Source organism: Carica papaya, chromosome 1 (genome assembly GCF_054855325.1).
Source record: "Carica papaya isolate Zhongbai chromosome 1, ASM5485532v1, whole genome shotgun sequence".
In the NCBI taxonomy this organism is placed as follows: Eukaryota; Viridiplantae; Streptophyta; class Magnoliopsida; order Brassicales; family Caricaceae; genus Carica; species Carica papaya.
Genome location: NC_142309.1, coordinates 9,489,571 through 9,602,842, shown reverse-complemented (window position 1 = coordinate 9,602,842; position 113,272 = coordinate 9,489,571). Strand labels below are relative to the sequence as shown.

Genomic DNA, 113,272 nt, shown 5'->3' with positions numbered 1-113,272 from the left:
TTATTTCGCTTCTGTATTCAATTTATAATTTATTTCTTTTTAAGTTCAGGCCCATTACAGTTGGTATCAGAGCTGCGTTTCTCGGAACCATTCCTTACACAAAGACTTAAAAACACCCAATACGAACCATCGCCAACCAATTTTTATGAAAAAAAATAGGTATAAGGACATGAGGAGAGGAGGGCCCGTACTAAATAGAGTAGCCCAAGATAGGTCACTACGAGAGGATATCGATCGGCTCTTCGAGATGTTAAAGAAACTCATCTCTGCCCAGCAAGCTAAGGAAGGGAGGAAGGAGTTGTCTTACTCTCCACCACTGCCACAATACGAGCCACCCTTACGACAGGAGGATTTAGTGTCATCTCGATACAATCTTGTCCCTCCACCCTATCATCTAGCACCGCCATAGTACAATATGGTGCCCTACCATACAACCAGATGCCACTACAAGGTCACCCGGTCCTTTCCCCATTAACATCCGGCTCTTTTTCCACGGGAATCAGTTCCACCCATGATGGACCTAATGGAGGCTGACATAGGGGACTTTGATGTAACCCTATGAATGAACTAGTTAGCAGCATATCACGCCACCGTAGATTATTCCATAAAAAACTTGTAATGAAGTCTCCTAACGATAAGTCATTTATAAGTAAATAAAAAGCTTTGAATATTATTCTCTCCTAGCAAATTCCTTATTACTTAGTGCTTTAACTCGGTTGTTTTCTCTACACTATATAAACTTAAGAAATAAATTTGTATTCGAGAGATCCCGGCAGTTCGAGACTCTCTGGATGTGTTTTCTAACGAACTTCTCGGACCACCAGTGGATAGGGAAGTTGAGTTCACCATAAATCTTCAGCCTGGCACGCAGCCTATCTCAGTTTTTCCTTACCGTAAAAGTCATGTAGAAATGGAAAAGTTGAGCAAATAGACCAAAAAATTATAGGACAGTGGGTTCATCCGACACAGTGTTTCTCTTTGGAGTGCTGGAGTCCCATTTGCAAGGAAGGGAGATGGGACGTTAAGATTATGTATTGACTGCAGAGGACATAACAGAGTCACGATCAAGAACAAATACCCCCTCTCTAGGATCGATGACCTTTTTGATCAGTTGCAAGGTGCTCAGGTTTTCTCCAAAATAGACTTGCGTTCAGGTTACCATCAGGTAAAAATTAAGGTAGAAAACATTCCTAAAATAAATTTTCAAACCAGGTACGGACACTATGAGTTCCTGGTCATGCCATTTACATTAATCAACACACCAGCCATCTTCATGGATTTGATGAACAAGGTTTTTAGATAATTTCTAGATCAGTTCATCATTGTATTTATCGATGATATCTTGGTCTATTCAAAAAATAAAAAGGAACACGTTCACCATCTAACTCATGTTTATAGGTTCTTAGAGAAAAGAAGTTGTATGCAAAGCTGAGTAAGTGTGAATTTTGGCTCGAGTAGACTACCTTCTTAGGGTACATCATATCAAGGGATGGAGTGTTAATGAACTCTGTAAAAGTTGAGGCAATGCTCGACTGGAAAAAATTAACCTTGATTAAGGAGATTCGTAACTTTCTGGGGATGACAGGTTATTACCGTAGGTTTATGGAAGAATTTTCTAGTCTAGCTTCTCATTTGACTCAGTTCATAAAGAAGAATGTCAAGTTCGAGTGGAACGATAACTGTGAAAGGAGTTATACAGAAGTAAAGAAGTGGTTGACTACTGCACCTGTGTTGGCTTTGCCGAACGGAACAGATAGATATACAGTTTATAGTGATACCTCCTACCTAGGATTGGGTTGTGTTTTGGTGCAGCATGGGAAAGTCATATCCTATAGGTCCAGATAGTTGAAGAGTCATGAGAAAAACTACCCCACCCATGACTTAGAACTTGTCACAATTATCCACATCTTGAAGACTTAACACTATTATTTTTATAGAGAGACTTTTCAGATCTATACTAACTATAAGAACTTGAAATACATGTTCACTCAAAATGATCTCGACATGCGTCACATAAGATGGATAAAACTCTTCAAGAACTACTATTGCAATATCTTGTATCACCCAAACAAGGGCAATGTGGTAGCCGACGCACTCAGCAGAAAAAATACAAGTATATTAGCTCACTTAATAGTTTCAAAATACAGGGTAATAGGGGCCACACAACAAGTACAACTCCAAGACTTGAAGAGAGTTACATGATTGGCCCACCTGATTATTCAACCTGAGTTGACCCAGAGAATAAAAGAAGCCCAATCCGCCGATTCCACCCTAACAGCCCTTAAGAAAGATGCAGAACAGGGAGTAAATTTAGAATTTTGAATCTCTACCGATGGGTTGCTTAGATTTTAGGACAGGGTGTGTGTTCCACGTGATAGTGAGCTGAAAATGGACATCATGACCGATGCCCATAACTCAGAGTTTGTCATGCATCCTAGAAGCACTAAGATGCATCAAAGTATGCGACCCCGATTTTGGTAGAATGGGATGAAAGTCAAGACAGAGCATCAACGCTCAGGCAGACTACTTCAGCCATTACTACTTTCGGAGTGGAAATGGGAACATATCACAATGGATTTCATGAAAGGATTGACCAGGGCATGCTCGGGATATGATGTCATTTGGGTAATTATTGACTGGCTCACCAAGTCTTCCCACTTCTTAACCATCAGGATGATCGACCCATTGGACAAGGTAACAAGAATGTATATCCAGGAGATAGTCAGGTTACATGGAGTGCCAGTGACAATAGTATCCGACAGGGACCCCAGGTTCACTTCTCGGTTCTGGTATAATTTTCAGCAAGCCATGAGAACGAAACTATCCCTTAGTATCGCATTCCACTCTCAAACCAATGGATAATTAGAAAGGACAATCTGTACACTAAAGGATGTAATACCCAACTATTTTTATTTTTTTATTTCATTTTTATTAATTTTATATAAATATAAAATATGTATTAATTGAATTTAATTTAATTTAATTTATTTTAATAATAATAATAATAATAATGAGTAAAAAATTGTTTAGGAATTTAATTGAAAACAATTTTGGGGAAAAAGGGTGAAAATTTAGGTTATAGGGGTATTTTTGAAAGAAAAATCGGAAACTAGAGGTCAAAACGTAATTTAAAAAAGTTGTGCCACGTCAGCTACCCGGTCAGTAGCCCCGACCAACCAGGACGCGCCAGGTGGCAAGGACGCTGACGCTGGACGCCACGCGTGAGGGAGCCACGTGGGCGATCCGCGTGCGCGTGATCGAACGGCTGAGATCTGTTCCCGTGCGCACAGACAACCCAGATAAAAAACGCGCACTGACAGCTCAGATTGCATCGCGCACGGATGATTCAGATTGAATTGCGCACGGACGGTCCAGATTGAATCGCGATGAACGGTCCAGATTAAAAGCGATGGACGACTCAGATCAAAAGCGGATGGGTATAAATAACCCCATCCGCATCCAAACCCTAACCCTAGCCGCTAGAGCCCCTCGCCAGAGATGACAGCCCAGCCGCTGGGGAGCCGACCGCCGCCACCCGCCACCGTACCAGAGTAATTTCTGGCCACCAAACGAGGTAAAACTTCTACCCTTTGCTCAGAATTTGATTCTAAACCCACCTATGGCTAAATCATAGCGAAAGCACCGGCCAATTGGCCGAAAAATGCTGTCGAAGCTCAGCGGTGCCACCGCGTGGTGTTTTAATTTTTGCCTCCGATGAGGCCCTTCCCGATTCTCGTTCGATGTGATTTTTTTACCGTTTTGATCATCGTTTCCTCCTCTACATGTTGACCAGAGCAAAACACCCAACCGCAACGTGAGCCAGAGGAGCTGCCGCACCAGAGAGCCCCACCACCGCCGGTGAGTTTCGGTTTTCTACGTTTTTTCAGTTCAGCGAGGGCCCTAAGTGTGTTTTCTCACAGGAACCGATGCAAGTTTGGTTGAATTCAGCTAAAAACGGCCAAAAACAGCCAACTCGAGGGGGATCGCCGCCGCTCGCGGTGGTGCCGTCATCGGAGCACGGCGGAGCCGCCGTGCCAAAATTCTAAAATTGGTCGAGTAGGCCATGGGTCTGATTTTTGGGTTATTTGGGACATGTGTAGGTACTGTAAGCGCGTTTCAGTTCCCGAGAAAAAAATTTAGGGAACCCAGGGGCCGCCCATAGGCACAATGACAATCTAGTTTTCGGCGTCGAGTCAAGTAAGGACCCCTCACCCTATTTTCTATCATAGATGTGAAGTTTGAATAAATAATAATACTGTATTTTGTATAAATTAAATAGATATGCATAATTAATTATGATTGCTAATGGAGCCCAAACCGGATATTATTCTCTGTCGATTCCTATTTGATTTATTTTACAGTTTAAATGCATTATGGTATCTGGCTTTTCTATTCTATGATTTTAAATGCATGTATCACTTACTTCACTACTGTTGATTTGGTGACGGAGATTAAGGGAAAACAGAAAAGGAGTGTGATCGAATAAATAGATAAGATGACAGTCTCACTATATATCTTGGGAGATGGTGGACGGACCGAGTTCATAGGGAACCCTACCGTGAACATTGTCTCATATTGGACGGGATATGAATACTTAGTAATTTGGCGCTCATACCAGACGGGGTATGAGGACGGCACGCTTTACCATCATACCGGATGGAGTATTGAGGTTTAATGTCTTGGCACTCATACCGGACGGGGTATGGGGACAGCCCTGGAATTAAGACTATTAAGAAGAAGGGTTCACGTGTAGTGGGGACACCCCTATGGATCCCCATGGATATTAGTGGCTGGTGAAAACGAGAAACAGTGATAATCAGTTATTGTTAATGAATATAGATTTATGATGTGTTTTATGTTACTTATTATGCATGAAATTGTGATCTGTATGATGTTATTGTCTTTATATTTTTTTTTCACATGTTCTCAAAGGGTAAGAAAAAGGGTAAGTGATTTTATTTTAAATAATTGTATTGGTTTAAAATTTGTGCTCCATTGGTTATTTTTGGTTTTCTACCAACCTTTACTTCTGTGATGGTGATATAGTGTGATGTCCTTACTGGACTAGTGAAACTTATTCCTTATTTAATTATTTCAGATCAGGAGGACCTGATTCCCGAGCCTGATCCACAAGAAGACGGCAAGTAGATGCTAGATGCTTTATAGTTTCCTTTATTTTTCTCATTTCTCGTATTTTTTTTGGAGAATTTATTCCGTGATATTGTTTAGTACTTTTAAGTTATTGTGTAAGGGATGTTAACCTTAATCTTTTATTTCGCTTCCGCACTCAGATTATTATATGTATTTTCTTTTGAATTTCTGGGGCCGTTATAGAGGATATGCTTCAAGCTTGTGTCCTTGACTTCAGAGGCCATTGGGATGATCATTTACCCCTAATAGATTTCGTCTACAATAATAGTTACCAAGCAAGTATCGGCATGACTCCGTACGAGGCGTTATATGGTTTCCCATGCAGATCGCCGATCTGTTGGGAAGAAGTAGGTGATAAAAAATTATTCGGTTCAGATCTTGTGGAGGAGACTATAACCAAAATAATTAAGATTAGGAAGAACATCCAGACAGCTCAGAGCAGGCAGAAAAGTTATGTCGATATCCGGATGAGAGATTTAGAATTTGAGAAAGATGATCGGGTGTTCTTTAAGGTCACTCCTTTCAAGAAAATCAGTAGGTTTGACAAGAGAAAAAAACTAAATCCTTGGTTTATTGGGCTATTTGAATTCTTAGACAGAATTAGCACCGCCACCTACAGACTAACACTAACTCCAGAACTATCCAGGGTCCATAACATGTTTCATATGTCCATGCTACGTAAGTACAACCCGGACTCCTCTCACGTCTTGGCCCACGAGCCCCTTTCATTTCAGGAGGATCTGTCCTATGAGGAGGTACCGGTGGGTATTGTGGATCGAAAGAGTAGAGTACAACTGAAAAATTTCTTTTGTTAAGGTCCTATAGTAGAATCACACACAAAGAGAAGCCACATGAGAGCTAGAATCAGATTTCAGAGCTCAGTATCCCCAACTGTTTGATTGAGTGAGAGAGAGGTAAATTTAAGGGACAAAATTTCTTTTAAGGGGGGGAGAGTTATAATACCCGAATCAGAAATTTGGCTTGAGATTAATTTTAAAAATTAAAATTAATATATAAAAATATTTTTTTTAAAAATTAAAATTTATATTTAATGTAAAAATTAAGAAAAAATAGGTGGAGGATAACATTGAAAATAATTTTGGGAAAAATGGTGAAAATTTGGGTTTGGGGGGTATTTTTGAAAGAAAAGTCAGAAACTGAAAGTCAAAACTCAATTTAAAAAAATTATGCCACGTAGGACCGCCCAGTCAGTAGTCTTGACGAACCAGAGTGCGCCGCGTGGCAAGGCACGCTGACTCGGTGCCACGCGAGAGGCCACGCTGACAATCCGCGTGCCTGTGATCTGATGGTCCTGATTTGTTCTGTACGCGTAGACGATTCGGATCTGTTCCCTCCTCAGGTGCGATTGGACGGTCGTGATCAAACACAATGAATGGTTTAGATTAGTTTTCTCTTTAAACGTGATTGTACAGTCCAAATCAAATTGCGATGAACGGTCTAAATTTATTTTCTCTTTAAACGCGATTGCATGGTCGAGATCAAATGTGATGAATTATCCAAATTAAAGGAAGACAGGTATAAATATCTCACTTCACACTGAACTCTAACCCTAGCTGCTAGCCCCCCGCTGGAGAAGAAGAATCAGTCACCGGAGAAAAGAGTCGACCGCCGCTCGCCGCTGTACTAGAGACACTTATGACCGCCAAAAAAGGTAAAAAAAAAATTCATTCATTCCAAATTTGATTTTGAACATCCCCATGGCCAAATTGGAGCAAAAGGACTGGTGGATTAGTTGAAAACTGCGGGTAAAGCCCGGCGTTGCCGCCGCAGAAAAAACCAAAAACTGCCTTCGATGAGGCCCTTCTCGATTCCCATTTCATGCAATTTTTCCACCATTGTATTCACCATTCTGTTTTCCACAGGTTAACCAAAGAGAAATGCCCAACTGCGAAGGTGATCCGAGGAGCCACCGCACCGGAAAACTCCACTGCCGGTAAGTTTTTATTTTTGACTTTTTTCAGCCAATTGAGTTCCATCAACGTGTTTTCTTGTAGGAATGAGTATAAAATGAGTTGAAATCAACCAAAATTACCCAAAAATGGCCAATCCGAGGTAAACCACCACCGCGGGCGGTAGTGCTGTCGCCGAGGCAGGGCAGTTCTGCTGTGCCGGAATTCTAAAATTGGTCGAAAAAGGTTTTTAATACTGATTTTTACTTTTTTAGGGTATTTCTAGGTACTTGAAGCGTGTTTTAATCTCCGAATGAAAATTTAGGGAACCTGAGGACCGTCAGTAGGCGCAGTTGAGAATTTAGTATTTTAGATACCGATTCAGGTAAGAATCTCTCACCTTATTCTCTGTTATGAAATTGAAGTTTAATTATAAATAATACGACATATTGCATAATTTAAAAAATCTCAATAATTAATTACATGTTACTAATGGAGTCGGAACCGGTTATTTATCATTGTTTGTCATGTTTTAACTAATTGATTGATTTTACAGTTTTAAATGCATGATAATACGCTGGAGTTCGTAAGATGATCAGTTGTGTTTCTTTAACGCATGTATTGCTTGTTTTGCATGAGTTACAGTTAAATTGTGAAAAATGAAAATTAAATGTAAACGGAGAATTACTTGATTAAGTGAATGAATGAATGAATGGTAGCCTTACTGGATATCTTGGGAGATGGTGGACGGACCGAGTACATAGAGAACCCTACCATGAACGTTGCCTCATACCGAACGGGGTATCGAGGATTGATATTTAGCACTCATAACGGACGAAGTATGGGGACAGCCCGTTTCACCCTCATACCGGACAGGATGTTGAGGGATGGTATTTTTGGCGCTCATACTGGACGGGATATGGAACGACCGGTTAGTTGACAATGTTGAATAAAGATTCACGCGTAGTGGGGACATCTCTATAGACCTCCATGGATACCAGTAGGCAGATAAAAATAGAAAGTTGTTGTTCTGATTAATTGAATATAAGATTATGATGTTGTTTGTGTTATTGTCTCTATAGGTCAGTTTTAGAAATCTCGCTACAGTAAGTATGTAATAAATAGTTTTATTTATGATAAATGAATTTACTTAAATTAAGAGTTCTATTAGTTATTTTTATGATTTTTACCAAACTTCATTTCTATATCGATGAGTAGTGTGATATTCTTAGTAGAATAGTGTAACTCATACTTTCATTAATAATTTCATATCAAGAGGACAAAGATCCAAATCCTGATCGATAAGAGGGTTGCGAATAAAATGTTTAGTTGTTTATTTTCAATTTAGTTCTTTGATTTTTTGTTTGTTCTTTTAGAATGGTCATTTCTGTACCCTATTGAGTATTTTAAATTATTGTGTAAGGAATGTAAACTCTAATGTTATTATTTCGCCTCTGCATTCAATTTATAATTTATTTCTTTTTAAATTCTGGGCCGTTACAAAATTTCATTTAACACATCTCGAAATTAAACATCCAACGATCTCCTTTGAGCAGGGTATTAAATGAAAAATTTAGACATAACCGATTACACTTTGATATATGTGATTGTTAATTGAGGTACTAACCTGATTACACTTTCAAAACACAATTAATTGCTAATTATTTTTAATTTTAATTTCAGTTCCTTATGAATAACAAATAAACTAACAATTTATTGTCCAAGAAAATTGAAAGGAGAATGAAACTAAAAATGTATTCAATAATAATGGAATAAACATTTGGTAATTCTGACATGAAAAGTAGCAAATAAATTTTTTAGTAATTAGAAATTAGATAAAATTACCAAAATTTTTTATGTAATTAAAATATTAGTTATATGCTCCACTTGCCGAAAAGGAATAGGCATAACATAAAATAGTGACAAAATATCTGGGTTACTTTATAATTTTACAAAATTACGGGGTCATTTTGTAATTATAGAAAAACTTTACGATTAAATCTTTATAATTATACACATATGTGGCTTATGAAGTAATTGATGAAATTTCTTTAGCCATGACTTATAAAAACTTCAAGTTATAGAGAGACGAGCATTGGATTCCATTCAAGAAAAGCATGGGAAGACATCTTTGACCCACATTTAGATCGTAAAAGATCTTGAAATGAGAAACAATAATAATATTTAATTGATATTGTAGATAAATAAAATATAATTACTCAAAATTCGTCTACAATTTAAGAAAAAAATATTATAATTCATAAAGTTATTTCACACAGCCTCGTATTAATAGTCTTTATTATATACCACACATTTATCTTTTATAATCATCGTTGATACTTAAATTATTCGTCTTTTAAAAGAATGTAAACGCATGAACATATAAGATAATATGGATAAAAAATTATTTGTATATTTAATTGAATGTTAAACATTAATTATAAACTTTAATTTGGATAAAAAATTAAATTATAAAATCTCAAAAGGGTAAATTCAAGGAGCTTCCACAAGAAATGGTCATTGGACTATTTTGGAGTGGCTGAATGAGTTAATTAAGGTGGTGATTGATACAATTTTTTAAAACAGAAATATTTCCATTAATTTATCATATTAAGAATTAGTTAGATAATTATTAAATTATATTTATTCAAAATTATGGTTATTTTTTGTTAATTAACTACAATAATTTTTTCACTAGTCTATTACATTTTTAAATTTATGTTGAAATTTAATTGTTCTCATAAATATTAACTAAATTTTATGCTAAGTAAAAATTAAATACTGTAGAATTGAGAATACGAAAAGAAATGCATCATATTTGCAAGTTATAACTAAATTTTGCATTTAAAATAATTAAAATCTCATAAAATAAAATTAAAATTAAAATTAAATAAAACCAAATGCAACTAAAATAACATTGTGCGAATAACTTCGTTTTATTTATAGAAGAGTGAATAACTATCGATTTTGATGATAAAAGATGTGTATGCACACTCCCACACGCATAGGAAAAGAAACTCCAAATGTAACATTTGTAGATTATTTTTAGAATCACATATTATAATATTGTAGAGCCTTATAATGAGCACAAAACGAATTTTTTTTTTTTTTTTTTTACTAAAAAATACATTTGTTGCTATTTTTAGAAGAATTTCTCTTTTAAATAATAAATTTTCTTGTCAAATCTATTCTAATTTTTTTTAGGCAAATTGTAAAATAAAAAATTAAATCTATTACAAGCAAATTATTAGTTTGTTATTAAGTTTCGTATTGAAAACTTTTTGAGAATATCAAAGTATTTAATTAACATAAAAAAAAAACTTTATTACGTTTCTTATTAGAAGAAAACCTCTTAGAAACAAAATCGATTAAAAAAAAAAAAAACTTCACATAGTGCTTTTTATGAAAGGAAAAACTAAAATAGTTTGGGTTGTTGTTGTTATAGGAATACATATTTAGCAAAGCTTAAATAAATCCCAAAAAAAAAAGGTAAATATTGTACTAGAATACATCTTTTAACACATTCAGATTGTAAAAATCTTGAAATAAGAAGCTACAATAATATTTTATTGATATATAGAAAGGGAAAATGCAACTACTTGAAATTGTGTTAAATAGAAAAATGCAACAATAATAATATTTCATTGGTATGTGGAGCAGCAAAATGCATGTATTTAACAAATTTTTTAATGTATAAATAGTCATAAGGTTGTTCCACATGACCTCATTAATCTACGATACTGACAAATTTTCTATTCAATTATTTCGGAGCGAACAAATTTACATTTAATGCTCTTTATGTATAATATTTAATTGATTATATTTTATTTAAAATTTAATTCAGTTTTATTAATCAACTAGCATATACACATATATTCTACGAACCATCTTTAATTGTTTTTCACAGGCATTAAAACACATTGGAAGCGGGGCATGGGAGCAATGGGTTACCCTATCATGAGGTATGCTATGAGATGTGAGGGAGACGAAAAGAGGGTTATAAAGAAAAAAAAATTCAGATATTCAAACGTTTGTAAAGAAATATATTCTATATTTTAAAATCTAAAAATATTTTTAATTAGTCTGTTAGATAATTAGTGATCACCCAAGTCAAATTTAAATCCAACTGTGAGCGATCCTCTATAACATCAACGGTTCAGAAATTATCTCCGTTTTAATCATGCTCTGATCACAAGATCATGATTCATCCATCAAAAGCGAGAATGGGGTTATGAAGAAAATCTAAATTTATGTTCAATTATTTCGAATCAGACAAATTAATATTTAATGCTCTTTACGTACAATATTTAATGTAAATGCCCCGAAAATTTAAAATGAAATATGTGTATTAAAAATGTCAAATGCGAAAGCAAAGTCAAAATTTCGATTAACATCTCTTACACTAAAACTAAAAACGTGCTCAAAATATAAAAGATCAAACTAACTAAAAGAGAGACTCGAAAGTAAAAGCTTCGAATATGACTATGGAGTCTTTAGGCGTCCCCTTCGTCGTCTTCCTGCGAGACGGGCTCGGGAACAATGTCTTCCTGATCTGAAATGATTAAATAAGGGATGAGCTACACTAGCCCAGTAAAGACATCACGATATCTCACCGTCACGGAGGTAAAGGTGGGTAGAAAATACAAAAAGAGCAATGGAGCATGATTTACAACAAATCCTTTTATTAATAATAAAACCTTTACCATCCACTTACCTCGGTGAAATTCATAAAACAATATACGAAAGCAATAACATTATCATCATCATGAAATCATATAAACTGTATAACATAATACTTATCACGCCTTTTGTAAATCAATCATTACACAACATATTTTCCTCATTTACCAGCCTACTAGTATCCATGGGGATCCATAGGGGTCTCGCTACTCGTTAACCCTTAACACTTGTAATCAGATTCCAGGGCCGTTCCCATACCCCGTCCGGTATGGGCGCCAAAACTATAAACCTCAATACCCCGTCCAGTATGATGGTGAAACAGGTCGTCTCCATACCCCGTCCAGTATGGGCACCAAAACACATAAGGTCTCCATACCCTGTCCGGTATGAGAGACCACAATCCCGGTAGGGTTCCCTACGGACCCGGTCCGTCCACCATCTCCCAGGATATCTAGTCAGGTTGACCACATTATACAATTATCAACCTACATAATCTTTCATTCTCCTTTTCCTCAGTCAGCATCATCAATTCACGTACAAACAAGCAAAACAGTAATTTATGCCAAACAAGACAGCATACAGCATCGGTTTCTCAGTCATTCAACCCATAATCAATAAAACAGTAAAATATGCACACGAAACTATGAAATGAAAACATCAAACCTCATACTGCATTTAAAACTGTAAAATAGGCCAAATAACAGTTAACCGACAAACACAGTAGGTTCGGGATCCATTAGCAACCTTAAGCAATTTCATACATTCGTTGATTCAAGAAATACCGTTTTATCATTATTGAACTTTAATACCGTGATAGGAAATAGGGTGAGGGGTCCTTACTCGTTTCGGGGTCCAAACACGGCTTCACAGTGCGCCTACAGGCTGTCCCTAATTTTTCCTGAATTTTTCCCGATGAACTGAAACGCACTACTGGTACCTGCATGTGTTCCAAAAAATCCTAAATTAGGCCCAGGGCCCCTTTTTGGCCAATATCGCAATTCCGGCACGGCGGCTCCGCCGTGCTCCGGCGACGGCGCTGCCGCTTGCGGCGGCGATTCGCCTCGGGTTGGTCGTTTTCTGCCGTTTCTGGCCGAATTCGGCCACACTTTCATCGGTCCCTGCGATAAAACAACCCTAGGGCCCTCGGGGGGCCAAAAAATTACAGAAAACCGAAGTTTACTGGCGGCGGTGCTCTCGGGTGCGGCGGCTCTCCGGTGAGGTTCGTGTTTTGGTGATTTGGCTCTGATCAACCTGTAGAGAAAAGAATAGTGATCACGGTGATATAAAAATTGCATCAAACGGAGGTCGGGAAGGGCCTCATCGGAGGCAAAAACCGAGGAGGGGCACGGCGGCGCTGCTGGGTTTCGACCGTGTTTTTCGGCCGTTTGGCCGGGATTTTGGCTCCGATTTGGCCACAGGGAAAATCAGCGTGGAAAAACGAGTCGGGGGTATGAAATTTACCTCGATCGGCGGTCGAAAATCTCCCCGGTGCGGCGGCGGGTGGCGGCGGCCGGCTTCTCCGGCGTCTGGTTCGTCTTCTCCGACGAGGGAAGGCGACTAGGGTTTTTGTGGTCAGGTGTGGGGGTTCTATTTATACCCTTTTGCCTTTTGATCTCAGCCGTCCATTTTTTATTGAATCTGGGCCGTCTGTGCGATTGCATCTGAGCCGTCTGTGTGCACGCTTGATCTGGGCCGTCCGATCGCGCGTACGCGGATCGCCAATGTGGCCCGTCCCCGATCGACGTGGTCTTGCCACGTGGCAGGTCCTGGTTGGCCAGGACTGCTTACTGGGTCTGCTGACGTGGCTGCTGACGTGGCGCTTTTTTTTTAACTTAATAAAAATAATTAATAATAAAATAACAAAATTTCTCAATTTTCCGGGCGTTACATTTAATTTATTACATTTTATTCAAAATCCAATTCAATTTTGTTAATTAACTAACATAAACACATATATTCCCCGAACCCTCTTTAATTGTTTTTCACAGGCATTAAAACACATTGGAAGGAGGGTGTGGTAGCAATGGGTGTAAGACTTTTACCCTACCCTAAGGTATGCTCTGAGATGTGAGGGAGACAAAAAGAGGGTTACGAAGAAAAAAAAACTTCAAAAATTTAAACGTTTGTAAGGAAACATATTCAATATTTTAAAATTCAAAAATATTTTAATTAGTCTATTAGATAACCGGATGATCACCTCAGCTAAATTCAAATCCAACTATGAACGATCCTCTATAACACCAATGGTTCAGAAATTATCTACATCATTAATCACGCTCTTATCACAATGTCATGATTCATCCATTAAAAACGAGAATAGAGTTAGGAAAAAAACAAAATTCAAAAATTCAAAAGCATATTTAACATTTTAAAACCCAAAAATATTTTTAGGTAGTCTGTCAGATTACCGAATGACCACCTCAGCCAAATTCAAACTAAACTGAGAATAGAGTTAGGAAAAAAAATAAAATTCATTAATCACGCTCTTATCACAATGTCATGATTCATCCATTAAAAACGAGAATAGAGTTAGGAAAAAAACAAAATTCAAAAATTCAAAAGCATATTTAACATTTTAAAACCCAAAAATATTTTTAGTTAGTCTGTCAAATTACCGAATGACCACCCCAGTCAAATTCTGTAACAGCCCCGGAAAATATTAAAATGAAATGAGTATTTAAATATATCAAATGCGGAAGCGAGATCAAAATTTCAGTTAACATCCCTTACACGAAAAACCAAACAAACGTACTTAAAATATAAAAGGTTAAACTAACTAAGAAAGAAAACTCGAAAATAAACTATGCGTATGACTACAGAGTCTCTAGGCATCCCCTTCGTCGTCCTCCTGCGGAACGGGCTCGGGAACCATGTCTTCCTGATCTGAAATGGTTAATTAAGGAGTGAGCTACACTAGCCCAGTAAGAACATCACGATATCTCACCGTCACGGAGATAAAGGTGGGTAGAAAACCACAAAAAGACCAATGGAGCATAATTTACAATAAACTCGTTTATTAACAACAAAACCTTTTATCAATAATAAAACTTTTACCATCCACTTACCTTGGTGGAATTTATGAAAACAATATGAGAAAAACAATAACATTATCATAATCATTGAATAATCTAAGCTGTAAAACATAACACTTATCACGCCTCTTGTAATTCAATCATTGTACAACATATCTTTTTTTCTCATTTACCAGCCTACTAGTATCCGTGGGGGTCCATAGGGGTTCCGCTACCCGTTAACCTTTAACATTCATAATCAGTTTCCAGGGCCGTCCCCATACCCCGTCCGGTATGGGCGCCAAAACCATGAACCTCAATACCCCGTCCGGTATGAGGGTGAAACGGGCCGTCCCCATACCCCGTCCGGTATGGGCGCCAAAACCATAAACCTCAATACCCCGTCCGGTATGAGGGTGAAACGGGCCGTCCCCATACCCCGTCCGGTATGGGCGCCAAAACCATAAGATCTCCATGCCCCGTCCGGCATGTGAGACCACAATCCCGGTAGGGTTCCCTACGGACCCGGTCCGTCCACCATCTCCCAGGATATCTAGTCAGGCTGACCCCATCATACAATTATCAGACTACACAATCTTTCATTTTTCCTTTTCCTCAATCAGCATCATCAATTCACATTTAAACAAGCAAATCGTAATTCATACCAAACAGACAACATACAGTATCAGTTTTTCAGTCATTCAACCCATAATTAATAAAAACGTAGTACATGCACACAAATCTGTAAAATGAACACATCAAACCTCATTTTGCATTTAAAGCTGTAAACAGGCCAAATAACAGTAAATCATCAATCACACTAGACTCGGGCTCCATTAGCAACCTTAAGCAATTTCACACATGCGTTAATTCAAGAAATACTGTTTTATCATTTTGAACTTTAATACCGTGATAGGAAATAGGGTGAGGGGTCCTTACTTGTTTTCGGGATCCGAATACGATTCACAGTGCGCCTGCAGGCTGTCCCTAATTTTCCCCTGAATTTTTCCCGGGGAACTGAAACACGCTAACAGTACCTGCACGGGTTCCAAAAAAAAATCCAAATTAGGCCCAGGGCCTCTTTCGGCCCAAATCGCAACTCCGGCACGGCGGCTCCGCCGTGCTCCGGCGACGGCGCCCCCGCTGGCGGCGGCGAGTCGCCTCGGGTTGACTGTTTTCGGCCGTTTTTGGCCGAATTCGGCCACACTCGCATTGGTCCTTGTCAAAAAACAACCCTAGGGCCCTCGGGGGGCCAAAAAATCACGGAAAAACGGAGCTTACCGGCGGCGGCGCTCTCGGGTACGGCGACTCTCCGGCGAAGTTCGTGTTTTGGTGATTTGGCTTCGGTCAACCTGTAGAGAAAAGAATGGTGATCACGGTGATATAAAAATTGCATCGAACGGAGGCCGGGAAGGGCCTCGTCGGAGGCAAAAACCGAGAGGGGGCGCGGCGGCGCCGCTGGGCTTCGGCCGCGTATTCCGGCCGTTTGGCCGGGATTTCGGCTTCGATTTGGCCATAGGAGGAATCAGTGGGGAAAAACGAGTCGGGGGTATGAAATTTACCTCGATCGGCGGTCGGAAATTTCCCCGGTGCGGCGGCGAGTGGCGGCGGGTGGCGGCGGTCGGCCTCTGGTTCGTCTTCTCCGGCGAGCGGCTGGCGGCTAGGGTTTTTGGTCTGGTGTGGGGGTTCTATTTATAACCCCTTGCCTTTTGATCACAGCCGTTCGTTTCGTTTTAATCTGGGCCGTTCGTTTTTGATTGAATCTGGGCCGTCCGTGCGTTTGAATCTGGGCCGTCCGATCGCGTGATTGATCTGGGCCGTCGGATCGCACCCACGCGGATCGCCAACGTGGCTCCTTTCGGAGTGACGCGATCTTGCCACGTGGCAGGCCCCGGTTGGCCGGGACTGCTGACCGGGCCTGCTGACGTGGCTGCTGACGTGGCCCCCCCTTTTTTTTTTTTTTTTTTTTTTTTTTTTTTTTTTTTTCCTCCTCCTTTCCGGGTGCTACAAATTCAAATTAAACTGAGAACGATCCTCTAAACATCAACCATTTAAGAAATGTCTCTGTTATTAATGACGCTCTGGTCACAGAGCTATGATTCATCCACCAGACTTAAAATCTGGTCTCCTTAAAATTCAAAGACACAGAAGTACAAACCTATAGAACAGATCCTGTTCAAGTAAGATTGTGAAGTTTGTTTTTATTTTTGGAATATATAAACCGCTATTATAGCATTTAATTTCTTGGTGTAGGACACATATTGCAATTATAGGGCCTCATGTTAATCTATGTCAACTGTTTCCTTTTCTGTCTTCTCTACTCTCCTAATCCTTTGACTCCAGTACATGCTTCTTATCGTCCTCGTAATTTGATTGAATTGTTCAAGAATAATTTCTTTAAACATGCATATGATATGATATGTATAGCTCACATGTTTGTTCTATTTCCTTCCCATGGTACTGCTCAATTTGCCATCACATGTAAAAATTAGGTAGCCATAGGAGATCCATATATAATTACAAAATGTTGGCTGGAACCATCACATGTCCAATTTGACAAAGTGCATTACAATAATGAATTACCATCAATTACTCTCAGAAGTTATCAAAATGGATATCTCCATGAAAAATAATCAAATTCAAAAAATTTTGAGTTGACAAAATAATTGACCATCAAATATCCTAAAATTTTGAATTTGTAAGAAAAAGTATGATGGAGCTTAGATTTCAGTCTGTCAGTTGCAAAATATGCTTACCAAGAGTTGTTGGATCTAGAGCAAGAATTCAGCTTTGATTTAGCATGGCTTCATTTTTTCCGTCTTGATTTCTCAGCAGTTTTGATTAATACACCTTATCTTGCTGTCTAATAACTTCTCTGTCTCCGGCATGCCAAACAATCGAGAACTTGACAGCAAACTTCCATCATTCACCAATCACCCAATACCCCAAAGTTCTTCATAGAAACAAGGAGCCTGCTCTGTTTTCCAACAGCTAAAATTTGCTACTCGAAGAAAAACACAGCAGTGCAATGTGTGAAAACAGGAGCTAATTTTATTTAATTCCAGGGTATTGTGGAATTCATAGAGAAGAATGTTCTGTTTACCCATTCGGCACAACAGCTTTTTTCATGTCTAAATTTCTAGGATGTCTCTATAACAGTTGCAAAATTCAAACATCTAAGGGCATAAATTCAATCAGGTCCCGAATTCGAGAGATCAGAATGATACCATGAGTTGGATCCACTCCTACTCGGGCTCTTCTCCCTCTTCCTCGTGGACTTTACTACATAGTAAGTCATGGTTCCTAGAACCCCACCCACTATCACAGCCCACTCGTATTGGTGGCCAACAACAATGTATGCAGAGGCGATGAATGCCACTGAAGTGCAGACGGATGCCAACCACATCAACTTGTTAATAACTTCCACCACCCTTTTCTCTGCTTTTGTCTCGTCCCTAACCAATGTAAATTGAACGACGACAGCAGCCAAGGAGGTAAAGAGTGCAATAGCATTAAAGATGAAGATCTTGAAAGAGGCAGTACCTACTACCACACCCATCCCATGATTATCATCCTCACCAGGCACAGTAAATATGGCTGCAAACGCCACTTTTGCAAATAGCACAGCAATCAGTCTCACAGAAAAGCTAAATTAATACAGAAGAATATTAAAACAGAATATTACGGGATACATCTTTAACAAAGCTTAAATCAATCCCAGATAAATAAAAACCAAATATTTAAAACTCATGATGCAACTGATTTAAGTATAAAAAATCCAGCAACAATAACATATCTTCGGTACGTGAAAGAGCAAAAATGAAATTTGTCCAAAATTCGGAGGAATGTATGTTCTGGGTACAGCAACGGTGGTAAACTCGCCCCAAGTCAAGTCAGCCGTAGTAGCTTACAAACTAGAAAATGAAGGCTAAGATGTATAGAAACAAGTGATCTCAGAACTTCAAACACTTCCAAAGAGTTAGCAGGGAAACAAGTCGAACATTTCAAACTAAAACTGAGTAGGGGCTGCGCGAACGCAAGCCCCCGCTAGCACAAATTATGACGTAGGCTCTCCCACTTGGGGAGACCTTAAGCTAAGCACCCCCTTCCAAGTGCAATGAAGAACACTTGCTTAGGCCATAAGCCTTCCTGATCACTCACTGACCCCGTCCAGGTAAGTATGTTCTCCCGTTGCTTCCTTCTCTTTCTTTATTCATAAACTCCTTTCTAATCGCCTTCGCTTTTCTTCAATGTGGGATCGTGTTTCTCTTTCTTATGCCATTCTTCTCACGCATTCATTTTTTCCAATGTTCTTTATTCAAATCATCCTCATTTCTTTATTCAATTATTTCTCTTAAGAGTAGTATTTTGATTTTTTTTATTTATGTAAAAACTAATGATTTCAGTTTTATAAAATAAAATTTCTCTTAAATAATATATATGTATATATCTCCATATATAAATATTAGATATTTTAACACTTTCACATACAAAATTAATTTTTAATACTTTTACAAGTATAAATTCTTAAATGAGTTTCACAGTCGTAATAAATTATTATGTTAAAATTTTCTCTACTAAGCAAACAATCTGAATACAACAATTTCGATTTGCTCTACGAAGTATTCATTTTATGAGTAAGTAACTAGTTTGCTCGATTAAAATTTTCAATATAAATAAATCTTTTTTTTTGCTTAAAAATAAAGTTCACAAATTAAAATTTTTATTCTGCATCTAAAAAGAGGGAGGTTGTTGGAACCAAAAGATAGTATAAAAGAATTTTTGGAACTAGAAAAACATGATAACTTTCTCTGTTTTTTTAAATTATGATCAACTATAATATATATTCTTATCAGTTTAATATTTAATACGTAAATTATTGACTAATATAATATTAAATTAAATTTTTTTTTTTTAAAAAAAAGAGAATCTACAGCGATAGCTTGGTGTTGGGGGCTCCAAAGCGTTGTGTTGCATTAGTATAAAGGGTAGGCCCATCTCAGTAATTTGCAGTTTAAATTACTCACTCTAATTTCAGTTTAACAATTTATATATTAAGTTTATGTATGTAAAAAAAAAATATTCCGAATATTCAAAATTAATTTGACCAAATTTAAATCTTTTTGTCGTTGCTCGTATCAAATAAAAATTCATCATCATAAAATCGAAATCATGTAGAAATAGGTTATTGTAGAATTAAAAGCAACGTGTACGTGTAGCATAAGACATATAAATTGAAATGGACATAAAATATGTAAATTATAATTAAATTATGCAACTTAAATTTTATAAATTTTATTCTCTGTCTCATAAAATTTTCAAAATTTGATAAGATTAGTTTTTGGTTTAATGAATTAAATGGAAGAAGATTTTAAATATTAACCATTAATTGAATGTCCAATTAAAGTTTAAATTTTTTGTGATTGTTCTAATCAAGTAAAAACTCATCACTATAGAATTGAAATACAGAGAAGAACGCACATCAACTATGCAAACCATAACTAGATTCTACATTTAATGCAATTAAGATCTCTTTGAGTAGGATTAAATTTGAACTAAATAACGTACCCAAGTAAAACAATGTTGTGCGTCTTTAAGTAATATATATTTTGTTTTATTTATAGAAGAGTGGATATGCATACATGACTCTCACTTCACAGGACAAAAATGTGATGCATCCACAATCCCACATCGCCCCTTATTAAATTTATCTTAACTTTTGGTGTTAAGTATCAAAATAAAAGATTATGTCTACTATACATAAATTACAAAGGGAGGTTGTTGATTAACTTCTTAAGTTTCTTATTAGAAACTGTCAAAATACTTGATTAAAAATAAAAAAATAAAAACTTTATTAGAAATAAATTATTATAAATATTCCTAAGTTTCTTATAAAATTGAAAATATAAAAAGAAAATTTTTATTAAAAACAAATTACTAGAGCTACTCATTAGTTCTTTATTAGAAAATATTTTGGAAATATCGATAAAAATATGAACTTTCATGGTAATACCTTTATACAAAGAAAAATTAAAATAGTTTAAGATTGTATTGTATGAGATATCATATTGTTCGAGAAATCCTAGATGCTACTGGAGTAATTAATCGTCAATAAGAGCATTTCATCTCTACCATCCAACTTAGCCTACTATTTTTTTAATTTTTTTATACTTGAAATTACTTAATTTAAATCGAATTAGACAAAAAAATTTCTCATTGAAAATTATATTAGAGGATATGACCAGTTTGATTCGGTATTTTAACATAAACTAAATAATGCTCTCCTTTAATTGTTCTAAATTGCTCCAAACTTCAATCACCAATACCAACTTTTGGAAAAGAAAAAAAAACATTGTAATAGAGTTCAGCCAACGATAATGAGTAATGAAATTATGATAATATGTAACTTATAATTATAATTACGTCCAAATATCATATACCTTCAAAATAAAAGTAACAATAAAATTACAATACATTTATCATAACAAAGAACTAAATATCATAATATTTCCACTAGAGATATTCTATTTTGAAGCAAAAAAATTCCTTACAATATCAATCATTTTAAATACAAAGAGTTTTGAAAACAAGGTTCTAGTTTTTAGAATGAGTAATTCTCACACTTGTTATCAATATTTCACTAGTAAAAAATATTTTTGTTGCTATTTTACAAATTACCAAGTTTTGTGTAATGACATAGAAAATAAAGTTTTTGGTCATGAAATTTTTTTTTTTCGTTAGTGTTTAGACTCAGAAAAATGTATTAGTGCTTATAGAAGTTTAGGTGCACCGGGTTGAAAGTGTCCCACATTGAAAAGGAGAAATGTATTATTTTCCAACTGACATGTACTAGAATGAAACACAGGCATTGAGCCCTCTATCTTTGCGCTTGGGGCAATGACGCAGCTAGTGAGGTTCTAACCGAGGCGCGTCTATTGCTAGTTGAAAACTATTTCCAAACCCCCTCATAGGCCTGGGTTTGTCCTTGGCTTTTGAGAATTTCTGGAAGGGCTCCGTTTGGGATAATGCCCTATAGTTATTAGTTAAAGGATTAAAATTGGAATAAAACCCTAGAACTGTTAATCTCTATTTGTACTCGGTCAAAATTAGGATTACAATTTAATGATTTTTTATAACTTTAAGTTGTAAATTAGATTTTTTAATGTGTAAGAAATAATTACTTCAGTTGTATAAAATAAAGTTACTAAACTTATTATATATATATATATATGTTTGATATCTACAAAAAGTTAAGATTAACAGTGTAACATTAGCATTTTTCAATCATTTGCAATTATTCCCTTGTAATGGCTAATTCTGCATGGTATCCACATTGCCTTAAAAAAACTATCATTAGATCCTCCAAAGACTTTACTTGAGTTACATCTAAGGTGGAGAACCATCTTTCATCTTTCTGCAATGCTAGTCAAGCTCACTTAGAAAAAGTGAATCATTAACTTTGGATTAAAAACATACATGATCATTTTAATGACATAGCTCTTGAGATGAGCCATTAGATAACCTATTATATCGTACTTAGAGAATTTAGGCATTTTGAACTTGTGTATATTCTCGTTACGAATGATAATGATAAAAAATCTACAAATCCTCCCACATTTTCACCTTTAAGATTTTTTTGTCTTTTCTTTTAAATACTGAATTTGTTTCATTACATTTATTTTTTCTACTCTAATAATTTTGTACCTTTTGATAAGCTTTGCAATTCTTTTCTCTAGTTCTTCTTTTTTTTTTCCCTTTTGTTAGTCGATTGTACTCCTGTCCTGAATTGCAACATCAACTAGTTTGAGCTGGATATGTTGCATTTTCTTTAATGATGAGAAGGTGTCTATGTAACGATCCCAGAAATTTAAAAGAAAAATGTATATAAAGAATATAAGTGCGGAAGCGAAATAAAAGGTTCTGGTTCATATCCCTTACACAATAACTTAAACGTACTAATAATATCGAAAATAAGTCATCTAAAGGACAATACTAAAAATGAAAGACTATAAACGAAATTAATAAACATCTAGGTAACTACTCGTCGTCTTCTTGTAGATCGGGCTCGGGAATCAAGTCCTCCTGATCTGAAATGGTTAAGTAAGGAGTGAGCTACACTAGCCCAGTAAAGACATCACATTATATCACTGTCACAGAAATAAAGATTGGTAGAAAATAAAAAACAACCAATCGAGCACAAATTTCAAGTAAATTTATTTATCAATAATCAAACTATTTACCGTCCACTTACTTCAGTGGGATTTATAAAAACGACATATGGAAACAATAACATCATAGATATCATAAGTTCATAAACAATCTGTAACATAGTACATGTCATACTTTTATATTTCAATCATCAAACAACAGTTATCTTTTTTTATCAGCCTACTAGTATCCGTGGGGATCCATATGGGTCCCCGCTACCCGTGAACTATTCCCTTAACAAACTTAATTTTCAGGGCTGTCCCCATACCCCGTCCGGTATGGACGCCAAATAATAAACCTTAATATCTCGTTCGGTATAAGGGTGAAGCGGATCGTCCCCATACCTCATCCAGTATGAGCACCAAAATATTTAAAGCCTCCATACCCCGTCCAATATGAGACAACATTCCCGGTAGGGTTCCCTATGGACCCGGTTCGTCCACCATCTCTCAGAATATTTAGTGAGGCTATCAACTTATCTATTTATCAATCCACATACCTTTTCTATTTTTTTTACTTAGTTTTCCATTTTCCACATAAACATGAATACTTAAACAATTAACGAACACCCAACAGGGCAAGCATTTATTTAGATCCACAAAATCAGGTTGAAATAAAGTAAGCAGTGATTCATGCATTCAAAACCATAGAATGAATAAACCAGATACCATACTGCATTTAAAACTGTAAAATAAACCAAACAGGAACTGACAGGGAAATACGTCTGATTCGGGCTCCATTAGCAACCATAATAAATTACATGCATCTATATAATTCATAAAATACAGTTTTATCACTTATTAGACTTTAATCCCGTGATAGGAAATAGGGTGAGGAATCCTTACTTGATTCGAAGTCTAAAACTAGTTTTTCATTGTGCCTACGGACAGTTCCTAGATTCCTTAAATTTTTTTTATGAGAATTAAAACGCACTTACGGTACCTACACATGTCCCCAAATAACTCAAAATCAGACTCTAGGGCCTACTCAGCCAATTTCAGAATTCTGGCATGGTGGCTCTGCCATGTTCCGACGACGGTGTCGCCGCTTGCGACAGCGATCCGCCTCGGTTTGGTCGTTTTCGGCCATTTTCGGCCGAATTCGGCCAAACTTGCATTGGTTCCTGTGATAAAACACCCCTAGGGCCCTCGGTGGGCCGAAAAAATACTCGAAAACTGAAACTTACCGATGGCAGGGCTCTCCGGTGCGGTGGCTCCTCCGGGTCGAGTCGTGATTTGGTGTTTTGCTCCGGTCAACCTGTAGAGGAAGGAACGGTGGTCACAATGGTGTAAAAATTACATCAAACGGGAATCAGAAAGGGCTTCATCGGAGGCAAAAATTGAGAAAACCCGTGGCAGTGCTGCTGGGCTTCGGCGGTGTTTTTCGGTCAATTGGCCGGTGTTTTGGCTCTAATTTGGTCACAGGTGGGTTTAGAATCAAAATCTAAGCCAATTGGAGAATTTTTACCTAGTTTGGTGGCCGGAAGGTGCTCCGGTGCAACAGCGGGTGGCGGCGGTCAGTCCTCTGGTGGCTGGGCTGTCTTCTCCGGCAAGGGCTCTGGCGGCTAGGGTTAGGGTTTGGGTGTGGATGAGATTATTTATAACCTTCCACTTTTAATTTGAGCCGTCCATCGCGATTTAATATGGGCTCTCCGATCGCGATTAAATAGAAAATGAATCTGGACCGTTCATCGCGATGCAATCTGAGCCATCCGTGTGCGATTCAATCTGGGCCGTCCGTACGCGTGCAATCTGGGCCGTCTATACACACTTTTGATCTAGGTTGTCCGTGTGCGCGGGAACGAATCTCAGTCGTTCGATTGCGCGCATGCGGATCGCCCACGTGGCTCCCTTTCGCGTGGCCTCTCGCGTCAGCGTCTCTGCCACGTGGCGTGTCCTGGTTGGCCGGAGCTGCTGACCGAGCTACTGACGTGATGCAAGTTTTCCAAATTGCATTTTGACTCCCGATTTTTAAATTTTCTTTCAAAAACACCCCCAGAACCCAAATTTTCACCATTTTTTTCCAAAATTGCTTTCAATTAAATCCCTAAAATAATTTTACCCCATTTTATTATATTTATTATTATTATTTCTATTTAATATAAATTAAAGTAATTTAAAATAAATTAAATTCGATTAACACTTAATTATATTTATTTAGAATTAATTAAAAATAATACAATAAAATAATAAAAATAATAAATAAATTTTTTTTGGGTGTTACAACTCTCCCCCCTTAAAGAAATTTGGTCCCTCAAATTTGCCTCTTATTCTTGATCGAACAACTGGGGATATTGGGTTCTAAAGTCTGATTCTATCTCCCATGTAGCCTCCCTTGACGTGTGATTCTGCCACACGACCTTTACAAAGGATATTTTTCGGTTGCGGAGTAATCTGCTCTTTCGGTCCGTAATACTAACTGGTACTTCCTCATAAGATAAGTCCTCCTGGAGTGGAAGCGATAGTCTGTAGGTGGCAGTACCAATCTTGTCTAAGATTTCGAATGGTCCAATGAATCAGGAGTTCAGTTTTCCCCTCCTGCCAAACCTACTAATTTCTTTGAAAAGAGTGACCTTGAGGAACACCCGGTCATCTTTCTCAAACGCTAAATCTCTCCTTCGGGTGTCCGCGTAATTCTTCTGCCTGCTCTGAGCTGTCTGAATGTTCCTTATGATCTTAACTATCTTGGATGTGGTCTCCTTCACCAGCTCCGGGCCGAACAGTTTTCTATCGCCCACTTCTTCCCAATAAATCGGCGATCTGCATGGACGCCCATATAACGCCTCATATGGGGCCATGTCAATGCTCGTTTGGTAACTGTTGTTGTAGGCAAATTCTATCAAGGGCAGATGGTCGTCCTAATGGCCCCCAAAGTCAAGGACACAAGCTCGAAGCATATCTTCAAGTGTACGGATTGTCATTTCTGATTGTCCATCAGTCTGCGGGTGGAAGGCAGTACTGAGGGATAGCTTCGTTCCCATGGCTTGCTGAAAGCTACTCCAAAATCGAAAAGTGAACCTAAGGTCCCTGTCGGACACCATTGTCACTGGAACTCCATATAATCTGACTATTTCCTGGATATACATTCTTACAAACTTATCCAAGGGATCGATCATTCTGATGGCTAAGAAGTGGGAAGACTTAGTGAGCCGGTCAACAATTACCCAGATGGCGTCATGTCCTGCGCGTGCCTTAGGTAATCCTGTCACAAAGTCCATGGCGATATGTTCCCATTTCCATTCCGGGATTGGTAAAGGCTGAAGTAGGCTGCCTGGGCGCTGATGCTCTGCTTTGACCTACTGACATATCAAGCACTTAGACACAAAGTCAGCTATGTCTCTTTTCATCCCATTCCACTAAAATCGGAGTCGCATGCTTTGGTACATTTTGGTGCTTCTGAGATGCATGGCAAACTTTGAGCTATGGGCCTCAGTCATAATGTCTCTTTTCAATTCACTGTCATTCGGAACACACACCTTGTCCTGAAATTGGAGTAACCCATCGGTAGAGACTCGGAATTCTGAACTAACTCCCTGTCCTGCATTGTTTTTTAGGGCCACTAAGGCGGAATTAGCTGACTGAGTTTCCTTTATTCTCTGGATTAACTCAGGCTGGATGGTCAAATGGCTCAAATATGTGGCTCTCCTCAAGTTCTGAAGTCGAACCTGTTGTGTAGCCCCAATTTGCCTGCATTCTGATACCATCAAATGGGCTAAGATACCTGCACTTTTCCTGCTGAGTGCATCGGCTACCACGTTGCCTTTACCCGGGTAGTACAAGATATCACAATCATAGTCTTGAAGAAGTTCTATCCACCTTCTCTAACACATGTTGAGATCCTTCTGAGTGAATATGTGTTTCAAACTCTTGTGATCGGTATAGATCTGAAAGGTCTCTCCATATAAATAATGGCACCAAGTCTTCAAGGCGTGTATGATTGCGGCAAGCTCTAAGTCATGGGTGGGATAATTTTTCTCATGGCTCTTTAACTGTTTGGACCCATAAGTTATGACATTCCCATGCTGCATTAGTACACAACCTAGGCCTAGATAGGAGGTATCACTGTAAACCGTATATCCTCCCGATCCACTTAGTAAGGCCAGCACGGGTGCAGTAGTCAGCAACTTCTTCAGTTCTGAAAAACTTCTTTCACAGTTTTCATTCCACTCAAACTTGACATTCTTCTTTATAAGTCGGGTTAGGGGAGCCGCTAGGCTAGAAAATCCTTCAACGAACCTGCGGTAATAGCCCGCCATTTTCAGAAAGCTACGGATTTCTTTGACCGATGTTAATTTCTCCTAGCTGAGCACCGCTTCAACCTTTTCAAGATTCACTGATACTCTATCCTTTGATATGATGTGTCCTAGGAAGACAGTCTGCTCAAGCCAGAATTTACACTTACTCAACTTTGCATACAGCTTCTTTCTTCTGAGAACCTGCAAAACCTGGGGTAACTGGTGAGCATGTTCTTCTCTGCTTTTTGAGTAGACCAGGATGTCATCGATGAACACGATAACAAATTGATCTATGAATTCTCTGAAGACCCTGTTCATCATATCTATGAAGATGTCTGGGGCGTTGGTTAGCCCAAATGGCATGACCAGGAACTCATAGTGTCCATACCTGGTTCGAAAGGCCGTGTTGGGGATGTCTTATGTTCTTATTTTTACCTGATGGTAACCTGATCGCAGGTCTATTTTGGAGAAGACCTGCGCACCCTGCAACTGATCCATCAATTCTGGGAAAGGGATACTTGTTATTGATTGTGACCTTGTTCAATCCTCTGTAATCAATACATAGCCTCAACATTCCATCTCCCTTCTTGGCAAAAGTGACTCCGGTACCCCAAAGGGACACACTGTGTCTGATAAAGTCACTGTCTTGCAATTCAGTGATCTGCTTCCTCAACTCATCCATCTCAACGCGACTCATGCGGTAAGGAACAACCGAAATATGTTGGGTGTCAGGCTGTAGGTCTATGGTGAACTCGACTTCCCTGTCTACTGGTAGTTCGAGCAGCTCATCCATAAATACATCTGGAAAATCTCGGACTACCGAGATCTCTTGAATACAATTCTCTTTCTTGGGTTTGCCTAGTTAGAGAAAATAGCAAGGTTAAAGAACTCGACAAGTAAGAAAATTGTCATCAAGTAATAAGTACTAAATGATTTTATTCATTTGTAAATGGCTTCCCATTTGGAGGATTGAATACAATCTTTTTACTAGAACAATCTATGGTGGCGTGATACATCGCTAACCAATTCATCCCTAAAATTACATCAAAATCTCATGTGTCTAATTCTATCAAGTCTACACTCAGTTTTCTATTTGCTATCTCCATGGCACAAGCCTTGTAGACAACTTCTCCTAGTAATGTTGCACTCCCAACAGTAGATACGATTAACATCGAATCAAGTTTATCAGGCAATATATTAAATTTGGATACAAAAACAAGTGAAACAAATGAATGCGATGCACCAGTGTCAAATAAAACATGAGAAAAATGGTTACAAATAGTGTACATACTCTGTACTACGTCCGGGTCGGCATCGACATCCTGCTGCGTAAGGTTGTAAACCCTACCTTGAATAGGAGGTCTTCCTTGATTCTGTTTCCTTGGGTACTCTCTCGTATAATGTTGAGCACTACCACATATGCGATAAGTGTTGTTGATGCGGTAACATGGTCGGTCCCCGTGATCCCTACCGCAATGCTGACAGATCTTACCACGTCCTGCCATTAGAGCATGAGGGAGAGCCTGGATCACCGATCTGGGCCTCTTATTTTGTTGGACGGGCGCAGTAGGTGCTGGTCTACGAGATGGAGCTGAGGGTCTGTGACTCTCTGTTGACTGGGGAAGGGTGTGGAGGCTCCTCTCCACTAACTGTGCCTTTGCCAGAATGGCTTAGTATGTCTTGAGCTCCAGTACAAATAAGTGTTGCTTGATCTCTGGGCGGAGGCCCCACTGGAACCTCCGAGCCTTCCTGCCCTCATCCATTAATGTCTCGAGAGAGTATCGGCCCAACTCTATGAACTTACGAGCATATTTTGACACCGTCATGTTTCCTTGGACTAACTGGACAAACTTCATCTCCTTTAGATGTCGGATGTACTCTGGGAGGTACTCCGCATGGAAGGCTGCTAAGAACTGTTCCCAAGTGACTGGAACAGACAAGGTGGTATGCTTGAGATCCCACCAACGATCTGCTTCTCCAACCAGCATGTAGGTAGTAAGGGTGACCTTCTGCTCGGGAACCACTCCCAAGATCTTGAAAGCCTTCTCCGTCTCCACTAACCAGTACTGGGCATCTTCAAAAGAGGATTCTCCTACAAAAATAGAAGGGTTCAGTCTCCTGTACCTCTCTACGTAGCCCGGGTCAATCAAGGAAAGAGTTGGGTCCCGCGGAAGGGGGACTGGGCCGGGCTGAGGATAGACTGGAGGGCCCTGTGGTGGCACTTGCTGGTATGGTGGGGGCACGGATTGTATTGTGGCGGTGCTGGGCAGTACTGCGGCTGGGGCACCAGATTATACTGCGGTAGTGGCACCGGGTGGTACTGTGGAGAAGCAAGCTCGTATCGGGGTGGCTCAGGATTCTCTTGCTGCAGTGGTGGCTCAACTTGTGGCAGCAGGGGAGGGTCGGGTAGTTCCCTTCTCTCCACTCGACCCAGCTAGGCAACAATGAGCCTTTCCAGCATCTCAGATATTCTATCAACGTCCTCCCGAAGCGAACCATCCCGAGCTGCTCGGTTTAATAGGAGTCTTCCTCTCCTCATCTTTTTGCACCTGCATTTCACAAGAAATGGTTGAGTAATGATTCATTGGTTTGGTATTTCTCTATGTATTATTGTGTAAGGGACGAGTCTGAGGAACGCGGCTCTGATACCAACTGTAACGACCCCGAAAATTTAAAAGGAAAATGTATATAAAGAATATGAGTGCGGAAGCGAAATAAAATGTTCTGGTTCATATCCCTTACACAATAACTTAAACGTACTAACAATATCGAAAATAAGTCCTCTAAAGAAAAATACTGGAAATGAAATACTATAAGAAAAATTAATAAACATCTAGGTAACTACTCGCCGTCTTCTTGTAGATCGAGCTCGGAAACCAATATCCATAAAGCCACATGCATAACATAGGAATACAATATCCAAAATCTCCTTTTCCTTTGGTCTTCGTGAAATTCAAACTGTGAATTGTTTTTATGAAGATCATTAGTACCAAGTCTATCATTAGTGCCAAGTCTGTCCTTTTTTTAGTGCAGGTTGTCAATGCTCGTACAACCCCATTGATCTATCATTCCTTTTCCTCTAGTAAATGGCCATGCCACATTTTTTTAAAATCTGAAGATTTTTTTTTTGTTTAATGAATTAAATGCAACAATATTCTAAACATTAGAAGTTAACTGAATGTCCAATTAAAGTGTAAATCTTCTTGTGGTTATTCAAATCATGTGGAAATTCATCATTATGTAATTGAAAATACAAGAACACACATCAAATATGAGAACTATAAATAAATTTTGTATTTAAGACAGTTAAAATTTAGAGTAAGATTAAAATTGAATGAAGTCAAGTACACATAAAATAATATTGTGCATCCTTTTAGTAATATGTATTTAGTTTTATTTATAGAAGATTGGATATGCATGCATGACTCTCAATTTAGATGATAAAAATGCAACATACACACTTTGATATTGCATAGAGAAAGAAATACTAGATGGAGCATTTGTTGATTATTCAGATAATCACGTATTTTAAAATTGTACAGTCTTGCAATGAGTACAAAACCAACTATTCTTTCGCCTTTTCCTAAAGAATATCGTGTGTTTGTTGCTTTAAACGACAGAAAATTTATTTTTGGAAAAGTTTCTCTTTTAGAGAGTTTAACCTCTTTAACAAAATCTATTCTAAAATTTATGGAGTCAAATTATAAAATAAAATACCAAGTAAAAGATTTGAGAAGAAGTTTCTCTTTTAAAGAGTATGGTCAATTAGAGAAGCAAATTACTAGAATTGTTTATTAAGTTTCTTATAGAAAACATTTCAAAAAAAAAAAGAAGAGAATTTTGCTATAAAAATTACTGAAAGTTTCTTATTAAAAAACTTTTTATGAAAAAGCAAAATGGATTTGGATGGTAAGATGAACTGCATGGTATGCCTTCTATAAAAAGAAAATTTAAAATAGTTTGGATTGATTGTTTAACGAGATTGCATTAGGCAAAAGCTTAATTCAAAGGAAAGTCAGATATTGCATTGCAATAGAAAATATTACGGGAATACATTATTAACCAGCAAAAAAATTAAATATTTGAAATTTGAAAAAATCTGTCTCAGAAACATTTACCATTTATTTAATGCACCCTAAAAAAATGATGTAAGGGAGGGGAGAAGAGGACAAGAAGGTGAATTTCTTTGAACATATCATTTGAAAACAAAGAGTAGCAAAAACATTAATAAATTTTAGAAGTGCAAACAACTTAAACATTGAAAACTAAAAGTTTTAGTAGGGGCTCCTATTTGTGGGGATACCAAGTGCAATGAAGGTTACTAACTTAGGCCATGAGTCTTCATGATTACTCATTGACCTGCCTAGGTAAGTATTACTTTTAGTATTATCTTTGAACATATCATTTGAAAACAAAGAGTAGCAAAAACATTAACAAATTTTAGAAGTGCAAACAACTTAAACATTGAAAACTAAAAGTTTTAGTAGGGGAGCCTCCTATTTGTGGGGAGACCAAGTGCAATGAAGGTTACTAACTTAGGCCATGAGTCTTCATGATTACTCATTGACCTGCCTAGGTAAGTATTATTTTTAGTTGTCTTCTTTTTTTTTTTTTTAATTCATTCATAAACTCCTTTCTAATCACCCTCTCTTTTTCTTCCTCCATGTTGGATCATATTTTTTTTCATTACTCTATTCAACATTTTCTTATGTCGAATAAAAATTCAACATGTAAATTTTGTATTTAGAGTGATAAAGCAAACACGAAGTAAGTTTTGATTCATATTGAATTTTTTTGGGAATAAACTAGAGCTAACCTATTAAAGAAAAGAACTTTACTTTAGCAAGCAAAATTGAAATAATGACTTTCACATTGCTTATTAAAGTCTAAATTTGTTATAAATTTTAATCCAATAATTTATTAGAATAGTTGACGTATATTTAAAACCCTATGCCTCCGAGAGGTAGGGGAGAACGAAATTAAACAAAAACTAATTAAATTATTCGAATCGAAGCAAAAATAATTAAAAAAAATAGATTATCAGTTAAAGTGGTTAAAAATAGAATAATCGATTTCGATTTCCCATTTTACAACATCAAAACCAATTGAAAAACTATTTATTTTTTTAATTAATAAATTACATATTTTTTGAGGTAATTATAAAATATTGTGCATAAAAATAAATGCATTTTTATTATTTTATGTTCATTATATATATACATGTAATATATATATATAAGGGCGAGGCAGTGGGCTACAGAGTCCGCGAATATGTTATTACTGTTATACATAAGATAACTATATATATTTGCATATATACGCTAATAAATTAAACTAATACCCAGTACACTTTATGTATATATATTTAATTTACTAATTTTTATACTTATGATATATACATAATTATATATAATAATAATTGAGTTAGCTGTACACTTTGCACTTTTCTAACAATTCACATGACATCGTCAAATAATACAAATCTTTGATAAGAATCCATAATGCATTATAGCATGCTTGTTGATGATCCTTTACAACAATAGAATCTAGAGTTTCTCGCACAATGTGATATTTCATATCGGATAAATACTTAATCTTTTTTTTTCCCTCATCTAATTAAGATTACAAAATATTTTTGTGAATTATGATCAATACCAGATATATAAGCAATGAACCTATGGTGATTGACATACGCTCTCTCCTACCGAGAACAATAAAAATTTATTTTATTTATCAAATTATGGAATATACAGTTCTAAGATATCAAATATATATACTTGATTGTATGAAAATTATATACTATTTATGGAAATATCAAAGTAAATTCAATTAAGAAAATAAATTAAATTAAATTTAAGAAAAAAATTATTTCTTTTAATTATGATTTTTCTTGATAACTTTGTTTATTCATAAATAAAGATGTTAAAAGATGTGAAATGTAATTTTTTGTTAATTAACTGGCAGAGAAAAATGGTGATTAGAATTTAGAGTTTAAAATTTTCTAATCATGAGATTTTTTAAATCTGAATAAAAATAAAAAAATAAAAAACGTATATTTGGATTTTATTTAAAGATAATATATATGAAATATATGTGCAGATATATAAATTTAGGTACATGTGTAGTTGTTTTTTCTTATATACATATTCAAATATGTCATATAATTTATTTCTGTTTTAATTTTTTAAAACAATCACAAGATGAAAAATGAGTGTTTCGCTTGCTGTGCGATCACTTTTTATACCAAAAAATTATTGGTTTAGATAAAAATAAACTTCAAGAGAGTAATTCATTTTCACTATTATAATTATTTTATTTTTGATAATGAAACAATCATATTAGGATAATTTATGAAATGATGAAGAATATGTAGGCAAAAGAGAGGAATAAAAAGAAATTCTAATAATTTTTAAAGAACTAATAAACTTTAAATGCAAACAATGAATGCCTGGATGGCATGGATTAGAAATGAGGAAGAGAGATATGATCCCACATGGAAGAAAAGAGAGGATGATTTGAAAGAACTTTAAAAATAAATAAAGAGAAGGAAGCAACTCAAAAACATACTTACCTGGACGGGGTCAATGGGTGATCATGAAGACTCATGGCCTAAGCTAGTGACTTTCATTGCACTTGGAAGGGGTGCTTAGCTTAAGGTCTCCCCAAGTGGGAGAGCCTACGTCATAATTTGTGCTAGCGGGGGCTTGCGTTCGCGCAGCCCCTACTTAAAGACTTCTAATTTTCAAATGTTTAAATGTTTTTATGGGAGCTCTTGAAAAGTATTTTTAAATAAGATGTTTTGAAATTTTACTCTTTGTTTTTGCATAATAATGTTCGAGATAACAAGTCCCAACTCCCCCATTTCATTCAAGTGTCCAACTGTGCTTGTGGTGATATTCAAATGAATGTATTTTGCATTTTGTACTTTATTTCAAAGAGTTGCATCTTCTGAATTGAACAACCACTCCAAACTATTTTTTCTGTTCTTTTTATGGAAGGCATGTCACCAAGTTCATCTTACCAATCCAAATCCCTTTTCTACCTCTTCATAAAAGGTTTTCTAATAAGAAATTTTTAATAATTTTTTTAATAAAATTTGTTTAAAATGTTTTAAATAAAAAATTTAATGAACTAATTTCAGTAATTGACTTATATTTATTTAGCAATTGGTTTGAGTCTTATTTTGCAATTTGACTCCATAAATTTTATAATATATATGATACGAAGTTGTACTTTTTAAAATCTTTTACTTAGTCTTTTGCTTTGCAATTTGTCTCAATAAATCTTGAAATTAGTTTTAATGAGGGGCTTTCCTCTTTAAAAGAGAAACTTCTTTAATAAATATTTTTATTTAGTAATTGGCTTAACTCTTTTATTTTGTAATTTGTCTCAATAAATATTAAAATTAGATTTGATAAGGGATTATACTCTTTAAAAGAGAAATCCCTCCAAAAATTAGTATATGTCGTTTAAAGCAACGAGCACACGGTATTCTTTAGTAAAAGGCGAAAGAATAGTTCGCTCTGTGTTCGTTGCACGACTGTACAAGTTTATAAAACAACATTCTAAGAATAAATCTATAAATGCTATATCTGGAGTTTTTATCTCCAGGTTGTGTGGGACTGTGTATGTCGCATTCTTCAACTCCCATTTGAAGTTACGCATGCATATCCACTCTTCATTAATAAATAAAACGAAATATACATTACTAAAAGGATCCAGAATATTGTTTTCTTTGTATTTGGTTATCTTAAACTACTTTAATCTTGCTCTAAACAATTGTAATCGTCTCAAATGCATAATTTAGTTATATTTTTATCGTATTTTCGGTTTTACAGTGATAAATTTCTATTTAATTGAAACAATCACAAAAAAGATTTAAACTTTAATTAAACAGTTAATTAACTTTTAATATTTAGAATCTTGTTTCATTTGATTCATTGAACTAAATACAAATCTCATCAAATTTTAAAAAGCTTTTAAGATAAGGATAGTATCTATGAAACTAAATCGCTAATTTTCACATCCATGAATTTTATAATTTATCTGTAATTTGTATATTCTCTGTTCATCCCAAATTACATGTGTCTAATGTCAAATATGTGAGTTGCTTTCAATTATATTATGATCAATTTCTACTTGATACGATCAATTGTAAAAAAAATTTAACATGTTCAAAGTAATTTGTTAAATTGAAATTGGAGTTAGTAATTTAAACTGCAAATCGATTGTGCACGTGCAACACATGAGCATCCCAATAGTAAGCTATCATTATAGACTCTCTTTCATACTATTATGTCAGTAAATAACTCACGAATCAAATATTGAATTGTGAACTTCATACATTTAAAAGAGATCGAGAAAGCTATGATTTTTTTCTAGTTCAAAAAATTCTTTTCATACTAGCGAAGTTCATTTTTAAATCAATAAAACATGGTAAAAATAGAAATTTCTCCATATTAAAATTTTTAGTTGAGGGAACTAAGAGTTATTTGTGTAGCGCCCGGAGAAAAGGAGCCGAAAGAAAAAAAAAAAAAAAAGGCACGTCGGCAGCCACGTCAGCAGGCCCGGTCAGCAATCCCGGCCAACCGGGGCCTGCCACGTGGCAAGACCACATCACTCCGGAACGGGCCACGTTGGCGATCCGCGTGAACGCGATCGGACGGTCCAGATCAATCGCGCGATCGGACGGCCCAGATGCAATCGCACGGACTGCCCAGATTCAATCAAAAACGAACGGCCCAGATTAAAACAAAATGGACAGCATAAGGCAAGGGGTTATAAATAGAACCCCCACACCAGACCACAAACCCTAGCCGTCTGCCGCTCGCCGGAGAAGACAAACCAGAAGCCGGCTGCTGCCACCCGCCGCCGCGCCGGGGAAATTTCTGACCGCCGATCGAGGTAAATTTCATACCCCCGACTCGTTTTTCCACGCTGATTCCTCCTGTGGCCAAATCAGAGCCAAAATCCCGGCCAAACGGCCGGAATACGCGGCTGAAGACCAGCGGCGCCGCCGCGCCCCTTCTCGGTTTTTGCCTCCGACGAGGCCCTTCCCGGCCTCCGTTTGATGCAATTTTTATATCACTGTGATCACCATTCTTTTCTCTACAGGTTGACCGGAGCCGAATCACCAAAACACAAACCTCGCCGGAGAGCCGCCGCACCCGAGAGCTCCGCCGCCGGTAAGCTCTGTTTTTCCGTATTTTTTGGCCCCCCGAGGGCCCTAGGGTTGTTTTCTCGCAGGGACCGATGCGAGTGTGGCCGAAAACAGCCAACCCGAGGCGAATCGCCGCCGCTTGCGGAGCGCTGTCGTCGGAGCACGGCGGAGCCGCCGTGCCGGAGTTGCGATATTGGCCAAAAAGGAGCCCTGAACCTAATTTGAGATTTTTTGGAACACGTGCAGGTACTGTTAGTGCGTTTCAGTTCTCCAGGAAAAATTCAGGAAAAATTAGGAACAGCCTGTAGGCGCACTGTGAATCGTATTCGAATCCCGAAAACAAGTAAGGACCCCTCACCCTTTTTCCTATCACGGTATTAAAGTTCAAAATGATAAAACGGTATTTCTTGAATTAACGAATGTGTGAAATTGCTTAAGGTGGTTAATGGAGCCCGAGTCTAGTGTGATTGGTGATTTACTGTTATTTGGCCTGTTTACAGCTTTAAATGCAAAATAAGGTTTGATGTGTTCATTTTACAGATTTGTGTGCATATACTACGTTTTTATTAATTATGGGTTGAATGACTGAAAAACTGATACTGTATGTTGTCTGTTTGGCATGAATTACGATTTGCTTGTTTAAATGTGAATTGATGATGCTGACTGAGGAAAAGGAAAATAAAAGATTGTGTAGACTGATAATTGTATTATGGGGTCGGCCTGACTAGATATCCTGGGAGATGGTGGACGGACCGGGTCCGTAGGGAACCCTACCGGGATTGTGGTCTCACATGCCGGACGGGGTATGGAGATCTTATGGTTTTGGCGCCCATACCGGACGGGGTATGGGGACGGCCCTGGAAACTGATTATGAATGTTAAAGGTTAACGGGTAGCGGGACCCCTATGGACCCCCACGGATACTAGTAGGCTGGTAAATGAGGAAAAGATATGTTGTATAATGATTGAATTACAAAAGGCGTGATAAGTGTTATGTTTTACAGTTTATATGATTCCATGATTATGATAATGTTATTGCTTTCGTATATTGTTTTATAAATTCCACCGAGGTAAGTGGATGGTAAAGGTTTTATTATTAATAAAAGGATTTGTCGTAAATCATGCTCCATTGGTCTTTTGTGTTTTCTACCCACCTTTACCTCCGTGACGGTGAGATATCATGATGTCCTTACTGGGCTAGTGTAGCTCATTCCTTATTTAATCATTTCAGATCAAGAGGACATCGTTCCCAAGCCGATTCCGCAGGAGGACGACAAAGGGGACGCCTAAAGACTCCATAGTCACATTTGTAGTTTTTACTTTCAAGTTTCTCCTTTAGGTAGTTTAATCTTTTATATTTTGTGAGCACGTTTCGGTTTCAGTGTAAGGGATGTTATTCAAATTTTGACCTCGCTTCCGCATTTGATATTTTTGAATTTAAAATTTCATTTTAAATTTCCGGGGCTGTTACAATTTGCTCAAAAAATGAATATTTTATTAAATAAATTAAAATTATCTGCTAAACAAACTAAATTTAATTTCGAGAATATTTGAGAATATATACTTACAAGAACATTAAGAATTAATTTTTTTTGTGAAATTTTGAAATCTATTTTTTTACAATATCTAATATGGATATATATACATATATATCATTTCAGAGAATTTATTTTATAAAATAAATTATTATCTCAAATTGCGATTTACTCTTTGAGCATGTTTTTATATACGTAAAAAGCTTTGTCTGTGTGGATTTTATATAAATAATTATTTACTTAATCTCATTGTCTATGTTTTGTTCTTGGTTAAATGCGAATTGTGTGTTAATCTATTATCCATAGAAGTACATAAATTATTGAACGATACAAGTGGTTATATATTAACTTAATTGGTTAAATACAACTCATTTTTCCATTTCGATTTTGGGATTTCTGAATTACAAAAAATGTTAAACGTAAATGTCAATCATTCTATTTGGATGTATAAAAAATATAAAATCTTCTCACAAGTCCATTTCAATAATGATTTCAAACATCACATACGTTGATATTCTATATGGATCTACTCTTTAATAATTTCCATAAGTACAACATTCTATAAATATCTCCTCTCCTTATATAAACTGATAAACGAATCACACCACCACATTCACAAAAATATTCAGACAGACATCAAACGAACATGGATCCTTCCTCATTTTTTTTCTTCCTCTATCATCGCCATCAAACTCAGACATAAACACTTCGTCCGTCATCAACTCCTTCCTAAAATATTCACATCATAAATATTCTAAACAAACAACATAATATTACTACCTTTGTAATTCACCCACTACATCATGAACAATTTAAACAATTAAAGAAGCTTATTCCTCACTATTTTTGTTATTCATGCGTCAATTCGACCAAAATCAACATTAATTTGGAAGCATAAACAACTTACACAATATATAATTATATCAAATATGGATAGGCAAGTCCAACAAACAAAGTATTTATTTAAACATTTCCATTGGAATATTATCAAAAAAACTTAAAGAGAGAATGTCTGATGGATTTCTGATAATTTCCTAACCAGTGCTGCATATGAACTCCAATAGCATCCAAGTAGAGGCTGCTCCGGCCATGGAAACCAACCATTTTTCCTTCAGTAGTTGTTGAAGTAAAAAATGTTCCCTTTTCTTCGCCGAAAGGTCCGTACTTCCCTCTGCTACTGTAAAAAGTTATTGACTTTATCACATTTAATTTATCTTCTTTACTCACTGCCCCATAATACCCACATATGCAACTCAATACTTCATGTGGGTAGTTTAATTTTACCCGATGAGTGACAACTCCTGCATTCCCACCATGTTTAACAAACCAAACAGATTGACCATTCCGATCATACTCAATTTGAATGGAGGAAATAGCATCTGATGATCTGGTCACAAATATTTGTTTAATCCTAGAAAATACCCCATCATCCCATGGTCTTCCTCCATCTCCTCCCCCATGGACCCGGTCCACATGGTGCTGGTTCTTTTACAACTCCACAAAAAACCTCTTCAGTGGCTATGTGTCCTTCTATAACTTTGTAAGCTATATATACATATATATTATTCGAAAAATTTCCTTCATAGAACAAATCATTAGTTTATTATCAATGTTTAATCAACAATTTTAGGATTTTATCCTAATTTTAATCTCCAATAAACAATTATAAGGCTTTACCCCATGGAGAGCCCTTCCAGAAATTATCTGTAACGTCTTTTTTTTTCCTTTTTCCTCTTCTCACTTCTAATGGCGTAATTAAAACAACCAATTACATAATCAAATCAGTCATGCACATAGAAACACTATCACGATCTCATATTCAAGGTTAAGATAAACCTACAATCATGCACGAAACATTGCATACAATATAATCGTACTCACTATCTACACTACTATCAACTTTTACACACTTAATTCTGTCAAAAAAAGGAAAATCTTTATTCTATCGCTCTATACACTAGGTTCGGATATAAGCAATTTCGATCCGGACTCCGTTCCTACATCATCTGTAAAGAATAAAGAATGAGTTCATATAACTCAGTACAGTAAGAATCTAGTTACAGGTATGAGATGCAACAATATAAAACCTCATACTTCTACCAATATTTCATTACTTAACCCAAGCCCCACCTTACTATCACTATGAGACTACTCAGGGCTAAAGCTCACCCCGGTATCTCAACGATCATACCTATCAAGGGTGACCATCCCCCAACGCCACCCCAAGCGTACCAACATTGTCACCCACCACCAAAATCGGCAATCACCATCCGCCTCTTGACCCCTACCAGGCCACGCACGCACACCATTATCATTCACTCTCGTCACCAACATCGGCGACGATCATCCACCGACCGACCCCTAACGGGCCACACACACACACACAATGATCATTCTCTCCCGTCACCAACATCGGCGACCATTAGCCACCTTTCGACCTCTAATGGGCCACACACACACACAATGATCATTCTCTTCCGTCACCAACATCGGCGACCATTAGCCACCTCTCGACCTCTAATGGGCCACCCATACACAGTTATCATTCTATCCCGTTACCAACATCGACGACCATTAACCATACCTCGACCTCTAATGGGCCACACACACACACACAGTTATCATTCTCTTCTAACACCAATATCTGAGACCTAGCCCCCTGTTCGTCGGGATCTCCCGACTAACACCACTATCGGTGGCCAACCTACTCTCTCTACTCGTAACCACCAATGTCGGCGTTCCCCCTATAATGTATCCAGTAATATTTAACATGCACACAGCCACAAATTTTCCTTACCGACCACTAAGGCACGGTAACCTATATGTAATTCCCACCATGCACGCTCCACAGGTCTCCCTTTCCTACTCTCTAATTTCCCAGCATACATCTACTCCCAACCCCGTTTTCCTTTCTTCTGCTTGCACTAATCCCAACCTCCCATTGCTCCTCGTTCTCCCTCTTCCTGCGGCACACTCTAAGTGTTCCCACTCACACCGCGTTCCTCCTTCTCTCTCCTTCCGCGGTTTCCTACAGGCATGCCCACACAAATCTACTCTCTCTCACCAATCTCAACAACCACACTCTTCCCCCTCACGGACCTCACTCACACCGCATTCCCTCTCTGTCATAAACTTCACTCACATTGCCTATTCCTTCTCTCTCTCCCCCTTGGTGCTCACCCGGTCCTACTCTCTCTCGCAAGGCCCCTAACAATCACACTCCTCTCCCTCATAGACCTCACTCACACAGCAAATCCTTCTCTCTCCCGGCTTCACTCACTCTACATCCCTACCTCTCTCTCGGACCTCACTCCCACCGCCATCCTCCTTCTCTCTCCTCCCGCGATGCTCACACAGACTGGCACTCTCTAACACACCTCACTCACACCACAAATCCTTCTCTCTCCCGGCCTCCACTCACTCTGCATCCCTACCTCTCACTCGGAGCTCACTCACACCGCCATCCTCCTTCTCTCTCCTCCCGCGGTGCTCACGCGGACCTACTTCCTCCCACATACCTCACTCACACCGCACACTCACCCCCTACACGGCCTCCTCCGTACACCGCCACCTCCATATGCACTCACAAATAAACACTACACCTCTAACCAAGCCAAATCTCTCATCAACATTCCAATCCTAAATCCACACATGAAATTGAATCTTTACCGTACCTCCTATTTCCATCCTCCTTCCTCCCGCCGATTGCGCTATCACCGTCCGCGGTCTCCTTCTCTCTCCCATCTCGCTCCTCTCCGCTCTGATTCCCTTCTCTCTCTTTCTGGAACCTTCCTTCCTCTCTTCTTTCTCCTTCCCGCTCTCTTCCTTCTCTATTTTTCTCTTTTCTTTCTTTTTTTTTCCTCTTCTCTTTTTCTTTCTTTTTTTTTCCTCTTCTCTTTTTCTTTCCTTCCCTGTCCTCTATTTATATCCGACCAGCTTCCTCAAAACAACGTCGTTTTCCCCCTTTCAAAATGACGTTGTTTTTCCCTCTTCAAAACAGTGTCGTTTCCCCGCTCTTTTTTTTTTTAGTTACTACATTATCAAAGGCCAAAGAAAAACCCAGGCCTAAGAGGGGGGGTTGGAAATAGTTTTTAACCAGTAATAGACACGTCTCAGTTATGACCTCACTAGCTGCGTCATTGCCCCAAATGCAAAGATGATATGCTTTTTGCTTGTGTTTCTTTTTGTACATCTCACTTGGGGATAATTCATTTCTCCTTTTCAGCATGGAAGGTCTTCAACCCAGTGTACCTAAACTTCTACAAGCACTTACACATTTTTTCGAGTTTAAATACTAATGAAAAAAAAATTCATGAGCAAAAACTTTATTTTGTACGTCATTACATCAAAATTTCGTAATTTGTAAAATAGCGACAAAAATATTTTTTATCAGTGAAATAGAAATAAAAAGGTGAGAAAAATACTCATATTTTAAAAACTAGAACCTTATTTTTAAAAGTCTTTTATTTAAAGTAATTGATATTATTAGGAGAATTTTGTTTTACAAAGTCAAATGTCTTAGTAAATGCAATTTTAATTATAAGTTAAAGATTATAATAATTCTATTACTCGTTATTTTTGGTTGAAGATAATAATAATATAATAAAAATTATTGATTTTGGCGACTAAAGTTTGGAAGATCTTATAACAATTAGGAGCGAGCATTGTCTTTATAAAAATTTGTAATTAATATTTGAATAAAAAGTTTATGATTATTGTTTAATCTCAAATTGTGATTCGCTCTTTGCGCATGTTGATAAATTTATATTCTTTTATTCATTTTTTTTAAATAAAACGAATAGTATTAATTTCATATCTTGTATGCTCATACACATTTTAATATCTTTTTTTTTTTTTAATAAATGAAGAATCTATCCATTTGTCAATATCGATAGGTGTATAACAACGTTGCCCATCTTAACTTTTTACAGAAAACATACTTGCAGTAACAAAATTTTAAACTACAAATTATGGTAATTTAGGATACAAATTAACAGGATATTTCGAACCCTCATAATAGCGCAACACAACGGTGATGTTTGAAATCCCTGATAGCAAAATATATTATGGACTCTCAAACTCAAGAATTTAATCTAATATCCTACAAGTCAATAACAGAAATGATATCATGGAAAAGATTGATTAATACATCAACCTAAGTCTTTAAATTGTTAAGAGATTTGTTTGGCTTTTTATATAATCAAACATCATCACCTTTTTGAATTGCATATTGTGATGTCCTGATGTCATAAAGGGCACCAACTGTCCGAGTAGCTAATATCTCTTATAATAATTATAATCAATAATACTAATTTATACTATTTACAGAGTATATTTTTCTCAAAATACAAAATAAAAATTAATCTATATGCCTTCAAAATAACTCTCAAGTCTTTTCTTTGCCTAATCCTCCTAAAAAGAATCTAGACACGTTCAACATGTACCTCTTCATCTAGTTCATCTAGGAAGAAATAAATTAAGAGTGAGTTTCATAAAACTCAATAAATAAATAAAAAAAAAAAAGGTATTGTAACTATACAAGTATGTTTAAGAAAATATTAATTTATACAATTTAATTAAAATAGTAAAATTTCAAAACATTACAATTTCTCTTCATTTCTTCTTCTCATACAATATCATTCTTCTCTTCTATAACTCAATAGCACCGTTATACTACTATTAAATATTACCAACAGTTTTCAAGTTTTATACACACGCACACTCCACCTTGTTATTAAGACTCAAATTTGATAGTTTTAGATATTACATATTTATTATCTTTCTATTAGTTTAAGTGATTGTAAACTTACGCATGTAGCTGTTAATCTTATCTTCAAAGAGGGCAACAAATGACATCACTATCCATGAAATGGGTAAAAAACACATTACATTAGTCAACAACAATCAAATACAAAAAAATCACTCAACACTCCAGTCCACACACACTAGGCCACTTAGGTAGCCATAATTGCCCCAGGCGACAATAGTGCCAACTGTACTGGACAGTAATGGCATCGACTGTCCCAAACAGTAGTGTCCCCACCCAGTGAGACAATCCCCCACAGCACAACATAGTGGCTCCAGCCATATATTACAACTGCCACTATCCTCCAAGAAAAATTAGGGAATCAGATTTAGACTCGACTATATAATTACAGTTTATTTTTAATTAAATTTGCCTTTTAATTCTAAGTCCCATGTACTATCCATTTATCTTATGTTAATTTGTCTTATTAATTTATTAGTTAATTTATGTTTCTTATTTGCTCACGATTATAATTAAATTAAAAATTACAAAACTCCTAAATTGCTTTAGTTCCCAAAATTTCCAAATATTTCCATTTTTCTTCTTTTAATTTTTTTTGTTAAGTTTTCTTTTTTTTATTTTAATCCAGATTACTTCATCTAAATTATCTTTTACATGTCACATTATCTAAAAGTTACAATTTTATGTTATACCACTTCATCTAAAAGGTTCCTACCTTTTGTCATGTCTTTTCATGCTTATTCTAGTTATTTCATCCTTATCCACCATTTCTCTCCTTAGACTTTAATTTATATCTATCATTTATTTGTTTGACTCTAAACTATACTTTAACGTTATTATATATTTTTAAATACATATAAATACTAAATTAAATATATCAACTACAAGAAATTAACTCTTGAGTATTCTTGAGCTATCACATCCTTCCGTCCTTAAAAAAAAAAATTTGGTCCTACAAATTGGACTTACCAGTAGTCACAAACATATGAGAATATTTAGCTTTCATTTCCTCTTCTGGCTCCCATGTGGTTTTTTTAGTCGAATGATGCTACCATAGATCCTTTACTAAGGAGATTACCTTGGACCATAATATCTTTTCTTTGTAATCCACTATTTGCACAAGATGCTCAATGTAGGATAGGTTGTCTTGAAGTGTAAGGGATTCATATCGGAGTACATGCGATAGATCTGGGTGATATTTCTTCAGCATCAATACATGAAAGGTATTGTGTATGTTGGCTAACTCGGGTGTAATGTTAAACGGTAGGAGATAACTCCTACTCTATCCAATATCTCAAAAGGTTTGATAAATCTAGCACTGAGTTTTTCTTTCCTCCCAAATCTCATGGTCCCATTAATGGGCGACATTTTAAAAAATACATGGCCGCCTACTTCGAATTCTAAATCTCTTCTCCGATTTTCAGCATAATTTTTATGCATACTTTAAGCTATCAGAAGATTTTTTTGATCAATTTCACTTTCTCTGTAGTTTCTTCTATAAATTCAAGTCCAACCAGTTTTCCTTCCCTAACTTTTTCCCAACAGATAGGCGATTTGCAAAGTCTTCTGTATAAAATCTCATATGGTGCTATTTGAATACTAGACTAATAGTTATTGTTATATGCGAACTCAATCTGAGGTAAATGATCATCCCAATTACCTCGCAACTTAATGATGCAGGCCCGTAGCATATCCTCTAGAGTTTAGATTGTCCATTCTGATTGACCATCCATCTAAAGATGAAAAGTCATACTAAAGCATAGCTTGGTCCCTATGGCATTATGTAGACTGGTTTAAAATCTTGAAGTAAAGTGAGAATCTCGATCGGAGACGATTGTAATTGAAATTTCTTGCAATCTAACAGTCTCTTTAATATAGAGTCTAGCCAACTTGTCCAGTGGGTCATTTACTCTGATAGCCAAAAATTTAAAAGACTTAGTTAATTTATCAATGATAACCCAAATGGCATCATGTTGGGATCTTGTTTTAGCCACAGAATCCATAGTAATATGTTTCCATTTCCACTCTGTTACTGGTAAGGACTGAAGTAGTCATGCTGGTCTCTAACGTTCAGTCTTTACTTGTTGGCAAGTGAGACATTTGGAAACGAATTCTGCTATATAATTCTTCATCCCACTCTACCGGTATTTGGTTCTCAAGTTCTTATACATCTTAGTGTTGTTAGGATGCATAGCAAATCTATAGGAATGCGCTTCTTTTAGTATCTTGTTTTTCATATTATTATTATTCGGCACACATATAATGTTTCTAAACCTCAATATACCATCTTCTGATAGTTTGAATTCTAGCTTAGGTTCCTTCCTGACATTTTCCATAGTCGACTTCAAGGTAATATCAAACTACTGGGTTTCTCTAATTTTTTGCACCAAAATGGGTTGTACTTTTAAATTGGCCAGGTATCCTCCTGATCTCTTATGTCGGACATTCAAGTTCAACTTTTTAAACTCCTCTATGAATCTCCACTCTAAGGCTATTATGTATCCAAGAGTGCAAATACTCTTCATACTAAGTGCATCTACAAGCATATTATCTTTTCCCATATGGTATAGGATCTTGCAATCATAATCCTTAAGTAAATTTATCCATCCCCTTTGGTGCATATTATGTTCTTTTTACAAGAATAAATACTTTAAACTCTTATAGTTTCTGTGAATCTCAAAACTTTCACTATATAGATAATGGCACCAGATCTTTAAGATAAAAATATAGTGGCTAGTTTTAAATCATAGGTAGAATAGTTCTGCTCATGATTCTTTAATTGTCTAGAACCATAAGCTATCACTTTTTCATGTTACATTAGCAGCATCTCAATCCTTGCTTTGAAGCATCACTATAAACAAAGAATCCACCAATACTGTTAGGAATAGTCAATATTGAGGCTATTGTTAACTGTTTCTTCAATTATTAACTTTTTTCACACTTGTCATTTCACTCGAACTTTGTGTCTTTTCTAGTGAACTGAGTTAGTGTAGTGGCGATCTTTGAAAAACTTTTAATAAACTTCTTATAGTATCCAACTAGGCCAAGGAAATGTCAAACTTCAATTATCGTTGTAGGCCTTTTCTAGTTTACTACTGCTTCTATTTTGATTGAATCTATTGATATCCCGTCCTTTAAAACTATATGTTTGAGGAAAGTAACATCGTTTAACCAAAACTCACACTTATTAAACTTGGCATACAATTTCTTTTTCCTAAGCATCCCAAGAACTATTGCCAAATGTTCTTATGTTCAACCTTGCTTCGTGAATAAATCACTATAATCATCAATAAAGATAATGATAAACTTATTCAAAAATGGCTAGAAGACTCTATTCATCAAATTCATAAATCCAGTAGGAATATTTATTAGACCAAAAGAAATTACTAAGAATTCATAATGGTCATACCTGGTCCTGAAGGTAGTATTGAAAACATCTTGTTTCTTAATTTTTAGTTGATATCTAGAACATATATCAATCTTTGAGTCGTCTATAGTCGACTCTTTGAAGTTTGTCAAACATATCATCGATACAAGGCAACAAATACTTATTTTTTATGGTAACTTGGTTTAGTTGTCTATAGTCGATATAGAGCCACATGGTACCATTTTTCTTCTTTACAAATAATACTGGAGCTCTCCATAGTGATACATTTGTAGGATGAAACCCTTGTCCAACAATTCTTGTAATTATTTCTCGAATTTTTCTTGTTCAGCTTTCACCATTCGATATGGAACCTTAGAGATAGGGCTTGTACCAAGAATTGAGTCAGTAAAGAACTCGATCTCCTGATATGAAGGTAGACTTAGAAGATCTTTTGGGAAAACATCAGAAAATTTTTTCACTACAGGTATCTGTTATAGATTGAATTTTTTACTTTTATTCTCCATTACGTAAGTCAAATACCCTGCACATCCATTCTCAAGTAATTGTTGAGCTTGAATGCAAGATATGAGACAAGGATGTTGGGGCTCCCCAGTTTTTTTAATTTGAAAGCCTTGTACTTAGGAATATTAAAGGTCATCGTCTTCCCATGATAATCTATATTGGTATGGTACGCCGTAAATTAATCCATTTCTAATATGATGTTAAAATCATGCATGTATAAGAATATGAGATCTACTGGTAACTCTCCGTTGGCAATCTCTACAATACATGTTCGATAGATTGTACTAGTGGTCAAATCCTTATTGGCTGGGGTAGAGACTACTAATACATAATCTAAAGGTGACTGTTCAATGTTCAGATGCTGAACGAACTCATATGATACTAAAGAGTGTATAGATCCTGGGTCTAATAGAATCTTAGCCAAGGTATTAGAAATAGTGAATATATCTTGTGTCACATCTTGGGAGGCTTCAGCATCTCTCTCTGAAATGACATATACTCTTCCTTGAGTTCTTTGCCTATCTGTTCCTTATTGATAGGATATTTTTTGATCCGATATTGAGTACTACCACATTTAAAACATCCATTTATCAGGTTGTGGTAGTGTTTACTACCATGGTTCTTCCCATAATTAGGACATATCTACTTTGACTCTTGTGTTGGGACTATGAGACTCGTCTTCTGCCTCTTATTAGGTCATTGTGGCTCTTGAGCCTTTTTCTTATTGTTTGATATGAATGATCAGACCTGCTGGATCTGTTATGGGATTAGGCTTGTAGCCTTTTCTAAAATTTGAACCTGTTATAGTACTTTTTGGTAGTCATTAATCTTTAGAGCTAAGATTTTATCCCAGATCTCCTTACGCAGGCATCTTTGAAACTTCCTAACTCTTAAGCTTCCATCTGCTACTAAGTTGGGCTCGAACCGAGCCAGCTCCATGAACTTTTACACATATTTTATCACCCCCCTTGTTCCCTTACTTTAAATCTAAGAACTCCATTTGCTTATATTCTCAAATAAATTCAAAAAATTACTTCTCGTAGAATGATGCTCTAAATGTTTTCCAAAGGATCATGTCCTCAGAGATCCCTTTTTCAGGTGCCACCAGTGTTTTGCAGCTCTTTTGAACATAAATGTGGCTAATTTTGAACATAAATGTGGCTAATTGTACCTTTTGCTTTGAAGTGGGGCTGTGAACCTCGAACATTTTATCCAACTTCATGATACACTGCTCAGTTAATATCGGATCGGTTGTTCTAGCAAATTGTAGTGGGTTCATCTTTTTGAACCTTTCTATGAGTTTTCTATTATTTCCTTCTAGCGGCTGGGTGTTACTGATACTAGCATTATTACCGTTATTAGCATTTTAGCTATGGACTACGTATTGACCTACCACCATAGCTAAACCTTCGACTATACGCATGAGTCTATTTAGACTCTACTCAATTTAGTCTTCTTGAACCCGATGTGCATGCTCTCGATATTCTTGTCATTTTCTACATTCATGAAATTCGAACATAGAGGCATTTCACTATGTTTCACAACTCTATCTAAGTCTCATGTAACTCTAATTCTCGTATTCAAGTGATGTCCTATAATTGTGCTTTGATACCACTTGTCACAGATCACACATCGTCTTATAGGATAATAAATGAAACATACTACTTAAATTACACATACTCGAATTAAGTAAAATAACTTAACTTTATTAATCATAATCGAGTCATAGAAACATTATATCTCTTAAATGTAAAACATGTTTATATATGTACGAGACTACAAATTTTCTTACTTACATTACTAAACAAAAGTATAAGACAATAACTTTAATATCAAAGTCTATCTTTAAAAATTTTTGCTGTATCATCGCTCACTCTGTGGTGGTATCTTTGATATTTGGGGGGTAATAAGGGGTGAGATAAAATATCTCAATAAGTGATATTATGAAATTACAATATAGTACATATAATATATAATTTTTTTTACACACAACAAAATATATATCATATAATCTTTCTAAAAATATATTTACGAATCAGAAAACAAATGCAAAAATTCGAAATTAGATTCACAATTGCTTCATTATATACTTTGTTACTATTATGAATGATCAATTAGTTATCATATATTGTACGTAGATATACATATTTATCACTAATTTTTCATGTACCCAAACACAAAACGACATACATGAGTATCTTGAAATACTACTACTCCTCGAACACGGAATGGTTATGGTACATAAATTAGACTGTTTTTTTATACACCCGAACACGGAACGGTTATGTATGGGTACACACTTATCACTTTGCCAATATATCCGAACATGAAACAGTTATGTACGACCACATTAATGTCTAGCATAATGTAGATATTTTTAGAACAACTCATTTTCATAACGAGTGATGCACACATAGAAAAATTATATTTCAAAAATAAAATGTTAAATAACGCTTATATCAAAGTAAAATTTTAACAAATACTTACTTTACAAATAGGAAAGACAAAGTGAATGATTTCATATTCTTATACTAAAAATATGTAAAATATTTCAAAACTACATAGGGTATGCCATAATATCAAGTTATATGTCTAGGAACTATTCGTTTTACAAAATTGAATGTCTCTTGTGGAATTACTATTAAACATTATAACATTTAGTTATCTACTATGATGAATGAATTATAATTTTATTATTATGTTAACTGTGAAGATATGTGATGTTTAGACGTAATTATAATTATAAGTTACATATTACATGATTTTATTATTTGTCATCTTTGATTAAACATTTTATTATATAATTTTTATAAAAATTGTTGATTTTAGTGCCTAATGAAAAATTTCATGACAATCAGTTACTTTAGTTTTAAGATTTTTTTTATTGAACCTACCTAAGTTGATTGATGTTCTCTCCTCCTGAGAACATTAATATTTTATTTTATTTATCAAATTATGAAATATATAGTTCTAAGATATCAAATACATATATTTGATTGTATGAAAATTATATACTATTTATGAAAATATCAAAGTAAATTCAATTAAGAAAATAAATTAAATTAAATTTAAGAAAAAAATTATTACTTTTAATTGCGATTTTTCTTAATAACTCTGTTTATTCAGGAATAAAGATGTTAAAAGATGTGAAATGTAATTTTTTGTCAATTAACTGGCAGAGAAAAATGGTGATTAGACTTTAGAGTTTAAAATTTTTCTAATTATGAGATTTTTTAAATCTGAATAAAAATAAAAAAATTAAAAACTGATATTTAGATCTTATTTGAAGATAATATATATGAAATATATGTGTAAATTTACGTACATGTGTAGTTGTTTTTTTTATATACATATTCAAATATGTCATGTAATTTATTTATGTTTTGATTTTTTAAAACAATCACAAGATAAAAAATAAGTGTTCCGTTTGCTGTGCGATCACTTTGTATACCAAAAAATTATTAGTTTAGATAAAAATAAACTTCAAGAGAGTAATTCATTTTCACTATTACAATCATTTTATTTTTGATAATGAAACAATCATATTAAGATAATTTACGAAATGATGAAGAATATGTAGGCAAAAGAGAGGAATAAAAAGAAATTCTAATGATTTTTAAAGAACTAATTTGTAGTTTATGCTTAATCACATCTGATGAATTTTAAATGCAAAAAATGAATGCCTTGGATGGCATGGATTAGAAATGAGGAAGAGAGATATGATCCCACATGGAAAAAAAGAGAGGGTGATTTGAAAGGACTTTAAGAATAAATAAAGAGAATGAAGCAACCCAAAAACATACTTACCTGGACGGGGTCAATGAGCGATCATGAAGACTCATGGCCTAAGCTAGTGACTTTCATTGCACTTGGAAGGGGTGCTTAGCTTAAGGTCTCCCCAAGTGGGAGAGCCTACGTCATAATTTGTGCTAGTGGGGGCTTGCGTTCGCGCAGCCCCTACTTAAAGACTTATAGTTTTAAAATGTTTAGATGTTTTTATGGGAGCTCTTAAAAAGTGTTCTTAAATAAGATGTTTTGAAATTTTACTCTTTATAACTTTGTTTTTGTACAATATCCCCCATTCATTCAAGTGTCCAACTGTGCTTGAATGTATTTTGTATTTTGTACTTCATTTCGAAGAGTTATGTCTTCTGAATTAAACTTTTTCTTAATGAAAACCCTTTAAACAACCACTCCAAACTATTTTTTCTTTTCTTTTTATGGAAGGCATGTCACCAAGTTCATCTTACCAATCCAAATCCCTTTTCTACCTCTTCATAAAAGGTTTCTAATAAGAAACTTTCAATCATTTTTTTAATAAAATTTGTTTAAAACATTTTAAATAAGAAATTTAATGAACTAATTTCAGTAATTGATTTACATTTATTTAGCGATTGGTTTGAGTCTTATTTTACAATTTGACTCCATAAATTTTTATAATAGATATGATAAAAAGTTGTACTCTTTAAAATCCTTTACTTAGTCTTTTGCTTTGCAATTTGTCTCAATAAATCTTAAAATTAGTTTTAATAAGGGGCTTTCCTCTTTAAAAGAGAAACTTCTTCAAAAAATATTTTTATTTAGTAATTATCTTAACTTTTTTACTTTGTAATTTATCTCAATAAATATTAAAATTAGATTTAATAAGGGATTATACTCTTTAAAAGAGAAATCCCTCCAAAAATTAGTATATGTCGTTTAAAGCAACGAGCACACGGTATTCTTTAGTAAAAGGCGAAAGAATAGTTCGCTCTGTGTTCATTGCACGACTGTACAATTTTATAAAACAACATTCTAAGAATAAATCTATAAATGCTATATCTGGAGTTTTTATCTCTAGGCTGTGTGGGACTTTGTATGTCGCATTTATATCCACTCTTCATTAATAAATAAAACAAATATACATTACTAAAAGGATCCAGAATATTGTTTTATTTGTATTTGGTTGTCTTAAACTACTTTAATCTTGCTCTAAAAAATTGTAATAGTCTCAAACGCATAATTTAGTTATATTTTTATCGTATTTTCGGTTTTACAGTGATGAATTTTTATTTGATTGAAACAATCACAAAAAAGATTTAAACTTTAATTGAACAGTCAATTAACTTTTAATATTTAGAATCTTGTTTCATTTGATTCATTGAACTAAATACAAATCTCATCAAATTTTAAAAAGCTTTTAAGATGAGGATAGTATCTATGAAACTAAATCACTAATTTTCACATTCATGAATTTTATAATTTATCTGTAATTTACATATTTTCTGTTTGTTCATCCCAAATCACATGTGTCTAATGTCAAACATGTGAGTTGCTTCCAATTATATTATGATCAATTTCTACTTGATACGATCAATTGTAAAAAGATTTTAACTTGTCAAATTAACTTTGAACATTTAGAACTTTTTTACATGTATATAATCAGTAATTTGTTAAATTGAAATTGGAGTTAGTAATTTAAACTGCAAATCGATTGTGCACATGCAACACTTGAGAATCCCAATAGTAAAGCTATCATTATAGACTTTCTCTTTCTTAATATTATGTTAGTAAATAATTCACGAATCAAATATTGAATTGTGAACTTCATACATGCAAAAGAGATCAAGAAAGCTATGATTTTTTTCTAGTTCAAAAAATTCTTTTATACTATTTTTTGGTTCCAACAATCTCCTTCTTTTTGATACATAATGAGAATTTAACTTGCGAAACTTCATTTTTAAATCAATAAAAATGGTAAAAATAGAAATTTCTCCATATTAAAATTTTTAGTTGAAGGAAGTAAGGGTTACTTGCTCAAAAAATGAATATTTTATTAAATAAATTAAAATTATCTACTAAATAAACTAAATCAAATTTTGAGAATATTTGAGAATATATACTTACAAGAACATTAAGAATTAATTTCTTTTGTGAAATTATGAAATCTATTTTTTTAAAATATCTAATATGGATATATATCATTTAAGAAAAATTATTTTATAAAACAAGTTACTATTTACTCTTTGAACATGTTATTATATACGTAAAAAACTTTTGTCTATGTGAATTTTATATAAATAATTATTTATTTAATCTCATTGTCTATGTTTTGTTCTTGGTTAAATCCGAGTTGTGTGTTAATTTATTATCCATAGAAGTACATAAATTATTGAACGATACAAGTGGTTATATATTAACTTAATTGGTTAAATACAACTTATTTTTTTATTTTGATTTTGAAATTTTTAAATTACAAAAAATGTTAAACGTAAATATCAATCATTATATTTAGATGTATAAAAAATATAAAATTTTATCACAAGTTCACGTGAATAATGATTTCAAACATCACATAGTCTCTTGATGATCCAAAAAAGGGAAGAAAATAAAAATCAGATACCTTTTAAAAGAAACTTGTAAAAAGAATATAAAGTGTTGGAGGGTTTTTCTTAACATAGAGCAATTCAATATTCAAATTAAAAAATTAATGAAAAAAAATTCTGCAATTTTTATATAAAACCCACATATTTATGTAATTTGCTAAGCCAGGCGAATTGAGTTTGAATTTGCGCAATCACGCGCAGGCACCTACTGAATGCGTTCATATGCCACCGCACCACAGAGCTCAAATGCTGTTATTCCGGCTACCTTCAGCTTCAGTGCCTAATGTCAGAGCCACTGCTATCTCATGGCGTCTCCAACCTAGTCAGTTCCTCTTTACATTGAAAAGATCAATCTCTCTATACCCTAACCTCTGCGTCGGTCCCTTATGTTCCAGCTCAATTTCCACAGAATTCACCGACTCAGTTCGCGAAGAATCTTCGAAGCGTGTAAGTAATCCAATCCCTTTGTTTTTCGCAGAAATTGTTCCTTATTTCAGTTAATTGTTTGTAGTATTTTCATGTCCTATCGAAAACTCGATCACCATCACTTCTGCTTTCTTCTCCTTAATGCTAGGAGAATTTTTAATAATCAAGAGAGAGATTCTCATACAGTAACTCTAACTAATTACTGCAAAAATTGGAATTTCATTTGCTTAAGCAAAACTAACAGCGATTTTTGAGGTGGTGTATTGACATTGTAGGGTCCTCTTAAGCCTGGGCTGTATCTAGTCGGAACACCTATCGGGAATCTTGAAGATATCACCTTACGGTACTCGCTGAATCTGGAAATACATGGGTGTATATCCATTTTTGTTTTTGGAATAAACTGTGTTAGCTTTTTCTTCTCTAATCAAGTTCTTATTTATCTTGACTCTGGATAATGTAGTGCACTTCGCGTTTTAAGATCGGCTGATGTGATACTTTCAGAGGACACTAGGCATTCTGGGAAGTTACTTCAACATTATAATATTAGAGCTCCCCTCGTAAGTTTCTGTTAGCTTTGAGGTATAAGTTATTGGGGCAGTTTTGGGCTTTTGTATCCATTCTGAGCCTGGACTTTAGGTTTCCAGCTGAGTTATCATAAATTCAACGAGGCTCAAAGAGAACAAACGGTGTTAAAGAGGTTGCGACAAGGGGAGGTTGTGGCACTGATTAGTGATGCAGGGACACCAGGCATTAGTGATCCAGGTTCAGAATTGGTGAGAGTCTGTTTTATTTGTTGTTCAGTGATGGTGTATTATTTGCTTCCCTATTACTATGAGCTTGGCAATCTTTTTCTCTTGATGCAAGCAAGATCGTCCGTGTATTTAGCAAAACCTAGTACAGACATATAGTATTTGTAATTTTCACTTACTTCAGTAACCTTTCCGTGCACTTTGAAATTGAACAATCTGATTGTAGGGATTTTGCATATCTTATTTCAGATATTCTTTAATTAAGGGTCCCTTTATTCTTAGAAACCCTGTATTAGCTGTCCTTTAAATTTTGATGAAGAATGTGACAAGTTGGGATCATTATGCAGGCGAAATTATGTGTGGATGAGAATATTCCTGTTATTCCTATTCCCGGGCCATCTGCTGTTGTAGCTGCTGTTTCTGCCTCGGGTTTGGCAACTGATGAGTTCACATTTGGTGAATTTTCTGATGGAATTAATGCTCAACTCTCTCTTTTTGCAATTTTGTGACCATGTAGTATTGGTAGCATTAACATTAACTTGTTCCTAATATTACTTATTCTTTTTCAGTTGGATTTCTCCCTAAACATACTGGATCACGTAGGGATAGGCTGATTGTTTCTGCCAAAGAGACAAGGACACAAATATTCTATGTTCCACCGCACAAACTCTGTCAGCTGCTTGAAGAAACTTCGTCACTCTTTGGTGACTCGAGGTAACAACTGATCTACCTAGCCTCCTTGCGTTTAGTTAATTTCTATTAACTATTAGTTTGCTGAAGTTAGGCAGTATTTTCCCAGTAAGGATTATTCGTGATGTACTACTCATTTTCTTTGGGCATGGGCTCATGGTTTCCGTTTTTTTGGGGAGGAAGGTCAGTAGGTTGTGTCAAGGTTTGGGCAATAGTCTCGATTTGAAATGTGGTTGGAGATTAGGTGGCGATGAGAGATGTAGCAGTGGGGAAATACTTTGAGACTGCAGTTACCCTTTGAGAGAATTCAGTTCAATTATCAACAAAGTACTTTGAGGATTTTCTAAATTTTTGGGTTGTGTGATGCAATCAAATCTTTAAATGTGATATTTAAGACTTCGTAAATTTGATCCTAAGAAATGCTAGTGTGGTAGTTAGGTTTCCAAAAATTCCTAAACATGCAAATTACCTTAAATTTGTATTATATCATTAATATAAGGGCTAAAAGTTACTAAACTAAGAAAATCTCAAAACTCCTTACCAAATCAATTCTAGACCTATTTGGAGGGGGAAAAAAATCGTAAAAACCCTAATACGTCAAATAGCTGCTGGTTGCAAATCATCCACAACCAGTGTGTGGTGATTAACACAGTTGCCACCATCAACTAGAGACCTATGATCTTTTTTTCTTTTCGTTAAAATAAACTAGAGACCTATACTCAGCATCCAACTAGAGCTCCATTGCAAAAATCTATCGGAAAATGTGCCAGTTGTTGCAAATCATGCATTCGGTACCTTTCTTAATCTTGGCCTTTCCGACAAGTGCGTCTCACATCACCACCTGATCTGTAACCACATTTCAGGTTGAGCTTATTGTCAGAACCCAATGCCACCCATTTACCCGAAACCGGCATGTGGTTGTCACATATGCATGACCCATGAGTGGGCATTACAAGATTGACCAAACTAGTTTAGTCTCTTCAAAATTGTTTTCAGCAATTCCAAACAGTTTTCGGTATTTTTGGCCTACTTCTTGTTTTGTACTCTGCTTCACTCAAGTGGCATCCTACTGTACTTTGATAAAAGAAAATTTAGATATGTGGACTCTGAGGAAGAGAAGAATCATTGTTCATTAATATTAGATTTGATAAATCTTTCTTAGTTGTAGCTAAGCATATTCGAGCTTATAAAGTGGAGGAAGATCGGAAGCATTTTTCAATTTTCTGGTATTATGATGCCACCAAATTCTTAAGCAAGATGCTTAAGCATTCTTTTAGATATGTCTAGGTTCTTACTTCCCAAATCCTAAGTAGGCGAACTACCCTAACTTGTCCTACATCACATTTGATCTTCTCTTCATTTTCCATTCTAGAAAAGGAAACAAAGTGTAGGGTCTAGGACCAGTGGTGGTTGCCTTGGTCATAGTTTGTTATGGGTACATGGTATAGGTATGCGATTCATCGTTTTCTTTGGTAAATGGTATTGGGGTTAGTTTTATGTGGTTCATTACTTTGGGTGTGTAGTACATGATACCCATTTTTAGAGTTTTTGTAAGGGTTATTACATATTTATACATGTCACATATGCATGTATATATGCATAAACATATGTGAAGAAGTTGAAAACACATAAAATTACATACATTATATATAAAATCTAAAGAATTAGTTCACAAACAGCTGAAGAAGTTAAAAACACAAAAACACATACATTATATATAAAATCTAAAATAATTAGTTCACAAACAACACGATTCCAAATGTTTAAACAACTCTAGATTCTAGATACTCTTTCATGGGAGTTCTACTAGTGAGGGAGCCCATCCTAAAGCCTTATCTTTATTATTATTATTATTATTATTATTATTATTATTATTATTTTCTTTTTTATAAGAAAACAAATTCATTGGTTCATTAGAGCATTGGAGTGTTTCAAATAAGAGAACCAAAGCTGTTGAAACTTCTTGTAAGAAAATTGGCCACTGGTCAAGATGCATTCACTTAGCTGGTTGTTCCTCAGTCAAGGTGGTGTTCCTCTACTAGGTTCCTCACTCTGTTTCAGGCTAGAGCTTATGATGCTTAAAATCAATTTACTGGCTACTTCAAAGAGCCTTGACTCAGTGCAACTCAACCACTTAGAGAGCCTTAATTCATTCCTAAATTCTAGAGAACCTTCCTGTGGAGCTTCTTTGTTTTATGTGAAAATGGTTCTGAAAATAGTTGTACTACAATCATGGTTGTACCCAATGACTGTTGTACCCAATGACTGGGAGTAGTACAGTTACTGTATCATTGAATCGGATTTCTCTTTCTCTAAGCTCCTATTCTCCCTCCTATCTCTCTCTCTTTAACTATTCTCTCCTCATGTTCTACCTCACTTGACATAAACCCTAATGAGTCAAGGCCCTGACATGTCCTTGGGTGGTGGATTGTGCTTTCAATATAGTTTTGTCTGGTGATGAACACTCTAGTGGGATCTTTTCAGCTTTTTGCTTGAGGGAATTCGTCTGCACTTTGGATAGTTTCAGTAATGCATAACAAGTGTATCACAAAATTTATATATTTAAATATTAAGAGATATCCTATATTTATAATTTTATGCGTTATTAAGGGTATTTAGATTATTTGGAACTCTTAAGCATAGCCTATTAATAGGATAGTGTTTTTATTTCTTATTCAGTTTAGAAATTTTGGTTTTTAACAATTTCCTACTTAATTAATCTAGTCATGTTAGGTTTTTGATGTCATATAGCAAGGAGGGAGATCAATTTACTAGCCTGGTATAAAAATGTGGGACCCATGGGGACTGCAAGAAGAATTTGGATTAAAATTCCATTATGCTATCATATTATGTTAAGATTCTCTTTACTTTTTAGTTTATCTATTTATTTTTGGATAGTATTATCAGGAAATGAAAGGAAAGAATACATATATGGAGGATAAGACATCATCCTCAATAAATATAAATGGAAAAATCAACTGTAGAAAAATAAAACAGCCAAAATCGCCTATGGTGACAACATGATCGCCTCCTAATTCTGTAGAAGCTCAAAAATTACTAAATCAGTATAGTTCCTGCGAGCTTTTGCCCATAAGGTGGCCAAAAACGTTACCCTTTCTCGTGGCTAATGGCATGATGAGTAGTGGCCTTGAAATATCTTGTGGTTTCTCTCAAGCCATATACACCACGATATCTATTTTGTCTAACAATGAATAAATAAATATGAGTGTGTCTCTCTTCTATTGTAACACATAACGCAGGTACGTAGGGACAAAAACTCTGTTAGGCTGACGAACTTGTAACATCTCATTCGTGTTGAGCATTTGATGAATGATCGTTCATGCAAACACCCTTACCTTTGATGAAACTGAAGCTTTCTAAACGTCCTTGACAACAATATGATGGTTAGATGTTGATTATTAGTGGGGTTAACAAAGAAATTCTTATGAGTGCATTGACCCCTAGGTTCCAATGATCAAATTCTAGTATCTTATCAAGAATTTAAATGAACTAGCTTCAAACAGGGTTAGGAGGTTGAGCATATCGTGAGTCTCCCTATTTGATAGGTTATGATGTAAGTGATAATTCCAAGCTACTTCTCTCTTTGTGGTGGATGTAAACCTGAGATAAGATCATTGTCTCTGGATGATAGGTTATACAATTATTGGAATGGGAATTGGCTAGCCCTAGGTTGATCGCTAATCTGTGCATTCTTCCAAAACAACACTCTAGATTCATCTCCTACTATTAGGTGCATGAGCAGAACAAACAATCGGTGCACATTGGAGATAGCTTTCCAGGAACTTCTGTGAGAAATAGATCCTCTTGTTAAGACATTCCATCTGTTTCTGCAACCCTGGCGAGTGCTGTTGATCACTTTGTACTACAGAGAGTTTGGTTCCTGTGAGAAGCCCCAAAATTAGTTTAGCCAATAAAAATATTCTTTTAGTCTAAGATTCTTAATATCTAACCCCCCGAATACTTGTCTCTCAACTCAGTAAGTGGTCCTAATTCTCTTCCCCTGCCCCTGGTCATAAGAAGCGAATTGCACAAGTACCCCTCAATTCTCTCTGCTGCTTATGTTGGAATCCTAAACAACGACAAAAGTTAGATAGGAATACTAGACAGACAAACGTGAATAAGAGTTACTCTTCTTTCTAGAGAGAAAAACTCACCTTCCGATACTCCAAACACGTGACCACTTGTTCAACTATCCATCCCAAAAACCCCTACTTCTAAGGTTGCCTCCCAACGGAACATTTAGGTATGTGATAGGCCAGGTAGTTGATCTAGTATTAAGTTTATTTAAATAAATGTGATAGAATCCCATTTTATTTGAATAAGGCTATTGACAGTACCTACGAGTTATAACATGTACTAAATCATGGAAATTAGATCCTAAATTCTAGAAGAGACTAATCAGCTCTTCTCTATATATGTACCTGGTACAGCATCAAGCTGTTTATCTTATAGTTTCAGACCGCCTAACACTAAATTGAAGGATGCTTTCTAAACAATACTTATGGAAGTTAATCATGGTTTGCAAAGGGAGAAAATCTTGAAAATAATCAGCCCATTTGATTCAATATTTTAGTTTTAGTTGCCTTATAAATCTTAATCATGGTTGCTAAGGGAGGAAATCTTCGAACTAATCACCCTGCTTGATTTGAGATTTGAGCTTTAGTTCCCTTATAAATCTTAATTATGGGTTGCAAAGGGAGGAAATCTTCAAAATAATCAGCCCACTTGATTTGAGATTTGAGCTTTAGTTCACTTATAAACCAATCCCCAATATGGTACCATGTTAACATGGTACTAGAACAGAGGATATAGGAGTCTTTAAGCCTTCCAAGAACAATTCAAAAGCTTCCTTAAGATGTATCAAGAATATTGGGTGAGGGCCTAACTGGAACCTGAGCAGGACCAAGCCATGCTATAGCCCTAGTAGAGAGAATGCTCTGAATAATTAGAGATCCTATGGATGAATCTCTCAGCCACCAAGGCAAATGGGAGAGACACTCAAAGGAAGTATAAATTGAGGGAGAGAAATGCGAAGAAATAATGGACAAACAAGGGTAATTGAAGGGAGCAGGTGTACACCAAAATATTCTCATTTTTACTTCCCTCGTTTAGATGGTAATGTAGATCCTCTGGGGTGGCTCAACTTGTGTGAGCATTTTGTTGATCAATGAAGAAAAGTTAGCATCACTTCTTTCCACATCAAAGGAGATGCTCAACTTTGGTTCCTTGAGCAAGATTGACCAGTCAAAATTATTGAGGCAACTTTTAAACAACAATACAACCTTCCTTTTGGACCTCCCACATTTGCTTTCAATTGGGAGAATGCTCCAAGTTTTGCCAAAATAACTCGGGGAAGGAGTACCAGCAAAAATTAGAGAAATTGGCAGCATGTCCTCCATTCTTATTATTGACCATGAAGTTCCAGTCTTTGTCAGTAGACTGCCAGACTGTTGCAGCAAAAATAGAATTACAACATCTTGCTGATTTGATCACCACAATGAGTTTACCATTAATTTACAAACGAAGAGGCAACAAGAGGTGTCTGGAAGTTGGTAATAGTTGGAAATTGTCCCATGCCCCTGTTGCATAACACAAAAAGAAGGATTCCCAGCCGGTTCTTCAAGATAAATTTGCTCGAAAAACATGGAAGCAACAAAAAGGAGGAGTTGGAGTCTTTAGTTAAGTAGGAAGTTAGATCCCTTAAGGAACTAATAAGAGTTATAATTCTTTAACAATTTCCACTAGTATTTAGATTTAGCTATATATTAGGAAGTTGGAATAAAACAAGGACTATAATTTATAGAATTATAAGTAGATTTGAATTAGAAACTGGAATAAAACTACAACTATTGTTCCTATAATTGCAATAGGGATCTAATTCAATTAGCTTCCATATAAATATATTTATTATCATGGATGAAGTCAGTAAGCTATGAATTCAAAGAGTTTGTCTCAAAAGGATTGGAATCTCTCTTAAGACGAGCCTCACCATAGTCCTGCAAGGCCAGAAAACTGGGAAGCAAGTAGCTCACTTGCTTCAGGATTTCATACTAGCAGGCCCTATGCTCAGATCCAAAGTCTGGGACTGTGACAGCCACCTTTGCAAGACTGTAATTTGCAAAAGGCTAAGCGAAAGTAAAGATGGAAGAATGATTGAAACAAACTATATCTTCAGCTGTTGTGACGAATTGTGTACTCTGGTCCATTTTGCAAGAAGTATTTTTGGCTGGAGTTGGGAGAGGTTCTTGGAGAAGACTTGAATAGAGAGGAGGGAACTGTATATTTTGGGCCATTTTACAAGAAATTATCTTGGCTGGAGGTGGAGAAGTTCCCAAGATGGAATTGAATGGAACAAGGTATTCAAGGACAGCTTGGAGCCTAAACTATTAGGGGTAGAACTGAAACTTGGCTGTAAACTAAGCTATAAGGGTGAACTATGATTCTCCCTTAAGTTAAATATCTTTAATAATAAAAAACATTTATATAAACATATGTTAGTATTTTGCGTGTAGGCTTAGTTATTTTCATCTCAAGTATTTGGGTCTATAGATAGCAATAGAGTTTAGTGAGCAGGGGGTTTGTGGTCTCATCATCAGTAAGATAGAAACAAGTTATATGGCTAGATGAGAAGATACCTCCCAGATGGGGAACCCACAATCATCAAAAGCTCTTTTTGCAACCTGCCAGTTTATTTTATATTCTTATTTCCATCAAAGCAAGGTTGCAAGGGATTTAGATCCCATTCAATGTTACTTTCTTTGGGAGAATTTAGATGAGCAAAGAAGACACTATTTGGCGGCATTGGATTCTACCAAGCAAACCTTTTATCCACAGCTGTCTAGATATAAGATCTTTAGGGATACCAAACGGCTATGGAGATGAATATCAGTTGATCTAATTATGGTTTCTCAGCTCAGGGGTGGTTTGTTGCTCATTCAATGATGTTTTTTGGCAGAAAACATGAGTATTATAAACAAAAGGCACCAAGGGGGTGTTACCCAAGTATATAAGGAAACAGAATGCAAAAAGGGATAAAGCTAGAATATCTAAAAGGTCCCAGTATTTTTATCACTGTTAAGGGAATGACCTTTGGACGAAATCTGGAATGTTTGGAACCATCTGGCCTTGTAAAGTTCTTCTGTTTCATATCTCTAAACAGTAGTGGCGGATGAGTGCAATTGACTTAGATGTTTGCAGCCTATATACCATCCCATGCAAGTAATTCAGAAGAAATAGAGCTGCTCACCACGCAATGTATGCACATCAAACTAGTTGAATCCCATAACATTCTTCTCCTTGGACAATGTGGAAGAAAATGGTTAAATGATCCATTGTCACAAAGACAAAGTGGGCTATGATTAGCATTTAGCAACTGCAAACACCTCTCTTTCTCAAGTTATTCATGTTGAGGATGCAGAAGAGGCTTATGGCCCCTGTCTGTGGTTGTGGATTGAAGAGGGCTATAGTGGTTTAGCTTGAGATGGTATAAGGTCAGACAAGGCTCGGACAAAATTAGTGTTTCTTATTGCTCTCAGGTCATTTGGAAGGAAACAGAATTAAGAGGTTTTGAGGGGTACATAGTGTTCTCATTTAAAGATCATTCTCTCCTCAATGGAGAAGATCTTCAGAGCTCATTGGTATTTCGCTTAATTCTCTTTTGAAAATACCGGATTGCACTCTTTTGGTGGCTTGTTAATAATTTTAATCTATATCTTTCTTTTCCTAAAGAAATTGTCTCCAGAGTAAAGAACTGTAAATAGCAGTGGTCTGTCTGCATAGAAAGCAAAAATTAAAGGATTGGAGAAACACAAGTTAACTCTTCCATTTCCTATCCCTCTATTTTAGAACTTCTAAACAAAGAGAGTGGAACACATTTTCCTTTCCTTTCCTTGCCTTTCATCTTTTCCCCCTAATCTAAACATAGATTGTTAGTGCTAATGTACTTTCTGTCTTTATTGTCTACTACCTAATCTACATGTTTAAATATTATAGTGAAAAATTAAATATCAACTATGGTTTTAGTGATGACTATTCATGAATGATTTTAGTTTTTGTTTAATAACATCTTAGAAGTGATTGAATATTGTGATGTTTTTCTTTCATCATTCAACAAGCAGATGATGATAGTTATACTTGCAAGATGTATAGCACCAGATTCCTTTCCATTTCCTCTCACTCTAGGACCTAGAGGTAAATGTCTATTGACACAGGTCCTAATTTTCTCTCTCTCTCTCTCTCTCTATGTTTCAGACGATGTGTCATTGCTCGAGAAATAACAAAACTGCATGAAGAGGTAGATTTTTTAGTATTCCTTATTACATCATATCATGTCTGTTTAGGGAGTTAAAATAGTGTATCTGTACCATGCTATGAAGAAGGCATATTATTTTCCTCATTACATTTGTGATATTCTATTATATGTTTGCATCATGTCATGTCTGTTTAGGGAGCTAAATAGTGTATCTGTACCACTTACTTCCCACAGTACTAATGATTATGAGACTCTCTTCCATACACTCTCTTTTGTTACAATTAACAGGAGCAACGACCAACCAATTTATAGACTTAATACTAGAGGGTCTTTCTTGGTTAGGTCCTTATATAATTATTTGATTAAAAATGATGACACAAATGCCAGTATTTCTTTTCGGCAAATCTGCAAGGTTACTGCTCCACCCAAAGTTGCTTTCTTTGCATGGGAAGCAAGTGACGGGTGTATCTTTACTATTGACAAGCTGATGAGAAGGTGGAGAATGTTGGTGAATGAATGTTTTCTATGCAAGAGGGAGGGTGAGTCTTGTAATCATATCTTTCTTTGGTGCCCACTTGTGTATAAATTTTGGACTATGACTTATGGGTTACTGGGATCAGTTGGGTGATAGCTAGTTCCGTGAGGGAAGAAATTTGGGCCTGGAAGGATATTAATAGAGCGAAGAAACATGTGAGTCCCATTCCTCTTGCTATTTTTTGAATAGTGTGAAAAGAGATGAACAAGAGAGGTTTTCATGAGGTGGAAGATGACTTTGATAGGGTCAAAAATAGATGGTTTCAAACTTTGGGTTTTTTGGTTATGGGTCATTTTCTTTACATAATGGAAGATTTTGGGAGAATTTATTGATATTTTAATTGATATATAAATATTTATTATACATAGGCCGGTAACCATTTAATGATTGTGATTTAGTAGATTATATCATATTTTTATATCTAAAAAAAACATCTTAAATATCCATAAACTAGACATCTAGAACTATACTTTAGGAGAAGTAATCAATCAAAAAGGTCACCGGAAAACAGAAATTCAAATCATGCAATTTTGGCATCTATGAAGAGTTTATGATGTCTAAGTTATAGTTATATAGGTTTTGTGGCCGAACAACTGGCCAGAAAAATTGAAAACACTTTCGGAAGCCCATTGCCACGGGGTTCATATTTTTTCTAAGATCCTAAATCTTCAAAAATTCATAACGTATTTGATTTTCATGCAAATAATACATTCTTAGTGTCTACAGAAAACATAGGATGATTAGATTATAAATAAAATTGTTTAGTGGACAAACGATTGCTAGAAAAATTGAAAACATGGCTAGAACACACTATCACACGGTTCACACTCTACGCAGCCCTTAACTTTCAAAAATTCATAAGTTGCTCAATTCTAATCTAAATCATGAAATCTTGGTGGATATGGAAAGTTTATGATATGCAGATTATAAATAAAATAGTTTCGTAGTCAAAAGTTGGCTACAGCTGAGATCTCAGTATCGTGCTATTTGCATTTTCTCTGAAATCCTCAACTTCAGATATTCATAACTTCATCAATTTTAATTCAACTTATCAACCTTAGTGTTTATAGAAAGTTTAGAATAAGTAGAGTATAAATAAAATTTGTTGCAGAAGATTGACAAAAAAAAATAAAAAAAACATGGCTAGAACGCTACTGCTACAACAATTCTTGTCTTCTTACATATGTATAGGTGCTTCTTTTAGCTTTTATGTCTAGGTATCATGTAACAGAGTTCTAATTTAGAATTTAGGAGATTTACCTTGTTGCAAACATGTTCTTCTTCTCCTCTCTTTTTCTTTTCTTCTCTTCTATTCTTAAGGTTTTATAGCCTTTTAATTAATTTTTTAAAAAAAAATAAAAATAATGTATATTATGTATAAGGCACCAAGAGGTGTCCCTCATATACAAAATATTTACAATTCAGTTAGTGCATCAATAATCTTCCCAAAATCATCCCATCCATAGAGATCATGATCCAGCATTAGAGTTCCAAAAGCATGTATCCACCTATCTCTAATTCTAGATAAATCCCTCACATACCCATCAAATGTTTTGTTGTTCCTCTTTTTCCAAATTACTCAAAAAATGGTTAAGAGGTATAAGATTTACAATTTTTGATTTCTTACATATCTCACCCCAAGTCCCAAGTTTCTCTCTAACCGACCATGCAATTATCTGTTGATGCCAAGAAGACTATTTTTTTTTTAGATAAAAAGTATAGTATTTATATTAAAGAGGTACCAAAACGGGGGTACCGCCCATGTACATGCCAAGAAGACTATAAACCATAGTCCAAATATTGTACGCCACTGGACACCATAGAAGTAAGTGGTTGCAAGATTCTGCCGTCTGCATAGACATATAAGAAGCATTAGCCATGATATTACCCATTCTCATCAGCTTCTCAAGAGTTAAAATACATTACCGACTCGCTTCCCAAGCAAAAAAAGCAATTCTTGGAGGAGTTTTCGTTCTCCATATAAGTTGAGCTACCGGAAAATTAACATTCTCTCCACTGCCCTTGGCTAAGTGATTGTAGTAGGAGTTGACCGTGAACATCCCATTGTTCTTCAGTTTCCAAACCAGCTTATCCTGTTTATCATTCAAATGCATGGTAGATAATAACTGAAGAAGCGCCACAAACTCATCGATCTCCAAGTCGTTAAGTTTAATAATAAACTTTAATAGAGAGTGTCTCTCCACCTCTTAGTGAAACCTTAATATGTTTTTCTTTTCTCTTTATTGTTAGTTTAGAATAATTATATTATCATTTCTTTTTTTATTTTTGGGAACAGAGTATTACAGGTAGATACCCAATTTCATTCCTATCAAGCTTGTCTAGGTACATGCCTTCCAAATTTTTTCATTACAAGATCATATCCCATTAATAACATTGGCTATTATTTCAAATTTCATTCATGGGAACTGTTATATATGGCATCATAATATCCAACTCCTCTCTATGGTCTCATATTTGTTCAATGGGCAGCATTAATTGTATTGGCAATGAAGACTTGGGTAATCTATGAGTTACTTAATTCATCCTTGAGGACAAGGATGCCTCAATGGGGAGGGTAATGTTAGGACTAAAATCTAATATTGGTTAGGTTTTAAAAAATAATTAGTTGAGTTGCCTGTATTAGTGGAAATTAGTTAGGAATTAGTTGTAATTTTTGATTTACTGTTATAGAGAAACTAATGTAAAAGAGAAGGAAATGGAGATTATGTGAGACATTTTTCGTAAACAGAAATCCTTTGAATTGAATCAAGAACTACACTCTTTCTCCTTTGATTTCTTATTTCTTCATCTTTTAATCTCTAAATCTTCTGTTCTTCTTTCTTATTCTCCTCAATCTTTTCTTCTTCTTCCTTCGTATACTTCCAAATTCTTCTTTAATTCTTCTAGATCAAGACAGGTTCCTAACAAAAGGTTTACTTGTCTATGTTTAGCAAGTTCATATACATCAAAATTCAAATTTTCACTATTTGACCCTTTGAACAAAGAAAGAAATATAACTTTAAGAACCAAAAAAGAAGGATGTCCGAGTCTTTAGCTATGGAGCCAAATTTTGTCCACAGTGGAGTTAGATTGTTCAAAGAGAAGAGAAAGAGATAAATCCAGGTACTTCCAAGAAGTACAACCTGTCATTTATCTTAGCATGTCTAATCATCATCCTTGACTCATGGTCCTGAAATACACATCGAGAAATGTTACTTTGAAATTCATATCATGAGGTAACTTATTTATTGGCACAAGATTAGTGGAAAGTTTTCTAACATGAAGTACTTTGAAAGACTAATCTTAACATCTCTGGTCCTTGCTATAGTGATTAGTGAACCATTTGAAGTAGCTATTTTTGGTTGTTAGGGCAAAGGGCATATGTGCTAAAGTTATGTGAGGAATGTGTCATATGATCTGTGACTCCTGAATTAATAATTAGAGTTTGCAAAGAATTTACCTGAGATTTTTAAACCATGTGAAAGAAGGAACTTACTTGAATGTGCCAATGAACTTGTACCTATGGGTTTTTCTAGAGTTACAAGGAGATTCTTTTAGCCTCTTAATCTTCTTCTGACGGAATTATCTACTGGACTGTGAAGTTAATTGGACGTGGCAGTAAATAGCGTAGGTACGGTGTAGTCCGGGAAACCAGAAGCAAAAGAGAACAGGACAACTAACTCGAACAAACTGTGTAGTAGGGGCTGGTTGGTGCTGCTTTTTGCAGCTTGGTGGCAGCTATGAAGGCTGGTTGTGGCTATGAAGGCCGGTCGGAAAGTGGCTGCAGCATGCTGGTGAAGTAAGGCGTGCAGCATTGTAGGATGCAGCTAGAGGCAGGATGCTTGGTGGAGGCTGGATAACAGAGTATCTTTAGCTGCAACAGAGTGGAAAAACAGAGCAGAATAGGTCAGAAACAGAGCAAAACTAACTGCATACGAAAGCAGAGCGCCAAAAACAGAGCAGAGCTGCGCAAAAACAGAATAGGACAGAGCACCAAAAAAGAGGTGGCTGTTTGCAGCTGAAAACAGAGTTTGTTTGAGAGGAGTTCCGCTATGGAGGTAAGGTTTATGTTTAGGGTTTATTCCGGCAATGTACTCCAGTTTAGAGTTTGAAAATGAAATAGAATTTTTTCTCTTACAGCTTTGATATACGTGGAAGAATAGAATGTGATGTTTATTATTGAATAATTTGACCCTATATATACACAATTTAGGTGTAAGAAAAGGAAACCCTAAAATTAATTACATAGGTTTGTTTTTACTAATATACTCTACTACAAAATCATAACTAACATACAGTATCTGTCACCATTTTTTCTTTCGTTACACATTCTCCCTCTATCCTTTAATGAGACTTTCACCAGTGCTTACTGTAGAGCTGAAATTCCCTTTAGTGTTAAGGTCTCTTGTGGAAGACTGCTCTGAACAGACTAAATAGTATTGACTTGTTACAAATCCGCAGACCTGACCATCCTCTTTGTAATCAGATCGGCATATTAAATTATTTGAGCTGAACAGAATAATCGTATTCAGCCTACTTAAAGAAAAAAATGAAAACCAAGCATCTTCTTTTCTGGTTTTGGTGCAAGAGAGGATTTCACTATTGTTAATCTCAAGAAAGGAAGGGAAGGTTTTCGTGAAGCTATATGTGCTAGAGGGTGGCTGAGAAACCGAGTCACCTTTTCTGGTATCCATTACCCTTTTGTTTTGTGCGTATTGCTTTTGAATTTTCTGGATTGAGTTTGGTGACTTGGTCTTTTTTGTTTTGGATTTTAGCATTGGCAGGGTGTTTTTTGTTTAATAAAAAGAGAAAAGAATTCTCTCTCTTAGCTCCTGACTTACATGTGGCTTATCTAGAAAGACAGGAAGGAACATGAGGCCCTTTGATAGATGGCTCAGGACACTTTGTTATTTATTTAAGGGTAGTCCTCTTACTTCTGATAAAGATCTAGGGAATTTCATGACATCATGACAAATTTGCAACTTCTTAAATAGGTAGCAATCCCTTGTTGGCTTGTTTTTGTGATTGTTTTTTTCTCTCAACAGAAGTTTTCAATTATTTTAACTCTTCTACAAGATTCACTGATGAAGATGATTATGTTTTGATAGTTTTGGAGGGGTACTCTGGGGGAAGCCAAAGAAGCATTTGCAGCTCACCAACCAAAGGGAGAAATTACACTTTTGATTGACGGAAATAAAAGCTCTATGGTTGAAACTCCGACAGAGGCTGAGCTTGAAAATGAATTAAGAGAACTGATCTCCCAGGGTTATAGTCTCTCTAAGGTAATAGCTTTTCTAACGGGGGCCTATCCCTTGAAAATTAAGTTCACACATACAAGTTAATATGTTACAGAGCATTATACGTTGTGCTATTGCAAAATTCTTTGAAGTTAATATTAGCACTGGTTAGTGTTTAGATTGGTTCACTGAAGGTTGTGATTGTAAAATGAGTGCAACCAGGGTGGTTGATGGTGTGAGTTCATATTAATAACGATCATTCTCATTAATATTTATTTAAACATTTTACAGAATGCAGTGAGTAAATAATGTTGTGAACATATTTTCTGCAAAGTAATAGGAAGTTCTATGAATATATGGCAACGTTTTTTGGCTGGCTACCAAATTTCATTTCATCATTAGAAGGGGAGATTTGGCCTGCCCTTAATCTGCCTGTTTGATAGATATCTGTAGTCCCTTTTTGAGTGTGCCTCAAAGGGCTGTGAATGAGCTTTCTTAGTTATGATAACTTTCACCTATGACTGTGCTTCAGGCTGTCAAACTGGTGGCTGAAGGAACATCGGCGAAAAGGAAAACAATTTATTCACTTGCATTAAGGAAATTCGGGAAGCAAGTTGAGACAGAACATGATTGTGATCGACGCTAATCATACTGCAAGTTTACAAGTTTCTGTTGCTTGTACTACCATGTTTGTTAAAATGGATAAGTTTGAAAGTTTCTACAGGTCACCAGTTTTGTGTATTGCTATGCCCTTTTTGTAACCACTAATAAATTGTTTGGTTGGGCAGACAAATTGTCCCAATCTAATCAGATCCTTCTCAATTCATTATTGGAAAGACTGTTTGGAATCTTGATCTGCTTCATTAATTATCAATTTTAGATTAATAATGTTTCTCAGATTCAATGGTCTATCTGGTGATAGATGCAACTGGAGCCAGCTGTATAAGAGGATGCAGGATGAAAGAAGGGGGGGCAGTCCCTATTAAGAAGCTGGTACAAGATTGGCAAGTGCTTCACATGTAATGGGCCCACCCACAAATTAGTAATTGCTGGCTTAATCACTCTCTAGAAACCCTAGTACACCTCCAACGGCCACAGCTATCTACTTGTGTGATATGTTTATGAGATTATGTACAAAGGAGAAGAATATGGTTGGTAATATAGTCAGTAGCGTATATGTGGCTAACTAAACGTGTCTGGTTTGTGTTGTGTGATCAGGATGAAGCCATTCTAGGTGGAGAGGAGGGCTTAAAGATACGTTGGCCGGTGGCAAGTATGTTGCTGGGATCGAACTGCATTTTCCTCTGGTGAAACTGATCCCACTTGGGTCCAAAGTGCCGGACCCACTCCTGTCTAGTAGTGTAGTGAGGTAAATATTGCTTGACCTTGATACCTGCATCATCGCAAAATTTGAGGATCATACGGTTCTGGCTGGTTAGGAAGTCCAAGTCATCATTGTCCAAAGCCGATCTTAGGAAAGCCACCAGGTAAAACACGTCTTCATCTGGAATCACCACGGAGCTTCTGTGGTCCCACCTGCACCATATCATAATGTTAGCTGTAGCAATTCTTTCTTTTCTTTATTGTAAATATTAAAAAAAGACAACGTTGGAGAAGGCAGGAACTCACAAAAAAGTTTTGCAGAGTATCAGCTATTAACCATTGGATTGTAAGTTTATAAGGACTGAAAATTCTAATAACTACTCTAAATCCAATGGTTAATAATGACTGGTTCATATATTGTTTAGTTGTGAGCGCGATTATTCTATTGTCATTATTGTAAATAAAAATAGTTAGTTGGGTTATTGAAGGAATCAAGGGGGGGGGAGTTCAGGAGAGGGTGGTTTCTGGAAGTAAAGAGAGTTAAGTCTCTTTCTTTTGTAACTGGGTGGGTCCCCCACACAAGATCTCCTGACACCACAATCTTCTGGCTTTGGTGATCATTTGTTGGGTTCTGGTCAACAAAGGGCAAAAGGTTTTTGTCAATCCTGGCTGGCCCTGCCTTGTTTACAAATATTATGTTCATGTCATTCATTTGTTTTCTTCTTCCACATGGCATTATCTTAATCTTATCCTACCCTCCTTCCAAATTCACATTCATTTACCAGTACAAACCCTAGGGTTCACATCTCATCAGAAAACCCTATTTTATATCTTAAACCCGTTGTTGGTCTTGTACTTTTACTGAGAAATTCAAATGGAGTGGTTAAAACTTCAAAAGGGGTGAATCATTTTCTATTGGTACTTTCACCTGTTTGCTTTTGCATGCATGGGGAAATTAAATACAAATAAGGTAAAAGTTATGGAAACAATCTCACGTCAACATATATGCATGCAGAAATGAAATATTAAACTCACTTGTCTTTGTTCATGGGGTAGATGAGAATGGGCCCACTTGTTTTATTTCCCAAAATGCCCTTGAATACGCCCTTGTCCAAGTCAGAAATTCTTGACTTGGGAACAAAAAGGTTTAGCCAAGGGTGTGGCACGTCCCACAATCCTTTAGATCGGAGCTTCAACTCGGCCTTGTGGACCCGGTCCAAGAAATCTACGTACGGCATATCTGTTGTGAAAACTGATGATGGAATAAAATTCAATTTCTTCAGCAACGACTCTATTTCCTGCAATAAAATAAGTTTTACACCCATCAACAGATGTCTTTTTTTAAAAAAATAAAAAAATAAAAACAATAAAACTCCCAGGTACCAAAAACAAATATTAAAAAAAGAAGGAAAAAAAAAAAGCTGCTACCAAACAACTGCTTTTGTCAGGATAAGTTCGATTCCAATCAATTTTATCTTTTTTTTTTTTTTTTAATTTAAAATTAAAAAGAAGGGTGATTAAATTAAATTAATTAGAGGAGAATAATTTGGTGGACGGTTCATGGGCGGCCTAGATTTGATCATATATTATAAAAATGAAAAAGTAGCATTCAATCTTAGGTTATAGATGAGATTGTAGATTACAGAAGATTTTTTGCATGGTTTCTTGTGAATGTTTTTATTGCATTTTATAGTAGGTTATATTGCCAACATTACGTGTGAGATCTTACTTAAAACACTAACCTCGAATAAATATAAAATCTTAAAAAGTATAATAGAATAAGAATATCTTAAGTTCTATTTTAGCCAATTATATTATGAGATATGCGATCTTCCTCGAGCATCATACATTTATTTATTAATAAAAATATGTATTTAAAAAAAAAAAAAGATTTGGAAGGGTAAAAAGAAGCAAGTACCTGATCTATGGAATCTCCATCGTGATAGTTCTTTGTTATCTCCAAGCAATACAATACGCCGCCATTAGAGTGAGCAGCAAGAGAGGTGATCTTCAGAGGGTTACGAGGGGAGAAGAAAGAGGATCTCCAGTTGTTGATGAGACCTTCGTCTACAATAACAAAACCCTCAACATAGTCGAATTTTTGCCCATGCATTTTCAGGGATATCAGATATTCCTGGTCCCTCGTGAACTCTGAGAAATCCGAGTACAGCACCCTGATCCACCGGACCTATACAGTATACACACATATATATACACTTACATCAGTTTCTAAACATACATAACATGCAAAAAAAGTTATCAAAAAGAAAATTAAATTACCCTCTTGGGAGCTCGTTCAAGCAGAATTCTAGCTCTGGTAATGATTCCAAATTGGCCTAACCCACCAAGAACAGCATGGAACAGCTCTGAGTTCTCTTGATTTGAACATGTCATGAGTTCACCCTTCCCTGTGCACTTACAGCTTTTAGCTGTTTTTCCATGAACAACAAAAGTTAAGAAAGGAATACATATATACATAAACATATGTATATATACCTGTAACAACGTCAAGCTCATTGACATTACTAATTTGAGGACCGTGGTTAAAAGCTTGGCCACTGATGCCGGCATTTGACAAAGTACCACCCACCGAAAGGTACAAATAATCAGTCCAAGACTTGGGAGCTAGTCCATATTCCAACGTCTTCTTCAGCACATCAATCCACAACTCTCCACCCCACACATCAACATACTTCTCCTTCTCCCACACCCGACTCTCTCCCCCCTTTCCCCCGCCGCCGTTCATCTCAATCACCACCCCGTTCTCCGCCTGCGCCTGCCCGTTTATCGAATGCCCGTGGCCCCTCGCTGACACTCTCAACCCCTGTCCTCCCACGTACGCCGCCCTCACCACTCTCGCCACGTCCTCCGCCGACCCTGGCTTCACAACCGCCACCGGCTCCACTCTACCCACCATGCCGAAATCCATGGATGCCGCTTCCACGTAAGACCGGTCCAAGGTTAGCTGACCGTCGAGGAAGTGATTCATGGGGTCTAGGCTAAATCCCGCCGCAATAATCAATCGGCATATACCCCAGATGATTAGCAGAAGCATTTTATACATTTTATATTGTTAGTGTGTAACAGATATGTATGCACATAGGGATGCAAAGGAATGAATATATATTGTATAGAAAGAAGAAGAAGGAAGAAAAATGTTATGGTGGGGAGTCACGTAAGTGCAGAATGTGCTTTAAAGATTTTGTAGGCAACATGCACAGATTCTCCCTTCTGTGTTGACGTAGATAATTTAAAAAGATGATATTGGGAAGAGAGAGTGTCTGTCTAGGATATAACATACAGGTTCTCTATTTATAGGACCAAAATTAAAAATAAAAAAAAAAATAAAACTAGAAACGTGGCCGTTCACGTGCGAGGGAGTGACTAGACACGTGCGAGTATACAGAGGGGGGCCTGCTTTCCCAGGGCCTCAGCTTGGGCCCCACGCTTGGATACGGAGTATCTCTGTGGGGACACTTCACGTGGGCGCACCCTCTCGCCCCTCTTTTTTACATCTATACACCACATTCACTTCTTCTGCTCTTTACTTCATCAAATTAAAACAAAATAAAAATTAATTAGTAAATCAAAATTCAAATGAAGTATTTTTATTATTATTTGAGAATAAATTTCCAAATTTTAACAGAATTAATTCAATTATGGATAAACAATTATTTTATTATTAATTATCAGTCAAAACTATATATGTAGTGATTATGTAATAATATCAATTTTTACCCAAAAAAAAAAAAAAATTAGTTTTTGTTGTTATATAATATGATTCAATGAAAAAATTGGAACTCAGAAGTCATAACTTATATGTTTTCTTTTTATATGATATTAAAATAATTACTAATTTTCCATTGTGAATATTTTTTTTTTGTATTATTTAGTTGATCTATAATTAATTACAATAGAAATAAAATTCAAATAATAATTAAGAATATTCGAAACTGAAGATATAATAAAAGATTATAAACAAATAAAAAACAGATTTGTCATTTTATGAGATTATCAAGAACAAAATAATGAAACTTGAATGGACAATAATGGAGAATCAACGAGTCAATAATTGGACACTTCCTGGCTAATGTAATATTGTTTAATTACCATTAAATCGAATTGCACGGTCCAGCTAGCCTCTGTTAATTAATACTGCATCTTCTAAAAAATTATGTTTGACATATATATATATATATATATGCATGTACACTTTTATATTGTACTACCCATGTATGTATATAATTATATATATATATATATTTTTTTTTCCTTCACACAATTTATTTCACATAATGTCCGGGAGAATGAGAATGCATTAAAAACTGTCTCAAAATAAAAAAGACAAACAGTATTAATGATTAGTTTGGACGGTTCATTATTGATAAATATCGTTACATCTACTTTACGAGACAATATATGAATATGTATGTATGTATATGTGTGTGTGTTTTGGAGAATAACCTTTTAATTATGGCTTTTAATCTTCTCCGTGAATTCTTCAGCTCAATTATAAGAAAAAACTTGTGATAAAAGAAAATACTTGTACATATGTATGTGTGTATATATATATATATATATGTATGTATGTATGTATTGTTTTTTTGAAAATAGTTATGGTAATTAAGAAGGCAGGCAAAGAGAGACAGGTCACATGTATGTTTATAAGTTGAAGGAGTTAAAAAGGTGACAGGAAGAGAGAAATGAAAGGCGTGGGTGGGTGATTTGATGTTGAAATCGCTAGCTGGTTTCCAGGTTAGAAGAGGAACACAAAACTCTCTCCCTGTCTCTTTTTCTTCTCACAAAAACATCTTCTTATAATAATCATGAAAACATATGTACAAAAACTTTAATTTTTAAACACTATGAGATAAGAATTTCTATCTCACCTTGGATAATGTCTGCCAAATCAAAATCTGGTCTTATACTCAAATTTCATTTATTTATTAAAAATTAAAGTTTACATGATATTCATGTTTTTTTTTTTTTTTTTCTAAATTATTTGTTTTATTGTTAATGCAGCTCACGGGCCTTACATGTGAGAAAATGATGGAGTGTAAATGCGCCTCACTTACCTAAAATATAAATATCTCAACTAACTCCCTGAATATTTCAGAGAACGGTAGAATACAAAACTCTAATATAGTTTTCTTTTCAAGCGGTTGTCTTCCTCATAAAGCTCTTCAACTTTGTGGTATTTTTTCATTTTTCCTCTTTATTTTCTTGATAGATCTTGAGTGTCAATAAATATGTACATAAAGTAGCATTTTGTTAAATGGTACGAGAGCGTTCGAATATGAAAAATTTAGAAATCTAATCAAACAACCGCTGACCAATATCATACACCCTTTAATAGGATCATTGTAGATCTCTCTAACCTTAATAGCCCGTATTATATCATAATAAATGAGAGTTCAAACGCACTATTAGTCTCTCAAATGGTCGAAGCGAGCAACTATTAAAGATGAGTTAAATTCATGAAACACGCGTTGAGGATTAAGAACAAACTAGAGTTTTTAAACGGAATCCTAAAAGAGCCGACATATTCGATCAATTCTTTAATAGAACACTGGTTGCAATCCAATGACATCATGATAATGTGAATTCATAATTGTTAATCATATATTTATGAGAGAACTAAATAAATCGAAATAAATTATCTCTTAATTAGAGGAAAAAGTCTCTGATGGAAGTATGGTAACAAGACATGTGAGGAGTATACAATAACTTACAGATACTTTCACAAAGACTTTATCCAGTTGATTGCTCAAATGAAACATGGTCAAGATGGAAGAAGAAAATATATACTCTCTATCTTGATGGGGAATGTCAATGCATACTAGACTTCGGAGGAGGGTTAATTGCTCAAGCTCACAAATCCATAAAAGATTAAGAGGTGCAGCACACTGGCTCAGCATGTGATAAAACGATGGAGTTGAGCATGTTGTAAATGTGCCTCCCTTACTTGAGGTATAAATATCGTGGTAGCTCTCTGAATGTCCCTAAGAGCGGTAAAGCGCGAAACCCTAAATAGGATTTTCCCTCCAGGCAATCGTCTCCCTCCACGAAGCTCTTCGACATTGAGGCATTTTCTCATCTTTCCTCTATATTTTCTTGATAGATCTTGACTGTTAGCTAGTGTATATATAGAATAGCAATTTGTTACACTTATTACACAAATTTCATATCGAAAGACACTCGTACATGTGAATTTTTTAAAATAAGTTAAATAAATAAACTACTTACCGAACAACAAGTGTATCATAAGAGATTTATTTTAATATCCAAAATAATATGTTCACCTGTTTGTGAGTATTGAGTTAAAATATGAAGTTGTAAATTATTACAAAATAAATCAAAGTTTTATTTTAAAATAAGTATAGTTATAAAAGATAATTATTTATCTAACCAATATATGGAGATTAAACAGCTTTGAATAAAATCTCTGTGCAATTTGTGCAATCAAAAATTATGAAACAATTGAAGATAATAAGAAAAAAAATCACTTTTATGTAATTAATATGATGCAATTGGATCTTATTAGCTCAAAATAACCTACATGCTTTGGATGATAAGTGATCGATATATTATTGATTATTTGAAGAGAAAAAAAGATATCACTAAATTTTACGACCAATCATTAGATATATATCATGTTTACGCATCATATAATTTCTCAATTGAAAAGCAGATTACTAACAATCAATTCAGGAATGACTATTTATATGAAAAAGGAAACTTACAAACTTTGGAACTATTAATTATACTTAATTTTTTTTAGAAAAAAAAAATATATATATATTATTTCTACCTAGAAATTTCACAAAGAATGAATTGAGGATAGTGTACGGTTTAAGATTACAGGTGAACTGGATTCTGTAAATATGATTAACTTATTATATTTTAGCAGAAATAAAATTGGTGTGTGAACAATTGGAATAGATCTACCTCGTGGAGTACGTGTTTATATATTATATTTTTAGTAATTAATTAATTTACCTGGTCTCTGAGTTGTCTTCTTATTTCTTGGTTTGATGCTTATTAGTCAAATCAAATGCTTTAAATGTGGAAAATGTTTTCATGCCAGTTGTTAATTCTTGTAATTCATTATTTCTTGTTTTTTTTTTTTTTTTTTTAAGAACATACATGTTGTATGTATATGTAGGTGTGATGGGATGGAGAGAGTTAAGGGTCTCCAAAAGCATGTATAAAGACAGACCAACTACTGTTTAAATATTTGGCTTCCAATCCATTCACACCCTAAATAACTAAGGTTTTCAACTTTCAATCCCATTAAACTTTTGAAAAACATATAATAAGACGGTCGGGTTTTGAATTTAGAATATCAAAATATAATACTAATTTGGGATGAAAACCAAATTCATTATTGGTTTGATAATCCAAATGATGTTGAATTGACGGCTAGTCGAATCAATGCCGAGATGGGTTTATATGAAAATAAATGAATGGTGGGTTAATTTTGAGAAATTGGGTAATGACAAGGTTGTTTTCCTCAAAACACACACACACAAAAGACAAGCTTCTAACTATTTCGAATCATGTTTTGTCCCTTATGTCTGAAATTTGAACTTGGGTTATTAATTTTATAGTGGTTAAGATTAAGTGTTTTTGTTAATATATATATGTGTGTGTGTGTGTGTGTTTGTATACGCATTGGGAGAAACATGTTAAGGTAAGGAAACCCCATTTAGGTGACAAAAGTCATGCCCATTATTTTCAACTCCAACCAAATCTTTTCATCTAACAAAACAGATTTTGTCTACATCCACCTCAATTATTTATTCACAAATCACTAATACTATCATCAAAGAATATATTCTATTCGTCATAAATTATGTAACACATATATTAAAAAATAAATTTTTAAAATTATTCAAAATTATCGCTCATCTTATTAAAAATAAAATACGTTAAAATCACAATACCACTCAAATTAGTTTGACCAAGTTGATAAATGTAGAAAATAAATTCTTATTATCACTTCCTTTGTAATTAATAATTCTAATTTTGTTTTTCTATCATTTTCTTATAACATTTTTTATTGTGCAATTTCTTTCATTTCATTTTATTTATTTTGTCTGTCTTCTTCTTCTCTTTCAATTTCAACATGATTAAAACATTAAAAATATTTTATGGGTCTAAATTCAAAAATTTAAATTAAAAAATGATACAAGATAATAAGATGTAAGATATTTATCACGAATACAAGCTAATTAATTAGTATAATTTACGTTGAAGAATAAATTTTAAATGTTATCGATGATTCATTTGTGCTAGAGGCATCCATAATTTAATCACTAATTAAAATTATAGTTTAATGTAATAAAGGCCTAATTAATCATTAAGGATTTCTTTAAATTTTGCTCCCCCCCAACCTTGTTTTATCTTTGAGTTTTAGAGTGCTTATCATTATAAGATCTCCATTTTTTTTGTTTGAGTGCCTTGAACACATTTCAACATATTTCAAATACCAAAATACATTTATGAGCATTTTTTGAGTGTTCTACATATCATGGTGTTTGGCTTACTGGCAAAAATATTTAAAATAAGTAAATTTTTATTTAAAAAATGGACAGGTTATACTTTAAATAAAGTGCTAATTACAAAATATAAACAACTATTTTTTTTCTATGAATAAAAAAATAATAATAATTTATTTTAAAATTTTCATTACTCACATTATTTTATGTATATTATCGTGTTAAAAGATGATATCATAAGAATAACTAACAATCATAATTTTTTTTAATTGAAAACAAATTAGTAAGATAATAATAATAATAATAATAATAATAAAAGGATTTTGGAACTTGTTCTCTATTTTCTTAACTTATAAAAGCTAATACCTTACTTTTTATCTTATCAAAGATGAAATTTGGAACAACTTTTTTGAAAAGCACTTATAAACATTAAATAAAGAATCTCAAACATCACCTACCTTAGTGTGTTCCCATCAAATGCAAGAAAGAAGAAAAAGCATTATACACATGAGAAATCACCAGTCAACAATGGAAACAAACAATACAAGCAACAAGATTAATCACATTTAAAATAAATTTTAACAGAGCCGTTGTGTCTTTACACAATAATTACCCAATTTCTTAATCCTGCAGTTCAATAGTCCTACCATTTTTTGAACTCTTCATTCAGTGCACCCATGATTCACGGCAAAAAGCTCCAGGAAATGGGACTCCGTGTTCTAACGGAAGCATGTCATCAATCTGCTAAGCTAGTGATGATCTCTCAAATCTAACAGCATAACTCAAATACCTTGTACATTGATGATGATAGATCATGAATATTGAAACTAATTGCCTTCGGCGACCTCTAAACTTTGCACTTTCCTATACTTGTACCATAACTTGTTACGGATTACAAGCAAGAAGCTCATAGAAAAGGAAGAACTATCACTTGTCAACCATATAATTTACCTCCTTGACTAAGGTTGAGTTGGTGAACTTGCTTTACTGCAAACAGCCTCAACTGATAACCGCTTTAACACTTTGGGACATGGGTCTGCCCCGAAGTTCTGATTGGAGACGTCAACCAAGCAACTCTCTTTCCCTAAGCAATTCTGTTTGCAACAGTACATTGAGGGGCACAAATTAGTATATGACCACAAGCAACTATTTTAATGGTTACTTGAAAAGAAGAAAGAAAAAGCATGGAGTTTATGGTTCTGGACATGCCTTCTCAACAATGGCATGGGAGTTAGGCGCATGGCATGCCCCCCTGTGAAAACCCCCACAAGTTCCAGATGGAGTTCCAAAACTTGCAAATTTAATCAATGATATTGAGTGCCCTGGTGCACAGCTCAGACTAAATGTTGACTGGGGAATTCTGACTGATTCATTGTGGTATGCAATGCTAAAATCATACATGGCTGGGTGATTTTCATAGGCATTACCGCATACATTAGTAACCATTCTCTTTACCAGAGATATTTTTGATGGATCTCCACCAAGTTCTTCAAAAAGTACCAACAGATTTCTTGTTGGCTTTAACCAGGACCGCGGAACATGATACCTGAAAAATCACAAAATTAAACTAAAGATAAACCTGACAACTCAAGATCATTGAATTTTTTATCTTTTGGCATTCTGTGTGTCCATGGATGCAGCAGTTGAATCTATGAAATACTAATACCATCTTTGGGTTGGTTCCCCACATCCACTTTGACACTTTTGAGGCCTGAATGTCCCAGAGTAACTACAAGAATGACAGTCACCCTTTGCATAATTCATCCAATATCTCCCTATGCTCTGTCCATTGATCCATGCCTGCCCCTTTCCCATACTCCGCATATCTAAAGCCAATGGTTCATCTCCTTTTGGTGCATCAAAATAAGCCTGCAAAAAACCATGTCAATGTTTAACTTTTACAACCCTAGAAAATGTTCATTCCTCTTTAATGACTCCTTTGATTACTGTGTATCTTGCTTTACCTTATACCATGTCAAAGGCTGCTGGCTTTGCGTAGCTAGTGAGCCTTTGCTCCATTGAAAAGACGAGGCTCCATTTGGTAAGGCAAAATTCATTGCCTCTCCTTTTAGACCAACCTGTGTATAGAGAATTTCTGTTTTACAAAGTTGCAAGTGCAAGGCACACTAGAAGCATACAGGAGAAATAGCATTCTTGAATGTATATTATCCAACCTGGTAGGACCATTTCTGCCAAGTCAAGTCTTTCTTTCCTTGGTCAAGTCCATGCAACGAAACTGGTCCTAGGATACCCGTTTCCCACCTCTCATAGTGCAAACCAACATTCTTCAGCAAGACCAAAAATTTTGTTGTCAGGAACTAAATAATGATCATGATATGAATGACATTAATGCTTAAGCTGCTATAGTTCATTGACAGGTCCTTTGCAGCATGATAATAGATTAAAGATTAAGGAACAATCCAATGCTAGTTTGCACTTCCGGAATCAGATGGCTGCCACATTTCATTCTGAGGTATTGACATTAGATTTAGGGAGCTTACTGGCAAACCGACAGCTATGCTGAGAAGTGCAATTTTATTTGTTCCCGCACGTAGATTGATTGGTCCAGAAAATGTGAATCTCCTATTCTCCCGAGTCCCAAATGCTGACCCTGTAATTTCGGAGTATAAATTAGCCACATTAAATTTAATTTTGTAAGATGAGAAAAACCAAGATTTAAGGTGTGGAACAATCAAGCAGGACTTCAAACCAATTACTTCAGAACAAAGTTTGACAATTTACCACAAAACTGTCCGTTGATGAAGACATGAACAGCATGGCCAGCGGACTCCACATTAAGGGTGGGCCATTTTCCTCCTCGCAGAAATGATTCAGATGAACTAATCTCAACACTGGCATATGAATGCAAACCAGAAAAAACATAACCTCATGAGGGGAAAAGGTCATAATACTTTTATAAGAGTTAATCAGATTTTGGAAGAACCATGTGCACAAGAGATTTTTTGCTTCCTGGCCTAAGAGCAAACCAAAATTAGCTAGTATATCGAGTTTCCAAACATCAAAGGAAGCTCATTTCTGGTCTCACATTAACTTAAACTTACGACATTTTTTGAAACCCACAAATTTGCAATGCAAATAGTGAATCAACTACACAGCTGTGATATCTAGTAGGCTTACTTGGTTATGTACCACAGGTAGTCACTAGAATCTCTAGTGACATTTATCTGTTCGAGAAGTCCAACAGCTGTCATTGCTGATCTTTCCCCTAACGATAAGATATCTTCATCATAAGCCTCCCATGAGTACAGCTTGGAACTGGACGGCAACATTTGCATGCGTGAAGTTTGAACATGAACCTTGATAAGCACAGGATAAACAAATCAAGCAACAGGATTAAAACAAAAAAACTTGAGATATATTCAACAGTAGTTGATTATACTTTAGAAGAAACAAACCAAGAACCACTAACATTTACTTACTCTTGCAGTGTTGAATACTACATGCCTACAATCAGGAAGGATGCTAATGGACCAAGGAGGGAGATCATAGTGCCTATTATTAAATAACACCCTAGCAGCCGATTTCATATTGTAATTTGAAAGGAAAGCTGCACATTGTCCCTTCTTTGGAGAGAATACATGAGCCTGGAGGGTATCATCATTGAGTTAATAATCAATTTATCAATATAATGTTTGCTTACTTTATCATATAAAACAAAATGATATTGATGGTGGATGGAGCTGACCTGTTGATAGCTTCCCAATGAAGTGATAGTAGGATCAGACGAAACTAAAGCATGTTCACATAACTTAATAGCCTTGTGAAGGTCCTTAAGATGACCGTATTTAGGTTCCTTTATTAAACCTAACATGTGGAATGAAACAAAGTCAGGGCAGGAGCATGACCAAACTTAAGAAAGAACTTGGGAAAGTAAGCAGGAAAAAGAAGACCGTGCTAGTGTTCAAATTAAAAAAGAAAATAAAGTATTTGGAAGCATAGAAATGGTACAAGAAGGAATCTTTAGTTCATGATTGACATAAGATTTTCCAAAAGAAAATTCCCCACTAGAATTGGAAAAACTTTCTGAAGTTACAGATATATGGTGTAATCCAATAATTTTTCAAGATAGCTCTAAACCAGTGATTGTTGAAAAAATGATGGTGAGATTTCTATACTGAAGTCTGAAAGCATCAACAGAAAAGATGAGATCAGTTCTCTCACCGTATTCGTCAATTGGAGCATCATAGTCATAACTGGTTGTAATGAATGGGCCTCCAGCTGTGCGTCCAAAGTTTGTTCCTCCATGGTACTGTCATAAGCCATGATTAACCATCTGTCTGAACGCAGATTTAAAGCTGAGGAAAATGAAGTGTGTGCGTGTGTGTTTACACGTGTGCGTAGATATTGCATAGACAAAATGAGAAAGATAAGTAACCATATAGTAGTTAATGTATGAGCCACCCTTCTGTATGAAACGCGCAACTGCAAATGCCAAATCCTCAACTGGTCTTTGGTGAACTGTGCCACCAAACTCTGTAAACCTTTTCATTAAAATGGAGAGAGAGTCAGACAGAATCAGAGGAGTAAGCTTGCATTTACATATTTAATTAAATGGAGAAAATAAAACATTACCAGCCAGTCCAGGCCTCAGTCCACATTGTAGGCTTGTATGGCTTGTTAGGAGAGAAAAAATCACAATAGAAACCATTACAAGCATTTATCTATAGCCAAGAATTTGAGAAAAAGTGTCAGAATGGAGGGCTTTCGGCACCATTCAAAATATTAACGGGTGTCAACCAAATCATTCCACAGCTAAGCGGGACTGACAGTGAACAGGCAAAGAGAGAAAAGATAGCTTTACCACAGGGTCTGGTGCATCATCTTCTTTGCACATCACCCAAGGCACTCCAGTATTCAGTCCTACAGCCATTTTTGCAGCCCAATTTATGTATGCACGACCAGCAGCTCCAAGCTCCTTGCTTTCCGGCCCATACTCGTTCTCAATCTTTAAATACAAGACTTGACTGAATTATTTCTTTGTCCTAGCGCCTACTTTATCACCGGATCTGCTGCTATGCAAAATGTACACCAAAAATTCATACCTGAGAGAGGATTATGGGACCACCTTGTGATGCAAATAACCTCTCATTCTTCATCATCTGGACAATTTTCTGGGTGAACCCCTGCATTGCAGCCTTCAAAACAAGAAGAAAAGTATTACATTTTCAAAATCTCCCTTCTCCCATTTTCCTTTTCCAAGCTTTTCAATCAAAGGATTTCACTGTGCAAGAGGAGGAAAACCTTGAAAGGACCATTATTTGTTCTAAAGCTGATACCAGGGACATACTTCAACCAAACTGGCAATCCTCTGTAAGCAAACACCAAGGGACAGGGAGTAAGTCAGTGAAATCTAGTATTCACTCTTTCTGATAAACAGATCTAATGGTTCAACAGGAATGTTGAATTTTACCCAAAATTCCACTCTGCACAGACATAAGGTCCAATACGAAGATGAGCAGAGAGCCCCACTTTCTGTACTGTCTTAATGAATCGTACCAGGTCGTATCTTCCCTCAAAATTATACTACATTGTCTCAAGGGAAAAAAAAAAGCTCAAACACCATTCCAAATTGAAAATAAATGGTCAAAAAGAGGAGATCAAAACCAGTACATTGCCAGGGGAAGGTTCGTGAACGTTCCAGAAAACATAAGTGTCAATAACATCCAGCCCTCCATCTTTAGCCTTCCTTATAAGATCTTCCCACATCTACAAATCCCCCAAAGAAGAACAAAAAATAAAAAGTAAAACTTGAAAAACAACAACAATGGCACTTAAAAAATCATCAATGACAATAAGTGGCAAGTACTTGAGGGGTGCTCCTTGGGTAGTGAATGGAGCCGGAGATGAGGATTCTCCTTCGGCCATTGATGAGAATAGCCTTATTATCGTAGGTGACGGTGCAGTTGATCAACCCAGAGGCCAAAAGCAGAAGCAGGAGGAAGAAAGTTAAGAGCTTGGAAACTGAGCTGGTTTCCATGATTTGAAAGGAATGTTTTAAAAAGGTTGCAGCAGAGCAGCAGCAGCAGCAGCAACTCACTTCATTACTCTCCTCTCATACTATACACCCCAAGGTATAATATAAATATGTTAAATATATTAAACACACGAAATTCTACATTATTTAAAAAGAAAAAATACACTGCAAATGCATAAAGTTTAAACTAAATAATTTAAACTTTTTATTAAAACTTGTCATAGATGGAAAAAAAGGAGACTTTGATTTTGTTAAAAAAATGAAAGTATCATTAAATACGAACAACTCCTTTGAAGATGATGAAATCAGTTTTGAAATATCATCGGCTGCATATTTTCAAACAGTGAATATTTGAACTGAAAATTTATTATGTCCTTCAAATTTTCAAATTCTATGCCTCACTAAATTACCATTTCTTTTCCTTTCTTTCATCTCATCTTTTTGTTTTTAATTTGAAGTTACACGTGTCACAAGACCTTTATCTAATATGTATTTAAATACAGCAACCTTCACTACCCAATTTCCTTTCAATTCAATTAATCATATAAATAATAAATATATCTTCTTTATATTTGAATTAATCCCGTAATTTAAAAACAACCCAAATAATTATGTCTCTATTAATGTCTTTTAACTAACGTTATTTATATTAGTTTTTTTTTTTTTTCAAATTTAAATTTGATATCTAAAACTTTTTTGAACAAAAATCCGAAACTATAAATTAGAAAGTTTTAAATAAAAATAAAGTTTAATTAAGAAAATATTATATGCATATATATTAGTAGGTAAAATGTGGAAAAACACTCCAAATTTACTAATCACGACTTACTTAGATTCAGCAATTAAAAAACCTATCTATATAATCACAGAAATAAATAAAATAAGTTGATAACTTTGGAGGAAGAGGAAAATATTTAATTTTTGGCCGCCCACTAGACTACATGTGCATGTGGGACAATAACTTTGTTTTTTTTTTTTCTTTTGGAAAAATGATTTGAGGTGTGGATGCATGTGATGTGTTTTGGATGATTAACAATATTATAAATATCTCATTTCTTATATATATATATATATATATATATATATATATATATATATATATATGTATATGCATACATCTGTCTTTCGTCTTTATTGTCATTGTTTCATGTTTACTCCTCATCCTCTTGTCTCCGTTGTTTTTTCCCCATTTCTCTTGTGCTTCACACTTACTCCTAGTTATGCCAAAAATGATAGAACTATCTTTCCACCCACACTAAGCTAAAACCTACTCGATGGGTTTTTATGCACACAAGAATTATATATTTGTATGTTTAATTATTTATTCTATGTATAAATATAAAATATATATTTTTACAAAATGAAATAAAATTAAAAGGAATAGGAGATAGTTCAAATTTTATATATTTTTATTAATTATATGAATTATGTGTTTGGTGAGAGTGATTAATCGAGTGATGAAGAAAGAGCAATGAATGAACTCCACGTGCATGTCTCACATGAAAATTGATAGAAATTATTATTTGATTTGACTTTTGTCTTCAACGAAGCTTTGAAGAAGGTTGGCAAGACGACCCTTACATTGCCATCTCAAGCTTATTAGCTCGTGAATACATTTTCAATCCCTCGGGTTTTGTTTTGTTTTTTTTTTTTCTAATACTCAGATTTCTTATTTAGATATGTATTTTTAAACTTTGAATATACAAATATATATATATATATATGTAACACCCCAAATTCGATATGAGGTACAATTCTTACTCATGTCATTGTTATGCAATAGCCTACAAAATATACATATATATAGTTCAAAATTTATCATACAACCTAACATCACATGTGATATATATACAATAGTTATAAATACAGAACATGAGTTCAAAATTTAGAGTTAAACAAAACAAAACAAAACAAAACGAAAATTTCTCAAATATGCACAAAATATATATAAACATGAACTTTTTTACAGGTTCTACTCGTCCGGCAGCGATTCTGTCTCTTTTTTCTCATCTGAAAAATATCAGGGTAAAATTTAATGAGTTTCACCAAATCAATAAGTATTTTCGTTCTTTTAACCCAAATAAGATTTCATGCAAAACACACAGTATGAGACAAAATGCAGTAATAACAGTTTAAATGCAAAATTTATTTATTATTTTCACAATTTTCACATGTTTCTGATCGGATTTTTGAGTTTCACTCGGATATCATTTACAATTTTTGAAGTATATCTACATATTCTCGAAAGAACATATGTACACTGGAATATCAATCATAACTTCAAAATATAATTAAATACACACGAAATATCAAATGTACACTCGAAATGTCATTTCTAAAGTTTTCATTACACGATCCCATTTATCTCGTCATTGAGTAGAGGTAAAATAGATCCCCCCATCGCATGGATAACACACACACACACAAAATCTCACAATGACCACAATAGGTACATTTGTTAAGTGACCCACACTCATAAACACCTATCCACGTCTTGTAATAACCAAGCCCAAGGGAGAAGAGCCTAGATTCAAGCCTAGAAATAAAAATAATAATAAAAAAAGAAACCATAGCAGAAAAGGGGGCAAGGGCGGTGGAGAAGAAGAAGAAAAAGGAGGAGAAGAAGGAGAAAGAAAGAAACACGGTGCGTGGCGCGTGTTGCCACCGAAGAAAAATAAGAAGAAGGAGGAAGAAGAAAGCATGGTGCACGACTGAAAGAAGAGCTGCGTGCGGTGTGTAGTGTCGGACGCGGGATCGGGAGAAAAAGTTGCGTGCGACGCACAGTTCACGGTACAAGGCGTGCGGCATGCGGTGCGTAGTGTCGAGCATGCAGCGCGCAGTGCCGGGGTACACGGGGCTAAGCGCACGATGCTAGGGAGCGCGGGGCTGGGCGCATGGTGTCGAGTGCAAGGCGTGCATTGCTGAAGAAGAAGAAGCAAAGTGCGTGTTGATTGGACCTGATCTGTGTGAGGTAGACCATGGCGCGATGTTCCGGATCCGTGCAAAGATTCGTGCGAGGCCAAAAATCAGGGAACCGAAGAGAGACCAAAACCACACTCTTTCGGGTCGAAAGCCCAAATTTGACACCGATTTTGGTAAATTTTCTTTCACCTTACATTCAGTTACTCTTTTAAATTAAATCCTCAATCATGTGTGTGAAATTTTTAGAAAAATTAGGAATAGAAAGCTGAAATGAGAGTCGATTGTATGGAACTAAATTCATTCGAAAGCTTTTTGATTTCTCCTTTATTAGAGATTCTGGTAAGAATTGAGTTAGTTTTTATTCGAGAATTTCATATTTTCGTAAAATAATTTATTGATTTCAAAATGATGGATCCAAATTTAATGGATAATTTTAGAATATGTTTTCTCACAAATTATTATCCGTATATGAAAGTGTGTGAATAGCTTCCTACAATTGTACTTATGTAAATAAGAATAATGTTAAAGCTTTATGAATACATAATTGAGTCTATTTGAATATATGTGCGTGTGCCAAATGATACACATATAACAGATAATGGGTGGGAGTGTATGTTTACAAATTGGATGTCTTTATGTATATATACATATGATTACGTGGGTAATTATTTTGAATGAGCGATATATGATTTCGTATGGATATGTGTGATATATGTTAAATATATACAAAATATAAGTAAAATGAATATAGTTGTATAGGATGACATATGTATAAATTAGGTGCATACGCATTTGTGTGCATGTGAGAGCATATATAATATAGTACATGTATCGATGAGTGATTAAAACTGTTGTATAAATGAAGGAATAAATCTATAAGTTTTTAATAGTAGACATGATTATATGCGAAATATATGTAGGGGTAGTTAAGATATATATTGTTGTGCGTGTATGTATATATAATATGAAGTGTGCTACATATATGTAAATTATATGTACAATGGATACGTGAACAAGTCAATAAGTGTAGGAATATAAGAATATATATTTGTGATTGGTGTTTAAGTTTATGAAGTTGAGATAATTTCTGAAGAGGAAAAAACTTATCGTGTATCATGAGAGAGAGTGTACGGACTTGGTACATAGGGTGAACCCAACTATAAATGTGTCTTCAATCGTATAGGGTTATCCCATGCCAGACGGAGTTGGGACTTTGTTTCATTACGCTCATACCAGAGGGGGTATTGAGACAGTTTATAATTATAGCGCTCATTACTGGACAGGGTATTGAGACAGTTTATAATTGTGGTACCTATTACTGGACGGGGTATGGGAATGGCTGGTGAATTGTAAAAGAAATATTTTGTACATCCACATATGGCGGGGATCCCTATGGGCCCCAGTAATATCGGTGATGGAAATGAAAATATGTAATAGAAATAGAAGTGATCTGGATACATATCTGGGGTGGTTGATAGTATTTATGAACAAAACGAAATTATCTTAATAAGAATCTAATATAATATAATAATATTTATGAATGAGAATAATATGTACGATACCTAAATATTAATATGTTGCAATGAGTAATAAAAACGGATGTGGTTGATAGTATTTGTGAACAAAACGAAATTATCTTAATAAGAATCTAATACAATATGATGATATTTATAAATGAGAATGATATATACGACACCTAAATATGAATATGTTAGAATGAGTAATGAAAACGGATGTGGTTCTTGATTGTTTCTTTTATTATGCTTGCGATAATGATGAGTATGGTTGTCGTGCAAATTAGATGTCTATGAATATAAGATTTGCATTTGTTTTATTAAACCTGCATGAATATGCATTTGCATATCTTTGTTTTAAACACTACTATATTTTTATTGAGTTTATGAAGTTCACCCCAATTAATACTCCCCCTCTCCTAGTGCAGATTAGTTCAGGTCATAAGTGAGTTCAAGATCAAATGAAGATTTTGAAGAATCTTTTAGCTACTTTAAAGCATCATTGTAAAGTAGATCAAAATATATTATTATGATGTAACTTCGAAAGATTGTTATGAGCTTCATAAATTGTGACTCTGTGAAAGGGATGCATTGTCGATTTATAGATATTAGCGTAATGTTACACAAAATTTATCAGGTTTATGTGTGATACAATGCTCCTTTCTCTCCAAAGAAAATAGATTGTTACAACTGGTATTAGAGCTACATTTCTCGGAACCATTCCTTGTATTATGAGACATAGGGTTCTTATGAGGTTTAGAGTCAAAGGAAATTAGGTGATATACACCTTAGAAGATTTTTTTTAATTTTCCTCCGAAAACATGGGAAAACAGATTTATAAGTTTGAAATTCTTAGGAGATAGGAGTTACATGAGTTGGAATATGATAAGTCTACCAAAAAAGAGGTTAGGGAAAACAGATTTATAAGTTTGAAATTCTTAAGAAATAGGAGTTACATGAGTTGGAATATGATAAGTCTACCAAAAAAGAGGTTAGGGCTTCACTCCAAGGCCAATTAGGAATGATAAATAAGTAAAATTGTTGGAGCTTCAAACTTCTATCGAAAGCTTAATCCAATAAAAACAAAATAATAAAGTAAAATTCTGAAAGGAACAAAATTTCCCCTTAGTTTAATAAAGGGACCTTTAAAGGGGGAGACCCCTCAATGTAAGAGAAAATTTTCTAATGAGAAAATAAATTCCCCAAACAAAAGAAAAGGAAGGGGAGGGGGGGCAAAGAGTTTATTATTGCTAATTGTGTCATGACCTATATCATGATCATGAAATAATAGAGAACTTGGAGGTTTGGACCATTTTTTCATCTCATAAAGTTCCAATATAATCTTAATTACTTAATTACTTATCTTGTGAATATTATTGGGTTTTCATAATATATGATATTTTTAAAGGCAAGGTAGCCTTTAGCCTCCTATTTGTAACGACCCCAGAATTTTAAAGGGAAATGTATATATAAGAAAAATTCTAAGTGCGGAAGCAAAATAAAAATTTTGATTAATATCCCTTACACAATAATCCAAACGTACTAAACATATGAAAAAATAAACTAAATAAAGTAAATACGATAGATGAATGTTATAAATAAAACTATGAAATCTTTAGGCATCTACTCGCTGTCTTCCTGTAGGACGGGCTCGGGAACCAAGTCTTCCTGATCTGAAATGGTTAAGTAAGGAATGAGCTACACTAGCTCAGTAAAGACATCATATTATCTCACTGTCACAGAAGTAAAGATTGGTAGAAAATAAAAACGACCAATAGAGCATAATTTATAACAAACTCATTTATCAATAATAAAAACCTTTACTGCCCACTTACCTCGGTGAGATTCATGAAAACAACTTATGAGAAACAATAACATTATAAGTATCATAAGATCATGCATACTCTGTAACATAACACATATCATACTTTTGTATTTCAATCATCAGACAATAAATTTCATCTTTTATCAGCCTACTAGTATCCATGGGGATCCATAGGGGGTCCCCGCTACACGCGAACTATTCACATTAATAACTTAATTCCAGGGCCGTTCTCATACCCCGTCCGGTATGGGCGCCAAAACCATAAACCTCAATACCCCGTCCGGTATGAGGGTGAAATGGGTCGTCACCATACCCCATCCGGTATGGGTACCAAAACACATAAAGTCTCCATACCCCGTCCGATATGAGAGACCACGTTCCCGGTAGGGTTCCTTATTGACCCGGTCCGTCCACCATCTCCCAGGATATCTACTTAGGCTGTCGACATTATCCATTTATCAATTCACATACCTTTTTCTATTTTTCTTAGTCTCAAATATCCAATCAAACATAAATACGTAAACTAGTAATGGACACCAAATAAGGCAACACAACATTGGGTTCACAATAATTCAAACCATAATAAATAAAACCGTGATTCATGCATATGAAACCATAGAATAAACACATCAGACACCATACTGCATTTAAAACTGTAAAATAAATTAAACAACAACTGACCGAAAAATATATCAGATTCGGTCTCCATTAGCAAACTTAATTAATTATAAATATCTATTAATTCATAACATACTATTTTATCATTTATTAAGCTTTAATGCCGTAATAGGAAATAGGGTGAATGATCCTTACATGTATCGTCTGAAATCGGGTTCTCACTGCGCCTATGGACAGTCCTTAGATTCTCTGAATTTTTTTCAGGAACTGAAACCCACTTCCAGTACCTGTACGTGTCCCGAAAAAACTCAAAATCAGACCCAGGGCCTACTCGGCCAATTTCGAAATTCCAACACGGCGGCTCCGCCGTGCTCCAATTTCGGCGCCGCCACCCGCAGCGGCGATTCGCCTCGGATTGGCCGTTTCTGGCCGAATTCAGCCAAACTTGCATTGGTTCCTGTGATAAAACACCCCTAGGGCCCTCGATGGTCCAAAAAATTACAGAAAATCGAGACTTACAGGCGGCGGAGCTCTCGGGTGCGGCGACTCCTCCAGCGCAAATCGCGATTTGGTATTTTACTCCGGTCAACCTGTAGAGAAAAGGATAGTGGTCACAGTGCTATAAAAATTACATCGAACGGGAATCATGAAGAGACTCATCGGAGGCAAAAATTGAGGAAACCCGTGGCGGCGCCGCTGGGCTTCGGCAGTGTTTTCCGGCCAATTGGCCGGTGGTTTGGCTCTGATTTGGCCATAGGTGGATTGAGAATCGAAAACCGAGCCAAAGGGAGAAATTTTACCTCGTTTGGTGGCCGAAAAGTGCTCCGGTGCGGCGGCGTGTGGCAGCGGCCGATTCCTCCGGTGGCTGGGTCGTCTTCTCCGGCGAGGGCTCTGGCGGCTAAGGTTTGGGGTTGGGTGTGAGTGAGGTTATTTATAATATTCTCCTTTTAATCTGAGCCATCCATCATGATTTAATCTGAACCGTCCGATCGCGATTAAATTGAGAATGAATCTGGACCGTCTATCGCGATGCGATCTGGGCCGTCCATGTGTGATTCAATCTAGCTGTTCGTGCGTGATTCAATCTGGGCTGTCTGCACGCGTGAGATCTGGACCGTCCGCACGCGCTTTTGATCTGGGTCGTCCGTGCGCGCGGGAATGGATCTGGGTCATCCGATCACGCGCACGCAGATTGCCCACGTGGCTCCCCGCATCAGCGTCCCTGCCACGCGGCGTGTCCTGGTTGGCTGGGGCTGCTGACCGGGATGCTGACGTGGCGTTATTTTTCTAAATTTCGTTTTGACTCCCGGTTTTTTATTTTCTTTTCAAAAATATCCCCAGAATCCAAATATTCACCCTTTTTCCCAAAATCATTTTCAATTAATTCTCAAAAATAATTTTACCCCATTTTATCATTATTATTATTTTTATTTCTATTAAATTAAATTAAAACATATAATTATTACAAAATAAATTAATTATTAAAATGAAATAAAACTAAAATAATTCCAATAAATAATAATAATAAAAGGTTTGGGTGTTACACTATTTCCCTTATAATTGCTTTTGCAAACACTTAGATTATTGATGCTCTAATACTATTATCTCTAGCAATAGACATACTAGGGATATTTTGGTTAATGGATAATTTATCTTCAATCGATTCCTTACGAAATGGAAGACCCTTTAGAGACCAAGAAGAAAAAGAAATCTTAAAAAGAGTAGATTCATAAGCAATATTTTAAAAGACCAAATAATTATCCGATATTTTGATGCCTTTTAGACTCCCCATGAAATTTTCTTTAGGAAGAACGGATATCTTGCTTGTTTTGAATTCCCATCGAGATTCCACATGGCAACTCATGTACCTCGTGGATGAAAGCATTTTGGGATATGAAATAAATCATGTGTTTGGTAAAAATAAATATATATGTGTATATATTAAATGAGACAGAATACACCTTATTATTATTTTTATTCTTGAAAGTCTTTATTTCTCCTAAATTGAGTTATAGGGGAGAAGAGGATGATGTCCTAGGGACATGTTCTGACCCTAAATCATGGATAATATAAAAATAAATATGGAATATAATTCTCTTATGCTAAAAGAGAACACAAACATGGATGCAATATACCAAGATAAATCCTTAAAGCCAACATTGTCATAGTGGTGTAGCGAAAGTGTGTTGTAAACCCAAGAACCATAACACATAAAAGCTTTCTCTTGAATGAACAAAGAGAATTAATTGATGGAATAAACATGAGATTTATACCTCAAGACTATAATTATGAACGATCACACAAAAACAATGAAAATCAAAAGGATATAATACATTGCCTCAGAATAATAAAAGAAGATAAAATTTCCTCATTAGTAGCAAGGCTATTAAATGACCATCCGCATAAGGAACTCATAATGACTGTCAGTAATGACTATAGATTCTATAAGTCACCAAGTACACTCAAGAGGGCTTTAGGAAAAACTAATCAAGTATTAAAAATAAATAAATAAATTACAATAATAATATATAATAAAAAATATATGTATGTAAAAAAAAAAAGACAATCGTAGATTCGATGCCCTACAAGATTGACATTCGAGTAGGATAGAAAAAAAAAGCCTTACCGAAGGCAAAATTTCTAAACATAGTACGATCATTAGTAAAACTCAGAGGATCTGAATTAACCCAACTAAACCTTCATTTGTTGGTAGCCATAACGATCTATCCTCAACACATAATTAAACATTTTAAGAAAAATGTATATCAGACGGGAAACTCCTACTGAAGGACCTTGTCCCTCCTAAATTAAGTTCCTAACGAGGGTATCTCTGACAATATATTCTAACAACAAAACCTTTAGTGTGAATGCCCATTGCATATCGTTTCCTTATTCTGAAATTGGAACGTAAAAATATTTGTACATTATACAAATACATTAGATAGACCCTCAAAGTAGATACTCCCAAATTAAAATTTAAACATATGGAATAACACTTTTCAAACCGACCAGGAATAAATGAGAATATGAAAAACCCATGAATCATATCTCAGGGTCATGCTGAAGAGTAATCACTTCCAATATTGGGAAGTGAGGGTGTAGTACTTAACCCTGAGAGGATTGGAATAGGTAGATAATATAATCAATTTTAGCTAACCCATTATACAGCTCTTATATCAAATAATCCTAATAATTTTCAGTAAGTAATATAAATTCCATAATCGTTTATGTAAAATAATAATAATAATAAATAAAAATAATATTTAAAAAAATGAAATGATGATGATCCAATACTCAGGTGCCTTGGAAGCAGTCCAAACCATGATGGAGTGGAGGTATAATTTGACTCAACCAAGAGTAACTTGCTCGTGCACTAAACCCACTAAGTGAAAAAAAAAAAGAAAAAAAAAAAGAGGAAACTTTTATACCAGGACATTTTCAGAATCTCCAAAGGTAATTTTTGAAGGTCATAAAACATAAGATTTTCACTTAAGGATATGAACCTTGAGAGAATGTAAACATACCATGGTGTTGGTGTTATTTAGGTGTTTAAGAACTCATCTTTGTGGGGAATAAAGGATGTGAGGCTTATCAAGAGACTCTTTGGAATGATGACCTAAAATTTCATGATACTCCCAATGCTAAATGGTAATGACAATCACACAAGTTGGTGCCTTAGAAGTAGTCCAAACCATGATGGAGTGGAGGAATAATTTGACTCAACCAAGAGTAACTTGCTCGTACACTAAACCCACTAAGTGAAAAAAAAAAAAGAAAAAAAAAAGAGGAAGCTTTTATGCTAGGACATTTTCAGAATCTCCAAAGGTAATTTTTGAAGGTCATAAAACATATGATTTTCACTTAAGGATATGAACCTTGAGAGAATGTAAACATAACATGGTGTTGGTGTTATTTAGGTGTTTAAGAACTCATCTTTGTGGGGAATAAAGGATGTGAGGCTTATCAAGAGACTCTTTGGAATGATGACCTAAAATTTCATGATACTCCCAATGCTAAATGGTAATGACAATCACTCAAGTTGTTATTGGGAGATATTAGACAATTATAAAATTGAAAAACCTAACATAAACTAGGATAATATTTTTTTATACGGATAGAATACTATTACACTACCATTCTGTTGAATAAGCCTTTAGGAAGTCAAAACGGTTAATAATTTTCAAACCTTGGGTAAGATCAAATTTGGAGGAAAAAAAAAATTTAGAAGAGGAGATTGTAATAACCAAGCCCAAGAGAAATGAGAAAGCCCAGGTCCATGCCTGGAATAAAAAAAAATAAAGAAATAAAGAAAAAATAAAATAAAATAAAAACCTTAGCAGAAAAGGAGAGAGGGGCAGTGGAGAAGAAGAAGAAAAAAAAAAAGAAAAAAGCACGGCGCACAGCGCTCGCGGCTGGAAAAGAGAAGTTGCGTGCGGTGTCGGATCTGCGCACGCTACCTCCGAAGAAGAAAAAGAAGGAAAGAAGGAAGCATGGCGCACGACCGAAAGAAGAGCTGCGCGCGGTGCACAATGCCGGGCGAGCGACAGGTGCAACTAGGAGAAAAAGCTGTGTGTGGCGCACGGTTCGCAATGTCGGGTATGCGACGTGTGGTATGCGGTGCTGGGCACACGGTGTGCAGTGCTAAGCAGGTGGTGTGCGGTACTGGGCGCGTGGTGCACAGTGCTGAGCATGCAGCACCACGTTGCTGGGGTACATGAGGCTAGGCGCGCGGTGCCAGGGTGCACAAGGCTATACGCGTGGTGTCAGACGCAAGGCGCGCATTGCTGAAGAAGAAGAAGCAAAATGTGTGTTGGGTGGACCTGATCTGTGTGAAGTAGACCATGGCACAGTGTTCCGGATCCGTCCAAAGATCTATGTGATGCTAAAAATCAGGGAACTGGAGAGAGACCGAAACCATACTCTTTCAGGTCGAAAGCCCAAATTCGATACCAATTTTGGTAAATTTTCTTCCACCTTACATTTGATTACTCTTTTAAATTAAATCTTTAATCATGTGTGCAAATTTTTTAGGGAAATTAGGAATAGGAAACTGAAACAGGAGTCGATTATATGGAACCAAAGTCATTCGAAAGCTTTCCGATTTCTTCTTTTGTTGGAGATTCTGGTAAAAATTGAGTTAGTTTTCATTCGAGGATTATATATTTTTGTAAAATAATTTATTAATTTTTAAATGACAGACCCAAGTTTAATGGATGATTTTAGAATATGTTTTCTCACAAATTATCATCCGTATGTAAAAATGTGTAAATAGCTTCCTACTATTGTTTTTGTGTAAATAAGAATAATGGTGAAGTTGTATAAATACATAATTGAGTGTGTTTGAATGTATGTGCGTGTGCCAAATGATACACATGTAGGAGATAATGGGTGGGAGTGTATGTTTACAAACTGGATGTCTTGACATACATATACATATGATTACGTGGGTAATTATTTTGAATGAGCGGTATATGATTTCGTATGAATATATGTGATATATGTTAAATATATGTAGTATATAGGTAAGATGAATGCAGTTGTGTAGGATGACATATATATAAATTAGGTGCATACGCATTTGTGTGTATGTGTGAGAATATATCATACAATATATGTATCGGTAAGTGATTAAAGATGCTATATGAGTGTGGGTGTAAATCTGTAAGTTTTTAATGGTAGATATGATTATATGCGAAATATATATAGGAGTAGTTAAGATATATATTGTTGTGCATATATGTATATATAATATAAAGTGTGCTACATACATGTAAATCATATGTACAATGGATACGTGAACAAGTAAGTAAGTGTAGGAATATAAGAATATATATGTTTATGATTGGTGTTTAAATTTTTGAAGTTGAGATAATTTTTGAAGAGGAAAAAGCTTACCGTGTATCATGAGACAGAGTGTACGGACTTGGTACATAGGGTGAACCCCACCGTAAATGTGTCCTTAGTCATATGAGGCTGGAAAGTTCCATACTAGATGGGGTTGAGAATTAGTTTAATTACGCTCATACCCGATGGGTTATTGAGACAGTTTATAATTGTGACACCTATTACAGGATGGGGTATGGAGACGATCGGTGAATTGTAAAAGAAATATTTTGTACATCCACGTATAGCGAGATCCCTATGGGCCCCTAGTGATACCGGTGATGGAAATAAAAATATGTAAATGAAATGAAAGTGATCTAGATATGTATCTGGGGTGTTTGATAGTATTTATGAATGAAACGAAATATCTGAATATGAATCTAATACAATATGATGATATTTATGAATGAAAATGATATGTACAACACCCAGATATGAATATGTTGGAACGAGTAATGAAAACGGATGTGGTTCTTGATTGTTTCTTTTATTATACTTTGCGATAATGATGATGAGTACGGTTGTTGTGCAAATTGGATGTCTATGAATATAAGATTTTTATTTGTTTTATTAAACCTGTATGAATATGCATTTGTATATTTCTATTTCGAATACTACTCTATTCTTACTCAGTCCGTGAAGCTCACCCCAAATCACACTCCCAGTGCATATTAAATCAAGTCAGAAGTGAGTTTAAGATCAAAAGAAGACTTCGAAGAATCTTTTAGCTACCCTAAAATATTATTGTAAAGTAGATTATAATATATTATGATGAGAATACATTATTGTGATGTAACTTTGAAAGATTATTGTGAGTCTCATGAATTGTGATTTTGTACAAAGGATGTATTGTCGATTTATAGAGATTAGTGTAATATTATATAAAATTTATCAGGCTTATGTGTGAGGCAACGCTCCTTTCTCTCTAAAGAAAGCAGGTTGTTACACGTCTGGATTAGATTTTAAACTCTATATATGTGCAGGTTCACAATGCCCATTGAACTTCAGCCACACACACACTCCCCTCCTCGATTCAAACTAAACGAAAAGACATTTAGGGTCCATACCCGATTCACTCACCCTCTCATCTTCAAATTCTTATCTATTTGCTTCTTATTTTATTTTTCTCTTAATTTTATTTAATTAATCGTCTCACAATCATAATTATTCTTTTTTTTATTTTTTTAAATTATTTTATTTCCTTTTTCAACCTTTCAATTAATTAGTAATTCCTTTTAGATTTAAATTCATCTCTCATCATAGTTCAAGTATTTCTCGGTCCTTGGGTTTGTTTTCTAGTTTCATCTCTTCATAACTTCCAATAGTTTAGAGTTCACTTATCATAGGTCCGAGTTCTATTATTTATTAAAATTTGGGTCAATATCTATTTTAATTTTAAAATACGCAAAATTAATAAAATACATGCAAAATTTCAAAAATTTTAATCTAGGATCAGAATCAGAAATACTTACACTCTTACGCAACAATCTTCCCAGATATGCCTAAACGTTTTAATTCCTTATACGCGCATGATATAAATTAATTAATATAATTTAAATACTAAATAGAAACTAATTTAATCAAAATCACTGGTTTCAATGACAACTGACAAGATGCCCAGCTCACCACGTAAGGATGAACAATCTACCCCCTTAGGGTCCCGGTTCCCAAACCTGGAAACATTGGGTTCCTTACCCAAGGAAGAGCTTTCGGTTTCCCGTTCGGTGGATCGGATTTTTGTACCCGAAGAAGACACTTCGGCTTTCAATGGTGGGTCGATTTCTCATACCCGAGGAGAACTCCTCGGTTCTTAAGCAGGTAGATGGCTAGGCCGAGCTTCTGCTGCCAATCCGACACCGATCACCACTCCCCGTCGCTTAACCACCTACCAAAACACACACAAAAAAATTTACCTTCCTAGCATGGTGCGATTCAGCCTCGGTTTGACTCCGGATGGTTCCCTCTCGGCCATCCATCAGCGACTCATTTGCTTACTTAAGATTTGGGTGACGATTTTTACGTCTAAAAATCAGTTAGTGTAAAATAGAAAAAGATTGAAGGAAGATAGGGGAAGAAAAAACGAAAAAATGAAACATTTTTACCTTACTCGCGTCAGTCTCTGCCATCGTACGACATCTCAGGCCAATTCTTCTTCTTCCTTCTTCCTTTCAACTTCGGCTTCTACCACTCTCCTGCCTCCGCCACTCTCTCCTCTTTTTTTCCCTTGCGGCAGCCGTTCTCGGCTCTCCTTTCACTCTCCCGCTTAGCTACTCTTTCTTTTTTCTCCTTTCCCTTCTTCTTCTCCGACCTCCCTCTTCCTTTCCTCTCTTTCTTTCTTCCTCTTGGCCCCCCCGTGCGACAAATCTCCTCTCTTCTCTCTCACCCGATCAGCTCATTTTCCTTTCCTCTTCTTTTTTTTGGCTACTCTCCCAAATGAAAAAAAACCTTAAATTTTTTCTTTTTATATCTGTCCTCTCCAGTCGTTGGATCTCACTAACTCGATCTGGATCGTTCATTTTTTCATAAAATCTCAACCGTTTGATATTCTCATACGGTTCGATCAAGACCGTCCGTTTTTTTTTTTATCCCCTTTCACTTCTACTTATTTATATTTTTACCTTCTTTTTTTCTTATTTTTTTTTCATTTAAATCCTTAAAATTAAATAAAATTTCCCAAAATTTATAAAATTCTTTTATTTAAATTCAAATTTTAATTTTATTGATTTATTCACATTTTTTTTTTTATTTTAGGGATTGGATGTTACAATATATATGTTTACATTAAATTTTTAAGAATATTTTATATAAAAAGTGTGAACTAAGAATTAGAAAAACCATTTAGAGTATTTGTATTTCAAAATATATGTAATATTTTCTTTTTGCATGGCAACACCAACTAAGAAGTATCAGTTATTTATAGGTCTCGAGCTTATAAGCTAATAATTTATATATATATATATATATATATATATATTTTTTTTTTTTTTTTAAATATGCGACTACCATCATAAGAATTCTGTGATAAAATTGTTTGAATTTGTCTAATTAGTGAACCTTATATTTTTGGAGTAATTGTGATTTTATAACTAACAATAGTTAAAATATTGGTTAGTACATATCATTGTGATCATGTGGATAAGAATTAAACATTTGCTCTGTTCACATTTTAATATGATTTGAGTTAATTCTTAATATTATGCCACTGCTAATAGAATATTGTGCTATCATAATTGTAGATTTATGATTTTATGCAACTGTGATTAGGTGTAATTTGATTTATATAAGAGACAATGTTTTTATCTAAAAATATTATATATTTATAGACTTTTGAATTTCTATTTTAAAAAATAGTTCTCAATAATATTATGTAAAAATGTTCAACACTAATCACTAAATATATCTTGAGGACTAATTACTTTGTATGGATATTGTATACATATATGTCAATATATATTTTTTACTTACACGTTAATGACTAACTATTCGATTATTAATTACTTTATAAATTTGTTTATGTTTCATTTTTATAATATCATTATAGTCTTATTTATTTCAATTTAATGGACAATTATTTAGTACTTGCTATAAAATTATAAAACTTCAAAAGTTGTCTTTTCTTTGACGTAATTAATCATTACAATATATTTAAAAATATATTGTTACAGTAATACATTCAATATCTCTCATATAATTGACTCGCTAAACATACTACTAGTATTAAAAATAAGAGCGAGATATAAAATTTAAATTCGAATTATTAACTTTCTTATAAGAGTATTATACCATTTAAATTAAATGTTATTAACATCTATCATCTTAAAGTTAATAATATTGTTTTCATGTACTAATCTCATATAAAATGTTTTAAGAATATATTCAATAATCATATAACCTTTTGTCCCTAAGATTATCCAATAAATAAAATATAAGTATAGTCACAAAACATCCATGTCCATGATAAAAGTTTATTTCAAAATGATAAATATCTTTTCAAATAAAATTTTAAAAAAGCAAAACAAACTAAATAGTAGCTTAGATTTGATCTATGCAATATCTTCACCTCAAAAAGTTCAAGAAATTAAAAATTTATTATTACACAAATTATTAAAATTTATGACTTGTCCAAGTCATATTAATAAAACATTAATGTTCCCTGCATTATCAAATAAATTATTACACGGAGATCAATTTAAAAAGTTATATCATTATTTTATATTGTAAAAAGAAAGAACGAGTTTTTCAAATTCTACTAACCGCATGAATCCATTTCATTGGACAACACCTTGATTAGATAAAAAAAAAAAATTATATTACCATTAAGGTAATAATGAAGATAGATGATTTCTTTTAATATCTTATCAACCTCCTTAATAGGTGTGATGATATCATATATTTCAAGAATAATTATATTTTGAGCTCTTTAATCTTTTGTTTTTTTAACTTTTCTCATCTACCTCCCCTAGTAAAGGTATTATAATCAATGGTTGTCCATTGACTCGTTTTGTCCCAGCTTGTTTAAAGAGATTAATGACTTGAGTCAGGGCTGATTTCGATACATGGGTGAGCATAAGCCAACTATAGCTAAGCCAACTTGTTTGATATATCTCGAATTTAATGCATTTGAATATGATAATCTCTGTGATGTAGATCCAAAGATACATATACTCTTATATCAAAGCACAAAAGAAACATAGTTTAACGGCCGAGAATTGGCCAAAAAAACTACAAAATAGGTAGAAAACCTATTGTCATGAAGTTCACAATTTTCTTTAACTTTAAGTTTTCAAAAATTCCTAACTTCTTAAACTTTCATCTAAATCATAAATGTTGATATCTTTAAAAAGCTTATAAATTATGAATTATAAATAAAATAGCTGGAGGCTAAAAGGCTGCCGAAAAAAAATAAATGAATGTAACTGAAAGATTACTTTCTCTATAATTATAAAATAACCTAATAATTTATAATAAAAAAACTATAAAATTAGGCCCATTATTAAATAAAAATTATTTACTTTTCTGAGCTAGATATTACAAATTTGATCATCATTATATCACTATTTTTTAGATTAAAAATTATGTTACATGTCTAATTTAAAATTTTATTAAACTTAAAATTTTAACTAATTAAAAATAAACTATTTATACTAAAAATAAAATTAATTAAAAATAATTTTATCTAATAAATAATTGTATTAAAATTAAAAAATTTGAACTAAATTTTTTTTATTAAAACTAAAATTATATAACTAACTAAAAATGTTATGAAAGTTATAATTTATAGCTTAGGATAAAAATATTTTATATTATAAATGTATACCACACCGCGTAATTATTAATCAATAGTAAACCATATTAGAATAACCCATTAAAAAAATAATAATAATCACATAATATACATACTAATACATTCACATGAACATTACATAAATAACTCCATGGAAGATATTTTCTTTAACCAATTGATTTTCTTCTTTAACTTATAAAACAAAAATATTTAAATCAGCACTCTTATTTTTCAAATCATAGTCGTAAAGTATATCTTGCAAATTATAGCCTTAGGAGTTGAAAGATAAGACCAACTTCTCCACATACATGTTAATGGAATTGAGGATTCAGTCTGTTAATATATATATATATATATGTATTTTTTTTTTTTTTTCCTCATGTAGCTACCTAGGGAAACAAGGAGCGAGGACGAAGCATGAAAGGGATTGTTTGGCTGCACTTGAAATTACTTCAGAATGATCCGTGAAACTTAATTTCTAAAATGAAGGATTGGAGTCTTGTGATGATCCTGCAAACTCCTCTCTGTACATTTCTTCAATCATAGGCTTCCACAGCCTAACTCTAGCATTTATGAACCAATTTGAAACCTGCTCATGACATAGCTCACTACTTAATTCACTTGCACAGATAATTTGCTTTAAAACAAATACGATCATTAATTAGAAGATTTACTTGAGTCTTGGTAAGGCCTGCCTGTGATGCCAACATAAGCTTCTCAGAGTCATTGGGGTAACTGTAAATTAATTTGAGAACCCAACAAAAATATACATTTAATTTTTGCCGTATGCGTATGTATGTATATGCAGAAGATTGTCAAGAACAATTCTCAAGAGGCCATTTCGCATGAGTTTTAGAGAATTCAATTCTTATAGAACGAGATTACGAGAATTTTCTTTGTGAATCATCTAGTTCGGATATAGATAATCAGACTTTGATCGGATTGGAAAAAGACTTACGGGTGGAGGAAATGTTCGAAGAGCCAAGAACGGAGGATTGCGACTGATGTCTCTGGCAAGCCTCTGATTGGTCGCCAAGCTTGGCCTTGGCTTTGCAGCATTACTAGCTGTTGAAGGCTGTGTCTGTAGGCATCTCCGTCAGACAAGCTAAGTTGGGTAAAACTTGCATTCATATGTCTGGGTAAGTCGTGTGAAAATTGTCTTCTCCTGATATTTATTTCACACACTATTGCATCTCTTAAACTGGTAAAATGCTTAGACATGGCTTGCAGCGCTAAAGCAATGTAAGGCTTTGCTGCTCCTGAACCTGCTACTATTTCAAATGATGATACCACCTCTTCCATCTCGTGCAAGTATTTCTCCCGTCTCTCTTCAACCTGAACCAGAAACGGCTGATGATTAAATTTCATCTACCCATCATTGGCTTGCCACTATTCTTTTGACTAAATTATTGGTACATAATTAAGACAATGTAAGTTTGAGTATTAAATTTTCCATTCCGTGCGCCATTATTACGAATTTGTATTATGATTGGTGTGCAGCATCACATAACTTAGTAATATGTATGGATTTATCCTAAAAAAATTTAAACTAGTTAATGTATATACACTAACCTCCTCTAATAGCGCAACGAGCTGCTTTACAATTTTGATCTCAAGTTGATGTTTCTCGGCTGCAAATTCAGCTTTTAGACACTCAGAAGACAACCGAATACCCCCTTTACTGCTTTCAGTTCCATACAACTTGCTTCCTGTAAACTTCTCATTACTTCTGTAATCTATGTCTTCCCCAGCAACGTTAACAACTTCTTGTAGAAGAGACTGAACTGGTTTTAGATATTTTGAATGCCCAACAGCGGTGGGAAAAGACTGTGTTGAATAGGATCGATTCAGTGGGGTTGAAGAAGAAGCAGAAGCATAGGAGCTACCTGCTTCATGATCACTTGTGTGCTGGACTCTTAGATTACAAGTTTCTGATCTATGTTCCCCAGACAGAAAGTAGCAAGGAAAGCGCTTGCGTGGAGTTGACTGAATAAATATGTGAGAAGCCGCGAGAGATAGGGAAGGCTGGTGAGGAGATCGATGAGTTTGATTCCCTGATCCAAGCAAGTCCATTAAGTGTGTTGAGTGATTATTAATCTCGTCAGTTTGATCCTGATTACCATGAACAATGTTAATTGATCTAGACATTGTGTCTCCAAGAGAATGTATGCTTGGCAGGAGAGGTAGAGAGTGAGAAATCAATGTGTTACTGCTTCTTAAATTTGCAGAAGACTCGTAGGCATCATCAAAATGCTGGTTTTGCCCAGAAATAATATCTGAGAGAATGAACTGATGCAGGAACTGTTGAGCTTGATTCTGGGTTGAGTCTTGTGAAACCATGGTGTACGTCTTTGAACTGAGGGGTTATCAAGCTTTCGAGAATCCATCAAGAACAGCCATGAAGAAATTAGTGGCAACTTTGAAATCCATCAATGTAGAAGCTAGGTGCGAATATATATTGAACACAGCTTAATAAACGAGTTGAACCTAAACGAGGCATGTCTTTTTCCAAATGAAAATTAGCATCAAGAAACTGAAAAAAGAAAGAAGAAAAAACTGCAACTTTTATTGAGTCCTTTGCAGTTTGAGGAACATATTTAATATAATATATGTATATCTACGTATACACACAGACATACTCTCGATATGCGGAAAAACCCAATAGTTAAAAATCTAAGCAGGCAAAAGCTGGCCAGCTAGCTAGGATAGATAGCTTAAAAGAAGGATATATATATATATATATATATGAGTGGCCAAGTATACAAAGATGGTCCCCCTTGACTATAAAACAAACAAGAAGCTAGCTAGCAAAAGTATATAATAAGTCTTTCAGCTTTAGTAGCAGTAAGTTACATTTCTTTGGGCGACTCAAAAGCAATGTTCAGCTGATGATGATGTTGAATCACTGGGTAATTTGCTGTGTAATCTGTAAAAGCAAGAGAAAAAGTTGTCAATCTTTTGCACACTTGCAGTGTCTGATCTGCTTGTGCAGCAGTAAGTAGTTAAAAATCTAAGCAGGCAAAAGCTGGCCAGCTAGCTAGGATAGATAGCTTAAAAGAAGGATATATATATATATATATATATGAGTGGCCAAGTATACAAAGATGGTCCCCCTTGACTATAAAACAAACAAGAAGCTAGCTAGCAAAAGTATATAATAAGTCTTTCAGCTTTAGTAGCAGTAAGTTACATTTCTTTGGGCGACTCAAAAGCAATGTTCAGCTGATGATGATGTTGAATCACTGGGTAATTTGCTGTGTAATCTGTAAAAGCAAGAGAAAAAGTTGTCAATCTTTTGCACACTTGCAGTGTCTGATCTGCTTGTGCAGCAGTAAGTAACCATGCATGTGGGAATATATAGCTTTTTTCTGTAGCATAGACATATATATATATATATATGTTGAGATGTTGAAAGGACACTGAATATCAAAAACCTTGGAAGAATCAGTAGAAAACAAAATTGGGTTCCTCGTGTTCCTCTTATTCTTTAATTCTCGCTTTTGAGAGAGGAGGCAAAAAGCTTTTCGTCGGGATTTGAATAGATGTGATGATAAGCCTGATTTTGTGCTTCGAATTGTTCAATTTTTCGTTTGTTTTTTATTTTGATTTTGATTTTTTTGATTGGGGGAGATGGTCCTTTTGAAGGTTTTACATACGATGAGTGTGTGTGTGTATATATATGTAAGTAATGCTTGCTATACTTTGCATGTTTTCGAGTGTCTGCATAGTCTGAATTACCTCACAGTAAAAATGACCAGTGTGAAATCAGAACGAAAACCACGAGATCATAGATGCATAAAAGTAAGAAAATATATCTAAAAAATACTTGAACCCTTACTTTGATAGAAAGAAAGTAAGAAAATATACACTTGAACCAAAGTCCAGGTGCATTAGAAAATATTGTTTATTAATGAATGGATAATTCAAAATAATATTTTTCAACCTACCAAGAATTTTAGCCACATTAACTATTTCATTACATTTATCAAAGCTTTAAATTTTATAGAAACAAAAGCACCATTTAAAATATATTACAAAGAAATTTTTTATTTATTATCTATTTAAAGTATAAAATAGTAACGTAAAGATAACTAAACACAAGCGAGATATATTATTACTTTAAATGTAAGTCTCAAATTTCTTTTATTCTATTGAGTTTCTCTTTTCATTTATTATTATCGATTTAGATTTTTACTTTTATTTTATAAAATGTCTAAAAATATTCGTTACTTATCAATAACTCTCGTAACATTATTAGTGTCTTAAAAAATTAACATTCACTTAAAAGTAGATAATTATATTCAAATCCGAAACCAATATTATTTTAGTTTGTTTGAGGGATAGTCGGCTTCAATTAGTTTAGTTTAATTAGATTTGGAGTAATTGGCATTTGGCATAATTTTATGATATGGGGATGAAATTTGATTTATAAATCGATGAACTTTTTGGTGCAACTTAGTTTAGATTTGGAGTTATGATGATTATTATTTGCAATTTAGGGTATGTATAACAATAGAATTTATTTTATAAGTGGGTTAACTAATTTATAAACTTATAATTTGTTGGGTGCAATTTAGTTCATATTTGAGATAATTAGTTTTTTTGGTGGAATTTAGTTAATAAATTTATGGGGCAATTGGGTCTAGTGCTAGGATAATTATGGTTTTTTTGGTGTAATTTAGTTCATTGATTATAAATTTATAAACTAATTAACTTATGGGTGGCTAGATTTTGGGTAGTGCTATTTTCGTTACAATTTAATTTATAAATTTAAAATATTTTTGAAATGACCAAATCCAAATTCGTCCCCACACTTTACTGTATCAAACCCCAACCAACCTAGGGTGCACATAATTATTATTGAGTAAGGATTTTTTAAATTTTAATAATAATAATAGTATGTATGCAAAATTTATAATAAAATAAATAAATAATTACTGTAAAAACATTTACATTTACTGTCAACCTGTTACTCTTGTTCGCTAATCCATAACCAAAACAATTGGAGGTGCTGATGATTAAAGGCTTGAAACAAAGCAAGAGTAACAGGCTTTTAAATTGAATCACTATCCATCTAATATTTAGTATGGAGTTAGGATGATTTTTTTTTTGTCTCAGTTCTAATCAAATCTAGTATGTTCCGGATCAAGACTGCTGAAGAGTGAAGATAAGATTTTAATTATTTAATTTTTGAATCTTATTATATATTCTAATAAAAAATTAAAATATATAAAATGCCCTTTTTTTAATTTATGAAATTCATTCAAGTCAATACAAAAATTTATATATGTAGCAACCGCATAGACAGATTTCATTCAATATTGGGCTCGTGGCATCCACATAAGCAAAATTTACCCTTTATATATCTCCGGTGAATAGAAACCTTAGCTCTATTTTCTTTTCAAACAAGAACGAAATTCTCATATTTAAGTTCTGCATAAATTTTTAAAATTTCAAAGACAACTTCAGATGTTTTTACCATTATCAGTTTGAAGTGGATTGTTGAAGAAGATAAATAAACATTCCACCCAGCTTTCAAACTAACCACAGACTCCAATTCCAACTTCTTAATTCAATATAACTTGGTTTTTCTACTTTGTTTGAAATTATGAATAAGTTAGGACACTATACACCACAAATATAAAAAAATATATGTATCTTGAATGATGGATGAATCATCTAGTGACATATTCTCAATCATCTCTTAATTTAATTAAGACTAAAAAGCAATGTATATGTACAGACATATGGTTTTGAATTGCTAAGGCCGTTATGATTTGTTCCCTTCACTTAGGTGTGAAAATTAATAAACATAATGCCCGTGAAATATGAAAGCAGGATGGTGGAGTCCACAGCAGGTTGAAGCCTGTACAACTACCAATATTAATGATAACGCAATTTATACCATCATTCTCCAAAGCTGCCATCTTTAATGCAATTTAACCAGCCGCGAAACCTGCTGGCAATTTCGTATGTATAACTTTTAGTTTAGTCTCGAAAATTTCTTCAACGAACTACCTCAACCTCTAAATTATGATCACAACTCTATCCGCATACAGTTTAGAACAACAAGTTATATAATCACAACCACAAAAAGTAAAAAGATTAGTCATAGTTTAGTCATTTCATGATGAATAGTTTTCGCTAAGAATGATTTAAATGAGATTAGTTGCTTTCTCCAATTAATTAAGTTGACTAATTAAAAATTTTTTGGAAAAGGTAATAAAAACATAAATCTTTTTTGAAAAAAAAAAAGCTGAAAATCTTTTCCATTTCATAGAATGGGTTAGGCTACCCACCTAACTCCAGTTATAAACCTTCTAAATTTGGAACAAATTAAGTCACTTTTTCATATATAGGTGAAGTTATGGTGGAGAAGAACTAATGAAGTTTGAACTTTTAAATTAAACTCCTCTGTATTATTTCATGGTTGTTATACTGTGAAATAACACATATATACACACACACACACACACACATATATATATATATATGTATAGTTGTGTTTGTGTTGGGAGATGGAAGAGACTACTAGTATGGTGATGATAAAGATAGTTTTAGTGGGAGTAGTTTCATGGGCAGGTTTATTTGTGTGTGTGAGGAGAAGCTTGCCCAAGCGTTCTTTTGAATTCAGCAACCGGATCGTGTCTACAGTTCATGCAACTCTTGCTGTAACTTTGGCTACCATCTCTCTTCTTCACCATTCTCCTAATTTGCCCGATTCAAAATCCTCATATCACCAGGTATATTTCCATTTTAATTGCTTTTCTTGTTAATTCACTCTGTGTATATATATATATATATGTATGTATGTACATGTATGCATATGATGTTAATGATGGAAAATATATACTGGGCAGATGCAAACCCTAGCAATTAGCCTCTCCTATTTAATATATGATCTAATATGCTGCCTCTTCGATACTCGAGTCAATCTTGATAACACTGTTCATCATTTGGTCAGCATAGTTGGTATAATAGCCGGCCTTGCGTATCAAAAGGTATTCATTTGTATATACATTCTTAATATATGTCTTGACTTTTATCAGTAACTTTGAATTTTGAGTATTCATTCAGGATTCTACTTACTCAGCATGTATATCTGTGTGTGTGTGTGTGTATATCTATAAATATATATGTGGGGGTGCAGTGTGGATGGGAGATGGTTGGTGCATTATGGATAACAGAGATCTCCAGTCCTTTCCTGCACTTGAGAGAGAATCTGAAAGAGCTCGGTCACAGAGATACCGACCTTAATTTGGCGGCTGATGTTAATTTCTTCTTTCTACTCTTCTTAATTACTTGAATTAATTAATTAAATTTTTTTTTTTTGGGTTAGGAGTTGAACTAATCGTGTGAATTTTGATTTCATACAGCTGGCATTTGCTGTCATTTTCTCATTCGCAAGAATGGTAGTGGGCCCTTATCTCACATTCGTCACACTGTCGGCTCCCAATAATCCCCTTCTAATAAAGGTGTTTTTTTCCAAATTTATTTATCCTTGCGAAATAATTATTTAATATTGTATAATTTATTTCATTATTTTGTTCACTGTTAAGTGATTTTTTTTTGGAATTTTGGAATTAGGTCATGGCAATGGGATTACAGTTGGTGAGTGCTTACTGGTTCTACAAGATTGCAAGGATGGTCAAATATAAACTCACAAGGAGAAAGTACACCCAAAAAAATGCCATGACATAAACCATTTGTTGTTTTACTACGATTCTTCTGTTATAAATTACGAGCTATTAGTATTTTATATCTATTCGACTTACGGCTACACTAATACAATTAGTATTATTTTCTATGTTATTAGTAATGCAAGAAAATTGGGGGTTCATTATTTACACGGTGGATGTGGTATTTTCACAAGTTTCATGTGGGTCTAGCTTTGATTAATTTCATATAATGAATTGAGCCTTATTATTGGAGTGGCTATGGAGATTAACAAGGAGGTAAGTTGCTACGGCAAACAATGATCTACGATATTTATAACTATGATGAGTGCTCGTTTTTTTTTTTTTTTTTTTTTTGCCTAATATGAGGGCACAATTTCTTTAAATCGTAGAGATGTATAATTAAATCAATTCTCTTTATTAATAAGGGGGAATAAGTGCTTCTTTGGCATTTGAATTCTTTGTAGGAAAAAACAAAATAGAATCCAAATTTAAAATGATGTTTGCGTAGGGGAGTTTTTTTCTAAAAAAAAAACATAATTTTTCAATCATTCATTTAGTTCACAACTTAGAAGGGATGATTAGTGAGTTTGGAATACAAAATAGTAATTTTTAGGTTTCGAACATTCAAGTATGATATAATATTTCTATTGAAAAATTAACAAACTTAGAATATAAAATAGTGAAACTCGAACATTCAAGTATAATATAATATTTCTATTGAAAAATTAATATTCGTGTGGAGTTCATGGCTATCTTACATAGCCAAGTCCTTAAGGACAAGAGATAGGATTAGATTGGTTTGGACAAAGAATGTCATGTGGAGTATCAATTAAATCTTTCAAGTCCTAGATTGATTCAAGTGTGGGTTCTTATAGCTGGTCTCTTATATTAGTTGTATAAAGGTTAAAGATATCGGGAAGTTAAATATCTTTTTTAAACAAAGTGCGTGTGATAGGTTTTAAAAGATAAAATCTCAGTAGTCGAATATTTTCACAAATGTCATCGTGAGTTAAAAAGTCTTAACATATGTTGTTTTCGTGAGCTATTTGAGGAATTAATAGGCCACCTTTTTTTTTTTAATATGTGAGATATTAAAAAGTTTTAGAATTTGTATCTTCTTCTTTATTTTGGTCAGAATTATGTGGGTAGCCCCCTTAATGTGTTAAGAATCTTATTAAGTAAGGACGGGTTATGTGGTTGCGCTATAGGATAGGTACATTTTCAATACTAATTCAATATTTATATTTTTGTTATTTGATTAGTTACGAATGATAATTTTTTAATTAAATTTTTTTTTATTAATTGACAAATATATTGATGTAATTAGAATTAGACTAATCTAGTGGTTAAAAACTGTATATCTCTCTTCAAGTCAAGTTTCATTCTAAAATTTTTTATTTATATTTTATGTGTAGAAATTGAAAAAATTCATATCTACCAACTCTCCTTCAATTCATTGGTTATTCTTGAAATAAGGTGTTTAGACCTTTAACATTGATAGTTCTGCACAAATCAAACTAGCTTGTAGTGAGAGATTATAATATATGGATAGAATGTCAATTTCCAAAAACATGTGGACCTTGGTTTCCTACATATCCAAACTACTAGGGATAAAGAAGCTCTAAGTTTAATGTTCATAAACAACTTCCTTAGTTTTTAAATAATAAGGTGAAGAGAAATTGACAATCTTATAATTAGCATTAAATGAATATTTTTGTTCACACTAAGAGAGAAATATTCCTTTACCAATGAACTAGTCAAAATTAGGGATAGATATGAGGGTAGATATAAAGATTAGCATTAAAGAAAATATAAGTCTATACTCGTCTCAAAATGTAACACCCAACCTTTCCTTTTTTCTTTTTATTAATTATTGTTGTGTGAATAAAATTATTATTTATGTAATTTTA

General features: G+C 34.8%; 5 protein-coding genes, 1 long non-coding RNA gene, 8 other non-coding genes and 2 pseudogenes across 17 annotated transcripts; 7 read left to right on the top strand and 9 right to left on the bottom strand.

Moving 5' to 3' along the window:
• Positions 1-16,742: 16,742 nt before the first annotated feature.
• Positions 16,743-16,942, bottom strand: LOC148269179 (small nucleolar RNA U3; annotated as a pseudogene).
• A 298-nt stretch (positions 16,943-17,240) lies between these two features.
• Positions 17,241-18,404, bottom strand: LOC148269178 (ankyrin repeat-containing protein ITN1 pseudogene; annotated as a pseudogene).
• Positions 18,405-18,771: 367 nt separating this feature from the next.
• On the bottom strand, positions 18,772-18,934 carry LOC148269177 (U1 spliceosomal RNA). Its single transcript, XR_015815826.1, has one exon. It is a non-coding gene; the product is annotated as a U1 spliceosomal RNA (small nuclear RNA).
• A 2,697-nt stretch (positions 18,935-21,631) lies between these two features.
• LOC148269176 (U4 spliceosomal RNA) lies at positions 21,632-21,782 on the top strand. The gene has a single exon (XR_015815971.1). It is a non-coding gene; the product is annotated as a U4 spliceosomal RNA (small nuclear RNA).
• An 8,951-nt stretch (positions 21,783-30,733) lies between these two features.
• Positions 30,734-30,852, top strand: LOC148269175 (U5 spliceosomal RNA). Its single transcript, XR_015815939.1, has one exon. It is a non-coding gene; the product is annotated as a U5 spliceosomal RNA (small nuclear RNA).
• Positions 30,853-33,757: 2,905 nt separating this feature from the next.
• Positions 33,758-33,919, top strand: LOC148269174 (U1 spliceosomal RNA). Its single transcript, XR_015815487.1, has one exon. It is a non-coding gene; the product is annotated as a U1 spliceosomal RNA (small nuclear RNA).
• Positions 33,920-34,618: 699 nt separating this feature from the next.
• On the bottom strand, positions 34,619-34,736 carry LOC148269173 (U5 spliceosomal RNA). Its single transcript, XR_015815927.1, has one exon. It is a non-coding gene; the product is annotated as a U5 spliceosomal RNA (small nuclear RNA).
• Positions 34,737-41,908: 7,172 nt separating this feature from the next.
• On the bottom strand, positions 41,909-42,046 carry LOC148269172 (U4 spliceosomal RNA). The gene has a single exon (XR_015815977.1). It is a non-coding gene; the product is annotated as a U4 spliceosomal RNA (small nuclear RNA).
• Positions 42,047-51,343: 9,297 nt separating this feature from the next.
• Positions 51,344-51,505, top strand: LOC148269171 (U1 spliceosomal RNA). Its single transcript, XR_015814913.1, has one exon. It is a non-coding gene; the product is annotated as a U1 spliceosomal RNA (small nuclear RNA).
• A 692-nt stretch (positions 51,506-52,197) lies between these two features.
• LOC148269170 (U5 spliceosomal RNA) lies at positions 52,198-52,315 on the bottom strand. Its single transcript, XR_015815933.1, has one exon. It is a non-coding gene; the product is annotated as a U5 spliceosomal RNA (small nuclear RNA).
• A 1,650-nt stretch (positions 52,316-53,965) lies between these two features.
• On the top strand, positions 53,966-70,669 carry LOC110810797 (Tetrapyrrole (Corrin/Porphyrin) Methylase). 3 transcript variants are annotated; one of them, XR_015818685.1, is made up of 9 exons: positions 53,966-54,356; positions 54,611-54,678; positions 54,796-54,892; positions 54,980-55,108; positions 55,432-55,540; positions 55,654-55,798; positions 64,046-64,088; positions 69,438-69,575; positions 69,690-69,820. XR_015818685.1 is itself a non-coding variant. In XM_022037088.2 (9 exons), exons 1-9 carry the CDS (start codon positions 54,132-54,134, stop codon positions 70,462-70,464), a joined length of 1,104 nt encoding a protein of 367 aa, XP_021892780.2. In that variant the 5' UTR covers positions 53,972-54,131; the 3' UTR covers positions 70,465-70,669. The 3 variants fall into 3 exon arrangements, 2 of the variants coding, with proteins under 2 accessions (XP_088074862.1, XP_021892780.2); XM_022037088.2 differs by lacking the exon at positions 69,438-69,575 and adding an exon at positions 70,351-70,669 and having other exon boundaries at positions 53,972-54,356; positions 69,690-69,863; XM_088218736.1 differs by lacking the exons at positions 54,980-55,108; positions 69,438-69,575 and adding an exon at positions 70,351-70,669 and having other exon boundaries at positions 53,971-54,356; positions 69,690-69,863.
• Positions 70,670-70,776: 107 nt separating this feature from the next.
• CKX5 (cytokinin oxidase 5) lies at positions 70,777-74,437 on the bottom strand. 2 transcript variants are annotated; one of them, XM_088218718.1, is made up of 5 exons: positions 73,638-74,437; positions 73,422-73,570; positions 73,060-73,329; positions 72,177-72,439; positions 70,777-71,354 (listed from the first exon to the last, which is right to left on the bottom strand). In XM_088218718.1, the coding sequence occupies exons 1-5, from the start codon at positions 74,203-74,205 to the stop codon at positions 71,033-71,035; spliced, it is 1,572 nt and encodes a 523-aa protein (XP_088074844.1). In that variant the 5' UTR covers positions 74,206-74,437; the 3' UTR covers positions 70,777-71,032. The 2 variants fall into 2 exon arrangements, with proteins under 2 accessions (XP_088074844.1, XP_021892779.1); XM_022037087.2 differs by having other exon boundaries at positions 73,422-73,549; positions 73,638-74,436.
• Positions 74,438-80,184: 5,747 nt separating this feature from the next.
• BGAL5 (beta-galactosidase 5) lies at positions 80,185-85,968 on the bottom strand. The gene is made up of 19 exons (XM_088218709.1): positions 85,470-85,968; positions 85,274-85,369; positions 85,074-85,186; positions 84,905-84,971; positions 84,706-84,798; positions 84,465-84,608; positions 84,236-84,324; positions 84,039-84,144; positions 83,825-83,912; positions 83,349-83,467; positions 83,083-83,247; positions 82,781-82,959; positions 82,385-82,494; positions 82,144-82,253; positions 81,817-81,927; positions 81,607-81,720; positions 81,309-81,511; positions 80,852-81,188; positions 80,185-80,736 (listed from the first exon to the last, which is right to left on the bottom strand). Exons 1-19 carry the CDS (start codon positions 85,638-85,640, stop codon positions 80,602-80,604), a joined length of 2,550 nt encoding a protein of 849 aa, XP_088074835.1. The 5' UTR covers positions 85,641-85,968; the 3' UTR covers positions 80,185-80,601.
• A 10,906-nt stretch (positions 85,969-96,874) lies between these two features.
• Positions 96,875-99,311, top strand: LOC148269169 (uncharacterized). The gene is made up of 2 exons (XR_015818677.1): positions 96,875-97,474; positions 97,548-99,311. It is a non-coding gene; the product is annotated as an uncharacterized LOC148269169 (long non-coding RNA).
• A 4,677-nt stretch (positions 99,312-103,988) lies between these two features.
• LOC110810794 (BEL1-like homeodomain protein 11) lies at positions 103,989-106,375 on the bottom strand. Its single transcript, XM_088218696.1, has 4 exons — positions 105,256-106,375; positions 104,642-105,018; positions 104,358-104,418; positions 103,989-104,272 (listed from the first exon to the last, which is right to left on the bottom strand). Exons 1-4 carry the CDS (start codon positions 106,021-106,023, stop codon positions 104,162-104,164), a joined length of 1,317 nt encoding a protein of 438 aa, XP_088074822.1. The 5' UTR covers positions 106,024-106,375; the 3' UTR covers positions 103,989-104,161.
• A 3,570-nt stretch (positions 106,376-109,945) lies between these two features.
• LOC110810815 (uncharacterized) lies at positions 109,946-111,530 on the top strand. Its single transcript, XM_022037112.2, has 5 exons — positions 109,946-110,426; positions 110,544-110,684; positions 110,834-110,953; positions 111,060-111,158; positions 111,271-111,530. Exons 1-5 carry the CDS (start codon positions 110,202-110,204, stop codon positions 111,382-111,384), a joined length of 699 nt encoding a protein of 232 aa, XP_021892804.1. The 5' UTR covers positions 109,946-110,201; the 3' UTR covers positions 111,385-111,530.
• Positions 111,531-113,272: the final 1,742 nt, after the last annotated feature.

Coding starts and splice junctions, on each gene's coding strand:
- LOC110810797 (XM_022037088.2), top strand. CDS start 54,132: ATGCCACCGCACCACAGAGCTCAAATGCTGTTATTCCGGCTACCTTCA. Junction 55,541..55,653: donor AACTGATGAGTTCACATTTG/GTGAATTTTCTG, acceptor ATTCTTTTTCAG/TTGGATTTCTCCCTAAACAT. Junction 64,089..69,689: donor TAACAAAACTGCATGAAGAG/GTAGATTTTTTA, acceptor ATGTTTTGATAG/TTTTGGAGGGGTACTCTGGG.
- CKX5 (XM_088218718.1), bottom strand. CDS start 74,205: ATGTATAAAATGCTTCTGCTAATCATCTGGGGTATATGCCGATTGATT. Junction 73,571..73,637: donor TGAGCTTGACGTTGTTACAG/GTATATATACAT, acceptor ATGGAAAAACAG/CTAAAAGCTGTAAGTGCACA. Junction 71,355..72,176: donor TACCCCATGAACAAAGACAA/GTGAGTTTAATA, acceptor GATATGGTGCAG/GTGGGACCACAGAAGCTCCG.
- BGAL5 (XM_088218709.1), bottom strand. CDS start 85,640: ATGGAAACCAGCTCAGTTTCCAAGCTCTTAACTTTCTTCCTCCTGCTT. Junction 85,370..85,469: donor ACCCAAGGAGCACCCCTCAA/GTACTTGCCACT, acceptor GGGGATTTGTAG/ATGTGGGAAGATCTTATAAG. Junction 84,799..84,904: donor CAAATAATGGTCCTTTCAAG/GTTTTCCTCCTC, acceptor CTTGTTTTGAAG/GCTGCAATGCAGGGGTTCAC.
- LOC110810794 (XM_088218696.1), bottom strand. CDS start 106,023: ATGGTTTCACAAGACTCAACCCAGAATCAAGCTCAACAGTTCCTGCAT. Junction 105,019..105,255: donor TCGTTGCGCTATTAGAGGAG/GTTAGTGTATAT, acceptor TTTCTGGTTCAG/GTTGAAGAGAGACGGGAGAA. Junction 104,419..104,641: donor TTCGAACATTTCCTCCACCC/GTAAGTCTTTTT, acceptor ATTAATTTACAG/TTACCCCAATGACTCTGAGA.
- LOC110810815 (XM_022037112.2), top strand. CDS start 110,202: ATGGAAGAGACTACTAGTATGGTGATGATAAAGATAGTTTTAGTGGGA. Junction 110,427..110,543: donor CAAAATCCTCATATCACCAG/GTATATTTCCAT, acceptor TATACTGGGCAG/ATGCAAACCCTAGCAATTAG. Junction 111,159..111,270: donor ATAATCCCCTTCTAATAAAG/GTGTTTTTTTCC, acceptor TTTTGGAATTAG/GTCATGGCAATGGGATTACA.